The sequence below is a fragment of the Artemia sp. Qi Xiang Cuo genome, chromosome 4 (genome assembly GCF_049724085.1).
Source record: "Artemia sp. Qi Xiang Cuo chromosome 4, ASM4972408v1, whole genome shotgun sequence".
Taxonomy (NCBI): Eukaryota; Metazoa; Arthropoda; class Branchiopoda; order Anostraca; family Artemiidae; genus Artemia; species Artemia sp. Qi Xiang Cuo.
In genome coordinates, this window is record NC_142797.1 from 54397854 (window position 1) to 54505357 (window position 107504).

General features: G+C 35.1%; 1 protein-coding gene across 1 annotated transcript; it reads right to left on the bottom strand.

Moving 5' to 3' along the window:
* Nucleotides 1-8641: 8641 nt before the first annotated feature.
* Nucleotides 8642-95299, bottom strand: LOC148953244 (uncharacterized). Its single transcript, XM_089087588.1, has 5 exons — nt 95181-95299; nt 71638-71799; nt 11848-12111; nt 10763-11048; nt 8642-9134 (listed from the first exon to the last, which is right to left on the bottom strand). The coding sequence occupies exons 1-5, from the start codon at nt 95224-95226 to the stop codon at nt 8714-8716; spliced, it is 1179 nt and encodes a 392-aa protein (XP_088943714.1). The 5' UTR covers nt 95227-95299; the 3' UTR covers nt 8642-8713.
* Between the last annotated feature and the right edge of the window lie 12205 nt (nt 95300-107504).

A 107504-nucleotide genomic window follows, 5' to 3' on the forward strand; every position in this document is an offset into this window, starting at 1 on the left:
TGAAAAATCATATCATTATCGTTCTGGTATTACCATTCAACAGAACGTAAAAGCAAGACGAGCGTACTCCAGCATAGATGTCATAAATCATATTATGTCTATGTGTCTGAACTGTAACCTATGTACACATAATGTGGTAATAGACAGTGTAATGGAGAGAAAAATTAAAAACGCATGGAGCGATAACATCACTAAGGAAATTAAAGACAATTCAATGAAAAGCAAAGCACCACTGAACGTTAATAGTATCACTAATAGTTTATAACAGATATCATCATTGAACAGAATAATAGCAATGATGAAAAAGTGAAAATGAAATACTTCAAGAAAGTATGTGCACATAACAGAGTTATCGTAGCATTGAATGCTGACAAGGAAAAATATTTGAACTATGAAAAAAGCACTAATGGTGACACCATTGGAAAAGTATATGTGTATTGTCATGACCGTGAGAGATTTAAATTCTTTGGAGTACCAAAAAATTTCATCATTAGTGATGGTGGATATAATAGAATAAAATTCCCAGAGATGATAGTGCTCAAAGATACTTCATGCCTAAAAGTAATAGTTGACAGCGAGGGTCAACTTCTTGCTCGTTGCGAAGGTAACACGTTACCTCTTGATAAATCTTATAGCCATCTTTCGGGTATTAGTAATCAACGGAAGGTAAAAAGAAGACAGGCATATTGCTGCACCAATATCATAAAACATATCATGTCTCAGTGTCAGAATTGTTACTTGTATAAAAATAATGTGGTAATAGACAGTGAATCACCGCTAAAATAAAAAGGGCACTGGTAGATAATATTAACATGGAAATTAATGACAATTCTAAGAAAAGAAAAGCATTGGTGAATATTGATGGTATTGTCGACAGTTTACCACCGGATACTGTCAATGAAGACAAAAATACCAGTGAGGAGAAGTATAATGTGATTGTTGCTTAAACCAGTTTGAAAGTTGTATATGACACATAAAGGGAATATGTGCCCAGTCACGAGGAAATATTATGAAGAATACACATGCAAAATAAAAATGGCTTTGAAAGATCACATTAACAAGGACTATAAAGATGAAATAATGAAAAGCAAAGCATCAGCAAACGTTACTGCTATCATGACGCGCTTACCAGCGAAGGAAGTTCACGAAATAAAATATATCGACAGCGAAATGTATGCCGAGGTTGTTAACAGTTTTGCATACCCCTGAAATGGAAATATATGACATCTGGAGAAAAAAACATGAAGTATTTTATCAGTGGATTTGAGGTTTTCATTTTTTATGATGATATTCATAATACAATTATTTCAATAAAAATATTTTATTGCATTACTTCGTCGTTGTTTCCATTATTTTTTGGGTACGATATCAGCTAAAGAGGCAACTCAGAATAGTAGGGTAGCTTTTTTATCCTCTTTGGTGATTCTCAGAACTGGAATATATCTTTGAAAAAAAAATCCAGAACCGAAGTGTAAGTTTTTTCTCTTCTATGGAAAAATTCAGAAGAGAAATTGCTCTCTCTTCTATGGAAAAATTCAGAACAGAGCTGCGACCTATGCAAAAGTAATGTCGTAATAGAAAATAAATCTTAATTCAACCTTAGACACATGGATCCCCAGAGACGAAAAAACATATTAATTTCATGAGTATAAAAATTAATAAATAAGCACTTGCTCTTAATTGAACCTAAGGCACCCGGATCCAGGATATGAAAAACATTTTAATTTCATGTCCATGATACCAACACTTCCAAATATAAAGAGAAGTTTTGAAAACTGGTGTCGATGACACACGAGGATAGTGAGAGAGACATGCAAAAAGTGAGGTTCATTTAAGATCACTTAGCTTGCGCGCATTAGCACAGGTAACACGTCACCTATTGATAAATCATATCGCCATCTTTTGGCTATAAGCAATCAACGGAAGGTAAAACGAAGACAGGCATATTGCTGCACCGATGTCATAAAACATATCATGTCTCAGTGTCAGAGTTGTTACCTGTGTAAACAATACTGTGATAATAGACACTGATATCACCGCTAAAATAAAAGGAAACTGGTGGATATTATTAATATGGAAATTAATGACAATTCTAAGGAAAGAAAAGCATTGATGAATATTGATGATGTCATCGACAGTTTACCATCAGATACTGTCAATGAAAACAAAAATACCAATGATGAGATGCATGATATGAATATAGCTGAAACCAGGTAAAAAGTCATATATGAAACTGAAATGGAATACTTACCCTGTCACGAGAAAACATTATGAAGAAAATGCAAGTAAAATAAAAATGGCTTTGAAAGACAATATCACCAAGGAATATAAAGATGAATTAATGAAAAACAAAGCATCAGCAAACATTGCTGCTACCATAAAGAATTTACCAACGGATGAAGTCCATGAAATTGGTTTTATCGACAGTGAAATATATGACGAGGTTTTTAAAAGATTTGTGGACCCCTGTAAGAGAAGTACTTTACATCTGGAGAAAAAACATGATGTGTATTATGAGTAAATTTATGGTTATCAATTCTGATTATAAGATTCATCAAACAAATAGCTCAGTAGGCATAATATGCTACATTGCATCGTCTTCGACTTAATTATTTTTATGGGTGAGATATCAACTCCAGAGAAAAGTCGGGACTGAAGGGTAACTTTTTTATTTTCTTTGATGATTCTCAGAACTGGAATATATCTTTGAAAAAAAAAATCAGAATCGAAGTGTAACTTTTTTCTCTTCTATGGAAAAATTCAGAAGAGAACTTTCTCTCTTATACGTAAAAATTCAGAACAGAGCTGCGACCTATGCAAAAATATTGTCGTAATAGAAAATAAATCTTAATTCAACCTTAGACCAAGAGACGAAAAAACATATTTATTTCATGAGTATAAAAAATTAATAAAAATGCCCTTCTGCTCTTAATTGAACCTAAGGCATACGGATCCAAGAAATGAAAAACATTTTAATTTCATTTCCATGATACCAACACTTCAAATTATAAAGAGAAGTCTTGAAAACTGGTGTCGATGACCAGTCATAGAGTACTGTGGAGTTAGCCACTTAAAACAAGAACTTTTTTCTCTTCTATGGAAAAATTCAGAAGAGAACTTTTTCTCTTCTACGGAAAAATTCAGAACAGAGCCGCGACCTATGTAAAAATAATATAGTAATAGAAAATAAATCTTAATTCAACCTTAGACTCATGGATTTAAGAGAAGAAAAAATATATTAATTTCATGAGTATAAAAAATTAATAAAAAAGCCCTTTTGCTCTTAACTGAACCTAAGGCACACGGATCCAAGAGATGAAAAACATTTTAATTTCATGTCCATGATACCAACACTTCCAAATATAAAGAGAAGTCTTAAAAACTAGTGTCGATGACTAGTCATAGAGTACTATGGAGTCCGCCACATAAAAAAATTTCAGTGAGTTTTTTACATTTAAAAAGCAAAGATGGCGACACCTTTTCACTACTAAAACTGCTGCCATCTTTTCACCTCAAGTTAAAGATGGCAGAACACCCGCTCAGACACACGGGCATAGTGAGAAAGACATGCAAAAACTTGGTTCATTTAAGATAACGGTATGATTGAACATAAGACACATGGATCCAAAGATGGAAAAACTTTTTTTTATAGATGGCGACACCTTTTCAGTACCTCAACTGCTGCCATCTTTACACCTATATCTGTAGATGCCAGCACAGAATTGAAACATCAAAACCATAGGGTTCTCTGGCATGCTGAATGTGAAAATGTAATTTTCATGGAGATTCTTTGACCTTTTAGGGTTAACTTACGCTAGGTTACGTGCTCACATGAATAATAGACATGAATTATCCACTATCATCTCTTGGAATTTTATTCTAATATATCCACCATCACTAATGATGAAATTTTTTGGTACTCCAAAAAAATTCAATCTCTCTCTTTCATGACAATGCACACATACATTTCCGATGTTGTCACCATTAGTGCTTTTTTCATAGTTCAACTATTTGTCCTGGTTAGCATTCGATCCTACGATAACTCTATTTTCTGCGCATACTTTCTTGAATATTTAATCTTTACTTTTTCATAGCTAGTAATATTCTATTTAATGACGGTGTATGATGGTAAAATACCACTTGAACTGCTATCGTTCATTGGGACTTTGCTCCGCATTGAATTGTCTTTAGTGTCCTTCGCGGTGTTATCTGCCCATGACCTTTTAATTTTGCTCTCGATTACAGCGTCTATTACCACGTTATTTTTACATAGGATATAGTTCAGACACATAGACATGATATGATTTATGACATTGATGCTGGAGCGCGATCGTCTTGCTTTTACGTTCTGTTGATTGGTAATACCAGAACGATGATAATATGATTTTTCAAGAGGTAACGTTGTTCTAGATACATAAGCAAGAATTTAGCCCTCGTCATAAACCACTAGTTTTAGGCTTGCATTATCTTTGAGCACTATCATATCTGGAAATTTGACTCTGGCATATCCACCATCAGAAATTTTGAATTTTTTTGATACTCCAAAAGAATTCAATCTCTCACTGCCACAACAACGCTCGCATACGTTTCCAATGATGTCACCATTAGTGCTTGTTTTGCAATTCAAATATTTGTCCTCGTCAGCATTCAATGCTACGACAACTCTATCATGTAGACATACTTTCTCGAAAAAAATCATCTTTACTTTTTAAAAATAAGTAAATCTTTTTCTCTTCTCAAGAAAAATTCAGAGCAGAACTTGAACTTTTCTTCTCTTCTTTGAGAAAATTCAGATCTTAAGTGAAACATTTTTTCTTTAATAATCAGAATTGAAGTTTAAGATTTTTTCTCTTCTCTGGAAAAATTCAGAATTAAACCTTAGTATTCTTTCACTTCCATGGAAATATTGAGAAGAGAACTTGAACTTTTTTTTCTTCTTTTAAAATTCAGAACAGAAGTGGATCTTTTTATCTTTTGTTTTTCACGTCATTGAGAAAACTCGAAGTTTTATTTTCTTTGCGACGTTTTTTCCTTCGAGACGTTGCTTTTTTAATTGGAGACGTTTTTGTTTTCTTTGTTTCGTTGTTTTTTTTGAGAAATTTTGTTTTTAGCTTAGATGGGTTTTTTTTCCGAATAATTTTAAGACTTGAAAAAAAAGTTTGAAGAAAACTTCAGTTAGAAAAAATCTTAGTGACGTTTTTTTGGAGACGTTATATTTTAACTTAAAAGGTTTCTTTTTTACATTGATATTTTTCTTTGTCTTCGAGGCATTTTTTTCTTTGCGAAAAGATTTTTTCTCTTCACTGGAAAAAATCAGAATAAAACCTTAGCATTTTTTCACTTCCATGGAAATATCCAGAAGAGAAATTGACATTTTTTCTTCTTTTAAAATTCAGAACAGAAGTAGAACTATGTAAAAAAAATGAAGTTGAATAATTTTCCAAGTCCAAAAAATTCCAAGTCAGAAGAAAAAGTGCTACTACAAACACTATTAATTTAATAGTAAAAGTCATTACTAACAACTTTATATCATTCTCAATTTGTATTTTGAAAATATTGATAGTGATTTTTTTTTCGTTTAAGTATATTTCATGTCATTTTAAGACATGTACAAAAAAGTTGAAAATTTTTTCTGTTAAAGAAAAAAAAAAAAAAAATGGGGGGTCGGGCCCTGGAGGGTGGGGGGTGGTTTGGGGGGGGGACTTGAGGTCCTGGAATGGGGACATGGAGCCCAACCACCAGAAGAAATTGTCTATCCAGTATGCATCTCAAATCATCGTGGTATGCATACTCTCAGGATGATACTATAAATAATGCCCCGAAACAGGTCACTGTTAACACCTACCAAAAATCCAATTGATCAATCAAATGTGCAAATAACTTGTTACGATATTGTGACGCTTAACATCAGTTGGCCAATATCCCAGAAACAATACACTGAATGTATTTCTAAAAATAAAATATGTTCAATGGCTTGTTGGCTCAGTCGAGTAACGTGTCGTTTTTTTACCTTAGGAAATCACGGGTCTCACGTTCGGTTTCTTCATTAAACACAAATTTCATAAAATCAATTGGGAAGTTGCTTAGAATGTAAAAAAAACCTATCGTTGGAAAAGAAAACATATCATCATTAGAGTACAAAAAAAGATCTCAATAAAAAACTATTAAAATAAAAATCCATATATCCATACAATAAAACATCAAATAAAACACCACTACAATGAACAATGAAGAATCATGCCCTACACCTTTTAAAAGAGAGTAAGTAGCTCTTCGCATATAGTTAATACTTCTATGGAAGCTCTAAACCTTTTCAAAGAGAGTGAGTAGCCCCTCGCATATAGGTAATACTTCGTCACTGATGGCTCTGGCCGTTGTAGTATTAATTTCCTGTGGTCACCATAGTATTAATTTCCTATGGCCACCAGCTAATTCATTGTAAGCATTGATAAAGTTCGTTCAAGCTCAATAGAGAATAACCTAGATAAAGTTCGTTCAACTTCAAGAGTGCCCTAGGGGATGGCCTTGATGAAGTTCATTCAACTTGATACGCTTCACTGGTTCCTATGGCCTCTATACAACGTCGTTCCTATGGTCTCTATAGTATAGCACAGTGATTCCTATGGCCTCTATAGAAGTATAACGTCACAATCTACTAATTTAACAGAGACTTTTTTATAGAAGTGATTCTTATGGAAGTAAAGAGCGAATTCCAAGCTTAAAAGGGAGTTTTTAAGTGGAATTTAATTTTTTGTTTTTCAGAATAAAACTGTTGAAAAATGCAATGGAAAGGCGATTTTTGTAGAAAGTGAGCTTTTAAAATGAATTTGTGTTTTTCACCTTTTTTACATCAAAACACCATTTAGATAAGTTTTGTGAAACTACTGGAATTTTATTTTACGTCTTCTTAATGACACTTTTGCGTATAGCTTAGAGGGATTGTATCGGTAAAAAGCCCCTTCCCGCTACCAATTAGGAATATGAAACGAACATAATGAAAATGGTACTTAAATTCACTCTAACTGTGAGTTTGAAGTCTATTGTATAGACTTGTATAGACTACGAGAATAACACTGCTGCGGTTAAGGTAGGAAATGAGGTTAGAAGCTGGTTTTGTATTAAATCAGAAGTTAAGCAGGGTTGTGTTCTATCCCCCTTTAAATGGATCATTTTGATGGACTTCGTTTTAAGGAGCACAGGAAAGGCAATGGGAGACCACGGAATCAAATGGGGAGGAAAAAGTCTCCTGGACTTGGATTATGCTGCTGATTAAAGCATCCTAGATGAAAGTGTGAGCAAAATGAATGAAGTTTTGAATGTTTTGCGAGTTCAGAGTGCTCGAATTGGTTTGAATTAATGTTAATGTAGAATTAATGTTAGGAAGACTAAGTCACTAAGGCTAGGAATAAGTGAAGATGAAAAGGTGACGTTGGGTAATGAAAAGATTGATCAGGTGGGCAGCTTCACTTACCCGGGTAATATTATTAGTAAAGTTGGTGGGAGCAGTGAAGATGTTAGAAGTAGAATAGCCAAGGCTCAGGGTGTTTTTTCACAGTTAAAAAAAGTTTGGAAGAATAGCAAGATAAGTCTGCAAACCAAGATTAGAATATTAGAAGCTACATTGATGATAGTGGTCAAATATGGCTCTGAAGCATGGACGCTCCGAAAAGCGGATGAAGATTTGCTTGATGTTTTCCAGAGAAATTGCTTAAGGATTGTTCTGGGTACCCGGCTGACTGACCGTATTTCAAACAATAGGCTATACGAAAAATGTGGTTCAATACCGCTGTCTAGGGCTATAATAAAAGAAAGGTTGAGGTGGCTAGGACACGTTGTGTGGATGAAGGATGACAGATTACCGAAGATTATTCTTTTTGGCCAACTGTCTAGGGCTAAACGGAAAGCAAGTCGTCCTCGTCTGGGGGGGGGGGGAGGACGTCATAAAGAAACATTTAAAGGAAATGGGAACTTCGTGGGAGGGTATAAAAAGAGATGCTTTGAATAGACTGGGATGGAGAAGAAGCGTGTGTAGCTCTGTTGGCCTCAGGTGGCTTGGTGCTGCAGAGATATGTTAGTAGTAATAGTAGTAGTATTGTATAGACTTCTAAGCAATAATGCCAATGGGGATATATGCTAGGTCATCATAAAACCCAGTTTAAGTTAAACAGACCTGACAATAATAAGGTCAAGGAGCTGTAAAAAATCTTGCATAAACACCATTCCGATACACTAATTTATACACTTACCCGAGTTTAAACACCATCCAAACACAATTTTTGACACAAAATATATACCGTTTATTGTGTTGAATCAAACTGCTGGCCTAAGATAGTATATCTTGAATCATATATACGAAGCGCAAAACATTGCAATATCATACTGAACTACAGCCCAATTCGTTAATACCCCCCCCCCCCCCCCATCGCCACAAAAAACGCATATTTAGATCCCTTTGGCCCTCCTTGTTTAAAGCGTTTCTACGGATACGAATAGTCTTGGCACGCAAATTGATTTTACAACGAACAAGAACGATCTTAGAAGCTAATTTTTTTTATTGCTTGTCCATTTTTGTCACCTCCATGCATTAAATAATTATACAGTAGCATAATCGGTTTCTAATTTTAATTAAACTAACATGATGCTCACGCAAAATAACTAATTTAATTTTGAACCAAATCAACATATATTCAAAATAATTTTAATCAAAGTGCAATTAACAATATCTTAGAAACGGAACAACATAGGGTCCTAGAACGACATTATCAGCGAACCAAAAGGAAATACCCTTCAGACCTTTTGAATAGGAAATTTGAATCATTTGGTCGACCTCACTCTGGGGTGTATTCTCTGGAAAAGAACCTCCAGAAAGCCTTATACCAGCAACAACTTGGTCGGATCTGGTGATGAGAGCTAAATCTTCTTCAAGGGTTCTTTTGAAATCTGCTGCAGTTGTTCTGTAATATTGAGGCATGACTTCTTCAACAACTCCTCTTGATACCCAGTTGGCCCAATCAACGTTGTGCTTGCTTCGTGAGAACAATAAGGAAGACGGTGAAAAAGATACGTGAACAGAGGGTTTGATTGATTTTGAAGTATCTCTAATAGCTTGCATCAGACTCTCTGTTTGGGAATATCTGCAAGAAATAAATATTTTACTAAATTACGTGTTATCAAGGTTCGTAGAATGTATTTAACGCTATTTGAAAAATACATGTTTTATACTAGCTTCACAATGTTTCTTTAAAACATATTTGACCGAATATCCTTATTTTTTTTTAATCTAAGATCTTACATAATCAACGTTTAAATAAAAAAATAGAATGTGTTCCAAGGGGAAAGTAAAGTCAAGAGTTAATTTTTAGTAACTTGTGATTTCTTGGACTTACTTATGATTATTTGGAAATAACAATCTCGATGATTAATTCATAGATAAGAAAGAACAAAGCCTTTTTAATCTGTGAGCTAAATTATGATGATTTTCTCCTTATATGTAGAAAGATAATGAATATAGCTTATATTGTTTTTTTAGAACCAAAGAAAAAATAGTTTTCCCCCCTTCCCCCAGGATTCTTAGTCCCCCTGGATTTAACTACAAGACTGTTGGTCGGTCTTTATCTAGGAAGATCAAGAACAATTCAAAAAAGAATATTTGAGATCATCTTTACTTTATTATGGTAATAATAACAGTAATAGTAATAGAAAAATAACAAGTTTGGTCACACGAAGATTGATCCCAATAGTAGCACTCAAAACGGGTGGAACTTATCCTAAATATGAGAGGGGATAGCCTACCCTAAAATTCTTGTCCTTTATGATAAGTTCCAGCTTGCACTTTAAGGAAAGCTGTGTTTATTTTAAACTCTAATACCCTTTATCATAGTCCTTCAAAAATAACTACACTCTTGTAGATGTATTTGATTTAAAGGCTGACTGACGAATTAGGTGTACCCAGGCTGTAAACATATCTCAATACCCAGCTGTACCCGACCAAAATAACTGTACCCAGGCTATTAAAATAGGTATTGCACAGTATTATTTCAAAAACAGTTTGAGGGATTGGGTTAAAAACCCAAGAGAGTGTTAAGGGGGAGGATAAAGAGGGCTTGAATTCTATGCTTAAGGGGGGGGGGGGACAAGAGAACCAGAATAGTTTACTCTCCAATACATTTTTTCACCCGTAAAAGGGTCGACAATTTTTTTTAAGGCTTGAAACTTTTATGCCTAAGTCCTTTGGTCCTTCGGTCGATGCCCAGGAATAAAGCCCTGGAAAAGAACTCTTTTTGCCCGAAGACAGGACCCGAATATTTTTTATGATATTCTTTCTTACTATTTCTTTTGCCAGGGTAAAAAGGCATTACTAGACTTTGCATGTTTTGATCATCTTAGCCAAAAATATTAAAGGATTCGTGACACTTAAAAAGAGACCATACATTCTTCTGTCTCCAATCTACCTGGAAATTACACTAACAAGTTCATGGGTCTTCCCTGGTTGGTAAGCTACTTGGGACATTACCCTACTTGATTCCAAAAGACGTGTGCCGACCAATTTGTAACTGGAGAGGGTAGAGGCAGAAAATATAAGGAATTTCATGATGGCAAGGCTGTTAGTAAAAAGCTCTATAAACGATGCTTATCTATAAGATGTTTCAATAGCATATTTTTCGATTTGTTAAAAATTAAAATAGGATATAAGTCAAACAGTATTATACAACATTCCGAGCTTGAGCTAACAATAAGTTTATTTTGAACCACAAATTCTTACCGGCTGCTTTGGCTCATTGAGTCAACTGAGCTGAACCCACTGGGCAAAGCGAAATGATCGTCATATTGAATTCCATCTAAATCATAATTGGCAACGATGTCTCTAGTTATACCAACAAGAAAATCTCTGACTGGCTGCAGGGATATATCCATGAAAACAAAGTTACCAGTGCCATCAGTATTGTATACAGGTTGCCCGTTAACCATATTGTACAGAAGCCAGCCTTTGGCACTAGCTGTGTTTGCAAACTGATTGGATGGTGCGGAGCCATAACATGCCATACTGCCTGGAAAGTTAGCCGAGGTTTATAAGATGTTAGTTTTCAGCGTGTAATTTATTCTTATGGTAGATCAATTAAATAGAAAAGGACAAACATGCATGGGAGTAAAATGTAGTTGCCATGGAAAATAGTTCGGTACCCGATACAATTTGTTCCAAGACAAATATCTTTCACTGGCCTCTAAAACAAAACATAAAAAGTTCAATTTTTTTTCAATCAATTCATGTCGCCTCACTGTTTGAATTCACTTTCACCCAAAGTTCATCCAATTAATTTCATCCGTTTTACACTAAGTTCACCCAAAGGTTTCAACACAGTTTAACATTTGTACCTTTGCATTAAAATGTACAATTCTCCGTTTTAAATGGGCGATTTTTTAATTTGGTACCCACGCCACTGAGAGTGCGCAGATCATATCAACGCTCATAGAGGCGTGTCTTGTATATTTTTGGGAATTTTGATTAAAATGGCAAGCTTGAAACTTCGATCAGATGCCATTTAGGGCAATGGAGGTGTCTAAAGGCAAAGAAGGCGCAGAAAGGGTGGTTGGGCGCCCTGCAAGCAGTTTTGTCAGTCAAAAGGATACTAAATTTCTGTATTTATGACTGAGTGATTCAAATCTCATTCTTATAATTTTTGGAGTTATGCATGTTTAGACCTAGGGAGAAAAATGGCGACATATTACTCTTAATAAGTGAACGCTAGTGTGTTTTTTTGCTTTTTATCAGTGGGATTTTTTCCTAGAGAAGGAGTGCCATCTGATGCGCTATGAAGGAAAAATCAGTCTTAGATTTTAAAAGCTTACCGTATTCGAACCAAGCGTATAACTCAAGTCCATACTGACGAGCTGATTGGAGAGCCCAGGCAAGACGATCATTTCCAAACTGAACACCAGCTGCTTGTGCTGTGGCAGAGTTGGCAAAAATCACACCGTTAGCCCATACATTGAAAAGAACGCGTTTTACGCCTTTCTCTTTGAGGGCTGCAAAACCTTGATCAACATCAGCTTGAGATCCATGGAACCGATACTGACTTACCCATGTCCCATAGACGTCGAAGCAGAAATCATCTTAAAAATAAATTGTATTAGTCCCCGTTCAATGCCGCTGATACTACTACTAAAAACTAGCTGTAGATGCAGGTCACTTAAGGCCAACATAACTGTTACGCTCCTCCTCCACCCCAACCTGTTCAATTTTGACCCTTCACTCCATCTCATGAAGATCCAATTTCCTTTAAGTTTAATCTTATGATCTCTTTCCACCTTGTAAAGCACTGTATATACATTTATACAGTACAATCATTCCCTATCTCAGTAATTATACAAAGCCGGACCAAGAAGCTTGGTCTTCACCTTTGTAACACTAAATTTTAAAGAATCTAATTTTAAATTAATTTATTCCATTACATATATAAAAATCGGTAATTAGTAGTGTAATGTTATTATTAGAAGTTCTTATAAATTACTGGTAGGTCTCAAAGTCTCGAGTTGGTTTCAAAGGCATTTTGAGAAAGTTTCTGCCAAAATATATGTTCCAGGGTAATATACACTGAATTGTTGATGCACGAAGATATGGGCGGAACTTTTATACGCGCCAAGACTGTAGCAGCCAAATATTACTGAGTCGTGATTATACTGTATATTATTTATATACAGTGCTGTACACGGACAGAGTACTTTTCGTTTGGCCCCAGATGGATGATCAAAAAGAATGATTATTAAAAATCTATCTTCGATCATACACAAAACGTGATCTAGCCACCTTTATTTTTTTTTTCATTATAGTCTTAGAAAGGGGATGAAATTACGTTTTTCTTACACAGCTTAATATTCGGTTTCATATTCGGTCAGGCAAACAAGTGCATAAAACCATCACTAGACATTTCCTCCAGAAATCATTAAACATATCTTCCCCAACCTTTTCGAAGCACCAAAGTTTCAGGGCCATGCCTTACTGCTTTAAGTACGTGGCTTCTAATATCCTAATCTAAGTCCGTTACTTATCTTTCTATTATTCCAATCTTTCCTTAACTACGAAAAAGCACCCTCCACCATGGCTATTCTATTTGTTACATCTTCACTGCATCTACTATCCTTACTAATAATGCTACCCAGGTAAGTAAAGCTATCCATTTGATCGATTTTCTCGTTACCTAATATTAATTTCTCCCTTTCATTTATTCCTAGTCTAAGCGTTTTAATATTAGCTTTCACATCTTATTCTTGTACCCTTAACTCTAAACATCTATAAAAATTCATTCCTTTTGCTAATATTTTTATCGAAGGCACTCAAATCATCTGTAAAATCAAGTAGTTCGTGGTAACGAATTGTAAGTAAGGAACGACTCGGCCCAATAGTAACCGAAACTCTAAAACACAGAATTTATGATAAAAATAGATACATCAAAGAATCGGCTTTTTTTGCTGATTCCAAATATATAAGATTCATTAAATTTAATTTTACCCATCAACATCTACAAGCTGGCATTTTGTATTTTTCGCCAGAAGAAAGATCACAGACACGTGTTTATTTTTTTTTCTTTGTTCGTCTCAGGGTCGATTGTGTCGAACCATCGGTCCTGAATGATTGGAAGGGGGCTCATTTGAACGAAAATTACAAGTTCTAGTGTCCTTTTTGAGTGACCGAAAAATTTGGCCCTACCCCCTTTTTTCCATAAAGTAGTCCGATCAAAATTTTGAAATGACCATTTTGTTCAGCATAGGTGAAAGGTTCAATAACTATGTCTTTGGGGGTGATATGACCCCTAGAGCTCCCGGCAAAAGGGCCGCAAATTATGAAATTTGCCGATTATTCACATATAGTACCTATTGTTATTAGGAAGTGTACAGTTATTTTCAGTTGTTTTTTTTGGGAGGGGAAGGGGTGAATTTTATACGGGGAGACTTTCCATTGGAATGGAAGTTTCTTGGGGCAAATTTTCGAGCGGAAATTTTACACACGAGGAATTTACCAGAATTCATATAGAAAATTTGGTTTATGTGTCTTACTTTCTAGTTGGCAGTAGAGATGGGGGTCCGACTCCCATCCCTCACCCCTGCTGCCACCTACAACTTTTTTGCACCCCAAATAAGGGCATAGCCTCCCTAGGGAGAAAGATTGCGTAATCGGTCAATGACCTCTTTTTCCAAGGTCGATTTATTTGATGTTTCTATGTGTAATAACTCCGGAACGAAGGTTGCACATGCGCATTGAACTCTAACGGGAACAATGTTATTGATCTAGGACTCGAGGGGGAAGTGAATTTCCGAGAACTTGATTACGTAATCGGTCAATGACCTAAATTTCCAAGTCAACAACAACAACAACGACCTTGACATTCGCTGAGAGCGTGCACTTACAACAACAACAACATCGACCGTGGAACACCTGTGCTGTCGACCTCAATTTACCTATCGTGAATCAATAATTCCCCTTAGAAACAACAAATTAATTCCCCTTTCTTGACAGATCAATCAACCAATGACATCATCTGTCAGACTTTAAAAATTCTCGCCTAGAAACGATTCTCCAGGAATAGATCCAAGTCATTAATGTCATCGCCTCGGAAACAACTCTTTTGGTCGAACTCCAAAGGATATTAATAGCCAACGGCCATGGAAACAATTCTCCAAGAAACATCCTAGCGATGAATTGTTTTAGCGCGGGAATCAGGTTTCTTATTAATTTGAAATGCATTAGCGCAGAGATGCCAAAAACAAAAGGAACACGCTGAATTACGTTTAGGGATTATTTGGGCGAAACTGTTTTAGACAGGTTATGGAACTATTTCGGCGAAACAGTTAGAGACATTTTAAAAGATGATTTTTGAAGAGATTTTAGAAGAGAATTTAATGGTGAAACTCTGTGGTCGTTATAATACACAAGTTTCATTCGAACAGTATTGTGAGGTCCTCTAACCCAACCCCAAAGGGTTCCAATCCTCCTACCCCAACCCCGAAGGAAGCCCCCGGTCCGCCAAGGCCCCCCCAGCTCCCCAAGGGCCCCCGGGGCCCCCCAAGGCCCACCCAGACCCACAACGGCCATCCCCGGGCCCCCCCAAGGCCCATCGAGCTCCCAAAGGACCAACGGGGTCCCAAAGGCCCTCCACCGGTCCCCAAATGTCCCCCAGGCCCCCAACTGTCCCCCCGGACCCTCAAAGGCCCCCCAAGCTCCCAAAGGGCCACCGGCGCCCCCAAAGGCCCACCCAGACCCTCAACGGCCATCCCCGGGCCCCCCAAAGGCCCATCGAGCTCCCACAGGACCAACAGGGTCCCAAAGGCCCTCCACCGGTCCCCAAATGTCCCCCAGAACCCCAACTGTCCCCCCGGACCCTCAAAGGCCCTCCCGGTGCCCAAAGGCCCACCCAGTGCCCCCCCAAGGCCCACCCCCCGCCCCCAAAGGTCCCCCAGACCAGAGAAGCGCCACCGGGATGCGCCGTGGGCCAGGAAAGCGCCGCAGGATGTGTCGCAGGCATGCGCCACGGGTCAGGAAAGTGCCGCAGGGGATGCGCCGCAGGGAGGCACCGCAGGAAAGCGCCGCAGGATGCGCCGCAGGGATGCGCCGCAAAAAAAAGTAAACTAAAAAGTAAAAATTTCGAAATGTTATCCCCCAAACGCCCTCCTCGGACCCCCAAAGGCCCTCCCCTGGTCCTCAAAGGTCCCCCGGGCTCCCAAAGGGCCAACCGGCCCCCAAGGGTCCCCCCGACCCCCCAAGGGCCACCCCCGGTCCCCAAAGGTCCCCCTCTTAAAATGACATGAAATATGTGTACGGCTCTACCAATCATACTCTGTGCTTGTTCATGGACACGACGCGGCTTTTCCACTGGTACTCTATGGCAGGTTATCGACACTAGCGAGTTTATTGCATGCATTAAATCAGTATTTTTTACGCAGTGGAAGGATCAACACACAATTCATATCTGTAAAAAGTGAAGATGAATTATTCGACGAAAGTATGTGCACATGTAAAAATCATTGTCGTGTTGAACGCTGACAAGGAGAAATACCTGAACTATGAAACGAGTGCAAGTGGAGATCTTATTGGCAATGTATGCATACGTTGTCATGCCAGTGAGGAGTTAAATTCCTTTGGTGTACCCAAGAATTTCCATCATGTAAGTGGTGGATATGCGAGAGTAACATTACCAGAGAAATTAGTAGTCAAAGAGAATGCCAACTTAAAAATAATAGTTGATGAAGAGGGACAACTTCTGGCTAATGGTTCTGGTAGCATGTTAGCCGTTGATAGATATTATCGCAATTCTTCCGGTGTTAGCATTCTAATGAAAGCAAAAGGAAAAAGAAGACATGCATACAGCTGCTTCAACATCATAAATCATATCATGTCATTGTATCAAAACTGCTATCTATGTAAAAATAATGTGACAATAGACAGTGAAATCGCAGGCACAATAAAAAGGACATTAGCAGACAATATTATCAATGAATATAAAGATGAATTGACGGAAAGTGAAGCGCAAGTGTACTAATAATGTATAATAATGTATTTAACATATTTTTATATCATTATTCTACATGTCCTATTTCATTAAAAATATCTTATGCGTTATTTTGTTAAGTGTTCATTATTTTTAGGGTATGCTAGAACGTCAAACGTTCAGAATATCTATTAAAAAGGTCAGAGATGTAAGAAAAATAATTTTAGAGATAATGATACTACTATTCCAAATTTTTCATAGAAGATAGAAAAGTTCAAGTTCTCTTCTGAATTTTACCAACAAACACAATTCAATTCTAATTTCACCAGAGAAAATAAAAAGCTTCCACTTCAGTTTTAAGTTCACCAAGACATTAAAAAATTTAAAGTTCAGTTCTAAATTTTTCCTTAGAAGATAGGAAAAGTTATACTATGATAGGGATTATTTTCCATGAAGATAAAAAGTTTCACTTTAATTCTAAATTTTCTTAAATTCAGTTCCGACTTTTCACATAGAGATGAAAAAATTTAAAGTTCTGTTCCAAATTTTTCATAGAATATTGGAAAAGTTATACTTTGATCATGAATATTCAAGTTCTCTTCTGAACTTTACCAAAGAACACACTTCAATTCTAATTTCTCCAGAAAAAACAAAAATCTTCCACTTCAGTTCATTATTTCACAAAGACAGAATTTTAAAGTTCAGTTCTAATTTTTCGGTGGAAGATGGAAAAAGTAATATCATACTTGTGAATATTTTCACGGAAGATAAAAATTTCTAGTTCAATTTAAAATTTTCTCAACGAAGTCAAGGAAAGTTCAAGTTCTCTTCTGAATTTTCTCAATGAAAAAAAAAATTAGTCATTGATTATTTCTATTTTTTCCAAATAATTTAAAAATTTTCCACTTTAGTTCAGATCCGTCTCGAAGAGATGAAAAATCTAAAATACTGTTCCAAATTTTCTCAACGAAGCGAAGAAAAGTTCAAGTTCTCTTCGGAATTTTACCAAAGAACACACTTCAATTCTAATTTCACCAGAGAAAATAAAAATCTTCCACTTCAGTTCTTTATTTCACAAAGGCATAAAGAAATTTAAAGTTCAATTCTAAATTTTTCGGTGGAAGATAGAAAAAGTAATACCATACTTGTGAATATTTTCATGAAAGATAAAAAGTTCTAGTTCAATTTAAAATTTTCTCAACGAAGTGAAGAAAAGTTCAAGTTCATATTCTGAACTTTACCAAAGAACACACATCAATTCTAATTTCTCCAGAGAAAACAAACATCCTCCACTTCAGTTCATTATTTCACATAGACATAAAGAAATTTAAAGTTCAATTCTAATTTTTCGGTGGAAGATGGAAAAAGTAATATCATACTTGTGAATATTTTCACGGAAGATACAAAGTTCTAGTTCAATTTAAAATTTTCTCAACGAAGTCAAGGAAAGTTCAAGTTCTCTTCTAAATTTTCTCAATGAAAAAAAAATTAGTCATTAATCATTTCTATTTTTCCAAATAATATAGAAATTTTCCACTTTAATTCAGATCTGTCTCGAAGACATAAAAAATTTAAAGTTCTGTTCTAAATTTTTCACGGAAGATAAAAAAGTTCAAGTTCTCGTCGGAATTTTATCAAAGAACACAATTCAATTCTAATTTCTACAGAGAAAATAAAAATCTTCCACTATTGTTCTTTATTTCACAATGACATAAAGAAATTTAAAGTTCAATTCTAAATTTTTCGGCGGAAGATAGAAAAAGTAATACCACACTTGTGAATATTTTCCTGGAAGATAAAAAGTTCTAGTTCAATTTAAAATTTTCTCAACGAAGTGAAGAAAAGTTCAAGTTTTCTTCTGAACTGTACCAAAGAACACACTTCAATTCTAATTTCTCCAGAGAAAACAAAAATCTTCCACTTCAGTTCTTTATTTCACAAAGACATAAAGAAATTTAAAGTTCAATTCTAATTTTTCGGTGGAAGATAGAAAAAGTAATACCATACCTGTGAATATTTTCACGGAAGATAAAAAGTTCTAGTTCAATTTAAAATTTTCGCAAAGAAGTCAAGGAAAGTTCAAGTTCCCTTCTGAACTTTAACAAAGAACACACTTCAATTCTAATTTCTCCAGAGAAAACAAAAATCTTCCACTTCAGTTCTTTATTTCACAAAGACATAAAGAAATTTAAAGTTCAATTCTTAAATTTTCGGTGGAAGATAGAAAAAGTAATATCATACATGTGATTATTTTCACGGAAGATAAAAAGTTCTAGTTCAATTTAAAATTTTCTCAACGAAGTGAAGAAAAGCTCATGTTCTTTACTAAATTTTACCGAAGAAAACAATTAAATTCTAATTTCTCAAGAGAAAACAAAAATCTTCAACTTCAGTTCTTTATTTCACAAAGACATAAAGAAATTTAAAGTTCAATTCTAAATTTTTCGGTGGGAGATAGAAAAATTAATACCATACTTGTGATTATTTTCACGAAAGATAAAAAGTTATAGTCCAATTTTAAATTTTCTTAATGAAGTGAAGAAAAGTTCATGTTCTTTACTGAATTTTACCAAAGAACACAATTCAATTCTAATTTCTACAGAGAAAATAAAAATCTTCCACTTAAGTTCTTTATTTCACAAAAACATAATGAAATTTAAACTTCAATTCTAAATTTTTCGGTGGAAGATAGAAAAAGTAATACCATACTTGTGAATATTTTCCCGGAAGATAAAAAGTTCTAGTTCAACTTAAAATTTTCTCAACGAAGTGAAGAAAAGTTCAAGTTCTCTTCTGAATTTTACTAAAGAACACAATTATTTTCTAATTTCACCAGAGAAAATAAAAATCTTCCACTTCAGTTCTTTATTTCACAAAAGACATAAAGAAATTTAAAGTTCAATTCTAATTTTTCGGTGGAAGATAGAAAAAGTAATATCATACTTGTGAATATTTTCACTGAAGATAAAAAGTTCTAGTTCAATTTAAATTTTTATCAACGAAGTGAAGAAAAGTTCAATTTCTCTTCTGAACTTTACCAAAGAACACACTTCAATTCTAATTTCTCCAGAAATAATAAAAATCTTCAACTTCAGTTTTAAGTCTCCCAAAGAAATGAAGAAATTTAAAGTTCTATTCTAAATTCTTAGATGGAAGATAGAAAAAGTAATACTATGACTGTGATTGTTTTCCATGAAGATCAAAAGTTTCACTTTATTTATAATTTTTCTTAAATTCAATTCTGATTTTTCTCAAAGAGATGAAAAATTTAAAGTTCATTTCTAAATTTTTCTCTAGAAGATAGGAAAAGTTATACTACGATTGTGATTATTTTCCAGTGAAGATAAAAAGTTTCACTTTAATTCTAATTTTCTTAAGTTCACTTCCGATTTTTTGCAAAGAGATGAAAAATTTAGAGTTCTGTTCCAAATTTTTCATAGAAGATAGAAAAAGTTATACATTGATTTGAATATTCGACATGAAGATAAGGAGCATCACTTTAATTCTGAGTTTTCTCGAAGAAGTGCAAAATGTTCAAGTTCTCTTCTGAATTTTCTTAAAGAAGATAAAAAAGTTAGCTCAATTCTGAATTTTACTAATGAAAATGAAAAAAAGCTTCCACTTCAGTTCTTAATTCCTCAAAGACATAAAAAATTCAAAGCTCTCTTTTAATTTTTCCAAGAAAATAAAAAGGCTCCACTTCAGTTCTGGTTTTTTTCTCAAAGAGATGATAAATTTAAAGTTATATTCTAATTTTAAATTTAATTTCGGCTCCCTTGTCCTAGAGGTTTACCCATCAAATTTTTAAATTAGAATAGTAATGACTTGTCACATTATTAAAGACCATTGTTCAAACTATTTCATGTAACCTCCAAAACAATAGGTTAGGTTAAGCATAAACAAATATGAATAAATAAATAGAAACATTTCTACATGTTTAAGTTAGGTTAGGTTAGGTTAACTTATCATGAGTGCTCATGATAAGTTAACCTAACCTTTTTCGGCGAGTATGGTTAGGTTAGTTTAGGCTAGATTAAATTAGGTTAGATCAGGTTAGGTTAAGTTAGGTTAGGTTAGGCTACGGACGCTTCACTTAGGTTAGCTTAGGTTAGGTGAGAGACAGGCAAAAAGTTAGGTGTATGATTAGGTTAGATTAAGTTAGGTTAGGTTAAGTTAGGTTAGGCTAGGTTAGCCTACGTACGCGCGCGTACGTAGGCTAACCTACCATAACCTAACTTAACATAACCTAACTTAACTAAACCTAACCTAACTAAAAATTTAGAATTGAACTTTAAATTTCTTTATGTCTTTGTGAAATAAAGAACTGAAGTGGAAGATTTTTGTTTTCTCTGGAGAAATTAGAATTGAATTGTGTTCTTTGGTAAAATTCAGTAAAGAACATGAACTTTTCTTCACTTCATTGAGAAAATTTAAAATTGGACTAGAACTTTTTATCTTCCGTGAAAATAATCACAAGTATGGTATTAATTTTTCTATCTCCCACCGAAAAATTTAGAATTGAACTTTAAATTTCTTTATGTCTTTGTGAAATAAATAACTGAAGTGGAAGATTTTTGTTTTCTCTGGATAAATTAGAATTGAAGTGTGTTCTTTGGTAAAGTTCAGAAGAGAACTTGAACTTTCCTTGACTTCATTGAGAAAATTTTAAATTGAACTAAAACTTTTTATCTTCCGGGAAAATATTCACAAGTATGGTATTACTTTTTCTATCTTCCACTGAAAAATTAGAATTGAACTTTAAATTTCTTTATGTCTTTGTGAAATAAAGAACTGAAGTGGAAGATTTTTGTTTTCTCTGGAGAAATTAGAATTGAAGTATGTTCTTTGGTAAAGTTCAGAAGAGAACTTGAACTTTTCTTCACTTCGTTGAGAAAATTTTAAATTGAACTAGAACTTTTTATCTTCCAGGAAAATATTCACAAGTATGGTATTACTTTTTCTATCTTCCACCGAAAAATTTAGAATTGAACTTTAAATTTCTTTATGTCTTTGTGAAATGAAGAACTGAAGTGGAAGATTTTTGTTTTCTCTGGAGAAATTATAATTGAATTGTGTTCTTTGATAAAATTCCGATGAGAACTTGAACTTTTTTATCTTCCGTGAAAAATTTAGAACAGTATTTTAAATTTTTCATCTCTTCGAGACAGATCTGAAATAAAGTGGAAAATTTTTATATTATTTGGAAAAATAGAAATGATCAATGACTAATTTTTTTTTATTGAGAAAATTCAGAAGAGAACTTGAACTTTCCTTGACTTCGTTGAGAAAATTTTAAATTGAACTAGAACTTTTTATCTTCCGTGAAAATATTCACAAGTATGATATTACTTTTTCCATATTCCACCAAAAAATTAGAATTGAACTTTAAATTTCTTTATGTCTTTGTGAAATACTGAACTGAATTGGAAGATTTTTGTTTTCTCTGGAGAAATTAGAATTGAAGTGTGTTCTTTGGTAAAGTTCAGAATATGAACTTGAACTTTTTTTCACTTCGTTGAGAAAATTTTAAATTGAACTAGAACTTTTTATCTTCCATGAAAATATTCACAAGTATGGTATTACTTCTTCTATCTTCCACCGAAAAATTTAGAATTGAACTTTAAATTTCTTTATGTCTTTGTGAAATAAAGAACTGAAGTGGAAGATTTTTATTTTCTCTGGTGAAATTAGAATTGAAGTGTGTTCTTTGCTAAAATTCCGAAGAGAACTTGAACTTTTCTTCGCTTCGTTGAGAAAATTTGGAACAGTATTTTAGATTTTTCATCTCTTCGAGACGGATCTGAACTAAAGTGGAAAATTTTTAAATTATTTGGAAAAAATAGAAATAATCAATGACTAATTTTTTTTTTCATTGAGAAAATTCAGAAGAGAACTTGAACTTTCCTTGACTTCGTTGAGAAAATTTTAAATTGAACTAGAACTTTTTATCTTCCGTGAAAATATTCACAAGTATGATATTACTTTTTCCATCTTCCACCGAAAAATTAGAATTGAACTTTAAATTTCTTTATGTCTTTGTGAAATAATGAATTGAAGTGGAAGATTTTTGTTTTTTCTGGAGAAATTAGAATTGAAGTGTGTTCTTTGGTAAAATTCAGAAGAGAACTTGAATATTCATGATCAAAGTATAACTTTTCCAATATTCTATGAAAAATTTGGATCAGAACTTTAAATTTTTTTATCTCTATGTGAAAAGTCGGAACTGAATTTAAGAAAATTTAGAATTAATGTGAAACTTCTTATCTTCATGGAAAATAATCACTATCATAGTATAACTTTTCCTATCTTCTAAGGAAAAATTTAGAACTGAACTTTAAATTTTTTAATGTCTTGGTGAACTTAAAACTGAAGTGGAAGCTTTTTATTTTCTCTGGTGAAATTAGAATTGAATTGTGTTTGTTGGTAAAATTCAGAAGAGAACTTGAACTTTTCTATCTTCTATGAAAAATTTGGAATAGTAGTATTATTATCTCTAAAATTATTTTTCTTACATCTCTGACCTTTTTAATAGATATTCTGAACGTTTGACGTTCTAGCATACCCTAAAAATAATGAACACTGAACAAAATAACGCATAAAATATTTTTAATGAAATAAGGACATGTAGAATAATGATATAAAAATATGTTAAATACATTATTATACATTATTAGTACACTTGCGCTTCACTTTCCGTCAATTCATCTTTATATTCATTGATGATATTGTCTGCTAATGTCCTTTTTATTCTGCCTGCGATTTCACTGTCTATTGTCACATTATTTTTACATAGATAGCAGTTTTGACACATTGACATGATATGATTTATGATGTTGATGCAGCTGTATGCATGTCTTCTTTTTCCTTTTGCTTCCATTTGAATGCTAACACCGGAAGAATTGCGATAAGATCTATCAACGGCTAACATGCTAACAGAACCATTAGCTAGAAGTTGTCCCTCTTCATCAATTATTATTTTTAAGTTGGCATTCTCTTTGACTACTAATTTCTCTGGTAATGTTACTCTCGCATATCCACCACTTACATGATGGAAATTCTTGGGTACACCAAAAGGAATTTAACTCCTCACTGTCATGACAACGTATGCATACATTGCCAATAAGATCTCCACTTGCACTCGTTTTATAGTTCAGGTATTTCTGCTTGTCAGCGTTCAACACGACAATGATTTTTTCATGTGCACATACTTTCGTCGAATAATTCATCTTCACTTTTTACAGATATGAATTGTGTGTTGATCCTTCCACTGCGTAAAAAATACTGATTTAATGCATACAATAAACTCGTTAGTGTCGATAACCTGCCATAGAGTACCAGTGGAAAAGCCGCGTCGTGTCCATGAACAAGCACAGAGTACGATTGGTAGAGCCGTAAGCATATTTCATGTCATTTTAAGAGGGGGACCTTTGGGGACCGGGGGAGGACCTTTGGGGGTCCGGGGGACCCTTGGGGGCCGGTTGGCCCTTTGGGAGCCCGGGGGACCTTTGAGGACCAGGGGAGGGCCTTTGGGGGTCTGAGGAGGGCGTTTGGGGGATAACATTTCGAAATTTTTACTTTTTAGTTTACTTTTTTTTTTGCGGCGCATCCCTGCGGCGCATCCTGCGGCACTTTCCTGCGGTGCCTCCCTGCGGCGCATCCCCCGCGACACTTTCCAGACCCGCGGCGCATCCCTGAGACACATCCTGCGGCGCTTTCCTGGCCCACGGCGCATCCAGGCGGCGCTTCTCTGGTCCGGGGGACCTGTGGGGGCCGGGGGCGGGCCTTTGGGGGGCACTGGGTGGGCCTTTGGGCCCCGGGAGGGCCTTTGTGGGTCCGGGGGGACAGTTGGGGGCCTGGGGGACATTTGGGGACCGGTGGAGGGCCTTTGGGACCCCGTTGGTCCTTTGGGAGCTCGATGGGCCTTTGGGGGGCCCGGGGATGGCCTTTGAGGGTCTGGGTGGGCCTTTGGGGGCGCCGGTGGCCCTTTGGGAGCTTGGAGGGCCTTTGAGGGTCCGGGGGGACAGTTGGGGGCCTGGGGGACATTTGGGGACCAGTGGAGGGCCTTTGGGACCCCGTTGGTCCTTTGGGAGCTCGATGGGTCTTTGGGGGGCCTGGGGATGGCCGTTGCGGGTCTGGGTGGGCCTTGGGGGGCGCCGGTGGCCCTTTGGGAGCGGGGGGGGCCTTTGAGGACCGGGGGCTTCCTTCGGGGTTGGGGTAGGAGGATTGGAACCCTTTGGGGTTGGGTTAGAGGACCTCACAACACTGTTCAAATGAAACTTGTGTATTATAACGACCACAGAGTTTCACCATTAAATTCTCTTCTAAAATCTCTTCAAAAATCATCTTTTAAAATGTCTCTAACTGTTTCGCCGAAATAGTTCCATAACCTGTCTAAAACAGTTTCGCCCAAATAATCCCTAAACGTAATTCAGCGTGTTCCTTTTGTTTTTGGCATCTCTGCGCTAATGCATTTCAAATTAATAAGAAACCTGATTCCCGCGCTAAAACAATTCATCGCTAAGATGTTTCTTGGAGAATTGTTTCCATGGCCGTTGGCTATTAATATCCTTTGGAGTTCGACCAAAAGAGTTGTTTCCGAGGCGATGACATTAATGACTTGGATCTATTCCTGGAGAATCGTTTCTAGGCGAGAATTTTTAAAGTCTGACAGATGATGTCATTGGTTGATTGATCTGTCAAGAAAGGGGAATTAATTTGTTGTTTCTCAGGGGAATTATTGATTCACGATAGGTGAATTGAGGTCGACAGCACAGGTGTTCCACGGTCGAGGTTGTTGTTGTTGTAAGTGCACGCTCTCAGCGAATGTCAAGGTCGTTGTTGTTGTTGTTGACTTGGAAATTTAGGTCATTGACCGATTACGTAATCAAGTTCTCGGAAATTCACTTCCCCCGCGAGTCCTAGATCAATAACATTGTTCCCGTTAGAATTCAATGCGCATGTGCAACCTTCGTCCCGGAGTTATTACACATAGAAACATCAAATAAATCGACCTTGAAAAAAGAGGTCATTGACCGATTACGCAATCATTCTCCCTAGGGAGGCTATGCCCTTATTTGGGGTGCAAAAAAGTTGTAGGTGGCAGCAGGGGTGAGGGATGGGAGTCGGACCCCCATCTCTACTGTTGGCGCGAAATTTTACGTGTGGAGATGCTCTGGGGGAATTACCGGAGGTAACGTTTCACCAGAGTTGGAGTTCTCTGGGGGATTTTGCCGTGCCAGGGATATCCCACGAGAGAAATTTCCATGAGGGAATTATCACCAGGAGAACTTCTTCATGGGGGAATTTCTGCAGGAGAAACTTTCCATTGGGGGGAAGGAGGATTTTCGAGAAAAATTTTTCACATAGGGGAGATTCCGCTGAAAAATGATCACAAATTAAATAAAAAACAAGTTTTTTTCAGATGTAAGTATGCTAAGGAGTATTCTTCAGGCGGAATCGTCCGCAAGAAGTTTTCTGCGGGGGGAGGAGGGCAATTCACAGCGATGATGAAATTGTCCAGGGGGAATGATTTTAAGGTGGAGGAACTTTCTACGGAGGAAATTTGATGGGGGAATATTTCTTGGAGGGGGAGGTAGATTTCCTCAGATTATTTGAAAAAAAACGATCAGAAATTGAATTTAAAAAAAGTATTTTCTGCTGAAAGTAAGGAGCAACATTAGAACTTAAAACAAACTGAAGCTATTCCGTATATGAGGGGGACTAGCCCCTCCTCAATCCCCCCTCTTTACTTTAATGTTTGACCTTTGGTCCCAATTGTTTAAGAAGGATTCTTGAAACCCAAGGGCCATTTAATTAGAATCAGAACCTATTTTAAAAGTACTAAAAACTTTAGTTTGAAGAGAGGGGCATTGAGGAGAGGGCAGCTCCCCTCATATACAGAAAAATTTTTGTTCGCTTAAGTTTTCAGTAGTAAAAACTTGTTTTTTTTAAATTTAATCTAAGTCTAGGATCTTCCATTTGATATCATGTTCTTTCCTTGTCTTTGCTTTTCATTCCCTATTACAAATCTTAAATACTGAAAACCAATGACAACAACTAAGATTGTTAAAAAAAAACGACGACATGGTTGAACTTTACTGAAAAAAATATAAATATTCTTACTTTTATAACTTTAATAAATCAAATAATATTAACATTTTGATTACTAAATATCAGTATATGTATATTAAAATGACAATGCACATTTATTTGTATTTTTTTCATTAAAGTGCAAATTATGTTCTGGCCATGGGAAGACTTAGTGGTTTTGAGCCCAACTTGTGTTAATTTCTGCCTGTTTTGAGTTTAAATGGGTTATTTATTGTATTTTCTGATTGTTTTGGGTTTGAGTTATTTATCATTGCTGATTTGCGGTAGTTTCACGCTTCGTAGATTATTTGATTTTAATTTGCTCATTTTTTGTTTAATGGAGTTCTTTACTTTTCTTTGAAAAACTTATTTTGTGAAATTTTTTTTTATTAATTTCTCTTCGTTTTATATTGACATGGTCTTCTCACGGAAGAAGAAAATAATACTTTAAATCTTTTCGTTTTTTAAGACTTAAAAGTTTGGTCTGCTGTTTACGTACTGGAGAAAAAATTTCAGTAATTTTTAACAGAATACACCCTTTTAAAAATCTGGACGCAAATAGTAGCGTTTAATTTAGTTTCATACCTCCTAGTTGACCTGAAATGGAAAACTTGATACCATTCGCAAAAAATCTGCTTACTTTTTTTTGATAGGTTGGATACACTTACGCTATTTTGACTTGATTTTAAGAGCAGAAGTAGCCCCGAAAGTTTGAACATAATACCCTCAGTTTGACTTGACTTGCTTTATTTACTACTGATTACAAAATAAACTATATACAAGCAACCGCCCGGGGAAGGCTCAAAAAGCCTGATGAAAGACGGCTGCAATCCTCTAATTCTCAACCTTTTACAAATTTCATTAAAAAAAAAAAAAACCTGAACACTCTCTCTCAGTTAACCAATAATACCAAAATCTAAGAAAAAAAAAAAAAAAAAAAAAAAAAAAAAAAACTGAAACATTAATAATAATAATGACAATAATAATAAATTACCTCCCCTCTCCCAATAAATGTTTTTTTTAATTTTTACTTTAAACGACCCAATGTGTTCAGCTTCCCGAAAGCCAACTGGGATATCATTCCAAATAGCCGGAGCCAAATACCGAATTTCGAAACCTGCACGTGTGGTGTCTCGATACTCAAACGTAAAATTTTCCGCCTCTCTAGTCGCATACCCGTGGAGTGAACTATTTACGCGAAAAAAATTTGTAAAAACTGGAGGACATACATCATTCCAACATCTATAGGCAAAAATAACAGCTTGGTAATCTTGGTATACTGCTGAGATGCCTTATTGGGAATTAGCATTAACACAGTGCCTTTTGATTTAATCTTAAGGCAACGTTTAGTTTTTAAACATAAAGGCAAATGGGAGGGTGGGCGTGGGAGGGGGATTAGCTGCCCTAACATCACGTTCGACTATTAAAAAGGGCATCACCCATTACTAATTTCAATCAAATCAGCCCTTTTTAAAGTTCCTAAGAGAACTCCTTTAATACTAAATGCCTTGGTCTAAACAAAAAAAATTTAAATTTAAATAAAGAAAAAAAAAAAAAATCATACATTATATCCACGTCGATCTTTACTATAAGAATTCCAAGCCTTCCAATCACTTTCGACTATTAAAAAGGGCACAAGGCCTTTTGATTTCCTATCGGATAAGCCCTTTTTGAGTTTCTACGACAACGCTTTCTACAAAAACCTTATATGGCCCCAGGGCATAAATTACAACCCTTACCCTAAGGGCTGTGAGGGTGGTTGTCATCCTCTAGGACATAGTTTCTAGAACTTTCAACTATATTAAACAAAATGGCTATCTCAAAATTTTGATTGGATGTGTTTGGGAAAACGGTAAAACGGTTAGTCACTCTCCCATCACTTTCAACTATTAAAAAAGGCACTATCACTTCCAATTTCCAATCAAATGAGCCCTTTTGAAGTTTCTACGACAGCGATTTCAATAAAAACCATATATGCCCCTAGGGTATAACTTAAAACCCTTGCCTTGGGGGCTGGGGGGTTGTTACCCTCAAAGACCTATTTTCCAGAACTTTCTACTGCGTTGAACACAATGGCTATCTGCAAATTTTCATTGGATGTGTTTAGGGGAATGGTAAGCGTGAGAGGGTGATTAGTTACCCTCCAATCACTTTCGACTATTAAAAAGGGCACTAGCCCTCTCAATTCCCAATTGAATGTGCCCCTTTTGAAATTTTTACGACAACTCTAACTATAAAAACCTTATATGCTCCAGGGCATAACCTACAGCCTTTGCGCTGGGGACTCTGGGGGGTTTGTCATCCTTAAATACATAATTTACAGAACTTTCAACTACGTTGAACAAAATGGCTATCTCTAAACTTTGATTGAATGTGTTGTGGGAGGGGGATCAATTATTCTCGACTCACTTTCGACTATTAAAAAGGGCAATTTCAATTTCCAAACAAATGAGCCCTTTTTGAAACCTTTAAAACAACTTTCGAAATACACCTTATATGCCCCCAGGGCATAACTTACAACCCTTGCACTGAGGACTCTGAGGTGGTTGTCATCCTAAAAGACCTAATTTCCAGAACTTTCAATACGTTGAACAAAATACATATCTCAAATTTTGATTGGATGTGTTTGGGGGAATGGTGGGCGTGAGAGGGGAGTTAGTTGCCCTTGGATCACTTTCGACTATTGAAAGGGCACTAGCCCCTTCAATTTCCAATTGAATGAGACCTTTTTGATGTATTTTCAACATCGCTTTTTATAAAAACCTTACATGCCCCCAGGGCATAACGTACAACCCTTGCCCTGAGGGTTGTGCGGGGAGGGGTTGCCATCCTTAAAGACCTAATTTCCAAAGCTTTCAACTACGTTGAATAAAGTGGCTATCTAAAAATTTTTATTGGATGTGTTTGGGGAAAAAGTGGGCGTGAGAGGGGGGTTAGTTGCCCTTAAATCCCTTTCGACTATTAAAAAGGGCACTAGCCCTTTTTCCAATTTCCAATCAAAAGGTTTCTTTTTCAAGGTTCAACGGAAAAGATTTCAATAAAAACTTCTATGCCCCCAGGGCATACCTTATAATCCTTACCCTGAAGACCGGGGGGGGGGGCGGGAATGTCATGCTCAAAGGTATATTTTCTTGAACTTTAAACTGCCTGACACGAAATGACTATTTAAAAATTTTGATTGGATGTGTTTGGGGAAAAGGTGGGCGTGAGAGGGGGGTTAGTTGCCCTCAAATCACTTTCAACTATTAAAAGCCCTTTGAATTTTCAATCGAATGAGCCCCTTGATTGGATGGGTTTGGGGAAATGGTGGGCGTGGAAGGGGTGTTAGTTGCCTTCCAATTACTTTCGACTATTAAAAAGGGCACTAGCCATTTCAATTTCCAATCGAATGAGCTCTTTTTGAAGAGATCATTCGGAAATCAATAATTTCTATCTGGAAATCAACTACGCTGAACAAAATGGCTATCTCAAAATTTTGATTGGATGTGTTTCGGGAAATGGGGGGCGTGGAAGGGGTGTTTTTTGCCTTCCAATCACTGTTGACAATTAAGAAGGCTATAAGTCGCCCCAGTTTCCAATTGAATGAACCTTTTTCTAAGTTTATACGACAACTTCGTAAATACTAAGTGCCCTGGTCTAAGGACAAAAATTTAATATATTGTGCTAACATCGTTCTTATATGCCCCCAGGGCATAACTTAAAACCCTTGCACTGAGGGTTGTGGGGGAGTGTCCTCCTCAAAATATATTTTCTATCTGGAAATCAAGTACACTCAACAAAACGGCTATCTCAAAATTTTGATTGGATGTGTTTGGGGAAAAGGTGGGCGTGAGAGGGGGGTTAGTTGCCCTCCAATCACTTTCGACTATTAAAAAGGGCACTAGCCCTTTGAAATTTCCAATCAAAAGGTCTCTTTTTCAAGGTTCAACGACAAAGATTTCAATAAAAACTTCTATGCCCCCAGGGCATACCTTATAACCCTTGCCCTGAATTTCCAGTCGAATGAGCCTTTTTGAAGTTTCTACGACAATGCCTTCAATAAAAACCTTATATGCCCCCAGGGCATAACTTACAACCCTTGCCTTGAAGGCTGTGGGGGAGTGTCCACCTCAAAAACATAATTTCTATCTCGAAATCAACTACGCTGAAAAAAATGGCTATCTCAAAATTTTGATTGGATGTATTTCGGAAAATGGTGGACGTGGAAGGGGTGTTAGTTGCCTTCCAATCACTTTCGACTATTAAAAAGGGCAGAAGCCACTCCAATTTCCAATTGAATGAGCCTTTTTCGAAGTTTCTACGACAACTTTTTCGATACGAAGTGCCATGCTCTAAGGAAAAAAAAAAATAATACATTGTGCCAACACCGTTCTTATATGCCCTCAGGGGCATAACTTAAAACCCTTGCTCTGAGGGGTGTGGGGGAGTGTCCTCCTCAAAAACATATTTTCTATCTGGAAATCAAGTACACTGAACAAAACGGCTATCTCAAAATTTTGATTGGATGTGTTTGGGGGAAGGACGGGCGTGGGGGGGGGCTAGTTCCCCTCCAATCACTTTCGACTGTTAAAAAGCACTAGCCACTCCAGTTTCCGATCGAATGGGCCCTCTTCGAAGTTTCTACGACAACTCCTTCGATACGAAGTACCCGGGTATGGAGAAAAAAAAAATTCATTGTTCCAACATCGTTCTTTGCTTAGGCAGCGCTATTGCGCTGCATATGATTATCTTGTAGGCAAATATAATTACAGAAAAGAAAATAGGTCATTTATCTGAAAAGAAAAGAAAAAAGGGGTGGAAACCCAACATATATCATTATAGGCACGCAATAGCGGTTCCTAAGTAAATAGCAAAGTGGGCTCTATATACTATTTGTTTTTTCTCTTCTTTTCACCAAGGCACTGTGCATGGAAGGATTAATCGTAAAAATTTCGGAAGGGGATCATTTGATTGGAAATTGAAATTTTTTTGCCCTTTTTAAGAACCAAGAGTGACTGGAGGATGAAAAGCCCGCCTCTCACGCCCCCGTTTTCTTCAAAGACATCCGAACAAAAATTTGAAATAGCCATTTTGTTCGGAATATTTGAAAGATCCAATAACTGTGCCTTTGGGAATGCCACGCTCCCCCCACAACCCCTGGGGAAAAGGCTGTAAACTATGCAATTTACTCATTGTTTACACATGGTATTTGTTATTAGGAAAGAGGGGTATGTTTGGTCCTTGGTCTCCAAAAAGGCTAAGGGTATTCAGATAAATCGTTCAGGGAATGCTAAGGAAATGTCATACTAAACAAAAACACACTATTTGCATGCATTTTGTAAAAAGAGCGTATCCCCTGAAAGGCTTAGAGTATTACCTTGGAACTTTCTAGGCATGATGAAGGTGTTGTTCAATATACGCACGCTACTGCTACTACAACTACTACTACTTCAACTGCGACTATTGCTAAGAACAACACATCTCCGCATGCTGAACAATGGTTTGCGTAGCGCAGGTATCTATCTTCTGATTCTCTGCCTTTGGCCGGGAGTACTATGCGTGATTGAGGGCAAATGATGATGCTTTCCATGTTTCCCCCAAATTTCTCCAGGTAGCCATTTAGAGCAGGGTCGACTCTGGCTGAGCTTTCAGAGTTACATCGCTGACTTCCGTTCCAAACCAAATAACCAGCGACACCAAGACTCGAACCCCCGTCCTCACGGATAAAGGATCTCAAGTCTAACGCGCTAACCACTCTTAGACTACCACTAAGGCTAAGAGCATTACGCTAAAAATTTCAGGGATTGTTAGGGGGAAGCCGAACTAAATCAAAACACACTAAGTGGACGCAGGTTGTCAAAAGGGCGTATCAGCAATATCTTAGGAGCAGTTTAGAGCATTAACTTGAAATTTATAGGTTATGTCGAGGGGGACGTTCAACTAACCCAAAAACACAATGTTCATTGTACAGATACTACTACTTTTATTGCTGTTACGGCTACTACTACTACTATTAGTGCTGCTGATGCTAATGCCACTGCTACTATTATTAATAAGGTTAAGGATATTAAGGTGAAAATTTTAAGGAATGTTGAGGGGAGTGTTGAACTAAATCAAAACACACTTGTGCATGTAGGTTGTCAAAGACCGTATCAGCAATATTTCAAGAGCGGTATAGAGTATTAAGTCGAAAATTACAGGAATGTTGAGGAGGATGTTGAAATAACAAAAGACACAATGCATGCTATTACTACTTCTACTAACCCACTATTACTACTTGTACAACTCCTACAAAGCTGAAGGGCATTAAGGCAAACATTTCGAGGAGTGTCGAGGAGGAAATTGAGCAAACTATGTGCATGCAAGTTGTCAAGAAGGCGTATCAGTAATATATTTGAAAAAAACTACGTTTTCTAAAGAGTTAAAGAGGCTGAGTCACAAGTTCGAACCTTAAAACGTACAGGGATTAGAAGGTACAGTTGGGGGGCTGCCGCCCCCAAACCCCCCGCTTTCGCAGCCTTTAAATAAAAAAAAAAATTTTAACCTGAAAGTAAGGAGCGACATTAAAACTTAAAACGAACAGAAATTATTCCGTATATGAAAGGGGCTGTGCCCTCCTCAACGCCGCGCTCTTTACGCTAAAGTTTTTATTGTTTAAAAAAAGAGTTGTGAGAAAGTCAAACTTTAGCGTAAAGGGCGAGGCGTTGAGGAGGGCACAGCCCCTTTCATATACGGAATAATTTCTGTTCGTTTTAAGTTTTAATGTCGCTCCTTACTTTCAGTTTAAAATTTTTTTTTTTACTTAAAGGCTTCAAAAGCGGGGGGTTTGGGGGTGGCAGCCCCACAACTGTACCTTCTAATCCCTGTACGTTTTAAGGTTCGAACTTGTGACTCAGCCTCTTTAACTCTTTAGAAAACGTAGTTTTTTTCAAATAATTTCTGCACATTTTTGTACAGTTTATTACTTATTATTGCTTGACTAACTGTTAGATGATTGTGTATTATTCTTTTCTTTCTCGACAGGGTGTTTTAAGGGTCGACCTTGTAACTCCGCCTCTTTAACTCTTTAGAAAACGCAATTTTTTTCAAATAGTTTAAAAAAAAAACTGAGTTTCTTTTTTAAACTTTAAATTCAGTATATAAAAAATTTCCTCTGACAGGGAATCGAACCCGGGTCTTCCGCCTGACAGTGAGGAGTATCGGCCGCTGTACTAAAGAGACACAGTTGTAATTGTTTTTTAGTAAGTAGAATCTATTTTTGACGCAAGCAAATCCCCACAAAACTTGATATTTGGTTTTTGGAAAACAGGGAAGGAGTGATCAGATTGAGCTGACATTTCGAGGATGAGCTCCCAGGTCCCAGGAAAGCTTATCCTCTAAATTTCAGCCCGATCAAACAACGTTAAAGGGGGGCTGTGGTGGGAAAAATTAACATTGGCTACTTATAGGAAAACGAGGTTTTTCGTAAATGTAAATTCGGGGGATAATTTTTTCGGTCTGAAAATATCAAAAGGCCCTAACAGGTCGAATTCTGCTTCGAATGAGTCCTCATTCACCCGGATCAGTTGCCAGCTGTGGCCTGTAGGCATGGCTAAGAAGAAAAAAAAAATTTGAACTTTAAGTGGCTATATTTGGTTTTTGGAAAACAGGGAAGGAGTGATCGGATTGAGCTGAAATTTCGAGAATGAGCTCCCGGTCCCGCGTACAGTTCCACTTTGAAATTTCAGCCCACTTCGACACCGCTAACGCGGATCTGTAGTTAGAGGGTCGAAGTTTTCGGCATCCTTTTACCCATGAGTAACGAGTCGGAGGGGGCTGAAGTTTTGCAAATTTCTGAGTTGGAGCTTGGGCTACAAAATACGATTACCGCTGTCTCTGCGACCGCTAGGACCGGAAATCGCTTAACATTGTGGTGGGTCGCCTCTTTATAGAGGCACAAGTGTGCCTCCTTGATTTCAGGAGCAGCGTGGATATGTAAGTTGAAACATTCAGGGCATCTTGAGAGGGATGTTGAAGTTACCAAAATGCACTATATGCATATTACTAATACAACTGCTGCTACTCCTACTGCTACTACTACTACTACTACTACTGTTACTTCAAAGGCTAAGCTTATCAAGGTAGACCCTACAAGGAATATTAAGGGGGTTTGCTGAACTTAATCAAAACAAACTATATGCATGCAGTTGATAGAATAGCTTTAGTAAAGGTTTTATCCTTGTATGGTATACCAGACACATACATTAAAGTGATTTGTGCTATGTACGAGAATAACATTGCCGCGGTTAAGAGTAGTAATGGGGGTGCAACTCCCAGCGGGAGACCTTATATGGGCATAGAACCACGTTGTGTATGGACTTTGTCAGTGAGAATTTGAAAAACAGTAATTTTGTCACATTTATGGATGGTTTTATGGATTTTGTCAGTGAGAATGAAAAAACAGGAATTTTGTCACATTTATGTCTGTTTTCATGGATGGTTATGTGCGTTGATTATTTGATTTTTTTATGGATTATTGAGTCTCATAGGGGCAGGTCAATGACACTTCCTTCTTGTTGTTGCTCGATGCAAATGCCAAGGTCAATGTTGTTGTTGTTTTGAACAGAGTCATTAGGGAGAACACGTGGTTAATGGGGTCAATGTTGTTGTCGTTCGAAGCAAAGTTAATGACACTACCTTCCTGTTCGAGGCAGATGTTATGATCCAGAAATAGTATTTGTTATTGTTATTCGAGCCAGATGTTATGAGGGTCCCGGAAACAGTTAATGACACTTCCTTCCGGTTCGAGGCAGATGTTATGATCCAGAAATAGTATCTGTTATTGTTATTCGAGCCATATGTTACGAGTTCCCGGAAACAGTTAGATCACGTGTTTCCTTCTCAGCCAATCAGCGAGTCGGTTACATCCCCCTTCTCAACCAATCAGAGGGCTTGTTACATATGGTTTTCCCCGTTACATAACAATTCGCCTTTGAGATTTCGTATATAACGGACATGCAATGTGACTAAATTATCAGAAAGTATTTTGACACAGTGCAAACAACCTGACAATGGATAAAACAATTAACATAATTGATGAGCTTGAGGCCTTGGCAGCCGCAATTAGCAATGTAAGTGCATTTTTATTTTCAAACAAATTTTCCTTGGACATCCTCCAATATATTCAGCTAAAATGTAAATATATTCCTTTACCCTCAAACCCCCCCCCCACAAACCATACTCAATGCAAAACGTATATATATTCCAGCTAAATCCCCCCTCCCTCCACCATTGTTTTACAACCCCAAAATCTCGCAAAAAGAAATAGCATTTCGTTACATTCCCTCCGTCTATATTTCCAGCTAAATCCCCCCTCCCTCTACCATTGTTTTACAATCCCAAATTCTCGCAAAAAGAAATAGCTTTTCTATAAGTTCCTCCCCTCTATATTTCCAGCTAAATCCCCCCTCCCTCCCCCATTGTTTTACAATCCCAAAGTCTCGCAAAAACACATACCATGTTGATGCAGACCGTCAATAGATATGTAAACATACCTCCCCCCGCCCTCCCCCAATTTTTTAAAATAAAATTATCTAAAAAATAAAAAGCATTTAACTCAATTCCTTCCTTCTATATTTCCAGATAAACGCGACCATTGACTTCTGTCAATTTTTAGTGAAAATGCCGTTCTGTTTTGACACAAGACTCCAGTGCGTGGTTAAAATTAGCAGTCACCCCTTTCCGGCTTACAAACGCGGTCAAGTCAAAGGAACTATTCTTCTGTCAAATTAAAACACTTTGAGGCAATTGTAGTTTCGTAACCTATATGGAAGGTGAGAAAGAGATTATTTTCAAATCAAGTTTAACATAATATTTAGAACATTATGTGAAAGGGGGCAATACATCGCTTCTAACAGCTTCGTTGTAAAGTGTCTTATGTGAAGGGGGAGGGCAATACCTTCAATTCTACCGCCATCAATGTAAAATGAAAACAAACAGTGCAGGGCTAGAAAAGTCTTTGGGAGTTGCATGAAGCTAATATTATGTGTACATTTTTACCTATGATCACAAAATATAGGCCTACAGGTCGATGGGTTAACGATCTAATTTAAAGCCTATAGACTGGAATATTTAAATGGTAAAAATATGAACATTGATTTCCATCCTATGGATATAGACTACTGATTGTCTAATAAAAACGTTTGATTTCTAAGCCAACTATATTTCTCGCGAAATTTTTACTTTTTGCTTTACTGAAAAGATACTTTTCTAAACAAAATTATGGTTAATAACTTTCTTTCTTAAAAAAGGGAGAAATTATTTTGATTTGATTTTTCTTCTCTTCTTTAAGGCAAATTATGAAGAATTTGCGGACACTGCTTTGATGAGACCTATGTCTTACGCAAATAGCGAAGAATGCGTGCCCCCTCCTGCTAAGAAAACGAGGGCCAATAATGCGCCCCCTGCCATGCAATATGATCGCTGGCCAAAGCCCCCCAGCTCCACACTGCCTGCCCAAGTGCAGCCACCTACACAAGCCACTCTTAATCGAGCCTCAGTTATACAATACGCTCGTCGGCCGAAACCCCACAGCTCCACACTGCATGCCCAAGTGCAGCCGCCTGTACCAGCCCCTGTCCCGGCTGTACATGAAATTAATGTCACCAGTCCCTTCGCCCTCCAACATGCACTACCTGGACCTTCAAGAGCTGACCCAGCTGCACAAGAACATAGCGACGCCGCTTCGTCCACCTTCATTCATGCGTTGCCTGGGCCTTCGGGGGCTGCCCCACCTACACAAGGTCAGGAAGTGACCCTCCAGCATGCACTATCTGGTCCTTCAGGCACCCAAGCCCAGACGGATTATGCAAATGTAAGCATTTTTTCTTCAAACTATCTATTTCTTCCATTGTTTTCAAGCCAATATAAACTTATCTCAGCGGGATATATCTAAATGTAATTTTTTGCAGAGAAACCACTCTTTTCTAATCTTTGCTATTTTCTATGCATTCCACCCTATCTCTTCGCCGCTATCTCATAAGCGAATATTTTTAGTTAATTTATATTAATAATCGCTCCATTTGAAACTCAAAATCCCCTATTTTTTCTAATCTTTACTATTTTCTCTGTTGCTATCATATATATTTTATATACCTTTGAAACACCGACTGCTCTTTTTCACGTAATTTGAGAGAGAGATTATCACATCTGTCACATATTGACGTTCTAATTTACACTGAAATTATACTGTGAGAGTGGAAAAGAATGCAATGTCGTGTATATCCGACAAGGTCTATGTGCTCGAGAATGGTGTGACTGTCCTGCCCCATGGCCACTATCGTATTTCAGATCGAGTTGAATGCATTGACTATCGCAATCAACTTGGTCTGGATAAACTAACCTAACCATCTAATCTAACCCAAGCACTAACCACCACCACTCAACCTTTCATAAATTAACTAACCGCCCAACCCGTTCATGAATTAACTAACCCAATCTCACTACCTTAACCACTAACCCATCCACTAACCCGTAGCAGTGACGACAACTATTTTTCCATCGCAGCTCCAGGGGGGTGGGGGACCCTTCCCGCGGCCGCTTCCCGGGGTGGGGGCCACCCATCACTCTAATGTTCAACTGTGCTAGTTCCAAGTGTTGTTTTCAAGTGTTGTATAGAAAAGTGTTGTACAAAAGTGCTGTAGATGGACAAAAGTGTTGTACAAAAGTGTTGTATAGAAAAGTGCTGTAGATGGACAAAGGTGTTGTGTAGAAAAGTGCTATCATTGTTCATGTCGAACAAGTTTTCATGTTGACCATGAAATTTTGTCAATTGTTGAACAATTGTTATTTTTATCGTTGCAGTTCACGTTGAACAAGTGTTATCATATTGCTGTAATAAATGTTGCCATGAAATATTGTTTTGTTGTTCTTGAATAGACGGGGACATTACTACTTATTCATTGGGCACATATGATTTACAGTTAGTCAGAGTCCGACTGTTGTCAACAGCATGTATCAATTTAAAACACCCTTCAGATCATTTCTGTGTGGACCCTCAATGTAGGGGAAAACAACACTTTTAGCTATAAACTAAAACTAAACACTAATCTAAACACTAATATAAAACTAAACTAAAAACAAACTAAGCTACTACATTAAAACTCTAAATAAAAATATAAACTAAAACTCTAATCTAAAATTAAACTAAAACTAAACTTAAAAATCTAAAAGAAAACTAAAACTAAACTAAAACTAAACTAAAATAATAAACTAAAAATCTAGACTAAACTAAACCAAAACTAACTAAAAATCTAAACTATAACTCTAACTAAAACTCTAGCTAAACTAAAACTAACTAAAATCTAAACTACTAAACTAACTGAAAATCTAGCTAAAACTCTAAAATAAAACTAAACTGCTAAATTAAAACTCTAACTAAAAATATAAATTATAAAAATAAACTAAAAATAAACTAGAACTAAACTAAAAATCTAAACTAAACTAAAACTAAACTACTAAACTAAATAAAAATTTAAACTAAACTAAAACTAAAATCTAAACTACTAAACTAACTAAAAATCTAAACTAAACTAAAACTAAACTAATACTAAACTAAAAAACTAAACTACTAAACTAACTAAAACTAAACTAATAAACTAACTAAAATCTAAACTAAAACTAAACTAAACTGCTAAACTGAAAATCTAAACTAAACTAAAACTAAACTAAACGAACTAAAAATCTAAACTAAACTCTATCTAAACTAAAACTCTAAACTAAAACTAAACTAAATAATACTCAACTAAAATATAAACTAAAATTATAAACTAAAACTCCAACTAAAAATATAAATTATAACACTAAACTAAAACTAAACTAGAACTAAAAATCTAAACTAAACTCTAGCTAAACTAAAACTCTAAACTAAAACTCTTTAGCAAACTGTAGCTAAACTAAAATAAAGGTAATAAAATTAAAATAAAACTAAACTAAAAATCTAAACTACTAAACTAACTAAAACTAAACTAATAAACTAACTAAAATCTAAACTAAATAGGTAATAAAATAATAAATTAAAGATCTAGACTAAACTAAACCAAAACTAACTAAAAATCTAAACTATAACTCTAACTAAAACTCTAGCTAAACTAAAACTAACTAAAATCTAAACTACTAAACTAACTGAAAATCTAGCTAAAACTCTAAAATAAAACTGAACTTTAAACTAAAACTGAACACTAATCTAAAACTAAAATAAACTAAACTGAAAATCAAACTAAATAGGTAATAAAATAATAAATTAAAGATCTAGACTAAACTAAACCAAAACTAACTAAAAATCTAAACTATAACTCTAACTAAAACTCTAGCTAAACTAAAACTAACTAAAATCTAAACTACTAAACTAACTGAAAATCTAGCTAAAACTCTAAAACAAAACTAAACTTTAAACTAAAACTGAACACTAATCTAAAACTAAAATAAACTAAACTGAAAATCAAAATAAAAATCTAATTTAAAACTAAACATTTAACTAAAAATAAACTATAACTAAACTAAAAATCTAAACTAAACTAAAACTAAACTACTAAAATAACTAAAAATTTAAACTAAAATAAAACTAAACTATAAACTCTAAACTACTAAACTAACTAAAAATCTAAACTAAACTAAAACTAAACTAATAATAAACTAAAAAACTAAACTACTAAACTAACTAAAACTAAACTAATAAACTAACTAAAATCTAAACTAAAACTAAACTAAACTGCTAAACTTAAAATCTAAACTAAACTAAAACTAAACTAAACGAACTAAAAATATAAACTAAACTCTAGCTAAACTAAAACTCTAAACTAAAACTAAACTAACTAATACTTAACTAAAATCTAAACTAAACTGCTAAATTAAAACTCTAACTAAAAATATAAATTTAAACACTAAACTAAAACTAAACTAGAACTAAAAATCTAAACTAAACTCTAGCTAAACTAAAACTCTAAACTAAAACTCTTTAGCAAACTGTAGCTAAACTAAAATAAAGGTAATAAAATTAAACTAAAACTAAACTAAAAATCTAAACTACTAAACTAACTAAAACTAAACTAATAAAATAACTAAAATATAAACTAAAACTAAACTAAACTGCTAAACTTAAAATATAAACTAAACTAAAACTAAACTAAACGAACTAAAAATCTAAACTAAACTCTAGCTAAACTAAAACTATAAACTAAAACTAAACTAACTAATACTTAACTAAAATCTAAACTAAACTGCTAAATTAAAACTCTAACTAAAAATATAAATTATAACACTAAACTAAAACTAAACTAGAACTAAAATAAATAAACTTGAAATAAACTAAAACTCTAAACTAAAACTCTTTAGCAAACTGTAGCTAAACTAAAATAAAGGTAATAAAATTAAACTAAAACTAAACTAAAAATCTAAACTAAATAGGTAATAAAATAATAAATTAAAGATCTAGACTAAACTAAACCAAAACTAACTAAAAATCTAAACTATAACTCTAACTAAAACTCTAGCTAAACTAAAACTAACTAAAATCTAAACTACTAAACTAACTGAAAATCTAGCTAAAACTCTAAAATAAAACTGAACTTTAAACCAAAACTGAACACTAATCTAAAACTAAAATAAACTAAACTGAAAATCAAACTAAAAATCTAATTGAAAACTAAACATTGAACTAAAACTAAACTAGAACTAAACTAAAAATCTAAACTAAACTAAAACTAAACTACTAAACTAACTAAAAATCTAAAATAAACTAAAACTAAACTAATACTAAAATAAAAATCTAAACTACTAAACGAACTAAAACTAAACTAATAAACTAACTAAAATCTAAACTAAAACTAAACTAAACTGCTAAACTGAAAATCTAAAATAAACTAAAACTAAACTAAACGAACTAAAAATCTAAACTAAACTCTAGCTAAACTAAAACTCTAAACTAAAACGCTTTAGCAAACTGTAGCTAAACTAAAATAAAGGTAATAAAATTAAACTAAAACTAAACTAAAAATCTAAACTAAATAGGTAATAAAATAATAAATTAAAGATCTAGACTAAACTAAACCAAAACTAACTAAAAATCTAAACTATAACTCTAACTAAAACTCTAGCTAAACTAAAACTAACTAAAATCTAAACTACTAAACTAACTGAAAATCTAGCTAAAACTCTAAAATAAAACTAAACTTTAAAATAAAACTGAACACTAATATAAAACTAAAATAAACTAAACTGAAAATCAAACTAAAAATCTAAAAGAAAACTAAACATTTAACTAAAACTAAACTAGAACTAAACTAAAAATCTAAACACTAATCTAAAACTAAACTACTAAACTAACTAAAAATTTAAACTAAACTAAAACTAAACTCTAAACTCTAAACTACTAAACTAACTAAAAATATAAACTAAACTAAAACTAAAATAATACTAAACTAAAAAACTAAACTACTAAACTAACTAAAACTAAACTAATAAACTAACTAAAATCTAAACTAAAAATAAACTAAACTGCTAAACTGAAAATCTAAACTAAACTAAAACTAAACTAAACGAACTAAAAATCTAAACTAAACTCTAGCTAAACTAAAACTCTAAACTAAAACGCTTTAGCAAACTGTAGCTAAACTAAAATAAAGGTAATAAAATTAAACTAAAACTAAACTAAAAATCTAAACTAAATAGGTAATAAAATAATAAATTAAAGATCTAGACTAAACTAAACCAAAACTAACTAAAAATATAAACTATAACTCTAACTAAAACTCTAGATAAACTAAAACTAAATAAAATCTAAACTACTAAACTAACTGAAAATCTATCTAAAACTCTAAAATAAAACTGAACTTTAAACTAAAACTGAACACTAATCTAAAACTAAAATAAACTACACTGAAAATCAAACTAAAAATCTAGTTGAAAACTAAACTTTGAACTAAAACTAAACTAGAACTAAACTAAAAATCTAAACTAAACTAAAACTAAACTACTAAACTAACTAAAAATTTAAACTAAACTAAAACTAAACTCTAAACTACTAAACTAACTAAAAATCTAAACTAAACTAAAACTAAACTAATACTAAACTAAAAAAATAAACTACTAAACTAACTAAAACTAAACTAATAAACTAACTAAAATCTAAACTAAAACTAAACTAAACTTCTAAACTGAAAATATAAACTAAACTAAAACTAAACTAAACGAACTAAAAATCTAAACTAAACTCTAGCTAAAATAAAACTCTAAACTAAAACTAAACTAACTAATACTTAACTAAAATCTAAACTAAACTGCTAAACTAAAACTCTAACTAAAAATATAAATTATAACACTAAACTAAAACTAAACTAGGACTAAAAATCTAAACTAAACTCTAGCTAAACTAAAACTCTAAACTAAAACTCTTTAGCAAACTGTAGCTAAACTAAAATAAATGTAATAAAATTAAACTAAAACTAAACTAAAAATCTAAACTAATAAACTAACTAAAACTAAACTAATAAACTAACTAAAATCTAAACTAAATAGGTAATAAAATAATAAATTAAAGATCTAGACTAAACTAAACCAAAACTAACTAAAAATCTAAACTATAACTCTAACTAAAACTCTATCTAAACTAAAACTAACTAAAATCTAAACTACTAAACTAACTGAAAATCTAGCTAAAACTCTAAAATAAAACTGAACTTTAAACTAAAACTGAACACTAATCTAAAACTAAAATAAACTAAACTGAAAATCAAACTAAATAGGTAATAAAATAATAAATTAAAGATCTAGACTAAACTAAACCAAAACTAACTAAAAATCTAAACTATAACTCTAACTAAAACTCTAGCTAAACTAAAACTAACTAAAATCTAAACTACTAAACTAACTGAAAATCTAGCTAAAACTCTAAAATAAAACTAAACTTTAAACTAAAACTGAACACTAATCTAAATCTAAAATAAACTAAACTGAAAATAAAACTAAAAATCTAATTTAAAACTAAACATTGAACTAAAACTAAACTATAACTAAACTAAAAATCTAAACTAAACTAAAACTAAACTACTAAACTAACTAAAAATTTAAACTAAAATAAAACTAAAATATAAACTCTAAACTACTAAACTAAATAAAAATATAAACTAAACTAAAACTAAACTAATACTAAAATAAAAAACTAAACTACTAAACTAACTAAAACTAAACTAATAAACTAACTAAAATCTAAACTAAAACTAAACTAAACTGCTAAACTTAAAATCTAAACTAAACTAAAACTAAACTAAACGAACTAAAAATCTAAACTAAACTCTAGCTAAACTAAAACTCTAAACTAAAACTAAACTAACTAATACTTAACTAAAATCTAAACTAAACTGCTAAATTAAAACTCTAACTAAAAATATAAATTTAAACACTAAACTAAAACTAAACTAGAACTAAAAATCTAAACTAAACTCTAGCTAAACTAAAACTCTAAACTAAAACTCTTTAGAAAACTGTATCTAAACTAAAATAAAGGTAATAAAATTAAACTAAAACTAAACTAAAAATATAAACTACTAAACTAACTAAAACTAAACTAATAAACTAACTAAAATCTAAACTAAAACTAAACTAAACTGCTAAACTGAAAATCTAAACTAAACTAAAACTAAAATAAACTAACTAAAAATCTAAACTAAACTCTAGCTAAACTAAAACTCTAAACTAAAACTAAACTAACTAATACTCAACTAAAATCTAAACTAAACTGCTAAATTAAAACTCTAACTAAAAATATAAATTATAACACTAAACTAAAACTAAACTAGAACTAAAATAAATAAACTTGAAATAAACTAAAACTCTAAACTAAAACGCTTTAGCAAACTGTAGCTAAACTAAAATAAAGGTAATAAAATTAAACTAAAACTAAACTAAAAATCTAAACTAAATAGGTAATAAAATAATAAATTAAAGATCTAGACTAAACTAAACCAAAACTAACTAAAAATCTAAACTATAACTCTAACTAAAACTCTAGCTAAACTAAAACTAACTAAAATCTAAACTACTAAACTAACTGAAAATCTAGCTAAAACTCTAAAATAAAACTGAACTTTAAACCAAAACTGAACACTAATCTAAAACTAAAATAAACTAAACTTAAAATCAAACTAAAAATCTAATTTAAAACTAAACATTGAACTAAAACTAAACTAGAACTAAACTAAAAATCTAAACTAAACTAAAACTAAACTACTAAACTAACTAAAAATCTAAACTAAACTAAAACTAAACTAATACTAAACTAAAAAAATAAACTAATAAAATAACTAAAACTAAACTAATAAACTAAATAAAATCTAAACTAAAACTAAACTAAACTGATAAACTGAAAATCTAAACTAAACTAAAACTAAACTAAACGAACTAAAAATCTATACTAAACTCTAGCTAAACTAAAACTCTAAACTAAAACTAAACTAACTAATACTTAACTAAAATCTAAACTAAAATGCTAAATTAAAACTCTAACTAAAAATATAAATTATAACACTAAACTAAAACTAAACTAGAACTAAAATAAATAAACTTAAAATAAACTAAAATCTAAACTAAAACTCTAAAACAAAACTTAACTACTAAACTAAAACTAAACTCTAAACTTTTAAACTAACTAAAATTCTAAACTAAAACTGAACACTAAACTAAAACTTAACTAGAACTAAACTAAACGAACTAAAAATCTAAACTATAACTCTAACTAAAACTCTAGCTAAACTAAAATTCTAAACTGAAACTAAACTAACTAATACTAAACTAAAAAACTAAACTACTAAACTAACTAAATCTAAACTAATAAACTAACTAAAATCTAAACTACTAAACTAACTAAAAATTATACACTAAAACTAACTAAAATCTAAACTTAAAATAAACTAAAAATCTAAACTAAAACTCTAAAATAAAATTAAACATTAAACTAAAACTAAACTAGAAATCTAAACTAAACCAAACTGAAACTAAACTAAAATAAAGGTAATAAAAAAAAACTTAAAATAAACTAAAAATCTAAACTAAATAGGTAATAAAATAATAAACTAAAAATCTAAACTAACCCACCCTGCAATCCTCTTTTTCTAATATTTACGCCCCCCCCCTGATTGACTTAGAAGGAGATGTAAACAAAACCCTCTGGTTGGTTGAGAAGGGGGAGATAACCGACTCACGGATTGGCCGTGACGGGGGATCTAAGTGTGTACCGGGAACAAATAAACTGTTGTAAGTGAACAATAAAAAATACTATTTCCGGACATTGAAATCTGCCTTAAATGTGAAGGAAATGACATTAGCTGTTTCTCGGAACCACATAACATTTTTCTCGAATAACAATAACAAATACTATTTCCGGATCATAACATCCGCCTCGAACAGGAAGGAAATGTCATTAACTTTGCTTCGAACGACAACATCATTTGGCTCGAATAACAATAACAACATTGACCTTGACATTCGCTGAGAGCGTGTTCAAAACAACAACAATAACATTGTCCCCATTAACCACGTGTTCTCTCTAATGACTCTGTTCACAACAACATTGACCTTGGCATTTGGCTCGGAAACAATAACAACATTGACAGTTGCTGAGGGCGTGCCAAAAACACACCTGGAGAAAGAGGTCATTGACCCCATTACGCAATCATTCTCCCTAATGACTCTATGCCCATATAAGGAGCCCCGTCAGCATTAAACTAAATTGTAGGTGGCAGCAGGGGTGAGCGATCGGAGTATAAGATAGCTATCTTATACTCCGATCGCTCACCCCTGCTGCCACCTACAATTTAGTTTAATGCTGACGGGACTCCTTATATGGGCATAGAGTCATTAGGGAGAGTGATTGCGTAATTGGTCAATGACTTCTTTCTCCAGGTGTGATTTTGGCACGCCCTCAGCGAATGTCAATGTTGTTATTGATTCCGAGGCAAAATGCCAAGGTCAATGTTGTTGTTGTTTTGAACAGAGTCATTCTCGAGCCCGTGGCGCTTCCCTGACCCGTGGCACTTCCCCCAACGCTTCCCTGACTCGTGGCGCACCCCTGTGGCACTCCCCTGACCCGTGGCGCTTTTCGGAGCCACAGCGCACCCCTGTGGTGCTTCTCGGGGCCTGCATCGCTTCCCGCGATGCTTCTCGAGCCCGTGGCGCTTCCCTGACCCTTGGCACTTCCCCCAACGCTTCCCTGACTCGTGGCGCAGCCTTGTAGCACTCCCCTGACCCCTGGCGCATCCCCCCCGGCACTTCCCTAACCTTGCCCCCACAGCACTCCCCGGACCCATCGGCGCATTCCGGGCTCCGCGGCTCCCAGCCGTTTACCTAATGCCCCAAAAAACCGTATTGTTAGGCGACATAAGTCGTTTCGCCTACTACCCGTACAGGTTGTCTATGGCCCCAAATGAGCCTAGATTATTTTTAATCTCGTGTCTGCTCTGTTTCCAAGCGTATTCTCTGGGAAACAGTACAATTAAATTCGAGAACCGTTAACTCAATATATCGTCAACAATGTTTCCACATCACTAAACTATTGGCAAGGCTTTGTAAGATTGAAAGTTATTTTAAAATGTCCTTGCGCAAATTACGGGGTCCATATGTGACAAATAGATAAATGTGAATAATCTCACTCAGTTCCTTCTCTTGAAACTTTGCGGTAATCAATTGTGAAAAATAGGGGATTTTGAGTTTCAAATGGTGAGCATTAATTGAAATTACCCATGAAAAATATTCGCTTATGAGATAACAGCGAAGAGATAGCAACAGATAAAATATCAAAGATTAGAAAAAATAGCATTTTGAGTTTCAAATGCTGTGAGCATTAATTGAAATTACCATTGACAAATATTCGCTTATGAGATAACAGCGAAGAGATAGCAACAGAGAAAATATCAAAGATTAGAAAAAATAGCATTTTGAGTTTCAAAGGCAGTGATTATTAATAGAAATTACCTAAAAATATTCGCTTATGAGATATCAAAGCGATAGCAAAGATTAGAAAAGAGCGGTTTCTTTGCAAAAAATTACATTTAGATATCTCCGAGGGAGGGGGAGCAGAGAAAAGAGTGGTTTCATTGCAATGAAATCATAATTGGAAATATGAATGAAAACAGGTATAAAAAACTGTTTGCTAACTTTTAAATTACACTATTGATGCGCCACTCCCCGTAATTTCCTACCCCCCGATGATCTTTCCTGCCCTCCCGGGGCCTGATCTCTGCCTGGACCCCTCCCCCCTCTTTTCCCTCTTGTCCCCTTATCCATCTCTGCACACTCCCCCTGACCACCCCAACCTATTGTTTTATTTTGACTCGCACTAAGCGACGCTGTAGACAGCACCCTGTGATTATTCGAAGTTCTCACACGTGAAATATACAAATGAGTAGTTCCCCTTAGGTGCGCCCGTGCATTGTCAATAAACTCGTCTCCAAAAGCAAATGGTAATATTCTTACTCAAACCTGAAGGATGATAGAATTATTTTGGTGTGCGTTGGCATATGAACATGCACTGGCTTGAGGTTCTTTTGATCGGGTTTGCACGTTGGGCTCTTTCACCTCCATCTACATAGCCTCACAGTCTATAGATATTTTGTTGCACTGAAGAAGGGTATTTTGAAAATTTTTAAAACGTAGAATGGCCCTATCCCCTGAAACCGTTTCCACTGTCTGATATCCATGGCGGCTACAATGCTTCATATAACCCCGTAGTTTCATTTCACTACAGAATTGTGACAGGCATGTTGGACAGTCGAAACATAGCCCCCGAGTCGGCCCACCCCCCAGAACTCTACTAATGTCAGTGATAGGATTAAAATGGCCGATTGTGTTCGGTTGACTAGGTGGCGTGTAAAGCAACCAAACCCAGTGTTTAACCAAATCAACTGAGGGACCCCTTACGGGGAAAACCACCCCCTTCTTTTTAGAACGAACCCCATCTTCAAATTCTGTTTCGTATTGTACCACAGTAACGCCAATATTTAAGTGGGCATTAGCCCTTTCAAACATATCAATGGATCTTAGCGTCACTGGGTATTTCCCCTCTAAACAAGAAAAATCTACAACTGGGAAAACGGACCCATCCTTCCCGTGTACAGCCCAATGGTCTAAATTCGTCTTGCTAGCGTCCCGAGCTAGAGGTTCGAATGCTGATATGAGGAAAGCATATCTGAAACACTTTTGATCTGTTTCAAAACAGCTCTTCTGGACACCACGACAACCTACTAGATCTGGATTATATTTTAAAACAATGCCCTTATCCCTTTCCCCACCCCCTCTTAAAATAAAATCTTTCTTAATTTTACATATATTTACACTTAAATTTTCAACAAATAAAACTACTGAGCCACTTCCATTTTCGTTATAGTTCTCAAGATGCGTTATAATTTGATCGACCCAATCTATGAACGCTCCCTCAAAATTTTCTAAATTTGAATAAACCAAACGCATCTCGGAATGTATAAAATGATAGTAAACCTCACTTTTTCCTTCATTTAAATAGAAAACCTTTAGAACAATGGAAACCTTAATTGAATCCTTACCCCACAACTGAATTTGATTCTCCAGAAGTGCACGAATTTTTTCTACATATGCATGCACAATTTCTACAGGATCAAAAACAAAATTTCCCCCCCATTAGTGTATTAAAGGGATCACCAAACATTGCAGTGAAAACAACTATATTATTTAAAATTGTATTGGACAGCTGAAAGTCTGGGAGAGTTGTACCCCCCTCCCCCTCTTGTATCGGATCCCCTCCCCCCCGCAGGCTAACTATAACTGGCGACTGCTCTACGTCAGTTGTTCGAAGTGGAGTCGTTTTGGTATAGGAGGCTTGATTGTTAACTGTAAAATACTCTAAAAATTTTAAATTAGTAGTTGTCAAGTATAACAGCTCAAAAGTGCTATAATCTACTTTAAAAAAATAATCAAAAAACTCATCAATATTATAAGGTACATCAATGCTATCGTCCCATAGTGAATTGTCTTGAAACTCCAGTGGCGGTGTTAGAATTGGTTCTTCCTCTTCTTCACTGGACGGCGAATATGGGACCAATGCAATCTATAAATGAAAAAAAAATAGCTTATTTTCAGAGTGTTCAAATCAGCCCTACTGCTTTTAAAATTTGGATTATTATTGATTAATAAAATTTGTTTAATTCAACTGAAGAAAATATAAGATATGACATAGAAGGCAACATTTTGTTCGTTTATTTTCAAAGTGTTAAATTTTTTTTTTTTTTTTCGCGACACTTTCCCACAGTGCACCCCTGGGGCGCTTCCCTGACCCGTGGCACTTCCCCCAACGCTTCCCTGACTCGTGGCGCACCCCTGTGGCGCTTCCCTGACCCGTGGCGCTTGTCGGAGCCACAGCGCACCCCATTGGCGTTTCTCGGGGCCCGCCTCGCTTCCCGCGATGCTTCCCCGGCCCACCGGCTCCACGGGTCGCAGCCGTTTACCTAATGCCCCAAAAAACCGTATTGTTAGACTGCATAAGTCCAAGTTTCTCTCTAATTCTGTTCTATAAGTTCGGTGAACTCTTCATTAACTCACAATTATTGTAAGCCACCGCGCGAGTGTTCCAGGATTGAACCGTTAAGTCGGTTTCCCCTACACTAAAATCTTTGGCACGATAGAAATATTCAGTGTAAATTAGAACGTCAATATGTGACAGATGGGATAATCTCACTCTCAAATTACGTGAAAAAGAGCAATCGGTGTTTCAAAGGTATCTAAAATATATATGATAGCAACAGAGAAAATAGTAAAGATTAGAAAAAATAGGGGATTTTGAGTTTCAAATGCAGCGATTATTAATAGAAATTACCTAAAAATATTCGCTTATGAGATAGCGGCGAAGAGATAGGGTTGAATGCATAGAAAATAGCAAAGATTAGAAAAGAATGGTTTCTCTGCAAAAAAATATATTTAGATATCTCTGAGGGAGGGCATATAAAATAAGAGTTGGGAGGGGGGTTAATATTTTAATAAATCTCAGAGATAAACTTTTACACAGTGTTTAAAAATCGGTTTGTTTAGATATTTCATGGTCCTGAATGATAGAAAAAAGTGAAAAGATAAAGGTAAAGAGTAAAAGGCTCTCTAACATCTAAAAATAGCTTACTTGATTGAAAAAAAAATACTCACGTCTTCAAATTGATCAATCACTTGACAGAAAGCTGGAGGCTTGACCATTACATGATAGGGAGCCATTGGTTGGTCTATGACTTGCTTGAAGGAGCCAACCCTTCTATCTTGCATGGAAGGCTCAGGACTTGACGGAGAGTGCACTGACACTTGATGGGGAGCTGATAGCTCAGATATTGCGTGAGAAGGAGCCTATGTTTGGCCTACGGCTTGTCTTGAAGGCCCAGGTAACGTCTGTTGGAGGGTGGAGGGACCAACGTTAACTTCTTGTGCAGGAGCTGTGACTTGCGTAGCCTGGACAGCGGCTTGCATGGAGTGGACAGGCAAAACTTGTTTGGGGGGCTTTGGCCAGTGATCATATTGGACAACTGTCGCCTTCGCAGGGGGTACATTATTGGCCCTCGCTTTCTTAGCAGGTGGCGGCACGCATTCTTCACTATTTGCGTCAGCCATAGCTCTCATCAATGTAGTGCCCGCAAATTCTTCATAATTTGCCTTAAAGAAGAGAAGAAAAATCAAATCAAAATAATTTCTCCCTTTTTAAAGAAAGAAAGTTATTAAACATGATTTTGTTTAGTTTATCACTAAGAAAGCACAAAACCCATATTCTCTCCCCCTAAATTTAGGAAAATTAAGTCACCCCTCTCATTAAGTTAATCATGCGTTTTATTCAATCGAAAGGCATATCTTACTAGCTTTTATTCAAATGTTATATCTAAAATCACTAAATGATGAAGAAGCAATTATCTTTTCTCTTTCTAATAAAAGCGCTAACCACCAACAAAAATACTTGATTCACGCCTGGGAATATAAAAGAAACTTTATTTAGAGCTTGAAAAAATTATAAATTTAAACATTAGTTTTATTGTCAATGTGCGTACATGTCTACACACAGAATCCCCCTTACTTTTACTTACAACGAAGCTGTTAGAAGCGATGTATTGCCCCCTCTCACATAATGCCCTAAATATATTGATAAACTAGATTTGAAAATAATCTCTTTCATCGGTTCTATACAGGCTAGGAATCCTCAATTGCTTAAAAGTGTTTTAATTTTGACGGAGAAACCCTTTGACTTGACCGCGTTTGTAAACACATCGGAAGAGGGGACGACAAAGTAATTATAACCCTGCGGAAATGTATTGTCAAAACATAGCGGGTTAATAGCTAAGAGATATACAGAAGTTGATAAGGCTTACAGAAAGGCCAAATTTATCAAAAAGGTATTTCCTTGTGCGGTGGTTAGGTTTTGACGGTAAAAGAATATACTTACGTTTTGCATTCAGTATGGTTTGAGGGTAAAGGAATATATTTACATTTTAGCTGAATATAAAGATTGTTTGGTGGTTAGGTTTGTTGGGGAGGGGGGAGGGTTTGAGGGTATAGGAATATATATACGTTTTGCATTGAGTATGGTTTGTGGGGGGGGGTTTGAGGGTAAAGGAATATATTTACATTTTAGCTGAATATAAAGATTGTTTGGTGGTTAGGTTTGTTGGGGGGGGGGGGGTTTGAGGGTATAGGAATATATATACGTTTTGCATTGAGTATGGTTTGTGGGGGGGGTTTGAGGGTAAAGGAATATATTTACATTTTAGCTGAATATAAAGATTGTTTGGTGGTTAGGTTTGTTGGGGGGGGGGGTTTGAGGGTAAAGGAATATATTTACATTTTAGCTGAATATAAAGATTGTTTGGTGGTTAGGTTTGTTGGGGGGGGGTTTGAGGGTATAGGAATATATATACGTTTTGCATTGAGTATGGTTTGTGGGGGGGGGGGTTTGAGGGTAAAGGAATATATTTACATTTTAGCTGAAAATATTGGAGGATGTCCAAGGAAAATTTGTTTGAAAATAAAAATGCACTTACATTGCTAATTGCGGCTGCCAAGGCCTCAAGCTCATCAATTATGTTAATTGTTTTATCCATTGTCAGGTTGTTTGCACTGTGTCAAACTACTTTCTGATAATTTAATCACCTTACATGTCCGGTATATCCGAAATCTCAAAGGCGAGCTGTTATGTAACGGGGAAAACCATACGTAACAAGCCCTTTGATTGGTTGAGAAGGGGGATTTAACCGACTCGCTGATTGGCTAAGAAGGAAACACATGATCTAACTGTTTCTGGGAACTCGTAACATCTGGCTCGAATAACAATAACAAATACTATTTCTGGATCATAACATCTGCCTCGAACCGGAAGGAAGTGTCATTAACTGTTTCCGGGAACCTCATAACATCTGACTCGAATAACAATAATAAATACTATTTCTGGATCATAACATCTGCCTCGAACAGGAAGGTAGTGTCATTAACTTTGCTTCGAACGACAACAACATTGACCCTATTAACCACGTGTTCTCTCTAATGACTCTGTTCAAAACAATAACAACATTGAACTTGGCATTTGCATCGAGCAACAACAAGAAGGAAGTGTCATTGACCTGCCCCCATTAGACTAAATAATACATAAAAACATCAAATAATCAACACACATAACCATCCATAAAAACAGACATAAATGTGAGAAAATTCATGGTTTTTCAAGTGAGAAAATCCATAAAACCATCCATAAATGTGACAAAATTCCTGTTTTTCAAATTCTCACTGACAAAGTCCATAAACCACGTGGTTCTATGCCCATATATGGACTCCCGCTGGGAGTAGCACCCCCCTTACTACTGTTAAGGTAGGAAATGAGGTTAGCAGTGGGTTTTGTATTAAATCAGGAGTTAAGCAGGGTTGTGTTCTATCCCCCTTTCTATGGATCATTTTGGTGGGCTTTGTTTTAAGGAGCACAGGAAAGGCAATGGGAGACCACGGAATCAAACGGGAAGGAAAAAGTCTCCTGGACTTAGATTACGCTGATGATTTAAGCATCCTAGATGAAAGTGTGAGCAAAATGAATGAAGTTTTAGAGGTTCTGCGAGTTCAGGGTGCTAGAATTGGTTTGAAAATCAATGTTAGGAAGACTAAGTAACTAAGGCTAGGAATAAGTGACAATGAAAAGTTGACGTTGTGTAATGAAAAGATTGATCAGGTGGGCAGCTTCACTTACCTTGGTAGTATTATTAGTAGAGACGGTGGGAGTAGTGAAGATTTTAAAAGTAGAATAGCCAAGGCTCAGGGTGTTTTTTCACAATTAAAAAAAGTTTGGAAGAATAGGAAGATAAGTATGCAAACCAAGATTAGAATATTAGAAGCTACAGTGATGACAGTAGTCAAATAGGGCTCTGAAGCATGGACGCTTCGAAAAGCAGATGAAGATTTGCTAGATGTTTTCCAGAGAAATTGCTTAAGGAGTGTTCTGGGTACCCGGCTGAATGACCGTATATAGGCTATACGAAAAATGTGGTTGAATACCGCTCTAGGGCTATAATGAAAGAAAGGTTGAGGTGGCTAGGGCACGTTGTGCGGATGAAGGACAGATTGCCGAAGATTGTTCTTTTCGGCCAGGCGTCTAGGGCTAAACGGAAAGCAGGTCGTCCCCGTCTGGGGTTGGAAGACGTCATAAAGAAATATTTAAAAGAAATGGAACTTCGTGGGCGGGTGTAAAAAGGGAGGCTTTGAATAGATTGGGATGGAGGAGGAGTGTGCGTAGCTGTGTTGGCCTCAGGCGGCTTGGTGCTGCGGTGACTTGTTAGTAGTAGTAGTAGTAGTACTATGCAGTTTGTCCAAAAGATGTCGAGAGAACTCATTCAGACAGATTTTAAAAACTCTAGACCCTTTTAAAGTGACCAAAAAGATTTTGTTACGGGAAAGTGGTCTTTTCTGTCATTTTGTGGCAACAAAATAATATTTTTCCCTATGGAGGACCAAGTTGCTATCGATAATAAACTCTGAGATACCCAGTAAATTTAAAGTAACAAAAACTACATATTGGCCTTCCCAGTGTCAGAGATAGTACTGCAGCACGATTGCACATTCGATCCTGAAAAATTGCGTAGTCAATACAAGTAAAGGTACTTCAGATTGGGAACCCTTCTGAGATATGCCTAGTGGACGGTACCTAATATCTTTTGTGAACAGGGCTTGATGACTTTTTGAAAACCTTCTTGAAACTTTTTTTTTACTTAAACTCTTCCTTGCTTATAGTAGAAATGACCCTATTGATCGTGACAGTACAAAATTCGGTTATCAAAAGAATGTATCTCGTGACAGTACACCTAATATGGGCATAGAGTCCCTAGGGAGAAAGATTGCGTAATCGGTCAATGACTTCTTTTTCCAAGGTCGATTTATTTGTTGTTTTTAGGTGTAATAACTCCGGGACGAAGGTTGCACCTGTGCATTGAATTCTAACGGGAACATTGTTATTGATCTAGGACTGGAGGGGGGAGTGAATTTCCGAGAACTTGATTGTGTAATCGAAGAGGAAGTGGATTTCCGAGAACTTGATTGCGTAATCGAAGGGGAAGTGGATTTCCAAGAAATTGATTGCGTAATCGATTGGGAATTTTATTGATCCGATAACGGGAAACAGTTAGATCATATGTTTCCTTCTCGGCCAATCAGAGGGCTTGTTACATCTCCTTTCTCAGCCAATCAGAGACGTGCTTACATATGATTTTCCCCATTACATAACAATTCACCATTGAGATTTCGTATTTCTGTTTCTTTTCTGGTTAAGGGCTAACGAATCAGGCTCAGTCTAGAGTCAGCAGTCGGAGTGAAAGGATTGAAAAATGAATAAATTTGAGAAAGAGAGAATTAGATCAAATCTAGTGTTTATGGAAAAACATTTGATTTTGGATGACGATTTTCTCGAGTTATCTCTTAAACACAGGATATTCTCTTGTCAGGGAACACTTGACAATATAATGAGGAGTGATTCTCCCCCATTGGACTATTGTATGAAACTTTTAAAATGTGACTCAAGTGCTTATAGTCAATTTATTGATATATTAATTGGAACAAAGCAGAATCATATCGTGGATATACTTTTGAAAACATTGCCAATGGATTCAATGTAGATGGCTCCTCCGTCATTCGAAAGAGGTAACGTTACAGTGCTACTCCTCTCCCCCATTTCCCCTCACTGAATTTATGGAGCGAGGACGATCAGTTTCGTTTTAGCTGTGAGAGAGTTGACATCGGAAACCGAAAAATGTTCTATATATGTCCATTGTGCTTGTACACTCTTGGCAGTTGGACTCAATGTGAGAATTGTACAATTATTGATGACTATAGTGAAAAGTGTAAATTATGTAATCCCTGTAAATTACATAGAGGCTATGCAGTACAAACTAAAGGATGTAATTCATGTCTTGAAGAGGTATGTGACTCTCATCCTAGAGGGCACCTGTGCTCCAATTGTCACTATGATAAATGTGATCAGTAGGAGAATACTTACCCCGCTATGATTGGAAAGAATCCCAAACGTGATTTCAGTTTATTTCTACGAGTTGGTATCGTCGTGGATTTAAATTATTCTGGGAAGAGGAATCTGGTCTACGATTCAACTGTTGGAGTAACAAGACAATTTGGTTTCTACGTCATCGTTGTGACGACACTGCCTACTACGACTATAAACCAAGTGATTTTTATTGGGCAGTTACCGAATGTGATTCACCACTTGAAAACATTGTATGTGATATTGCTTCAAATAGTCACATTGAAACTCGTGAATTTCATAATATGAATGCAAATAGTATCATTGACTATACAAAGAGATATGACAAGAGTGAAGTTAAATTGTACTGTAGAAAATGTGACCCTGACTTTGCAGTCAATCAAGATCAATATACAGTGAATCCAAATGATTTACCAGCATTAGTGGTTCACGACAGATGCCTATACATCGAAGAAGAAATCTAAAGTGAAGATTTAAAGACATTGTTGTATATATATGCACTTTATTAATAAACAAATTCACAAACATTTTTTAAGCACTTTACTCTTAGGGCACTGAAATCAATACTGTATAGGTCTGAGAGGATATTTTCCACTAGAAAGTCGTTCAGATGTGGATTGTCACTATAAATGTGGAGAAACTGCTTGTAAGTATAGCCACGACATCGGAACACAAAATATAGTAGTGCATCGAAGCCACAGCTTTTAGTCGTTAGATCCTGCACCCTCTTTCGATTTTGAATAATAGTTTTCCCACTGCTCTCAATATAGTTGCTGATGTGAGGCGTGTAGAATGTATAGGGTAGGCCAAGAGGATCAAAAAATTCAATCGTCTTCATTGTTTGATAGATGCACAGCCAATGACCCGTCAGCACAGTCGATGGATTGCTATTAACAATAATCAAGGTATTGTTGCCACTTTGAATTTTTCCAAGAAAGTCCAAGGGCAGACAATTGGATTTGTACTGGGACATGTAGGGATCCATATTAAATACATTGATTATTTGACTGGCGTTCCTGGCACCAAGTCTAGTAGAATACTACCTTCGGGAGAGATTTCCCAATAGGTTTCATATAGATTTAGTGAGATTATGGCAATGCTCTCAGCCAATGGGTCGGCAAATGTACACTCTAAACGAACACTCCCGTACGTACTATACTCATATCCTGTGTGCCAGACAAATCTAGTACAATGATACCATGTGTTTTAGCAACCGTATCTTCAGTTATTCCATTTTCAAATAGTTGCGAATCATGATCTAGGGTTTGCATGGTCAACTCATACAATGTTGTATAGGATTTATCAAAAGATAGATTGTAGAGTGGGATACCGTTTACTTTGAACACAAAAGATGAAAGTCCGAACATCTCGAATTTATGTGGGAATTCAGTCGACGATCTGTACTAGCGCTTTTCACAAAGGCCAATGCGAGTTTTGACGGATTTTTACCATTGATAAAGGATGAATCGGTGAAGGTGCATGACCCCGTGGCAATATGACGTTGATTGGTGATTGTATGAGGAACAAGTAGCTTAATATTATTTCCATTGGCTCTCAGTTTTTCCACTGCCAAAGCAACAGAACTCATGACCTGCTGTTTGCGTACATGAAGTATTGCTGAGGTGAGGGAGAGATTTACATCGGGATTGCCAGCAAGTTCCTTTCTCAATATGAAATTGGAGGGTGCAAGCGTCAATTTTATATCCACTTTAACATTGGGCGGCAGCCCTTGGGGTATATTAAACATTTCATGATATATTTTCCCAACTAGATGTAATTCACTAGTTGTAGCATTTTTAAGTGCATCTGTACTATCAGTATTAGTAATATATTCATATCCATTGGAGGTGCCTCTCAATTCCTTGTATGACTTGAGTGTCATCAACATGAATTGCATATAGCTTGTGTAATTTGAGAGATTGTTGCTTGTGCTCACCAGCGTGCCATTGATGTAGACACTAATTTGACGAAATAAATTATGTAATATACAATTTTCATAGGATATTCCATCGGACCAAATTAGCTTTGTATCATCGGATTTTCTGACTTTCATTTGCAAATATATAAATATTGAAGACATGTCCATTAAATAGTCTTCATTGGACTAAAATTGAAAGTGGATATTATCGGAGAGGGGTTGTTGTGGATAAAATTGTTCATAGTATCCATGCTTGACACTCACATCGACATTTTCAGCATTGAATAGATTCAATGAGGCGGGGATTGAAGGTTGAGAATCCTTATGCGGTAGGTAGGACATTTTAGGAGAAGAAATCTAGTTTCGATCTAACAATTTTCTTCCTGGGGCTTCTGTTTACAGTACTTGTCGGCTTTTCCCATCTTTTCTTTGACAAGAGGGATGATGTCTTTCGTTTCCGACCTGAGTGGAGACTGATGAGTGATGCATTGCGTTTCGAACTTTTTAAGCCTTTACCATTTTGTTTTAATGTCTCACCAAGGGTTCGCGCACTGGACCTAAGATTTTCCAAAGCAATTTTTGTAAAATTCTTACCAGAGCCCCAATCGTATAGTGTAGAGGATGCAAAATATGTCGCAGCCGTTACAGGATATTTTCTAGCCAGTGGTAGTGAAGAGCGAAAGAGCTTAGCAAACCAGCTGCCAAGACCATAACCAGACATTGACGAGCGACCCTTGTAATAGTCCAATCCATTGCCCTGTGGTCTCGGGCCAAGAGTATTAACATAGCAGTCAATATCAGGACAAATGAATTCCACTTTTCTATTAGACATCTTGCTGTTGAACGATGGGACGAAAATGGCATGTAATCACAGCCAAACCTTTAGAAATTGCTATGGGATCACCCAATTCAGTTCTTAGTGTTAACTGACAGAGTTCCAAATAGGAAGTGTTTACGGGAATATACTGAAGATGCTTTATATTGTAGTGGCTAATATGTTCTTGATTGGTTTTTCGTTCAAGAACTCGTAGGAGGGGGACATTTGAATTACCAACCCGTGATGTTTCCACAAATGAAGCGTAGAGAAATATACAAGTGTCCGTGGAGAAGGCAGGTGGGTAGTCAGCAAAAATGAAATTAGTGTTTCCGGCACTTTTACCGTTGATTATATTGAGCTTAAAGCCAAGAACATCCTTTAGATTATCATTGAGAATAACCTTTTCATTGGCAATAGGTGAACTAATGCAGATCTTACCCTCCTCCTTTGAATAGTTGAAATGAAAAGCTCCCTTTTTACGAGCGGAAATTCTTTTATTAATAGAACGACATAAATCATTCATACAGGTGAGTTCCTCGTAGGGTAATTCAATATATGGATAATCCATCCAATTGATTTTTTAATTTGTTCTTGATCACCTGAAGGTGGTGGCGGCCAATCATAGGGTCTAATTTTTATATCATATTTACGATCCTTTCTCAGGATGTCGTAGGTATTTTTGAGAATACAGTCGACAAGAGCCACTTCATACTTTCCGTCGTCGAATTTGATGGTGGGGGAGAGTTTCGTCCAAAAATCACTTATTCTATTCAAGTCATTGTAGAGAGGATCAGAAACATTCGACATGAAAGTCACATAGAAATAATTGGGCATTGTCAATATCTTCAGCACTGACCCAAGAATCAAAATCAGAATTGTATCCTAGCCAGCAAACAAGCAACTGTTTTTTATCCCAGTAAGTACTACTCTTTAATATCTTCTTACTTTGATAACTTTCGCTAGTTTGTCTTACTTTTTGTAATTACCATTCGTAAAAACCAGCAATAATCTCATCATCTCTGGTGTCTCATATCCAATATGTTATGGGTTTAGTGCCTGGAATATTGGACACTGTAAAAATTTCGATGCCCCATAAATAATTCCCCTTTTCAAAAATATTGCTGGCTCTATTAATTAGAACAGTATCACCAATATTGAATTTCTTCTTCATATTTTTTTTCTCTTTTTCACCATTGGAGTATTGCTTTAGAAAAGCATCAAATGTATTTTCATTGTAGTGAACATCCCGAGGGCTTGAGTTGGACAGAGATCGATGAGGTCGATGGTTGTATATCTGCATGATTTTATCTAAATCATGAATAAAAGCCGATGTATTTTTCAGTGTACAATATCTTGAAATTGACAGACGAATAGTTCTTATTAATCGTTCAACCAATGCAGTCTTTATCGAGCTGTGAGTATGATAAAGTGTTGGATCATATTTTGATAGAAACTTTTGCACATGTAGATAAACCAATTCACTACAACGATCCGATTGAATTTTTCTATACGAATCTTGTTCAAGAATACTTTCAATGGCCCGAGCAACTTCAACACCTCTCTTTGATCGCAGTGGAATGGTATAGGCATAAAGACTAAAGACACTGATTGCCACTAGAATATATTTGTAGGGTGCATTGTGACGCTGTTGAATTGCGTCTAAAGTTAAAAGATCCGTTTGTATGACATGCAGAGGGACAAAGGCTTTAGTTTTTCGGTATTGTTTGCTGCGAAGCCTGTGATTCCGATGCAGTGTGTAACTCGTTTCATTCTCTAGATACTCTTTTGCTTTTTTAAATGTGCTGGTGCCGGAGACAGCTTTAAAAAGCGTTTTGGGAGAACTTAAACTTCCCGCTTCACCAATATTTTCATAGACACCGTTCAGAACTTCATCCATTTTGAACGTAAACATGTAGTGTAATGTTCACTCCCCTTTTGCACACTGGAGGGTGAATCAATTCGTCTTCGCTTTTGACTAGCAGCCACAGGTGTTGTAAAATCAGTGGTGCTAGTATTTTCAAATATTGAATCTTCTTTTTATTTTTTAAATGGTGGTGTTGGTGTTGGTGTTGTTTGAGGATTATATTCTCTTAGTTTATTGACAATTTGCTTATTGCCAATAAGACCTTTGGGAAAGTTCGATACACTTAGAAAGGAGTATAGATGATTGTCAAAGGATAAAATTCCTTTACGATTCATCACCATATCACGAATTAAATCAAGTAGATTATAACTTTTTCCCTGAATTATAATTCATTTCCCTGTGCTATGAACTTGAACTTGATGTTCAGCAGTTTCCAGCATGAGATAAGATAATACTCTTTTACTCTGTTCTCGATAGGTGACTGACAATAGGTTTTCAATTTTCTATGCAATTGAATTCAACTCCTTCTCCTTTGAGTGTGCAGAATCTTGAGGAGATGTTCCCTGTTTAGAGGGATCAGTGGCGGCGGCGACGGTGGGTCTCTCACGATAAGGTTTATGTTTGTCCACACGTCGCAATGCATCTTGAAGTAAAAGCAGATTTTTGTCATTGGCAATATTCTTATCATTAATGAATTTGCTTAGATTGTCTTCAAAATATTTGACGGGCGAGAGGACAAGTTCAAATGGTGTCAATTTATAGGGTTTAGCCATTCTCTCTCTCTAGAGAAAACTGTTTACAATTCCTGCAATTATTGGCAGTAAAAGTGTGAAAAAGCTACCGCCCGCTAGAAGGAGCCGTTTTCTTTAAAAAAATTCCCCCGTGTTTTTACAATCCAAGGCACGTACAATGGAACGATGTTGCTTTGTCTGTTGTCTAAAACCTTCTGGCAGTTGAACATTGCCCTCAGTTAAATTTAAACAAAGTTCAGATATTAGATTAATGAAATCATTGTCAACACCATGTTTGAGTATGGCCTTCCTAAGCAAGGGTTTTGAAGTGCTTAAAACGGAATATAAATGTCGTTTTTCATGTAGTTTCTTCAGTGCCATAATGGCGACTAATAGTCTTTTTTACTGTACACCGGAAGATATACTGTAAATTCATTTTTAAAAATGTCGGTGACTACACGTAGATCCTCCGGCGTGCTCTGATTAAGATCCAGCAAAATGTAACCGTAGGACTTGTTAATTGCCAAAGTGAACGCAGACAACAAAAATTTTGAAGCGCCGGGGTCTATCTGTATATTGAGAGTTGATAGCGAGCTAGAATCATGAACAACTCGATAGATAATATAGATAGAACAATTAAAGGCAAGGGTTCGCATGCATTTGCTCTGATGAAACAGATTGTGTAGAACTAGGGTTATGGAAATGTGTTCATGATGGGAGCGAACAGTGAACAGTTGTAGCATTTCCTGTGAGAACTGTTCAATGGATTCAGCCAAATCATCAATAATCGGCCAAAAGTTCGGTTCAATACTATTGAAAACATCTAGTCCTCTTATGAATTGTATTGGTATGGTTGTGGCAATAGCATTTATTTGATCATAGGACTCTTGCCGAATAATATAGCAATAGTAAATTTTTTTCGGCTTCTCCAAAAACATTTTATCGCAATTTTGAATTATTCTAGCTAAAAGTGTTGTTTTCCCCGACATTGAGGGACCACACAGAAACGATTTGAAGGGTGTTATAAATTGATACTTGCTGTTAACAACAGTCGGACTACAACTAAGTGTAAATCATACATGTCCAATGAATAAGAAGCAATAATTTTCCCATTGATCTATCTATTCAAGAACAACAAAAAAAAAACAATATTTCATGGCAGCATTTATTTCGGCAATATGAAAACAAATATTTGTTCAACGTGAACTGCAACGATAAAAATAACACTTGTTCAACAAGAATTGTTGACAAAATTTCATGGTCAACATGAAAACTCTATTTGTTCAACATGAACTGCAATGATAACACTTTATGTACAATATAAATAAAAACACTTTTGTCCATGAAGAGCAACACTTATTGTCTTTAAAAAAACACTTTTCTGTACAACAACATCAACAGCACTTATTGTCTTGAAACACTTTTCTATACAAAAAACACTTTTCTATACAACAACAAAAACAGAAAACACTTGAAAATCACGGGATAGCACAGTTGAACATTACAGTGAATTTAAAGGTGGGGTCCCCCCCCCCGGGGTCGTGGGACCGAAGGCCGGCCGCGGGAGGGACCCCCCATCCCCCGGCAGCCAGCCGCGGGAAGCCCCCCCCCCCACCCCCCGGGAACCGCGGGGCGAAAATGGATTGTACACAATAGTTGTCCGGTCACTGCTGCTGCTGCTACAGGTTAGGTTGGGGTTGGGTTAGTTGAGGTTATATTAGTTAATTTATGAACGGGTTGGAGCATTTAATTTATGAATGGGTTGGTGGTGGTGGTTAGTGCTTGGGTTAGTTCAGATTAGGTTAATTTATCCAGACCAAGTTGATTGCGATAGTCTATGCATTCAACTCGGTCTGAAATACGGTAGTGGCCATGAGGCAACACTCACACCATTCTCTAGCACATAGACTTTGTCGGATATACACGACATTGCATTTTTTTCCACTCTCACAGTATAATTTCTATACTGTAGAGAGCAAATTGCAAGCACTTGTGCTCTCGGCACTAGGCTACTTTCTAAACAGTCTCTGTACATGCTCATGTTGAAATTGCTCTTTACAAAGTGTGTAGGCACCCCTTTACACGCCTTCTTTTCATCCCCACTATGAGTTTCGACGCAATAAACTTTGGGGCCCGGGAACACCCCCCTGGATATCAAATCACTCCCTGTCTCTGATTTTAACATTAATAGTTGGTTGGGGGCTTGACGTTTCAGCAACTCGGGGTAGAGGGATGGATTCCAGTTGGTGAAATCCATCCGCGAGCTGATGTGATCCCTCTTTTCTAAATCACCCAATAAATCTTCAGTCCCATTTACCTTTAGCAGCAGAGAATCTGTATCACCATAGTAAACTTGAACCTCCCCCTCTCGTGTCCATCGCACCTTGCACACACTGTAAAAGAACGACAACATGAGATTTTTTGAAATTTCCAGTACTGAACTGCCGCCTGCTATATTCTTGTTCAGTACCACATTTCGCTTTCGCCTGTGTAGAAGAACCATGCCAGCCTCTATGCTCGTGACCGATGTAAAATTGGGATCGGCAATAATTCGTGCACACTCTAGAGGGTCAGTCACGAAGTCACAGCGAGATTTATTACGAACACTTTCACACATTTTGCAAAACGCTGAATTTAGGATGAGTTTGTACAATTCCGTCTCCGAATTGGAGTGTTCCCTTGAGTATTTACTACAGCAGGGATCGATAAACATCTTCAAATAATGTAACGTAGTTATCCGTAAAATACAGGGTATGTTGAGCATTTGGAAAAGAACTCTCACCATTCAGTGCAAAAGCACATGGTGCACAACGATATTCTCCGTAAGGTGAAAATAAGAAGTCCTTTTTTTCTTGGAGGCGATCCTGTGCATCCCCTTATCCTCAACCAATGACCGATTGCAGGGGCTCAGAGAGTCCCTGCTCACGGGCTGATTAATAAAGGGAAAAACAAAATCTTCGACGGAGTTGTGAAGCGCCAGCGGAATTTGACCGTCAACTTCAAATAACCATCCTTGTGGCCCGTTGTCCTCAACCACGATAATGTCGGAGAACTCACAAGGATTATCAAGTCATTGATAGTTCCCACACGGCAAAGAGTAGTGTGACATTGCCGAGGGGTACAATGAGTTCATGTCCAAGATCACTGCATTTGACTTTACACCGGTGCTTTGTCTGCTGGGATCAGTTGACAAGACGCGGTCCCCATGAAAAACATACCCTCCCCTCATTGAACGCTCTACAAAAAGGTGCTGATTTACGTCGGTGATTAGGCCTATTTACTCCCTGCTAATTTTTAAAATCAAATCCATCACTAAATGGGGTGTGGAAAAATAATAACCTATATCTAACCCGAACTCTGAATAGATTTGGTCTGTGTTCTTACAGACTATATCCAACAGAGTTAGAACGTCACTAGCCAAGTAAAGTCTACAATAATCCCACCCATTTTTACAATCCCCCTTAGACCACACCTTCTTGGCAATCTCATAGTCCTCGGCTCTGCATTCACTGCTGGTCAGTGAATTGTAAAAAGTTTCAATTGGAGGTAGTTTCACTTCGCTTTAGCGAGCGCCAGAACAGTAATAATCGTATGCGTATATACCTTTGCAGGTCAACAGATCATACATTTCACTGTCTGGAAAGTGCTGTTTAAGCAAAGGAAAGCTATCAAAATTGTCGCTTTTCTGCACTTGAATCAATTGACTCAATGCCTTGGGAAAAAAACAAAAGGAATCTAAAAACCTGATTTTATTCCAGCACGTATGCCCATTATCCACTGCCTGCCATTTCAGTTCGAGAAGCAACAACTTCTCGGCTGATTTGGGAATAATTTTATAGGCAAATGAACTATTTACCCATGGACTATCTACTCGCCCTCCCTCCCAGTGCATACGTGCCAGAGACAGTAAAATAAATTTTAAGTCATAATTAGAGTTGTGGATAAAAACAGGGATAAAAAACTTTTGGCTAACATTTAAATTACACGATTGATGCGCAACCCCTCAAAAATTACTACCCCCCGAGGATATTTCCTGCCACAAGTGATTATGATCTCTGACTTTCCCCCTCCCACCGCCTCTTTTCCCTTTTGTCCCCTTATCCCCCTCTACCAATTCCCCCCTACAAACCCAACATATTGTTTGATCTTTAATCGCGAGATGATCCTCTGCAGACAACACCATTGGATAATGCGTATTTCTCAAACGAGAAATAGCACCATTAGCCGTGCCAATTAGTTTAGTCAGTGCCTTGACCATGCACTCGTCCTCCTCATCCAATGTTTCTACTATTTCTAACAACTGCATGATGTTAGAACTGTCTCTTTGCGCGTGAGCATAGGAAACTGCAATAGCCTGATGTTCTTTGACTCGGTTTGGATATTGGGGGTCGTTCACCTCCACCAGCTTAGCTTCACAGTCTAAAGATATTTTGTTGCATGGGAGAAGGGTATTCTGGAAATTTTTAAAGCGTAGAATGGCCCTATCCCCTGAAACCGTTTCCACTGTCTGGTAGCCATGTCGGCTACAATGCCTCATGTGATTTTGCAACTTTAATTCAGTCCAAAATCTAGAGAGGCATGTTGGACAGTAGAAACGTGAACTCTGTTTCTTACCCTCCCCCAGAACTCTACTGATGTCTGTAATAGGATTAAAATGGCCAATTGCGTTCGGTTCACTAGGTGGTGTGTATAGCACCAAACTCCAAGCCCTTCCAAAATCAACTTATTAACCCCTGATAGGGAAACCTATACCCATCTTTTTTAAACGAACCCCACCGTCAAATTTATTTTCGAATAGTGTTACAGCCACTTCAATATGTAAATGAGTCTATGCCTTGTCATAAACGTCAATGGATTTTACCGTTACTGGGTATTTTCCTTCTAAACAAGAGATATCTACAATTGGGAAATTGTACCCGTCCTTCCCATGTACAGCCCAGTGATCTGAAATCGTCTTGGTAGCGTCACGTGCTAGAGGCTCGAATGCTGATATGAGGAAAGCATACCTGAAAAATTTTTGATCTGTTTCAAAACAGATCCGCTGGACACCTTTACAACCTTCTAGATCTGGATTATATTTTAATTCAATTGCCCTTGGTCCACTCCCACCTCTTAAAATAAAATCTTTCTTAAATTTACAAATATTTACGCTTAAATTTTCAATAAATAAAACTACAGACCCGATCCCATTTTCGTTATAGTTCTCGAGATGCGCTATAATTTGCCCTACCCAATCCATGAAAGCACCCTCAAAATTTTCTAAGTTTGGATAAATTACGCGCATCTCGGAATGTATATAATGATAATAAACTTCGGTTTTCCCCTCATTTAAATAAAAAACCTTTAAAACAATAGAAACCTTAATTGAATCCCTCCCCCACAATTGAATTTGATTCTCCAGTAGTGCACGAATTTTATCTACATAGGCATGCACAATTTCTACAGGGTCAAAAACAAATTTTCCCCCCATTAGTGAATTAAAAGGATCCCCAAACGTCGCAGTGTAAACAACTATTTCATTTAAAATTGTATTCGATAATTGAAAATCGGGAAAAGTTGTACCCCCCGCCCCCGCGTGTATAGTATCCCCTCCCCCAAGTTGTTCAACAATATTTGGGGTATGCTCCACTTCAGTTTTTTGAAGTGGACTTGTTAGGGAATCGGAGGCTGGAGGAGGAGGGTTCCCAGTTAATTCGTTTGTGAAATCCTCTAAAATTTGTAGGGTGTTTGGAATCAAGTCCCCCTCAGGAACACTACCCTGCTCAACTATTCTAGGTTCTAAATAGAAATAATTACATAAAAAATCATCAATATTAGAAGGTATTTCATTAGAGTTAATGATACCATGCCAGTCATTGATAGTTGATGTTTCATTGTCCTGAATGGTGTCCTCTCCTTCACTCGATGACGATGGTGAGTAAGGCACCAATGCTCGTCCAACCTATAAATGAAAAAATAGTTTATTTTCAAAGTGTTCAAATCATCCCTACTGTTAAAATTTGGATTATTATTGCTTAAACACGCTTAATAGCATTTGGTTAATTCAACTGAAAGTTCCAACTTAATATATTTACAATCTAAAACAATGCTTTACATAGAAGACGGCAATTTGTTCAAAAAATAGTTTATTTTCAAAGTGTTCAAAGAATCCATGTTTTTTTTTTTTTTTTTTTTTTGCGGCGCTTTCCGGGCCCGCGGCGCATCCTTGCGGCGCATCCCTGCGGTGCTTCACGGTCCCGCAGCACATCCCGCAGTGCTTCCCACAGCTCTTCCTGACCGACTCCCAGCCCCCTTTACATAATGCACGTCAAAAGTTGAAATATTTTTCTCTAATTCCACAAAGATTCAGTGAACTCATGAGTTTAATTATTGTAACCTATTGTCGCGCGAGTTTTCCAATTTCCAAAGATTGAACATCAGACGAGGTAAATACCGGGAACCGTTAGCCTGGTTTCCTCTCACTAGAATCTTGGAAAGATTGAAAGCTATTTAAAAGTAATCAGTGTAAATTAGAACGCTGATATATGCAATAGATGAATAAAATGGAATAATCTCTCTCTCTTAAAACTATGTGATATTTAATTGTGAAGAATAGTAATTTGAGTTTCAAAGGTACCTAAAAATATTCTATTATGAGATATTGGAGCAATAGCAACAGAGAAAATAGTAAAGATTAGAAAAGAGAGGAGCGGTTTCTTTGCAAAAATTGTATTAGATTTAGATATCTCTGAGGGAGGGGGGAGCATAGAAAACAATAGGGGGGGGGTGAGGGGTTAATATCCCGCTGAGATACACTTTTACACAGTGTTGAAAAATAGTGAAAAGAAAAAAAAACATTAGAAGAAATAGACATATATATTTATATAAGATAGTTTGAGGAAAAAATACTCACATTTGCAAATCATGGCTGCACTTGGGTGCCGGATGGTCCAGGTAGTGCGTGTTGGAGGGCGGACGGGGTGGCGTCGCTATGTTCTTTTGCAGATTGGACTGCAATGTTATGGGATTGCATAGATGAGCCAGCAGGGTTCACCGTCCTTATTACCCATTGTCTTTTTGGTTTATACCCAGACTGTATGGTGGCTGGCAGTGATGGGGCTGCCTCACCCTCTCTTGCTCTCTTACTGGGTGGCGGCGACGGGCATTCTTCATAATTGGCCTTAAAGAAGAGAAAAAAGTTAGTATCAAAATAATTTCCCCCTTTTTACAGAAAGAAAGTTAGTACCCTCATCCATATAATTTTGTCTAGAAAAGCATTTATCACTAAGAAAGAGCCCCTACGCCAGCATTTTTCAGTAAAGCAAAAAGTAAAAATATACTAAACTCAGAAATCAAATGCTATTTTAATTAATTAAAAAAGGCTTATTCATAGACATCCCAACCTAACCTTACTTTTCATGCAAACACTTTGTTTTCATTTTACAATATTGGTGATAGAATTGAGGCATGTCAACCCCCCCCTTTCATCAATGTCCTAAATATATTGTTAGTAATTATTTTTGGTAATAATCCCGTTTCACCGGTTCTCCGGCAAATACAGGTTACGAATCCACAAGCTTAATAAACAGCAATCTCTTTTTGCTTAAAACCGTTTTAATTTGATACAGAGGGAAATAAATCCCTTTTATCATTGAAACCTTTTTGTTGAGTCGCTAACGTAAAGTAATAACAAGCAGTAAGTGCAATTGTGGGGTGTCAGCTAATTATCACCTGTTTAAATCATTGCATAAAAATGTTTTTACGTCAAGTAAACGGCGGTGGTGGCTTAAATGGAAACAGTTTATTAATAGCTATTATGGAATAAACAGAAGTTGATTGTCGCTTTTTTATAGGCATACATAACGAATAAATCTAATTAAAAAATAGAAATATTTCTATTGGCAAGAATTATACATGTAAAAACAGTGGGTGGGGGGGTTGAGGATAAAAAGAACATATTTTATGATTTCTAGTGACTATGAGGATTCCATGGTGGTTAGGTTTGTGGGGGAGGGGGTACTTACCTAAATATACTAGAGGGTGACAAATGAAAATAATTTTTTTTTGAAAATAAAAATGTATTAAATCAGAACTTACATTGCTAATTGTGGCTGTCAAGGCTTCTAATTCATCAAATTTATCCATTGTTGTTTGAACTATGTCAAAATACTTTCTGATAATTTAATCACATTGCATGCCCGTTATATACGAAATCTCAAGGGTGAATTGTTATGCAACGAGGAAAATCATATGTAAGCAAGTCTCTGATTGGCTGAGAAAGGAGATGTAACAAGCCCTCTGATTGGGCGAGTAGGAAACACGTGATCTAACTGTTTCCCGTTATCGGATCAATAAAATTCCCAATCAATTACGCAATCAATTTCTCGGAAATCCACTTCCCCTTCGATTACGCAATCAAGTTCTCGGAAATCCACTTCCCCTTCGATTATGCAATCAATTTCTCGGAAATTCACTTCCCCCTCGAGTCCTAGATCAATAACAATGTTCCCGTTAGAATTCAATGCGCATGTGCAACCTTCGTCCCGGAGTTATTACACCTAGAAACAACAAATAAATCGACCTTGGAAAAAGAGGTAATTGACCGATTACGCAATCTTTCTCCCTAGGGACTCTATGCCCATATTAGGTGTGCTGTCACGAGATACATTCTTTTGATAACCGAATTTTGTACTGTCACGATCAATAGGGTCATTTCTACTGCTTATTTGGAACAAGGAGCTCTGGCAATTTTAAATTTGCTTGATTCTGACTTAGAGTTTGACTCGTTGTATTTAAATAACATTAGAAAAAAAATGTCCCTTAAATATTCTTCAGACGAGAAAAACTTCTGATATAAGCCTAGCGGACACATTCTCGATTGCAATTGGCGAGTCGGTATGAAGTCATATTGTTATTGGCAGTGACGGTTACGTATGACGGGAGGGGAGACACCCCCCCCCCAAATGGTTTTGGCCAGTCAAATAAAAAGTTGATTTGGTAAAATAGTGATGTGAAGCGCCACTATTTTACTGTGTTTATTTCCGTATGAATTTTGTTTGGCATTTGTATTGAATCTCTAAAAAGGAATGTAAAGAATATCACACTTTCGAAAGGAAGAGCATGCTAGCTCAGTGATTTCTGACAAGAATAATAGTTATTCAGCCAGGCTTATAAGCCAAATGGTTTATTTTTTTAAAACATTCATTTACTGGACAATTGACAGGAAATAAATACCAGCAACTGACTATCTTGTGAATTAAAAGAAACAATAAAAAGCATGGATTTATCAAGAATTAGCCGAACGAATAATATAATATGGTAAATAATTTCTTAACCTACGAATATCATTAATATGTAGGCACAAATAACCTTAAGAAGTTGCAATTTCTAGAATGTTATAGAGTTGTTGTAAATAAACAAGTGTTTAGCTGAGTAATTTATCTCTAGAATAGTCTCATCACTAATTAAAAAAGTAGAAGTAATAAAGTAAGTAGCAACAACTGCTGAAATTAATAAGTGTTCCAAAAATTTATCTTCTAATATACAGTTTGGGCATGGCATCATTAATATATTCTTTGGTTGATGACCATAAATTATACGAGCTCTTAAACATTAAACTGAAGACAATAAAATTACACAGGTTTGCAAAGAATAAATCCAGACACAATCTTTTCAGATTAAAGCCTTCGGTCTACTCTTAGCTAGGCATAGTAAAGAACTAACCCAATGGAACTAGACAGCAGAGGCACTCAATTACGACATCATACCCAATACAACATCATCTTGTATGCGAAGATGCTGTTTTTTGTACAAAAATAGATCTCATTTTTAACATTATGTTTTACGAATGAAATGTGATGTAAAAGATGTAATAAAATCTTTTGAGTATTTTTTTTGTTTTCATCAAGTTAAAACCTGTCAGAATATATATAAATATATCATGCAGTTTTTTACTCGCAGACCTGTGTTATTGGCGTTCTAACATTGCTCTTCTAGGAATTGAAATATTCTAACGCTACAAAAATATGTAGTTGAATCAAAGAATTTAAATAAATCTAAGGTATCTTATAATATGGTTCAGAATGGAAATAAGAAACACTTTTGCATTGAATCTATAGAACAAGAAACACTAGACAGTGTTAATTTCATTAGAAGCCAACTTGAGCTTTCAGTTGTATTGGCACATTCTATTATTTGAACTTCAAACAAAGAATAAAAATTCAATTATTCTCACCAGAGCAGACATTGTTTCTGAAACAGCAAGTCTCAGCTGGGGCCTGGTCGCATAGTGTCGACTCAGTGATTTGAGCGCTATAAGCACAGCAACCATTCCTGACGCATGTACCGTAAGCTGCAAGTCCTGCATCATAATACGAACTGCAACCTACATCCGCACCTGAGGAGCAAATATATGACACATTTTGCTGCCCGTAAATACAAAAATAAGGACCAAGAATAAAGATAAACGAAAAAACGTATAAAATAAATAATTTGTAAATGCGTATTGGCTTTCATGATTAGGTCACTTCGGGATCTGATTCATAAAGTTAACATTTTATTTAAAAAAAAATAATCCTGAAATGGTAGCAAAAATGATAAAGTTTGCAATTAAAAAAATTCTAATCTGATTATTCATTTTAAATACCAAAAGGTATGATCGACGTTTTATGTTATCAAAAGGAAAGTTTACAGTAACAAAACCAAAGTAAGAGTATTTACGAGGCAAAATAATGACTATCAAGGGGTATAGAGTAACAGTGATTACGGAATATTTGCATACATTTTAATTCTCATAAAATCTAAAAAATCAAACAATTAGAAAATTACTCTTTATAGCAAAAATCAAAGGAAAACTAAATAATGCTCAACATTGTTTCTTCAAAATTGTTTTATTTTTTGCCCTTCTGTAGTAATCCCTCATAATAGATGAAAAAATAAGATAATTTATGGTGTTTTTTGAAATGATTTTGATACATCTTGAAAATTTGTCTACTTAAGATGTACCTTTTTGTTTATGGATTCTGAGGGAAATTTATGTCTGATGGAAAGATATTTTTGCAGGAAAGAAAATAACATAATTTAAAGCGTTTTTTCAATAATCTTGACCCGTATTAAAAATTAGCCTGTATAAGATATATCTTTTAGGCATTGACTCTGTAGGAACTTTATTTTAAAGTTCTCCATACAAAGTTACAGTTTCGCACAGATTCAATGCTAGATGACTGGAACTCGTGTCATCAGAATCCAAGGTAACGGTAAGACTGACTTAACTTTTGTTCGGTGAATTCAAAAACTCAATCCATGAGCATCGAGCAAGTTTAACTGTCCACCACTCTGGAAGCCTTCAAGGCCGAATGAGAGTGAGGATACTCAGAAGAAGTGGAAGTAATAATACCAGCTTAGAAGTGGTTCTTACTCATGAAGAAACAAATATCAAATTATTGGTGCACACGTTGGAATGTTTGAAGAGGGGTATCGAATTTTGTATGTGCCGAAGCAAATAACATATAAACTGTTGTACTGTTTTATTTCTGGAATATTCAGCGCCTGTGCATCAACTTTGCAGGAAGTCGCTTCGCTATATAATGTTTTCAATATGGCTGTCAAGAAAGGAGGATTCCAAGAACAGATTGCTTTACTTGTCCAAGAGCAAACACCGATGGCTTGTGTTGGCCATTACACGATATTGGCTTGAAAGTGGCTTTGTACTCATGAAGAAACGGATATGAGAGTCGTGGTACGCAAATTAGAGTGTTTGAAGAAGAGTATTGACTTTTTTTTTTTTTTTTTTTTTTTTATACAAGTGGACTGACCAAAGCTTTCAATTCAAAAGTCTCCCACAGTTTGGCTGACACGTTTCAAGATAGTCGGGTCGGATAGGTGTGTTCTTAAGGTGTGACTTAGGCAATCCTAAATCCTAGGGCACCTAAGTACTGTTCATATAAGCGCCGCAGAAAGAATTGTTCATTTGGACGAGGTAGACCCTGTGATTTATTATGTGGCTATAGTTGGAAATGTTTCATGCTTCTTCTTTGTTCTATAATTGAATCTCACGGTTCTGTAACTTTTAAAGTTTCTTCTTTCAATAATCTAGATTCAAAAGGAAAACTTTATATGCTATGCTAATATTGTTTAAAGTTTGTTTGTTAATATGTGCACTAAATGAGATTTTAATTTCACTTCGGCACGAAGATACATTTATCTTCCAGGTCATCTATGTAAATTCCCGAGTTTATTTATAGTGGTATTATTTATAGTAATAGAGGTAAGCTGTTCGTCAATCCCCAAATATTAGAACATTAGAACGATATTTTTTAGAGGCATGAAAACGATAAAACTGAAGGATTCAAGGCCATCAGTGAAAAGCTTAACTGTATGTAGATGGAACTCGTAATTATTTGCATTTGCTTAACCGCTTACTCCATAAATTTGGATAGAATTATTACGCTAGAAATTCCTAGAAGTATCCAGGGCCCCAGCAAAAACATGGAATATAGTCAAAACAGTATTGAATACTCTTAGTAATATTTTACCTAAGGATATTTTAACTGGTCAGGGGAGAAAATTCATAAGAGCATTGATATTTGCCAAGAGTTAGGGAATCACTTTTCAAGGATCTGTCCTGTTGTTATGATTGAAATTAACACAAAGATGGCTGATCCTTCTTTTTATGATTATCTAGAGTTATGGTTCTGATACTCTGTTTAATTTAACACCAGTATCTGCTAAAGAAGTAAGAAATATTAAATATGATATGAAAAGTGATGCGGCTGGCAGTGACTTGGTAAGTTTCAGAGAGGTAAAGTATCTACTGTCAGTCACATCAACGGCTTCTGTTTCTTCAATAAACGTACATTTGAAAGAAGATGAGTTTCCATCGTGTTTTAAAACGTTCATATTATTCCATAGGTAGACTGACTTGACAGACAATACTGACTTGAAAAGTCAGTATTGCCCTTTACGTCCAGAGTAACAGAAAGGCGTTTTGCTGTGTAATTCTAAGAATATCTTGAACAACGCACTATATTGTGTCCTAAACAATTTAGATTCTGTGATGGCTGTACTCCAGAGAAAGTTGTAATTTATTTCACAAGTATTATAAAGTAAATTCTCGATCTTGGACTAAAGGTTTCTGCAATTCTTTAGATACTATTAAGGCCTTGAAGAAGAATCAATATTAAGGGAAACTGGGACCAGCCCGTAATTCTTAGAAAGTATCTTATCAGATCGATTTAGTGCCTCCGTATTGATAATAATCTGTCTTCAAAGCTGCGTGCTAAATATGGCTAACCCCAAGGTTCAGTCCTTGGACATCAACTTTTTCGTAATTTTGTGAATGATTAAAGAAATTGTTTTAGTCATATAAAAGTAAAATCTGAGAATTTGGCATTGAGAACAAAAAGTATTTGTTCTAATGTTTGTTGAAGACGTGTCCTTATTTTTGAAGCAGAGCGAAAGGACACTGATAAGACTTGGAGTTCGATTATTTAACCTTGTTTGGACTCAGGGGTATTGTCAGATATAGTCCAAGCACTTGAGATTTATTCTAGCAGTGTACTAATTAAACATCGAAAGGCAGGTACTTAAGTGTGGTGTTGGATGAAAAATTAGCATCATATTGAATCTGTGTCCAGAACTCTGCGTCAAAATTTAGGTATTCTGTATAAATTAAAACCTTTTTTTCTCTACTTTTGTGTTCCATTTACTTTATTTTTCTATTATCCGTCTACATATGTTGTATTGAGCATTTGTGAGGAATAGAGCATTTCCCATATATTTAAATTCTGTTAGAGCTATCTCAAATAATGCACTTCGAGCACTGACTTTTAAGGGTGTTAAAGATTCTGTAATAAATGTTTCTAAGCAAACTAATGTTTAAATTTTTGAAATATTAATTGCCCAATCGTTAATCAGGTGCATTTGTGCTTATTCCACTTTCCACAGCTATGATAATAACGCAAAGCGATAGTCTTCACGATCCTTGGGCCGTCACAGCCAGATAAAAATTTCTTTTATTTACCGGGGGGAGGGGGTTAAAGCATGGAATAATTTAGGTGACGAAAAAAAATATTCTACTAATGTGGCTCATTTTTGGAAAAAAAATGGATACATATTATGATTTTAATTTTTACTGGGTATCTTGGAGGCTTATTTTTTGTATTCTTAAGATTAGATTTTGCATCTGGACTGCATTAATAAGCTATACTTCCCTCCCTCCCTCTCTCTTTTCTTGCCTTTGGTTCCTCTTCATTTTTAAGCTGTGTTAATTAATTTTTTCCCACCCCATGAAAAAGGTCTGCTTCTTGGGTAGATTAATTATTATGTTGTATATCAAACAGTTCGTGGTAACGAACTGTAAGTAAGGAGCGACCCGGCTCAATGGTAACCGAAACTCTGGAAAACAGGATGTTGCTATCAATTGATATATCAAAAGAATCAAATTTAATGCTTATTTCAAATGTATAAATTCCACCAGGTTTTTTCCTACGTATTTCAAGTTACGTGCCTCAGAAAATTTGGCTGATTTTCGAAAAAAGGGGGAAAGACCCCCTAAAAGTTATAGACCCTAATGAAAATCACACCATCATATTCAGCGTATCCGAGAACCCTACTGTAGAGGTTTCAAGTTCCTATCTACAAAAATGTGGAATTTTGCATTTTTTGCCAGAAGAAAGATCACGGATGCATGTTTATTTTATTTATTTTTTTCCCAGGGGTGATCGTATCGTCGTATCGACCCAGTGGTTCTAGAATATCGTGAAAGGGCTCATTGGAACGGAAATTAGAAGTTCTAGTGCTCTTTTTAAGTGACCAAAAAAATGGAGGACGACTAGGCCCCCTCCCACGCTAATTTTTTCCCAAAGTCACCCGATCAAAATTTTGAGATAGCCATTTTGTTCAGTATGGTCGAAAATATGATAAATATGTCTTTTAGGATGACTTAATTCCCCGAAGTCCTCGGGAGGAGGGCTGAAAGTTATGAACTTTACCCAATGTTAACATATAGTATTGGTTATTGGGAAATAAACAGACGTTTTCAGGGGGGATTTTTTCTGGTAGTGGGGGGGGGGGTGTGGGGGGTTATATGGGAGGATCTTTCCATGAAGGAAGTTTTCATGGGGGAAGAGACATTGCTATGGAGGGGACGCCGGATTTCCCAGTATTATTTAAAAAAAAGATCAGAAATTAAATAAAAAAAAAAAAACAAGTTTTTCAACTGAAAGTAAGCAGCAACATCAAAACTTAAAACGAACACAAAATATTACGTGTATCATTGGGTTCACCCCCTAGTCAATACCTCGCTCTTTAAGCCAAAGATTTTTTAATACTTTCATAGGAGCTATTTATTCTAATTAACGGCCTTTGTGATTAAGTGGTCATTTATAAAGAATTGGAACAAAATTCGAACTTTAGCTTAAAGAGCAAGGTATTGAATAGGAGGCAAACCCCTAATATATGTATTAAAAATATATGAATATAGAAGTTCGTTACGTAAGTTAATTCGTAAGTTACGTATATTTATTACTAATACAAACGTTCGTAAATACAATTAAACGAGTTTCGAGAAAGCCATTTAACCAAATAAATGTAAAATTAATATACAAATTTTGTTTTAATTATTCATTTACGGTGATTTAAAATCAAAACCTGCATTAATTCAAAAACATTCTAAAATTAAATAAAAAAAACAAGTTTTTTTTAACTGAAAGTAAGGATCGACGTTAAAACTTAAAACGAACAGAAATTATTCCGTATATGAAAAGGGCTGTCCCCTACTAAACGCCTCGCTCTTTACGCTAAAGTTTGACTTTCTCACAACTCTTTTTTTTGTAAACAATTTAGCGTAAAGAGCGAGGCGTTGAATAGGGGACAGCCCCTTTCATATACGGAAAAATTTCTGTTCGTTTTAAGTTTTAACGTCGATCCTTACTTTCAGGTAAAAAAACTTGTTTTTTTTTATTTAATTTGATTTAAATAAAGGACATCACAACAGTAAATTAATTGCCATGTGCTGCTAGATCATTGTTAACAGTTTTGCCCGATATATTTTTAACATAAAAAAAAGAAGATTTTATCTAATTTGAAGGCTGACTCACCAAAAGCCCCCCCTCCTCCAGTTGAGCATGTAGTATCCATATTCATTATCAGCGAAAAATTAGACTGACTATTTAGTAAGCAGGGTGATTTAATAACTGCAGTTAACAGTTTGTCTTCTGAGATACAGGAGTTAAAGAATGAGGCTTTAAAAAGAGATTATTTGAAAAAAACTACGTTTTCTAAAGAGTTAAAGAGGCTGAGTTACAAGGTCGAACCTTAAAACGTACAGGGATTAGGAGGCACAGTTGGGGGGCTGCCGCCCCCAAACCCCGCTTTCGCAGCCTTTAAATATAAAAAAAATTCTTTAAACTGAAAGTAAGGAGCGACATTAAAACTTAAAACGAACAGAAATTATTCCGTATATGAAAGGGGCTGTGCCCTCCTCAACGCCTCGCTCTTTACGCTAAAGTTTTTATTGTTAAAAAAAAAGAGTTGTGAGAAAATCAAACTTTAGCGTAAAGAGCGAGGCGTTGAGGAGGGCACAGCCCCTTTCATATACGGAATAATTTCTGTTCGTTTTATGATTTAATGTCGCTCCTTACTTTCAGTTTAAAGAATTTTTTATTTATATTTAAAGGCTGCGAAAGCGGGGGGTTTGGGGGGGGCGGCAGCCCCCCAACTGTGCCTCCTAATCCCTGTACGTTTTAAGGTTCGACCTTGTAACTCAGCCTCTTTAACTCTTAAGAAAACGTAGTTTTTTTCAAATAATTTCTGCACGTTTTTGTACAGTTTATTACTTATTATTGCTTGACTAACTGTTAGCTGATCGTGTCAGGAGTTAAAGTTGGGGGGCTGCTGCCCCCAAACCCCCCGCGCTTGAACATTCTTGTGTTAAGACTTTTAATTCCTGATTACTCAAATCACGTCGTACAGGGTGCCTCCCAATCCCTGTACGTTTTAAGGTTCGAACTTGTGACTCAGCCTTTTTAACAGCCCCCCAACTGTGCCTCCTAACCCCTGTACGTTTTAAGGGTCGACCTTGTAACTCAGCCTCTTTAACTCTTTAGAAAACGTAATTTTTTTCAAATAATTTAAAAAAGAAACTGAGTTTCTTTTTTAAAGTTTAAATTCAGTATTTAAAGAATTTGCTCTAACGGTGAATCGAACCCGGGTTTTCCGCCTGACAGTCTGGAGTATAAACCGCAGGACTAAAGAGACACAATTGTAATTGTTTTTTAGTAAATGGAATCTATTTTCGACGCAAGCAAATTCCCACAAAACTTGATATTTGGTTTTTGGAAAACAGATTGAGCTGAAATTTCGAAGATAAGCTCCCAGGCCCCAGGAAAGCTTATCCTCTAAATTTCAGCCCGATCAGACAACGTTAAAGGGGGGTTGTTGTGGGAAACATTAACATGGGCTATTATAGGAAAACGAGGTTTTTCGTAAATGTAAATTCGGGGGATAATTTTTTCGGTCTGAAAATATCAAAAGGCCCTAACAGGTCGAATTCTGCTTCGAATGAGTCCTCATCGGATTAGTTGCCAACTGTGGCCTGTAGGCGTGGATAAGAAAAAAAAGAAATGATGCATTTTAAGTGGCTATATTTGGTTTTTTGAAAACAGGGAAGGAGTGATTGGATTGAGCTGAAATTTCGAGGATAAGCTCCCGGTCCCTAGAAAAGCTTAACCTCTAAATTTCAGCCCAATCGGACAACGTTAAAGGGGGGCTGTGGTGGGAGGGTCGAAACTTCCGGCCCAGTTTACCCCATGAAGATAAAGTCGGAGGAGGATGAAATTTTTCAAGTTTCTTAGTCTGAGCTTGGGCTACAAAATGCGATTACCGCCGTCTCTCTGCGACCTCTAGGACCTGAAATTGCTTAACATTGTGGTGGGTCGCCTCTTTATAGAGGCACAAGTGTGCCTCCTTGATAGAAAAATAGCTGAATTAGAAAGGTAACTGGAAGAGCAAAAGCAGAAAAACTCGTTGCTCGAGCGTCAAATGCTACTAATTGAAGTAAAAGAAAGAATTTCGAACTTGATCATACACGGCTTACCGACAGATATTAATCCGAATCAATCCCTTGAAGCTCACGTGAAAGATCTACTTAAGAATACATTAAAAATTGAGTCATCTGTGTCAATTAACAAATGTTACCGCTTAGGAGGAAAAACTGTCAATATAACGAATAGACGTCGTAATCAAAGTCAGACATGTAAGTAGAATGGCCCCTATTGATCCCGTACGAACCACGTGGTTTATGGTTTTCTCAGTGAGAATGAAAAAACAGAAATTTTCTCACATTTATGGATGTCAACAGCAATTCATGTCTGTTTTATGGTTTTTGTCAGTGAGAATGAAAAAACAGGAACTTTCTCACATTTATGGATGTTAACAGCAATTTATGTCTGTTTTATGGTTTTTGTCAGTGAGAATGAAAAAAATAGGAACTTTCTCACATTTATGGATGTCAACAGCAATTTATGTCTGTTTTATGGTTTTTGTCAGTGAGAATGAAAAAACAGGAACTTTCTCACTTTTATGGATGTCATCAGCAATTCATGTCTGTTTTATGGTTTTTGTCAGTGAGAATGAAAAAACAGGAACTTTCTCACTGATGTCAACAGCAATTTATGTTGTTTGGCTAGCCTAACCTGAGAAATTGATTTACATAATCGGAGGGGGAATTATTGGTTCACGAAAGGGGAATTAAGAAACAAACATGGCTTCATTGTTGTTTGGCTAACGTAACCTGAGAAATTGATTTACATAATCGGCCGGGGAATTATTGATTCACGAAGGGGGAATTAAGAAACAAACATGGCTTATTTGATCTTTAGGCGACCCTAACCTGAGAAATTGATTTACATACTCTGCGGGGGAATTATTGGTTCACGAAAGGGGAATTAAGAAACAAACATAATGGCTTATTTAATCTTAGGTCTGAAGGATAAACGTTCTTTAGGTCAGAGAGAAAAATTAATATTCTATTTTTAAATAGGGCTTCATTGATCTTTAGTTTCAGAAATTAGAAATGACATCACTTGTTATCTTGGAATTATGCGGGAGTCTAAAGAGATAGAAATTCTATTTTTAAATACGGCTTCACTGAGCTTTAAGTCGGAGAGATAAATTGATATTCTAACGAAACCTTAATAGTGTAGCTAGGAACATTTATGAGATGAAGAGATTAACGTAGGAAAAGGTTTCCTAGAAATTTGAAATGTGACAGCGCAGGGATGCCAAAACCAAAAGGAACACACAGAAATTACTTTTAGGGGATTATTTGGGTGAAACGGTTTTAAACATTTTAGGGAATTATTTCGGCGAAACAGTTAGAGACGTTTTAAAAGATGATTTTAGAAAAGGTTTTAGAAGAGGTCTTGAGTGTGGTCGTTATAGTAAACAAGTTCTATTTGAACAGCGTCGTGAGGTCCTCTACCCCAACCCCAAAGGGCCCCGATCGCCCTAACCCGACCCAAAGGGCTCCGATCCCCAAACCCCCAACCCGAAGACACCCCCCGGGCCCCCACGGTCCCCCCAGACCCGCAAAGGCCCTCCCCGGGCCTCGTCTTTCGTTGATGTATGTTGTCTGAAACCTATGATTTGGGGTGTATGGGTTGCTATTTTTGACTTTTCTGAGTTGGATTTCTTAGTCTTTCATAGGTATGTGTTATCTGAAACCTATAATTTGGGATGGATGGTTTGCTATTTTTGACTTTTCTGAGCTGGATTTCTTAGCCTTTCATAGGTGTGTGTTGTCAGAAAATTATGATTTGGGATGTGTAGTTTGCTATTTGGATTTTTCAGAGCTAGGATTCTTAGTCTCTCATAGGTGTTTGTTGTCTGAAGCTTCTAGTTTGGGATGAGTAGTTTGCTATTTCAGACTCTTATGAGCTAGGCTTTCCTAGTATATCGTAGGTGAATGTTGTCAGAAAATTATGATTTGGGATATGTAAATTACTATTTCGGGCTTTTCTGAGCTAGATTTCTTAGTCCATCATAGGTGTTTGTTGTCTGAAAACTATAGTTTGGGATGAGTAGTTTGCTATTTTTGACTTTTCTGAGCTAGGTTTCTTAGCCTTTCATAGGTGTGTGTTGTCAGAAACTTATGATTTGGGATATATAAATTACTATTTTTGACTTTTCTGAGCTAGATTTCTTAGCCTTTCATAGGTGTTTGTTGTCTGAAACCTATAGTTGGGGATGAGTAGTTTGCTTTTGGACTTTTCAGAGCTGGATTTCTTAGCCTTTCGTAGGTGTGTGTTGACTGAAACTTATGATTTGGGATATGTAAATTAATATTTAGGGCTTTTCTAAGCTAGATTTCTTAGTCTTTAGTTGGTGTGTGTTGTCTGAAACCTATGATTTGGGATTTGTAATTTTGCTTTTTAGACTTTTCAGAGCTAGGATTCTTAGTCCCTCATAGGTGTTTGTTGTCTGAAACCTATAGTTTGGGATGAGCAGTTTGCTATTTCAGGCGTTTCTGAGCTAAGGTTTCTTAGTATTTCATAGGTGTGTGTTGTCTGAAACTTATGACTTGAGGTGTCTAATTTGCTATTTCAGGCCCTTCTGAGCTAAGGTTTCATAGTATTTCGTAGGTGAATGTTGTCTGAAACTTATGATTTGGGACATGTAAATTACTATTTCGGGCTTTTCTAAGTTAGATTTTTTAGTCTTTTGTTGGTGTGTGTTGACTGAAACCTATGATTTGGGATACAAGGTTCTTAGTCTTTCGTTGATGTGCGTTGTCTGAAACCTATGATTTGGGGATTTGTAGTTTGCATTTTGGACTTTTCAGAGCTAGGATTCATAGTCCATCATAGGTGTTTGTTGACTGAAACCTATAGTTTGGGATGAGTAGTTTGCTATTTCAGGCTTTTCTGAGCTAAGGTTTCCTAGTATTTCGTAGGTGTGTGTTCTCTGAAACTTATGATTTGAGGTGTGTAATTTGCTATTTCAGGCTTTTCTGAGCTAAGGTGTCATAGTATTTCGTAGGTGAATGTTGTCTGAAACTTATGATTTGGGATATGTAAATTACTATTTCGGGCTTTTCTAAGCTAGATTTCTGAGTCTTTTGTTGATGTGTGTTGTCTGAAACCAATGATTTGGGATGGGTGGGTTGCTATTTTTGAATTTTCTGAGCTGGATTTCTTAGCCTTTCATAGGTATGTGTTGTCTGAAACCTATGATTTGGGATGCTTAATTTGCTATTTTTGACTTTTCTGAGCTAGGTTTCTTAGCCTTTCATAGGTGTTTGCTGTAAAAAAATTATGATTTGGGATTTGTAGTTTGCTTTTTAGACTTTTCAGAGCTAGGATTCTTAGTCCCTCATAGGTGTTCGTTGTCTGAAACCTATAGTTTGGGATGAATAGTTTGCTATTTCAAGCTTTTCTGAGCTAAGGTTTCTTAGTATTTCATAGGTGTGTCTTGTCTGAAACTTATGATTTGAGGTATGCAATTTGCTATTTCCGACTTTTCATAACCAGATTTCTTAGTCTTTCGTAGGTATGTGGTGTCTGAAACCTATGATTTGGGATGTGTGGGTTGCTATTTTTTTACTTTTCTGAGATGGATTTCTTAGCCTTTCGTAGGTGTGTGTTGACTGAAACCTATGATTTGGGAATGAGTGGTTTGCTATTTTTGACTTTTCTGAGCTAGATTTCTTAGCATTTCATAGGTGTGTGCTTTCAGAAAATTATGATTCGGGAGGTGTAGTTTGCTTTTTGGACTTTTCAGAGCTAGGATTCTTAGTCCCTCATAGGTGTTTGTTGTCTGAAACTTCTAGTTTGGGATGAGTAGTTGGATATTTCAGGCTTTTCTGAGCTAAGGTTAGGTTAACTTATCATGAGCGCTCATGATAAGTTAACCTAACCTAACCTAACATAAACATGTAGAAATGTTTCTATTTATTTATTAATATTTATTTATACCTAACCTAACCTATTGTTTTGGAGGTTAGATGAACGAGTTTGAACGATTGTCTTTAATAATAGAACGAGTCACTCATTTTTTAATTTAAAAATTTGAGGGGTAAATCCATAAGACAAAGGAGCTAAAATTTAATTTAAAATTAGAATTGAACTTTAAATTTCTTTATGTCGTTGTTAAACAAAGAACTTAAGTGGAACATTTTTATTTTCTTGTAAAAATTATAAGAGAACTTTGAATTTTTTATTTCTTTGAGAAATTAAGAACTGAAGTGGAAGCTTTTTTCATTTTCATTGGTAAAATTCAGAATTGAGCTAACTTTTTTATCTTCTTTAAGAAAATTCAGAAAAGAACTTGAACATTTTGCACTTCTTCGAGAAAACTCAGAATTAAAGTGATGCACCTTATCTTCATTTCGAAGATTCAAAATCAATATATAACTTTTTCTATATTATATTAAAAATTTGGAACAGAACTTTAAATTTTTCATCTCTTTGCAAAAAAATCGGAAGTGAATTTAAGAAAATTAGAATTAAAGTGAAACTTTTTATCTTCACTGAAAAATAATCACAATCACAGTATAACTTTTCCTATCTTCTATAGAAAAATTTAGAACTGAACTTTAAATTTTTTATTTATTTGAGAAATTATGAACTGAAGGTGAAGGTTTTTTCATTTTCATTGGTAAAATTCAGAATTGAGCTAACTTTTTTCTCTTCTTTAAGAAAATTCAGAAGAGAACTTGAACATTTTGCACTTCTTCGAGAAAGCTCTGAATTAAAGTGGAGATCCTTATCTTCATGTTGAATATTCACAATCAATGTATAACTTTTTCTATCTTCTATGAAAAATTTGGAACAGAACTTTAAATTTTTCATCTCTTTGAGAAAAACCAGAACTGAATTTAAGAAAAATTATAAATAAAGTGAAACTTTTGATCTTCATGGAAAATAATCACAATCATAGTATTACTTTTTCTATCTTTCATCTAAAAATTTAGAATAGAACTTTAAATTTCTTTATTTCATTGTGGAACTTAAAACTGAAGTGGAAGATTTTTATTTTCTCTGGAGAAATTAGAATTGAAGTGTGTTTTTTGGTAAAGTTCAGAAGAGAACTTGAACTTTTCTTCACTTCGTTGAGAAAATTTTAAATTGAACTAGAACTTTTTATCTTCCGTGAAAATATTCACAAGTATGGTATTACTTTTTCTATCTTCCACCGAAAAATTTAGAATTGAACTTTAAATTTCTTTATGTTTTTGTGAAATAAAGAACTGAAGTGGAAGATTTTTTTTTTCTCTGGTGAAATTAGAATTGAATTGTGTTCTTTAGTAAAATTGAGAAGAGAACTTGAAGTTTTCTTCACTTCGTTGAGAAAATTGTAAATTGAACTAGAACTTTTTATCTTCCGAGAAAATATTCACAAGTATGGTTTTACTTTTTCTATCTTCCACCGAAAAATTTAGAATTGAACTTTAAATTTCTTTATGTTTATGTGAAATAAAGAACTTAAGTGGAAGATTTTTATTTTCTCCGGAGAAATTAGAATTGAATTGTGTTCTTTGGTAAAATTCCGAAGAGAACTTGAACTTTTTTATCTTCTGTGAAAAATTTGGAACAGTATTTTAAATTTTTCATCTTTTCGAGAAAATATTCACAGGTATGGTATTACTTTTTCTATCTTCCACCGAAAAATTTAGAAATGAACTTTAAATTTCTTTATGTCTTTGTGAAATATAGAACTGAAATGGAAGATTTTTATTTTCTCTGGTGAAATTAGAATTGAATTGTGTTCTCTGGTAAAATTCAGAAGAGAACTTAAATTCTTCTTCACTTCGTTGAGAAAATTTTAAATTGAACTAGAACTTTTTATCTTCTGGGAAAATATTCACAAGTATGGTATTACTTTTTCTTGTTTCCACCGAAAAATTTAGAATTGAACTTTAAATTTCTCTATGTCTTTGTGAAATAAAGAACTTAAGTGGAAGATTTTGATTTTCTCTGGTGAAATTAGAATTGAATTGTGTTCTTTGGTAAAATTCAGAAGAGAACTTGAATAGTTCTTCACTTCGTTGAGAAAATTTTAAATTGAACTAGAACTTTTTATCTTCCGGGAAAATATTCACAAGTATGGTATTACTTTTTCTATCTTCAACCGAAAAATTTAGAATTGAACTCTAAATTTTTTTATGTCTTTGTGAAATAAAGAACTGAAGTGCAAGATTTTTGTTTTCTCTGGAGAAATTAGAATTGAATTTTGTTCATTGGTAAAATTCCGAAGAGAACTTGAACTTTTTTATCTTCTGTGAAAAATTTGTAGCAGTATTTTAAATTTTTCATCTCTTCGAGAAAATATTCACAAGTATCGTGTTACTTTTTATATCTTCCACTAAAAAATTTAGAATTCAAGTTTAAATATCTTTATGTCTTTGTGAAACAAAGAACGTAAGTGTAAGATTTTTATTTTCTATGTTGAAATTAGAATTGAATTGTGTTCTTTGGTAAATTTCAGTAGATAACCTGAATTTTTCTTCACTTCGTTGAGAAAATTTAAAATTGAACTAGAACTTTTTATCTTCCGTGAAAATATTCACAAGTATTGTATTACTTTTTCTATCTGCCACCGAAAAATTTAGAATTGAACCCTAAATTTCTTTATGTCTTTTTAAAATAAAGACCTTAAGTGGAAGATTTTTGTTTTCTCTGGAGAAATTAGAATTGAATTGTGTTCTTTGGTAAAATTCAGTAGAGAACTTGAACTTTTCTTCACTTCGTTGAGAAAATTTTAAATTGAACCAGAACTTTTTATCTTCCTAGAAAATATTCACACGTATGTTATTACTTTTTCTATCTTCCACCTAAAAATTTAGAATTGAACTCTAAATTTCAATATGTCTTTGTGAAATAAGGAACTGAAGAGGAAAATTTTGATTTTCTATGGTGAAATTAGAATTGTATTGTGTTCTTTGTTAGAATATAGAAGAGAACTTGAATTTTTCTTCACTTCGCTGAGAAACTTTAAAATTGAACTAGAACTTTTTATCTTCCGAGAAAATATTCACATGTATGGTATTATTTTTTTTATCTTCCACCGAAAAATTTAGAATTGAACTTTAAATTTCTTTATATCTTTGTGAAATAAAGAACTTAAGTGGAAGATTTTTATTTTCTCTGGATAAATTAGAATTGAATTGTGTTCTTTGGTAAAATTCAGTAGGGAACTTGAACTTTTCTTCACTTCGTTGAGAAAATTTAAAATTGAACTAGAACTTTTCATCTTCCGTGAAAATATTCACAAGTATGGTATTACTTTTTCTATCTTCCACCGAAAAATTTAGAATTGAACTCTAAATTTCTTTATGTCTTCGTGAAATAAAGAACTGAAGTGGAAGATTTTTGTTTTCTCTGGAGAAATTAGAATTGAATTGTGTTCTTTGGTAAAATTCCAAAGAGAACTTGAACTTTTTTATCTTCTGTGAAAAATTTGGAAAAGTATTTTAAATTTTTCATCTCTTCGAGACAGATCTGAACTAAAGTGGAAAATTTTTATATTATTTGGAAAAATAGAAATGATCAATGACTAATTTCTTTTTCATTGAGAAAATTCAGAAAAGAACTTGAACTTTCCTTGACTTCGTTGAGAAAATTTTAAATTGAACTTTCAAGTTTTTCATCTCTTTGAGAAAAGTAGGAACTGAATTTAAGAAAATTTAGAATTAAAGTGAAACTTTTTATCTTCATAGAAAATAATCAGAATCATAGTATAACTTTTCCTATCTTCTATGGAAAAATTAGAACTGAACTTCAAATTTTTTATGTCTTGGTGAACTTAAAACTGACGTGGAAGCTTCACCTACGAAATACTAAGAAACTTTAGCTCAGAAAAGCCTGAAATAGCCAACTACTCATCCAAAAATAGAAGTTTCAGAAAACAAACACCTATGCGGGACTAAGAATACTAGATCTGAAAAGTCCAAAATGCAAACTACACCTCCCAAATCATAATTTTCTGAAAGCACACACCTATGAAATGCTAAGAAATCTAGCTCAGAAAAGTCAAAAATAGCAAACCACTCATTCCCAAATCATAGGTTTCAGTTAACACACACCTACAAAAGGCTAAGAAATCCAGCTCAGAAAAGTCAAAAAATAGCAACCCACACATCCCAAATCATAGGTTTCAGACACCACATACCTACGAAAGACTAAGAAATCTGGGTATGAAAAGTCAGAAATAGCAAATTGCATACCTCAAATCATAAGTTTCAGACAACACACACCTATGAAATACTAAGAAACCTTAGCTCAGAAAAGCTTGAAATAGCAAACTATTCATCCGAAACTATAGGTTTCAGACAACAAACACCTATGAGGGACTAAGAATCCTAGCTCTGAAAAGTCTAAAAAACAAACTACAAATCCCAAATCATAATTTTCTGACAGCACACACCTATGAAAGGCTAAGAAACCTAGCTCAAAAAAGTCAAAAATAGCAAATTAACCATCCCAAGTCATAGGTTTCAGACAACACATACCTATGAAAGGCTAAGAAATCCAGCTCAGAAAAGTCAAAAATAGCAACCCACCCATCCCAAATCATTGGTTTCAGAGAACACAGATCAACAAAAGACTAAGAAATCTAGCTTAGAAAAGCCCGAAATAGTAATTTACATATCCCAAATCATAAGTTTCAGACAACATTCACCTACAAAATACTATGAAACCTTAGCTCAGAAAAGCCCGAAATAGCAAATTACACACCTCAAATCATAAGTTTCAGACAACACACACCTACAAAATACTATGAAACCTTAGCTCAGAAATCCTGAAATAGCAAACTACTCATCCCAAACTATAGGTTTCAGTCAACAAACACCTATGAGGGACTATGAATCCTAGCTCTGAAAAGTCCAAAAAGCAAACTACAAATCCCCAAATCATAGGTTTCAGACAACACACACCAACGAAAAACTAAGAACCTTGTATCCCAAATCGTAGGTTTCAGTCAACACACACCAACAAAAGACTAAGAAATCTAACTCAGAAAAGCCCGAAATAGTAATTTACATGACCCAAATCATAAGTTTCAGACAACATTCACCTACGAAATACTATGAAACCTTAGCTCAGAAGGGCCTGAAATAGCAAATTAGACACCTCAAGTCATAAGTTTCAGACAACACACACCTATGAAATACTAAGAAACCTTAGCTCAGAAACGCCTGAAATAGCAAACTACTCATCCCAAACTATAGGTTTCAGACAACAAACACCTATGAGGGACTAAGAATCCTAGCTCTGAAAAGTCCAAAAAGCAAAACTACAAATCCCAAATCATAGGTTTCAGACAACACACACCAACGAAAGACTAAGAAATCTAGCTTAGAAAAGCCCGAAATAGTAATTTACATATCCCAAATCATAAGTTTCAGTCAACACAAATCTACGAAAGGCTAAGAAATCCAGCTCTGAAAAGTCCAAAAGCAAACTACTCATCCCAAACTATAGGTTTCAGACAACAAACACCTATGAAAGGCTAAGAAATCTAGCTCAGAAAAGTCAAAAATAGTAATTTACATATCCCAAATCATAAGTTTCTGACAACACACACCTATGAAAGGCTAAGAAACCTAGCTCAGAAAAGTCAAAAATAGCGAACTACTCATCCCAAACTATAGGTTTCAGACAACAAACACCTATGAGGGACTAAGAAATCTAGCTCAGAAAAGCCCGAATTTACATATCCCAAATCATAATTTTCTGACAACATTCACCTACGATATACTAGGAAAGCCTAGCTCATAAAAGTCTGAAATAGCAAACTACTCATCCCAAACTAGAAGTTTCAGACAACAAATACCTATGAGAGACTAAGAATCCTAGCTCTGAAAAGTCCAAATAGCAAACTACACATCCCAAATAATTATTTTCTGACAATACACACCTATGAAAGGGTAAGAAATCCAGCTCAGAAAAGTCAAAAATAGCAAACCATCCATCCCAAATAATAGGTTTGAGAAAACACATACCTATGAAAGACTAAGAAATCCAACTCAGAAAGGTAAAAAATAGCAACCCATACACCCCAAATCATAGGTTTCAGACAACATACATCACCGAAAGACGGAGCCCGGGGAGGGCCTTTGTGGGCCTGGGGGGACGTTTGGGGACCGGGGGGTTCCTTCGGGATTGGGGTATGGGAATCGGAGCTCTGTGGGTTGGGGTAGGGCGATTGGGGCCCTTTGGGGTTGGGGTAGAGGACCACACGATACTGTTCAAATAGAACTAGTTTACTATAACGACCACACTCAAGACCTCTTCCAAAACCTTTTCTAAAATCATCTTTTAAAATGTCTCTAACTGTTTTGCCGAAATAATTCCCTAAAATCTTTAAAACGATTTCACCCAAATAATCCCCTAAAAGTAATTTCTGTGTGTTCCTTTTTTTTTGGCATCCCTGCGCTGTCACATTTCAAATTTCTAGGAAACCCTTTCCTACGTTAACCTCTTCATCTCATAAATGTTCCTAGCTACACTATTAAGGTTTCGTTAGAATATCAATTTATCTCTCAGACTTAAAGCTCAGTGAATCCGTATTTAAAAATAGAATTTCTATCTCTTTAGACTCACGCATAATTCCAAGATAACAAGTGATGTCATTTCTAATTTCTGACACTAAAGATCAATGAAGCCCTATTTAAAAATAGAATATTAATTTTTCTCTCTGACCTAAAGAACGTTTATCCCTCAGACCTAAGATTAAAGAAGCCATAATGTTTGTTTCCTAATTCCCCTTTCGTGAACCAATAATTCCCCCGCAGATTATGTAAATCAATTTCTCAGGTTAGGTTAGCCTAAAGATCAAAGAAGCCATGTTTGTTTCTTAATTCCCCTTCGTGAATCAATAATTTCCCCTCAGATTATGTAAATCAATTTCTCAGGTTAGGTTAGCCAAACAACAATGAAGCCATGTTTGTTTCTTAATTCCCCTTTCGTGAACCAATAATTCGCCCTCCGATTATGTAAATCAATTTCTCAGGCTAGGTTAGCCAAACAACATAAATTGCTGTTGACATCAGTGAGAAAGTTCCTGTTTTTTCATTCTCACTGACAAAAACCATAAAACAGACATGAATTGCTGATGACATCCATTAAAGTGGGAAAGTTCCTGTTTTTTCATTCTCACTGACAAAAACCATAAAACAGACATAAATTGCTGTTGACATCCATAAATGTGAGAAAGTTCCTGTTTTTTCATTCTCACTGACAAAAACCATAAAACAGACATAAATTGCTGTTGACATCCATAAATGTGAGAAAGTTCCTGTTTTTTCATTCTCACTGACAAAAACCATAAAACAGACATTAATTGCTGTTGACATCCATAAATGTGAGAAAGTTCCTGTTTTTTCATTCTCACTGAGAAAACCATAAACCACGTGGTTCGTACGGGATCAATAGGGGCCATTCTACTCATGTAAACCGGCAGTTAATCCAGTGCTAATTAGGCTCAGGAATGAAGCTGAAGCTTATCTAGTTATCCAAAACGTATCCAAGCTTAAGGGCTCTGGAATAAAAATTTGCACGGACCTTCCTCCAGCACTTAAAGCTTTACGCACAGGGTTCCTCACTAAAGCAAAAGAGATGAAGGAGTCTGGAATGATTATTGCTTCTCGGGTTAAAAATAAAGGAACCCATGTATGGCTTGAGATAAAAAAAAATGGTTCGGTGATATGGGAGAGAGCTGACCAATAAGTGAATAGGATAGTAGTAATCTGGGTTATGATTTATATGATTTTGTGGAGTATTTTGTTTATTTTGTGTTTAGTGCTCAGGCTGTTAAGTTAGTCGATAATTTATGATTGTCTGAGGATTGTGATTATCTTATTTTCAGAGGCCCGTTCGCAAAAGTATCATAATGAGTATTATGGGGTTTTTTCTTTTTTTTTTTTTTGTTATCAAGACTGTTATATTTCATTTCTTTAGTTTGTGCCACACTATTCCTGATTTTTGTTATGTAAGGTTTTCATGCTATAAAGTTTTAGTTTTTTGTTTATGTTTGGCTCTTTCAGATGAAGTTCTGGTTACAATTGTGCCTCCTTTGACTCTCCGTATGGTTGCTAAGTCACTTTATGTCAATAAGTATACCCAGTATTCGTAATTTTGAGGAGCTCCCCCTAGATTTAGGTAAAATATTCGAGAATTTATGCAAAGATGATGATGTTTTTGATATGATGGTTCATTCTATCCCAAAAAATAAATATCTACTCCCCACCCAAGTTTTAAATAAAGGCGCTAATTTTAGAATGGCATTTTTGAACTGTCGTGGGTTACTAAATATTTTTCATCATAATATAGATGTCTTCGCCTCTTGTGAAACATTTTTAAATGATTCGACAAAGACATTTATTAATAAACAGGATTATACTTTTTTTTCATAAGAATCGGATTAATAAAAAACAGGAAGGGGTAGGTTTTTTTCATTAAATCAACAATTCAGTCAGATCTGGTGAGTGAATTTGATCACCTATATCTTGAAATGGCGTTTGAATTTTTGTCAGTTAAAATGGTATGAAAATTTTGTGTTGTGTTTTTTACCGGCCTCCAAGTTCTCCTGCTTCAAAATTCATGGAACTTCTTGATGATTTTATGCTTATTGCTTCGAAAAAGTATCCAACAATAGTTATCATGGGTAACTTTAATATTAAATTATATAATTCTAATAATTCAAGTGATAATTTTCACGGAATATCTTCAGACGGGGCTGACTTGTTATTAGTTTGCCTGTCCCGTGGTCTTTTACCAGCTTATGGAGTCTCAACAAGAATAATGAAAGATTCTGATTCCCTTATTAATAATTTGTTTACGAATATGGAACTAAAGTCTTGTGATGTGGTTATTGAATATTTTTCAGACTAATTGATGATTGTGACCGACCTTCACTTGATTACAGAGTTTAACAGGCCTACTAAAATAAGTGAGGATGACTAATAGAAATTCCTTAAGTAAACTTAAAGTATTGCTTTCTTCAAGTGACTTTTCTTCTTGTTTAGAGTCTTTGGACCCTGATTTTGCTGCTGAATTTTTTGTGAATCAGTTTAAACGTTGTTTCAACAATGCTTTTCCTCTCCGCCAAATATCAAGAAGAAATAGTATGAAGCCAATTAAGCCTTGGATATCTCCTGGATTGCTGGTATCAATAAAAAATAAAAAACTGTTATATAAGGCATGCTTAATGCATCCATTTGAAGTCAAATTAGCTGAATTTCGTAGATACAAAAACTATTTAACAAAAATTTTAAGATCACCAAAAAGTCATTACTTTGCCGAAGCATTTGTTGAAGCAGACGGGTCTCCCTAGAAGACATGGGAAATAATTAATAAGTGCTTAGCAAAGCATAAGACCCATGATCTTCCTGATGAATTGATAGCTGAAGATGGAACTAAACTTGCGACAGGGAAATTGGAAGTCATAAATGCATTAAATATACACTTTGCAAAAATTGGCGAGGAAACTGCGTCAACTGCTGGAAACAACCTGGGCCCGTCATCTGGATAATGAAACTGGAGAGGACTTTCAATCATATCTACCCCCCTCTCACAATTGCTCCATTTTTCTTACTCCTGTAACCTGAACTTTTACTTACAACAAACCTTTTAAAGAATGGATCTTCGGAAGGGACTGATGGGTCATCGACTAATCTGATTAAGTGCATAGCACCAAATATTATAAACCCGCTTTCCCATGTGTTCAACCTCTGTTTTAAAACCGGAAGATTTCCTTCTTGTTTGAAGTCTGCAAGAATTATCTCTTTGCATAAAGGAGGAGACCCGAAGAACCCAACAAACTATCAGCCAATTTCGATCTTGTCTACATTTGGGAAGTTGCTCGAAAAGTGCCTATATAGATATATGAAATCTATATATATGAAATCTAAATTTTTTAGTCCGATGCAATTTGGGTTCCGGAAGTCTCACTCTACTGAGCATGCTATTATGGCAATGACTCAGTTTGTTCATGACGCCCTCGACAAAGGTGATACTCCTGCTACAATTTTTATTGACATTAAAAAGGCATTTGATACGATTTCCCATTAAATATTACATACTAAACTTGATAACTGCGGCATAAGAGGCCCAGCTAATGACTTAGTAATGTCATACCTAAAAAACCGAAATCAGTATGTAGACGGAGGTGATACTTCTTCCTCATCAATATCTCAATCTTAGTCAAATGGAGTCCCACTAGGATCTATTTTTGGCCCACTGCTGTTTCTTATCTATGTTTAATGATATCAGTAATAGCATCAAAGATATTTGAATTAACATATTATTCGCCGATGAAACGGCTTGCAATTTCACCAGCCCTGACTCTAGATCTTTAAAGCTTAAGTTAGAACCAGCACTGTGAAACCTTATCTTATGGTTCTCGAGAAATAAATTGACTATTAATTGTACTAAGACAAAATTCATCATCTTCTCTCATACTGGGAAAACAGCACCGGAAATTATGATGATTAATATTCAAGGCCTACCTATTGAAATTGAAAGAGTTGATGATATTAAATATCTCGGGATAATACTGGATTCAAGTTTATCATTTAAAAGCTATGCAATTTATCTTCGAATAAAACTGACAAGAAATATTGGCATGATGAATAATCTGAAATTTGTTCTGCCGTTTTTAGACCTGAATTTTATTTATCATTCTCTAGTGCATTAATATATAAATTATTGTCCTATTATTTTTTTGAATACTTCTGAAACTCATATTCTTCATCTTAAGGGGCAACAAAATAAATCTCTGCGTCTAGTGAGAAATTGCCTGCCTAGCCCGTTTTCTTACCCTGATAAATCGTCAACAATAATTATGTATCAAATTTTAAATATCCTTCCACTGGATCTATTCTCTTCTTTCCATTCTGTTCTTTATATGATTAAATACGTTCAAGGTCTTTTGCCTGAGTATTTTTATTAGCATAATAATTTTTTTCAGGATGATAATCAGGTTTTGCATGCTTATTGGATCCGTGGCAGTTCTGTTGTCCGTCAGGCTTTAATAAAATCTGAAAGGTCCCGTTTTTCACCAAGGCATAGTATTATATATAATTGGAATAAATTTCAGTTTTATAGATTTGAATAATTCGTTGGTTAATAATAAAATTAGATTAATGAATCATTTAATCAGTAATTATTAATTTGATTTATTTTCTAGGGTGGATGCTCCTCATTTCACTTTATTTATTTGGTTATCTTGATTTTTGCGGATTTTGTTTGTTGTTACCGTACGGAGAGTTGAAGAGCTATCTTTTTATTCCAGTATCTGGAGATAGTATTATTTATTTATTGCTGAGTTATCATTGGTATTATTACTGTGGGTCATTAATTTGATAGTTTTGTCAAAACATTTTTTATTGATTAATAAAGAACTTGAACTTGAACTTGAGCGCTATATAGCCCCATACTGCATTGTCAAACCTTCTGCTGCCAGTTACCAACCACTCAAATTTTCGGTGAGAGGTTGTTCGACAGGTTATCAAGCAATGTTATACACAAATTAAACTTTAACGTAAAGAGTTGGGGGCTAATGGGGCACCATACAACCTTGTATTTAGGGAAAACTTGAATGTTATATTAAGAACTAACAAAAACTAAAGACAAAAAATAGTTTTAAATGTGAGTTAGGAGCAGCCTTGAAGCTTGAAACGATCGGTAATTATCCCCCATTTAAATATTTGGTAATAGTATAAATATTAATCATACTGTCAAAAAAGCCAATGTTCAACTTTAGTACTAAGATACCTACCAGCTGAAATGTGCAACAAAAAGGCAAAACTAAGAAGAAAATGCATTTTAAGAACCACTGCTTCTCACTGATCACAATTCAAATGATGAGATTTCTATTTAATTGTTCTAGTTTTATAGTGTTTTTTTTTTAATCAAAATTTAAATGCAGTTATTGTTTACCAGATAAATATAATTAGCCTTTGATAACGTAATCTAGATACTTCAAAAGATCATTCTTTTTGTTGTTCCTAATGTAATTGGTTTTAGTATGATAAATATGGAAATTCTTATCTAATAAACCATCAGTCATTTAATTTCTTGATACGTATTCAAACAGAAAACCAACTGGAAACAAGAAACAAAGTTAGATTTTACTTTCGTAGCTCTATTTAAGTAGAACCAGGAGAGTCAATTGGAGGGGGAGGGGTTGCGTTAGCCGCCCTCTAGATTTTGAAAATCATCTTTTTGGTATTTTTATTAAAACTGGAAAGATAATAAATTTCCACCTCCTAGATATAGAAAAATACATTTCCTTTCCCACTACATTTTCGTGAATTAACGTAATTGAGTGGAAGTTGCATAAAGGCAAGTTTCTGTTGGTTGAGGTATGAAGAGCAGTTATGTTGGTTGAGATTAGAAGAGCAAAAAAATTGAAAAGCCCACATGTTTGCCCTCCTACCTAGATTTTGAAAAATATATTTTACCCACCACCCCCTTTTTAATTTTCATGCATTGACAAAACCAGAATAAATTGGATCACTTTTCAAGGTAGTTTCACAATAACCGGGGTTCTTATCGACTCTTCGAATTGTTTTTTCTTTGGGAGGGGGAGAGGTATGTCCACATCACATATGAATAATAATAAAATTACAATAGAGAAATTTTACAAATCCATACATGGTGTATTCCCCTTTAGAAAACAGACGCGTTAAAAAGAGCCCTACTTTATTTCCACAGTATTCTATGGTCTATGTGAATAGGTTAGGCTAGCCTAAAACGGTTTACGGTTTTATTCTGACCTATGATGGAACTCGACACACCCTAATTCTTAAAACTAATTTAACGGGTAAATTTTAAATGGAGCTCCCAAAAATTCCACAAATGAAAGTTTTAAGCCGAACTGGCCAGTTATGACAAAAAACGAACGAAGAGAAAAATCTCAGTGAAAAAAAAAACAACAAACGAGACTGTGGCCAGTGGAAAGAAAAGACGAAAAATGTAAAACAACGCAGATGTTTCGCTTGTATCCAAACAAGGCGTCTTCAGCACAAAACAAACACAAGTGGAACAAGATAAAAAAAACGAGCTAAAACTAAAAAACCAATAAAACCACCACCAAAAAAAAAAACTTGCCACTCTATGTCGGTGAAACGGGGGGTTGTAATTTCACTAGTGTATAGAGCCTTTAGAATTTGTTCCCAGGAATTTCTGGATTCGGAATTGTTATATATGAGGGATATTTTATTTTGTAACAGTTACCAAATTAAGTTCATTGATAAACTAATTGAAAATAGACGTGTTAAACATGACAGTAGGGTGATTGGGGTTTCTCAGTCTTCAGATTTAAATGTGTCTAAAAGTTCCATATCATTGCCACATATAGCTGGTTTGGGTGAGAAACTTTCACCGATTTTGCGTAAAATTTAACATAGATACATGTTTCCATTCGTTGAGGCCAATGGGCAGTTTCTTTAGTTCTGGTAAGGATTTAACCCTGGGACCCATAACCCATAAAATTCCGTGTTCTTGTGGGAAGTTCTGTATTGCTAGGACTCACCAACAATTTGCTGAAAGATTTATTGAACTCGAAATACGATAGAAAAAACCCCACAACTAAGCAAGCCTCCGGAAACTTTTGCTTCAGCCTCAGCAGAACATATTAGGTTTCAACAAAGTAAGTTAAAAAGTATATCTAGAAGTCCAAAAAGACGGCAAAAATGCAGGCTGATCTCCGTAAATTGATTCTATATAAAGATTAGCATGGCGATTTAGAATATAATACAGAATTATACAAAGAATTATAGTAAAGACTAAGTCTAGCCTATAGTAACTTACACACAATGCCTATAGTAACTATAGTAACGTAGCCTATAGTAACGTACACACAATGGGCGAGAGAAACTATAGAAATTCAAAAACATATATTTGCTGACCTTTCGATAAATAGGGACACAGGTAAATTAAATATTGGCCCAATTTATGATAATCTTCTAAAGAGTGAATCAACAGTCAATAAGGGAGTTCAGATTTTAAATAATCAGCAGGGGACTGTTTTACCTGCTAGACCAAAACGATTTGCTTCAATAATAGCCAATAAAATGATTATTTCGCAACAGAATAATTAAAGTAATTCCCAGTTTTTTTTTTTATTTTTGCTCTGTTACTCTGGTGTTCTCACTAAAGTAACTCTATAATAGCATATTTTGCCTACGTTGATCAGTTTGCGCCAATTGTATATATATATATATATATATATATATATATATATATATATATATATATATATATATATATATATATATATATATATATATATATATATATATATAATATATATTATATATATATTATATATATAATATATTATATATATAATATATATATATATATTATATATATAATATATATAATATATAATATATAAGGACTTTTTGTTGTTAAAGGCTAGAATTGGGGCTGTTGAGACGGAAATATGTTAAAAATGATTCTTACTTCATAATACGCAGAATAATTTTTGTTAGCACACTTTAACTGCGATTACACTATATTTCACCCCCCCCCTTTAATGTAGAAATATATAGCATAAATCATATATGTCCCATGTGTTTTCCGTTTCTTGATGTCGTCAGCATTAATTCAATTTACGGGTAAACGGGTTGAAACGAGTGACGTATGGCAAATGCAGGGGAAATATATAATTTTAGCTATATATTTGTACATTAAGGGGTGAAGAGGCGGGGAAAAACATAGTGGAGTCACTTTCGAAATTTGTGAACTACAATTTTTCTGCATAATATGAACTAAGAATTGTTTTCTTTGTCTCTTTCTCAACAGCCCACTTCTAGGCTTATGCCTTTTCTTCAATGAAAAAAATTCAAAATCTAGCGGTGGGGGGGGGGGCAATTCGACTTTTTCTTTCAATCGCATGTCAAAAAGGTACCTGTCAAAAGCTGGGGACCCTCTGCCCGCCCCCCGATTGGCGCCCTGCTAAATTGATGAAGTTAAATAAAAGCGTTTAAAATATTTTCGTATTGTCAATATTATGCCAGCTTCAAGTTATATGGTGTTACCTAACATTTTTATTTCAGTTTCATTTTGAACAAAGCTGAAAGTCAGGTCTAAAAATTTGTGAGTACGAGCAATGTTGGCCTGCCTTAAAAGGGATGTAAGTGTGAGTCGGTACTTTCTCAAAGTATCCAAAATTTAAAGAACTTTATGCAGTATACCATTACTTAACAGCAGCAGTCAGAATTCGACAGTAAAATATTTGCGAGTCAGAATTAGCACCCCATAAATTTAAATACTGGGGATAAGGGGCTTAGGGCATATTAAAAACAATTGTTCTTAACAATTTATTATTAGCTTGCGAAAAACATAAGTGTTAACTAAAAAAAAAAATGTTATTAGCAATTCGCAGATGGCTAGTAGCCAAGCGATTTCTTTTCTGTCTGTTTTTTCAGATTTAGAACGGCGATTTAAAGTTCAAAACAAGCACAAAGGTTCAATTCAAAGCAGTAGTATCCACAGATATCTCTTAGAGGATGAAATTTGCAGATTTCATTACTATTTTTCCAATTGTTTGAATTTCAAACTCAAGATCCGTTACCAATTGTCAGTAACAATTTCCTGTCCACACGAGGAGACGCAATCGTTACTAAAATAATAACTCCTGTTATAATGGAGGAAACAGAACTTTGATGTACCAACACAGTCCTAGAAGATAGAAATGGGCAGAAGAGATAAAGAAGGAATGAGGAGAAGGGGTAGCTTGAATAGATATTCAAGTTTATTCTTTTGGAAAGGGAAAATATCTTGTTGTTCCTGATGTGCTTATCTCCCACAATGAAGATTTTTTTCACGTTTTGAAACATTTTTGGATTTAGTTTACCCGGAGGTAAACTCCTTTTACCTCCGGAAAAGGAGTGTGCAAAAGAATGTAGGAAACTGAATACAGAGAAAAATCAAGTATGTCTTTTAGATATAAACAATTAAAGTCATCTAGAGCAACCCATCGAAATCATTAAGCTGCTTAAAAATTTAGACAAAAATAATAGCATCTTTTGCCTACGTGGATCAGTTTGCGCCAATTGTATATATATATATATATATATATATATATATATATATATATATATATATATATATATATATATATATATATATATATATATATATTGCGGAAGTGGCATAAGAAAAAAATTAAATCAAAGAAACCGGTTTAGTTATATAAACACAAATACGCGTTATATCCTTTTCAATGTTAGCTTTTGATTGCTCGTCTAGTGGTCTGTAGACTTTATGCATAATCAAGCATTTGCATTAGAATTATAACGATGAACGTTAATTTTTCAGAATCAAATAGGTGCTCAGACCATTAATTGAATATAGAAAAATGCTTGAAAAATTTTATAGTTTGCTCAATATGTCTGTTTTATGGATGTACATATATATAATATCAGCGTTTAATCGCCATAAACAGTATGTTCAAAAATAAATGAAAGGGGTAGCTTGAATAGATATCTTGTTGTTTGTGTTTCTTAGTATTGAACGTGATCGGCTCTTACTAGGCTGATAGCTACCGCTGCAACCGAGATATTAACAGAAATATCACCTGAGTTAAGTATTTATCTTAACTCAGTTAAGATATTATCTTAACTTATCTGAACTTATATCAGCGTTTAATCGCCATAAACAGTATGTTCAAAAATAAATGAAAGGGGTAGCTTGAATAGATATCTTGTTGTTTGTGTTTCTTAGTATTGAACGTGATCGGCATACTTTTTCGGGAAAGTTAACCAGTATGCATGTGAAAATTAACCAGTGGTATATATATATATTTGGGGTGGTTTTATTGATTTTTTAGTTTTACCTTGTTTTTTTTTTATCTTGTTTCTTTTGTGTTTCTTTCGTGCTGAAGACGCCTTGTTTGGATACAGGCGAAATATCCGCGTTGTTTTACATTTTTCGTTTCTTTTCTCTCCTCTGGCCGCAGTCTCGTTTGCTGTTTTTATTTTCACTGAGATTTTTCTCTTTGCTGCTTTTTTGTCAAAAATTAAAGCTATAATTTTCTTTACCAGTGACGTTCTACTCAATATTTATATCAGCAACAGTAGAACATCAACAAACTAAACAGATAAATACTTAACTCAGGTGATATTTCTGTTAATATCTCGGTTGCAGCGGTAGCTATCAGCCTGATAAGAGCCGATCACGTTCAATACTAAGAAATACAATAGCCCATAACTCCAATCAATCGAGTCAGATCAAAACACAAACTGTACTTTTAGATTCGCCTTGTCCGAAAACCGTATGCAGGAAACTTACAGCACCTTGGACTGAATAGCGAGGAAAATCCATTGGCTTGAAAAACAAGATAAGTTGCTTGATTTACGATATCCTGCATCTACGGCATCTTTTTTCTCGATATTTCTCCGCAGCTAGCAGGGCACTGGAACATCTTAGAGGGCTGTTTAATGGCTCATTTTAAACAAAATTGATGTATTTAAAAACCTTTTGTAATTAACAAAAATAATTTTCAAAACATAATCTTTTTTTACGAAAAACTGTATTTTCATATACTAGATTGATGAATGACATCTCAACCGTAGGTTGTAACCATATTTGGCGTAAAAGTAAATGCAATATTATGATGTTAACTATAATGATATCAGTATATTTTACATAATCAATTAGTATAGTTCATAATAGATAGAGATTAAATAAGTTTCATCAGAACCATGGCTGTAGAGATATCTTTTACCTAGCAAAGAACAAACCAGGTATTATAGTATACATTAATTGGAATAGCAAGAGACTAACCACCGTATGGCATTATGTCCCAGACAAGTAAATTAAAAAAAAAATTAATATGAAGAAAGAGGAGGGTTCTGTAAGGGTAATTTGTCATTGGTGGAGAAAAAAAAACAACAAAAAATGTTTTTGCATTTGGAATAGAACTCGCCAGAACAACGAGACAAAAAAGAAGGAACTGACTGAGTCTAGTTTCGGTGAAGTTTTGCAGCATAAAAGGATAACCAAAATGACAAAAGACGGGGAGACAAATCGCAATGAAGACAAGCACCAGGAAAGGATACAATCTGTGGAAAATGATCTTGAAGCCTACACCATAAATATGAAAAGCACAGTTACAAACAAACAAAGAAATCATTCAGCGTTACCGCAGAGTGTCTTGAACTCCCATCCTTCAAATTTTGGAAGAATCACTCATAGCCACTGTGCTGTGGTAACTGTTAGAATACAATACATTATTGAATATGTGATCAACATGGAGTGATAGAGAATTCGGAGAAGAATTATCTAAAGGATCCGTATAGCTCATTATAAATGGGGACTATGTAAGTTTCATCGTTTTTTTTATATAAAGGTCGGTATAGTTCATAATAAATAGGGATCATGTACTTTTCATCCTCATGGCTGACGACCACTTCCAATACTAAGAAATGTAGCAGCCCATATCTCCTAAAAATTGTGTCAGATCAAATCAAGAGGTACCCCAAAAACATGCTTTGTCCTAAAGACCTATACAGGAAACTCACCGTTCCTTGGCTTGAAAGATATTTGATTTTTGGAAGCAAGTCTCACTTCTAACACCAATTGACTACTAATAACCATACATGACACAATAAGTGACATGACATAATATCTAACACCGATTGTGTACTACTAACCATATATGATGTAATGAGTGACGTGACGTAAAAATTGAAAAAATCAATTTTTATTTTATTTTTTACCGTTTACAGTAAGGACTAAACTGCAGCAAATAGTAACTGAAGTGATAACTAAAAGAAAAAGAGAATTTTTGGTATGTATGACGTCAGAGAAAATTAGACACAATTTTGAATGAATTCAAACAGCTAAAGAATAAGGATGGTGCAATTACTGAATTACTGAAAAGTTCTGCGACAAAATGACGCAGGTATTTCAAACAGTTCGTGGTAACGAAGGGTATAGTAAGAGCGACTCGTTCCAATAGTAGCCGAAACTCCAAAAAACGAAATTTTAATATCAATAGATACATCGAAAGAATCAGATTTTTATGCTGATTTGAACTATTAAAATTTCATCAAGTTTAGTGTTACTCATCAAAAGTTATGAACCATGGAAAATTTGCATTATTTTCGAACAAGGGGAAAACACCCCTTAGAGGTCATAGAATCTTAATGAAAATCACACCAGCAGTCTCAGTGTATCAGAAAACCTTACTGTAGATTTTTCAAGCTTCTATCTGCAAAAATGGGGAATTTGGTATTTTTTGCAAGAAGAAAGATCACGGATGCGTGTTTATTTGTTTGTTTTTTCTTTTCCTCGGTGGTAATTGTATCGACCAAGTGGTCATAGAATGTCACAAGAGGGCTCACTCGAACGGAAATTAAAAGTTCTAATGCCTTTTTTAGTCAAAAAAAAACAAAAAACTAAAAATAAAATAGCTTTTTTTTAAAAAAAATATTGTATTTTTAATGTCTTTTCACACTGCAGTCTTTTCAAAGATAGTATTAATCAAGATTGGCAATACAAATGCAGTTTTTAGTAGAATTTAATTAATTTAAATAAAAAAAGCTTTTATTTTAATTAAATTTTGTTTTTAATTAAAAAAGGTACTAGATCTTTTAATTTCCATTTGGATGAGCTCTATCGCGACATTCTAGGACCACTGGGTCGGTACGATCACCCCTTGGAAAAGAAAACAAAAAAATAAAGACCCATCCGTGAACTTTCTTCTGGCAAAATTCTACATTTTTGCAGAAAAGAGCTTGAAACTTCTACAGTAAGGTTCTTTTATACGCTGAATCTGATGGTGACACTTTCATTAAGAATCTATGAATTTTAGGGGGTGTTTTCCCCTTTTTTCGAAAATAAGGCAAATTTTCCCAGGCTCGTAACTTTGGATGTGTAAGAATAAACTTGATGAAACTCATATATTTAAAATCAGCTTAAAAATTCAATTCTTTTGATGTCTCTATTTACATTAAATATGTTTTTTATTGTTTTTTAAATCGTCTTTTAGAGTTTCGGTTACTATTGAAACCAATCACTCTTACTGTGCAGTTCGTTACCACGAACTGTTTGATAACGAGGAAAATCTATTGGCTTGAAAAACAAGGAAGAATCTATTGGGTTGAAGAACTATGGTATTCTGCATCGATAACTTCTTTTTTTTTTCTTCCTTTTCCTTCTCAGATAGCGGGGCACTGAAACATCGCAGAGAGCTGAATAACGGCTCGTTTTAAAGGAAATTGTCGAGGTTAAAAACCTTTGTAAATAAAAGGAGATACGTTTTAAAATAAAAACAATTTTTTACAAGAAACTGCATTTATCTATAACACTGTAGTAGCATATGTTATTGACATCAGGAATTTGTACCATCTACGTGTTTTTGTAATTAGCGAAAACTATTTAAGATAAAACCAATATTTTATTTACAAGGATTATGGTAAAGAACGAACTCTAATCTATAATTATATAAAGGATTGGTATAGTTTTACATCAAAGAAATAACTATGGCTCATAGCAACTGAAATAATATACATTACTAGCAACCAAACTTACTTAGTTTCTTGATTCTCTGAGGTTCACCTCTTACTATTCAAACTAAGAAAAAGCTGTAGAATTTTTCCTGTTTGTAATTTTATAGTAAAGAACGACCTCTAGCCTATATTAACTGAACTAACCTATTGACTAGATAACTTGAAACAAACATGTTTTGAACTCTAAGGTTTGCTACATAAAGGATCAGACTAGTTGATCATAAATAAGGACTATGTAAGTTTCATCAGTATCATGGCTATAGGGTAGGCTGAAACATAGTAAAGAAGAGCCAATGGCACATATTGGACTTAACAAGCTGTTATAGTAAAAAACGAACTCTAGCCCATAGTAACTAAAATATTAAATTAGAATATAACTTTGGAAAAAGACTAAATCATAGTATGCATCATTATGCAACAAGCTTATCTTTTGGCAGGATAATTACATAAAGGATCAATAAAGTACATTGTAAATAGGGCCTATGCTAGTTTCATCAGATATAGCTGAAACCTAGTAAATAACAAATCACAGCGCATAGTAACTAAAACTTAAGATAATAAAATCATCCTTTGAGGGGAAGTTAACTGCCTGACTCTTTGAGGCTCGTCTCTTACAATTCCAAATAAGAAAAAGCCATAGAGTTTTTCTGTTTGTAATTTTCTTTGAAAAAAATTTACATAAAGGATCGATAAAATTCATTATAACTAAGTAAGTTTCATCGGATATAGCTGAAACTTAGTAAAGGACAAACCACGGCACATAGTAGCTAAAAGTTAAGATAATACAAGCATCTTTTGAAAAGTTAGTTGTCTGGGGTATATTGCCATACTGAGGACCGTCTCTTGCTATTCCCATCCCTATTGCAGCGGTAGCTAGCACCCTAGTAAGAGACGATTAAGAGGGCTCATTTGATTTGAAATTAAAAGTTCGAGTTAAGGTGTCAAAAGAAATCCGAGGGCGACTAGCCCCCCCCCCACGCCTTCTTTTTCCAAACCCATCAAATGAAAATCTTGAGGTAGACATTTTATTAAAAAAAATAGTTCAAAGGTCGGATAAAAAAACTAGTGTCCATACAACCCCCCAGGGCCCGGAAGGAGGCGTTCTGAGTTATGCCCTAAGGGCATGTATGGGTTCTTATGAAAGGAATTACCGTATAAAATCCATAGAAGGCTCATTTGTTTGGAAACTGAAAGTTCTAGTTCAGTTTTTAAGAGTCAAGGGATTAAAGGGCAACTACCCCCCATACCCTTTTTTCCCCAAACCCATCCGCTAAAAATTTTGAGATTTCACTCACTTCTCTCACTGTAAAAGTCTAAAACCTTCTGCGTCATTGGCAATTTACTGAAAACTATATGCGTCTTGAACAGTCTTGGAAAGTATACACAATAACAAATTGAATATTTGATATATATTGATATTAGTTGTTGAAAGATCCATCAATTCAAGAATTTATTTCATTCTAATTTTATTTTTATTTTCAATGCTGTAAAAACTGGAAAAGAAAATATTTGTAATATAATTGATTTTCAGTGAAGCGCCAATGACGCAGTATACCTTTGGTTTTTATTTACAGTTAAGAAAGGGGGCAGTATCCAAACTCTTGCTAGTAGTGAAACTATATTCGTGTTGAACAACTCTAGAAAGAACTAATAAATGAAACTGAATATTTGATGCATAATGATTATAATTGCTGAAAGCTCATCAGTTCAAAATTTTACTATAATTTTATGTTTATTTTCAATATTAAATATTGAGGCAGTAGGTTTTAGACTTTTACAGTGATAGAAGGAGGCGGTATCCAAACTCTTGTTTGTAGTGATTTTTGTTCGTTTCAAGCTTGATTTGCATATTCAATTCAAGTTTCACTCGTTTTAAGATTTATTTATTCATTTAAATTAATATCTATTGTATGTTTGTTTGCATTGATTGTTTAGTTAATTTCTGTTCGCTTTAAGTTTCATTTTCATATTCAATCTAAGCATTACTCGCTTTAAGATCTATTTATTCATTTATACTATTAGTTATTGTATGTTTTTTCCTATGATTGTTTATTTAATTTCTATTCGTTTTGGGTTTCATTTATTCTAAATAGTAATTTCTGGTCGTTTTGAGTTTGAATTTTAACAGGTATTTGTATCTGCTGAGCTTAAGTTTAAAATGGCCTTTACTTTTCTTTGAAAAACTCATTTTTCGGAAAGTTTTTTTTAATTAATATATCAGAAAAGTCCAGATTTTAAGGAACTGAAATATGACAAGAGAAAAACAAAGGTATTTAACAGACCAGGGGTATCAAGGAGATTATCAAAATGATGATGACTATCGAAACAAATATAAAAAAATAGTTGCTACCAGAATAATGGGTAGATACTGGGGTGACAAATCTATATGAAAAAATTAAAACCTACGCGAGGCTGTACCAAATAACCCATAAAGATAAAGTTAAAAAGTATATCCAGAAGTCCTAAAAGATGGCAAAAATGCAGGCTGATCTTCATAAATTGATTCTATATAAAGATTAGCATGGCGATATGGAATATAATACAGAATTATATAAAGGATTATAGTAAAGACTAAGTCTAGCCTATAGTAAGTTAAGTGACAGGGAAAAGAAAACGATTTTTAGGTATCATTGTATTATATTCCATCAATGATGGACTATGAATGTTACTATAATAGGCACTAAGATATAGATATTATAAAAAGGATATAATTTTTTTCAGGGTTGCAGCGGTAGCTAGCAACCTAGTATTTTTATAGTAAAGAACTAACTCTAGCCACTTACATAAAAGATCGGTATAGTTCATTATGAATGTAGATTATGTAATTTTCATCTGTATCATAATTGTAGAGACAGCTAAAATATTTATTTAAAGGATCGGTACAGTTAATTATAAATGGCGAATATGTCAGTTTCATCGGTATCAAGGCTGAAGAGATATCTCAAACCTAGTAAAAATTACAGCAGAGAAGGAACTCAAGCCCATAGTAATTGAAATACTAATATAATATTAATAGTAAAAAACAAACTCTAGCCCATAATACTTGAAATATTAGAATGTAATATATTCATTTACTGTAAAGAGCGACTTTGATAGAAAGTAATTACTACTACTACTACTACTAACAACTCACCGCAGCACCAAGCCACCTGAGGCCAACACAGCTACGCACGCTCCTCCTCCACCCCAATCTATTCAAAGTCTCCCTTTTTATACCCTCCCAGGAAGTCAACATTTCCCTTAACTCTTTCTTTATGACATCCTCCCACCCTAAACGTGGACGACGTGCTTTCAGTTTAGCCCGAAACGGTTGGCCGAAAAGTACAATCTTCGGCAATCTTTCATTCTTCATCCACAGAAACTTCCCTGGTCATCTCATCCTCTCTCTCATTCTTGTCGTAGAAAGCGGGATTGAACCACACTTTTCGTATAACCTACTGTTTGAAATACGGTCAGTCAACCTGGTACCCAGAACAATCCTTAAGCAATTTCTCTGGAAAACATCTAGCAAATCTTCATCCACTTTTCGTAGCCTCGATGCTTCAAAGCCATATTTGACCACTGTCATCACTGTA

What these genes read in the sequence shown, in the direction of transcription:
- LOC148953244 (XM_089087588.1), bottom strand. Translation starts at nt 95,226, where the DNA reads ATGCATTTTCTTCTTAGTTTTGCCTTTTTGTTGCACATTTCAGCTG. An exon ending in CAGAAACAATGTCTGCTCTG is followed by an intron (nt 12,112 to 71,637) that starts GTGAGAATAATT and finishes TTTATTTTTAAG; the next exon opens with ATGATTTCTGCTTCGACGTC. An exon ending in ATACGCTTGGTTCGAATACG is followed by an intron (nt 11,049 to 11,847) that starts GTAAGCTTTTAA and finishes CTAACTTTCCAG; the next exon opens with GCAGTATGGCATGTTATGGC.